This window comes from Pinus tabuliformis, chromosome 9 (genome assembly GCF_031772625.1).
Source record: "Pinus tabuliformis cultivar Carrire ecotype Pingquan chromosome 9, CPIR1, whole genome shotgun sequence".
Classification (NCBI taxonomy): domain Eukaryota; kingdom Viridiplantae; phylum Streptophyta; class Pinopsida; order Pinales; family Pinaceae; genus Pinus; species Pinus tabuliformis.
In genome coordinates this window covers 1573723693-1573867871 of record NC_142307.1, presented here as the reverse complement: position 1 = coordinate 1573867871, position 144179 = coordinate 1573723693, and the positions used below count along the sequence as shown (strand labels likewise).

General features: G+C 38.3%; 1 protein-coding gene across 1 annotated transcript in view; it reads left to right on the top strand.

The window, feature by feature from the left end:
• The first annotated feature begins 136911 nt into the window (after positions 1 to 136911).
• Positions 136912 to 144179, top strand: part of LOC149154681 (alpha carbonic anhydrase 7-like) — a 19087-nt gene continuing 11819 nt past the window's right edge. The window contains exons 1-2 of the mRNA XM_089444200.1: positions 136912 to 137068; positions 137452 to 137578. Of these exons, the coding sequence (XP_089300326.1) occupies positions 136912 to 137068; positions 137452 to 137578 (284 nt within the window). The remainder of the gene's footprint in view (positions 137069 to 137451; positions 137579 to 144179) is intronic.

Here is a 144179-nt window from a genome sequence, read left to right as displayed (position 1 = left end):
CTGCTATGCTTCTGCACTATGATTTGTTATCAGTGTGATTTGCCATCAAGGACAATACTTGTCTCATAATGCCAACAATCTCCCCCTTTGGACTTGATGGCAACAATCCCAAATCAAATCACTCTCCCCCTTTGTCATCAAGGGCAAAGGGCTGTGCTCCCCCTGTGTACATGCTGATATCTTTGCTTGGCTATGCTGAAACATGCTCCCCCTGACTGTAGGCAAGATCTGCAAAAGATGTTCTTCAAAAGAACCAAGACTTATACACCATAAGGAACCTCCCTATCACCAAAAGACTCAATCCATATTCCCAACCAAGAGGGGATACATCAGAAACAACCAATTATATTACATCATTCATCCCAGGCATAGTGGGGAAACCAACATAGGCCGTTACATGACCTTGACACCATAAAAGAGATATTACAAAAAAATACATGACATAGAGACAACAGATCTAGACCAAGACTTATGAAGATCACAAGCAGCATCTGATAAAAATCTTTTTAGATCAGCAACCAAGATTTCCTTCTGAGCTCCTTCTCCTGAAACCAACAACAGTTGTGTACTAGAACCAAAAGCATCTAAATGCCAACAATGCTTTATGAGACTTTAAGCTGCTCCTCCTGAACCTGTGCCTGCTACATTCTGGCATACCCATCTCAGACCTTCTCCAACCAGAGTCTGCCCTTGCTGTTCAAAAACTCCATATACGCGACTTCTCCTGCATAAAACAGCGTATGCACGCGGATATGCTTTCTGCAACACGCGTACACCATACACGCTACTTTCCCTTACGTAACTTGCGTATACCAACTTTTCTGTAGAACAGACAAGCTTCAACAGCAGGATGAAGCATCAACTACTCCCAGCTTTTGTCTGAGATATTCAAAAGTTTCCCTGGGCAGTGGTTTTGTTAGAATTTCAGCAACTTGTTCCTTAGAAGGAACATACTCCAACTTGACCTTCTGCTCAAGCACTTGTTCCCGAAGAAAATGGTACTTGATTGGTATGTGCTTGGTCTTTGAGTGCATGACTGGATTCTTTGAAATGCTGATTGCACTTGTATTACCACATAAGATAGAGACTGGTGAAGTGCAGGTGATTTGAAAATCCTGCAAGGTCTGCATCATCCAAAGAAGTTGTGTGCAACAAGATGCCGCAGCCACATATTCTGCTTCAGCTGTAGATAAGGCAATCGAGCTCTGTTTCTTGCTGAACCAAGATACTAATCTGGAGCCCATAAAGAATGCACCACCACTTGTGCTCTTCCTGTCATCCACGCTTCCAGCCCAATCTGCATCTGTATAAGCATGAAGTGTGAGATCTGTATCTCTAGGATACCATAAGCCATAATTTTGTGTCCCTTGAAGATACTTGAAAATTCTCTTCACTGCCTGAAGATGAGTCTCCTTCTGATTTGCTTGAAATCTTCCAACTATTCCGACTGCATGCATGATGTCTGGTCGGGTACCTGTCAAATAAAGCAAACTCCCAATCATGGATCTATAAGTTGGTTGATGAACTACTGCTGATTCATCATTTGCACTGAGGCTGCATCCTGTAACCATGGGTGTACATACTGGCTTTGACTCTTCCATGCCATACTTCTTCAAGATCTCCTTGAGGTACTTGGTTTGAGACAAGAAGATGCCTCCTTCATTTTGTTGGATTTGCAATCCAAGGAAGTATGTCAATTCTCCAAGTAGTGACATTTCAAATTCTTTCTGCATAACCAAGGCAAAGTTTTGACTCATAGTCTCTTCATTGCTGCCAAAGATAATATCATCTACATAAACAACAAGTATTAGCAATTTGTTATTTTCAACTTTTATATAGAGATTGCTATCTGCTGATCCTTTTGAAAAACCTTGTTGGTGAAGGTATTTGTCCAACCGATAGTACCAAGCCCTTGGAGCTTGTTTGAGACCATAGAGAGCCTTTTTCAATCTGCATACAAGGTTTGGATCATTCCCAAGAATGAAACCATCTGGCTGTTCAATATATACTTCTTCTTCTAAGTCTCCATTCAGAAAGGCTGATTTCACGTCCATTTGAAATACCTTGAAGTTTTGAAAGCTTGAGAGAGCAAGGAACATTCGGATGGCCTCAAGTCTTGCTACAGGAGCAAAGGTCTCTTCAAAATTCTATCCCTTCTTGCTGCGCATACCCTTTACAAACAAGTCTGGCCTTGTTTCTAATTACTTCTCCATTTTCATTCAATTTATTCTTGAAGACCCATTTTGTCCCTATGACATTCTTATCTTTTGGTCGAGGAACCAGTTCCCAAGTGTTGTTCTTTTCGATCTGCTCAAGTTCTTCATTCATTGCTTTGACCCAACATTCATCTTTGCATGCCTCTTTCACATTTTGTGGTTCAGTGGAAGAGAGTAATGCCAAATAGCTTGAAGCTTCTGCAATTCTTCTTCTTGTTTGTATTCCTGCTTCTTTCTGCCCCACAATCTGAGATTCTGGATGATTCTTTTGAACATATCTGGATGGAGTCTTCTCTTCTATTCTTGTCTGCTCCTCTGGTTCTTCTTGAGGTTCTTCTTCTTCTTGAGGTTCTTCTTCTTCATCATTCTGCCTTTGAGGGTAGCCTTCATCTTCTTCAATGTCTTCATGATGAACTTGCCTAGGAATATATCCCTTCTCATCAACCACTACATCAATGATGTCAACAATTCTGCCAAGTCTTTTGTTGTAGCACTTGTATGCTTTGCTATGTGGAGAATAACCAAGAAGAATGCCTTCATCTGCTCTTGGTTCAAGTTTTCCAAGTTGCTCATCAGTATTCTTAATATAACATTTGCTCCCAAAGATTTTGAAATGCTTCACCGAAGGAGTCTCACCACTCCAGAGCTCATGAGGTGTTTGAGTGTTGTTTACTCGGACATTTGTTTTGTTAAGAATAATAACCGCAGCATGTGCAGCCTCACCCCAGAAAGTTGCGGGAGTACCTGATTCATCAAGCATAGCACGAGCCATTTGTTGGATTGTTCTGTTCATTCTTTCCACAACCCCATTTTGCTGAGGAGTTCTAGCTGTAGAGAATTCTCTTCTTATCCCATGTTCTTCACAGAAATCGAAAAAATCGTTTGAGGTAAACTCCCCACCTCTGTCAGATCTGAGGCACTTAATTTTGTGTCCTGATTCATTTTCAACCAAGGCTTTGAAGGATTTGAATTTTTTGAATGCTTCATCCTTGTGCTTCATAAGCCCTAACCAGACAAACCTGGAGAAATCGTCAATGAATAATATCAAATATTCTTCTCCTCGAGGTGTCCTTTTCCTAAATGGACTACATACATCTGTATGGACTAGCTCAAGAGGTATGCTGGCTGATCCTTCCTTCTCTGGAAAGTTAGTTCTGGTTTGCTTTCCAAACTGACAAGATTTGCATATAGTGTTGTCTGGAATTTTGATATCTGGAAGACCATGAACTGCCTGATATTTGCATGCTTTCCTTATTTGTGAAAAGCTTAGATGCCCCAACCTTCGATGCCATAGCCAGTGTTCATCATCCTTGCTCAAATAGCATTGTTGTGGTCCTTCTTCAAATATGTATAGATTATTTGGAGTCCTTCTTCCTTTGATCACTGTTTTACCTGTATCAAGGTCACGCACACAACATCCATTTGATCTAAATATTACTTCTGTTCCTTGATCGCACATCTGACTGACACTCAGAAGATTATGCTTCAATCCATCAACATACAAAACATTTCCAGCTTTGACCTTCTCTTTCAATGGAGCAACACCTTTTCCTTTTATGGCTGCAGAGATATCATTTCCAAAAGAAACTTTCTTCCCCTTTTCTAATGCGGTATATGACTCAAGCTTTTCTTTGTCCCCTGTCATATGCTTCGAACATCTGCTGTCAATGTACCATAGATTTTCTTGACCTTCTGCATAAAAGGCTATCCCACATCTTTCTGGTTGTGGTTCCTTTATTCTCCATGTTCTGACATTTGAGGTTTGTTCCTTCCGAGTTGTCTTCCGGAACCTGCTCCTGCATTCAGAGTCTTCATGACCAAAGTTATTACAAATAGAGCATTCAACTTCATTTTCAAGAACCGAAAAGTTGTTATAAGTCCTTTTCATGGTTCCAATCATTCTCCCTTGCTTTTGAGCTTCTCTAGTCATGATTGTCTTGTAGGCAACACATTGAGCTGCTTTGTGACCGAAGTTATGGCAAGAAAAGCATTGGCCATTAAAGAAACTTCTGCAATAATCAGATCTATCATCCAACCGATTGTAGCTTCTATTCTCATTCATTCTTGGAGCAAATTGGGAAGATTTTACCTGTGGCTGATTGTAGCTTTTGTTTGTCCTTAAGGCAGTTTGTCCCCGAATTTCTTGATGGTCTTTATTTGTTCTTGAGGTAAACTGTCCCTGATTCACCTGATGACTTTTATTTGGCCTTTGCTCTCTTCTCCTTGCTGCATCAAGATAGCTTTTAGAGGTAGAGGCTTGAGATGTTTCTCCATTATATCCAAGACCTGTCTTGATCAGAGGAGATCGCTGCACATTGATAATCTCATCCAAGGTTTCAGATCCTTTAACAAATTTAAGATTAATCACTTTTGTTTTCTCAATCTCCTTTCTAAGACAAACAATCTCACATTCCAATTTTTCAAGATGTTTTTCCTTTTCAGCTAGTTGACATTGTAGAGAATCAATAATATCACTCTTCTCTTCTAAGCAAACTTTGAGATCTTTCATTTCTTCACAAAAGCCTTCTACATCTATAGCATCCATATAGTCATCATCTTCAAAAGCCATTAACAATTTATATTTATTACCTTGTTCATCTTCATCACTATTTGAAAGACCATCACTATCTTCATGAGTGTAATAGCTTTTCTTCCTTTCATTTTGTTTCTTGTTCCATTTAACAGGTTCCTTTCCCTTGTCATTCTTATTTTTGTGGGGACATCTGGCAGCATAATGACTTACTCTTCCACAAGTAAAGCATTTAAAAGGTAACTTACCTCTGAACCTTCCAGAACCCCTTTGAAGATTTCTGACAAAGTTTGATTCCTCTTCTTCATCTTCTGGCACGTGACTTGCTTCATAATACTCTTCTTTGCCTGAAGCCTTGAAGGCAGCTTCTCTTCTGTCTGATGGACCTCCCTTTGTCATTTCATAAGCGGTTAGAATCCCGTGAAGCTGAGACATAGTAAGAATTTGCAGATTTTCCTTTTCTTCTATGGCAGACACTTTAGATTCAAACTTGGGGGACAAAGATCTTAGAACCTTTTCAACCACAATAGCCTCTTTTATTTCTTCACCCAAGTTTTTCATGCAATTAACAATCTCATCTACCCTAAGGAAATAGTTAGCCACACTTTCATCATTATACATTCTGAGAGTCTCATACTTAATCCTGAGAGTTTGAAGTTTAGCACGCTTTACCTGTTCGTCTCCTTCATAGCTCGTGACTATTTTGTCCCATATTTCTTTTGTAGATTTATAGTGCATTACCTTCATGAATTCTGATTGAGATATACATCCCAATAGAGTATTGACTGCTTTCGCATTTGTTTCATATTTCTTTTTCTCGGCTGCATCTGTAGGAGTAGCTGAAGGAAAAGTGTAGCCTGTCTCTACGATGTCCCAAACTTCTGTACCAAGAGATTGAAGATAGGCAGTAACTCTTACCTTCCAATAATTGAAGTTTGTCCCATCAAAAACCGACAGCCTGATTGATGCTTCTCTCTCGTAGTTGCTCATGATGAACGATCTACCTTCAAGCGATCAAGCTTCTCTGAAGGACCTGCTCTGATACCAATTGTTGGAAATAATACTGAGAGGGGGGGTGAATCAGTATTATCAGATCAATAAAACTTTTTCAATGTTGAGAAACATATACGCTACGTCAGTTAAGTGAACTAGCGTGTACACGCTACTGTGTCTAAAGAAACCAGCGTATAACCATAAATCTTATAATTCAGTTAGCTTATCTTCAGTTAAATGCATCAGGACATTATTCATCATATTAAGTGTAAACAGATGCAGTATAGCAGAACAGATCATCACACAAAAGCCACACACATGAACACCATGATATAAGGTGGAAACCCAATGTGGGTGAAAACCACCTGCTGCAAGTCGTCTCTATCTTTCTTTAATAAGAACTTCAGTTTACAATCTTTAGTACTGGTGCAGCCTTATACCAGTACGCAGGCTATAACCTGCAGAAGGCTTCAACCTTCTCTCGATCTCCAAACTTCCTTGGAAGGGAGCTCCAACCCCCTTTGCTCTTGTACTAGCTAAGATACTAGTACGTAGGTGCTGGCCTACAATCTTCTTTCCTTCAGGTACCACTTTTCATCAATTTTCAGACTGGATACTCCTGAAGCACAACATTATAATCTGAAGACCATGATTCATTCACAAATCATTGAAGCATAAAACAACCAATACTAGCATCATCAATCTTTGAATCACTGAACCACTGAAACCCTATCAAACCCAGTCCCCAGAACACAGAGCAGAATACAGAACTCTGCAATAACAGTCAGATCCAGCTGCAACCCAAAAATCAAGCTCCAAAAGATATACGCTACTACAATGAAGGCAACCCGCGTATACACGCGGTTTTACCGAAGACAACCTGCGTACAGATCTAAAAATAATTTTTCATAACTTGCAGCTGTACCAGATTTCAGTTATACCCAGAACATAACATTGCATCAGTCTGCAGATCTAGAAATATGCATAATCAACCATATAAAGATAGTTCATTTCAAACCATTTGATCCCGATCTCTCCTTAGATCTTGTTCTCCATCAACCGATGAGATCTCTCCTTAGCCCAGATCAAGCAATATATCATTAACCAATAACCTGCATACTGGATCTAATACTTCATCAGATATTCAAGACCTTTTCAGTTACACTTGCCTAATGATTTCCTTCTCCTTATATAGCCTTAGGCCTTGTTCAATACCAAGAGCCAAAACCATAGAAATCCAATACCATCAGCTTCAAAACTAGGGATCAACACGTCCGTCGAGACACCAAGGTCCAAAACCATAGGCACAACTTCCAAGAAATAACCGTCGTAGACCAAAGATAAGTTTTCCACATACACGCACTTTTACTGAAGCCAACCAGCGTGTACACGCGACTTGGTATATAGTGAACCTACGTATATGCGACTTGGTATATAGTGAACCTGCTTGTATACGCGACTTGGTATATAGTGAACCAGCGTGTATATATTTTTCTTCATACTTGTAGACTGATCATCAATTCCTTGCTGCTATCCTTCTGAACTATGATTTGTTATCAGTGTGATTTTCCATCAAGGACAATACTTGTCTCATAATGCCAACAATATATAGGTGGTTTGCACAGCTACCTTAAACATACTATCCTTATGTTCAATCCTACTAGTCTAGACGAAGTTTGTGTACAAGCTATGCATTTATAGACTAGAGGGAAAAACACTTTTGATGGAAATGAGGATAGTGATTCTAAAGTCGAAGGAATAAAAAGGATTGCAAACTCTAGAAAGGAAAAAGGTAAATTCTTTTGCAAGAGCTATTCAAAAACAAGCCATGATGAAGACCATTGTTGGAAGCTTCATCGGAGCTGAAACTAGAGAAATATAAAACCAAAGAAAAAACAAAATAAAAGGGAAAAATTGTAGCAACTGTTGAACATGAATTAGGGTCTAAATCAGGTGATGAGAAAAAAAGTATCGCCGTGGTATTAAAGAACATAAATGGGAAAGAGGTTGTACAAGAAACAAATCCCAGTTCTAGCACATTAAACTGTCGCAGAAAAACTCAAAATGAAAAGAGGAGGATAGAGCTATTTCATGTGAGGATAATCTCAAACGACACAAAGATAGACACAATTTTTGATAGTGGGTCTCAAGCTAATCTCATCTCAGAAGACTTGGTCAAACAACTGAAACTTGAGACAATTCCACATCCAAAGCCTTATCCACTTGGGAGGATATGCAAGGATGCAAACTTGCAAGTCTCAAAGAAGTGCATCTTGCACTTTTCCCTAATAGCTCATTATGTTGATTGGGTTGAACTGGATGTAGTACCGCTTGACATTACAGGTGTTGTGTTGGGTAGTCCATATTTATTTGATAGAAATTCAATCTTCCATTGCCATGAGAATAAGTATCACTTGTTCAAGGATGGAAAAGAGTACATTGTGAGAGCACATAAGAAGAAGCTAGAATCTTCTTTAGTCCATGTAGGGCAAGTGAAAAGGCTAGTTAATGCAAGTCAAAATCTGACTTTGTTGATGGTTAAACAACAAGATTTTGTACAATTTCGTTTTCATATTATTGCTGATATAAATGATGATATGTTTCAGTCTGATCACAGTTCTTCTTTGAAAAAAGATGACAAAAGGTTGAACAAGATACCTTTGGTGTCGATCGGTGCAGAGAACGAAGTGTTGGTGCAAAGCGGTGAAAGATTCCATGAGAAGGAAAGGCATGCAAGTAAAGAGGGCACACAGTTTAGCGTGGGTCAATGTTGGTTTCAGAATGGGAGATTGGTATGGGAAGAAAACTTGGTCGAGATTCAGCACATGTATAGGGCTCATTGAGCAAGAATTCGCCATATGAACAGTTGGCAAGGTGAACTTTTTTTTAAGTCTTCTTTGAAGTTTGACCATTGTAGAAACAATATGTTTTTTGCAAAGTATAGTTGTTGTTCTGCATATTTCAAGAATTTGGATCATGACTCAGTCAATTTTAGCAATAGTCAGTCAGTGAATTCAAGGGAAAATTTATCTTTTTATGAGAAGCTCAATTTGATGTAGTCAGGAAGATTTCCGTTTTTCAAGGTTGGAAGAGTGGAGAATCAGTCCCCTCATCTTCATTTTCGGTAATCAGAGAGCTTTTGGGGTCCAAAAGCTTCCCATTTTGGAGGTGTGATCAGGTGATCATCTCCTAAGTGGAAAAAATGCTCAAATTTTGAATTGGTCAGAATTAGTTGAAACTAGAATGACCAGATAGATCTCGTCTTCCTAATTCTGGTGCCACAAACAGTTCGAAAAAATGACATTGTATGGAGGATTTATCGAATTTTTAAAATGCCCAGTAAACTTCAATTTTTGAATTTTGGAAAAATTAAAAAAAGAATATTCTGAGGAATATTACTTGGAATATTCCCTAGAATATTCTCTAGAATATTCCTTGGAATATTCTCCAAAATATTCTAGAGAATATTCTCTAGAATATTCCCTAGATTATTATCCAAAATATTCCCTAGAATATTCTTTAGAATATTCCCTAGAATATGTTGTTTGGTTGACTAATCTGGAGTTGACACGTGACCTGCCTGAAGGCCGCCAGATTGCCCCAGGACTATAGTTTATTATGGTAAAATTTTAGGCACTTCGCAAGAATCGATCGCGGGTCTCCACGCTGCCAGCTCACAGGCCTGATCGGCCTGCCTACACGATGGTTCTTAACATTCAGTGGACTTACATCATATTCAAAGTTTGATGAAGTAAGGTTTGGGGTAGAAAGGGGCCAGTCCCTAAGGGCCAACCCGCTATCCATAAAACCAAGGGCTCGGAACCACAGGTCTCTACTCCGGCGGTCATGGTTAGTTAACTCGCCAACTGAAACTTCCGCCAGAATCCCAGTCGCGTGTGCAGGGTTTAGGCTGATGGTTATGTTGAGCTTGGTGGAGTCTGCAATTTTAGGCGCTCATGCCAAAGTTATCGGGCCTAACTCCAGTGAAGCCAAACTTAGTGGAGTTTTTTAGGTGAAACTGGAGAAAACTTTTGTAGGTCATAACTTTCACTAGGGAGATCCTTTGGAGCGATTTTTTTTATTTATTTTGGGTATTCTGAGCATTCCAAAGCCAATGGTATAGGTTTCAGAGCCAACAAAGCTCATCTTCAGGTGTCTTTTCGGCAAAGAAGCTTGGAGAGCCATAAGGGCCTAGGGAGTGTTGAAGCTGTATTGGGCTATGCTTAACCATTGGAGGTGAAACAAAAGTCAATCTTAACTATTTTCTGTGTTCTGAACTCATTTTCACAGCTTATTTGTCTTGTTTAGGCTTTCTTATGATTGTATAACCAATTTGGGCATCTAATAAGAGAAAGGACATGCCCATTTGCGGGTCTTGGACACGGCAGATGTAGCCCATGAGGGGTGAACTGCCTTATCAGCTATTGTGTTGTATTATTTGATTTTATCTTGCTGTGTTTTTCAAATTTGATATGCTAAACAATAAAATGAAATAACACTCCTTCACACGTAAGACTCAGAAATTTACCAAAAACACTTTGTTTCAATTGCAAGACATCAGTAATAGTTTGCACATATAATTTAATGGAAATGAATACCTCGAACAACAAAAACAAGTAGTTTCATTTTCAGATCAGTTGGTATCAGAGCTCAAGTTTGAGTATTAGTTTTGTGCAGAGATATTTTTGACTGTTTTGCAAGTTTTAATGCTTACCAAGCTTAAACTTCAAAGAGGGAAAGGACAATTGGTTAGAGCACAAGATAATCCTCAACCAAGGAGGGCGAGGGTGCCATTATCTCCACCTTCTAATTCACCCTCAATAGCCTCAGAAGAAGCTTCAAGTATGTCTGAAAGGGAAGGAGAAGTTCCTGAAGACATGGATCCAAGAGAAGAAGAATGGATATTCAGAAAAACTTTTTTGGACATGATTGAGATGGTAAGAATATTATACCAGGAAAGGAATGATAGGTTGGTTGGAGAAGGGTTTAAGCATCAGAAAGAAGGAGAGGGCTCTTCAGGGGGAAAGAAAGGTGAAGATAATTCAAAGAAAGGACATGGAGGAAATGGTGATCTACCATCCCCATCGTCATCCTCTTCCTCTACATCGTCATCCTCTACCTCGGTAAATCAACCTCATAAGCCTAAATCTTCTAGAAAAAGTCCATTTTTAAAGCTAGATGTTAAATTTGAATTACCCATGTTTAACGGTGAAGTCAATGCAGAGAAACTTGACAATTGGATAAGACAGTTGGAAGTTTATTTAAGGATACAGAACTTACATGCTAACGACACCAAGATTCAATTAGCCTCATTAAGGATGGAAGGAGCAGCATTTGTATGGTGGGAAGCCAAGACCAAGGATGAAATTCGAAAACATGGTAAGATTACTTTATCATGGGCTGAATTTATTTTGACAATTAAGAAGCAATTTTATCCTCTTGCTCATTTACAAAAGGCTATAATGAATTGGCAAAGTTTTAGACAACTTAAAGGACAAAGTGTTCAAGAATACACTCAAGAGTTTAGGAGAAGAGTGCTCTTATTAGGGGTAGACTTACAAAGTCAAGACACTTTGCTGAAATATATAGGTGGTTTGCACAACTACCTTAAACATACTATCCTTATGTCCAATCCTACTAGTCTAGATGAATTTTGTGTACAAGCTACGCATTTAGAGACTAGAGGGAAAAACACTTTTGATGGAAATGAGGATAGTGATTCTAAAGTCAAAGGAAGAAAAAGGATTGCAAACTCTAGAAAGGAAAAAGGGAAATTCTTTTGCAAGGACTATTCAAAAACAAGGCATGATGAAGACCACTGTTGGAAGCTTCATCCGAAGCTGAAACCAAAGAAATATAAAACCAAAGAAAAGGGAAAAACTGTAGCAATTGTTGAACATGACTTAGGGTCTGAATAAGGTGATGAGACAAAAAGTATTGCCATGGTATTAAAGAACATAAAGGGGAAAGGGGTTGTGCAAGAATCAAATCCCAGTTCTAGCACATTAAACTGTCACAAGGAAACTCAAAATGAAAAGAGGAGAATAGAGCTATTTCATGTGAGGATAATCTCAAACCACACAAATGTAGACACACTTTTTGATAGTGGGTCTCAATCCAATCTCATCTCAGAAGACTTGGTCAAACAGCTGAAACTTGAGACAATTCCACATCCAAAGCCTTATCCACTTGGGTGGATATGTAAGGATGCAAACTTGCAAGTCTCAAAGAAGTGCATCTTGCGCTTCGCCATAACAACTCATTATGTTGATTGGGTTGAACTAGATGTAGTACCGCTTGACATTACAGGTGTTGTGTTGGGTAGTCCATATTTCTTTGACAAAAAGGCAATCTTCTATCACCATGAGAATAAGTATCACTTGTTCAAGCATGGAAAAGAGCACATTGTGAGAGCACATAAATCTAACTTTGTTGATGGTTAAACAACAAGATTTTGTACAATTTCCTTTTCATATTATTGTTGATATAAATGATGATATTTTTTAGTCTGATAACAGTTCGTATTTGAAAGAAGATGACAAAAGGTTGCACAAGATACCTTTAGTGTCGATTGGTGCAGAGAAAGAAGTGTCGATGCAAAGCGATGCAAGATTACATGAGAAGGAAAGGCATGTGAGAAAACAGGGCACATAGTTCAACATGGGTCATTGTTGGTTTCAGAATGGCAGATTGGTATGGCGAGAAAACTTGGTCAGGATTTGGCACAATTATAGGGCTCATTAAGCAAAAATTCGCCATGTGAACAGTTGGCAAGCTGTACTTTATTCTAAGTCTTCTTTGAAGTTTGAACATTGTAGAAACAGTATGTTTTCTCCAAAATTTAGTTGTTGTTCTGCAAATTTTAAGAATTTGCATCATGACTCAGTCAATTTTAGCAATGGTCGGTCAGTGAATTCGAGGGAAAATTTATCTTTTTATGAGAAGCTCAATTTGATGAAGTCAGGAAAATTTCAGTTATTCAAGGTTGGAAGAGTGGAGAATCAGTCTCCTTGTCTTCATTTTCAGTAATCAGAGAGCTTTTGGGGTCCAAAAGTTTCCCATTTGGGAGGTGTGATCACGTGATCATGTCCTAAGTGGAAAAAATGCTCAAATTTTGAATTGCTCATAATTGGTTGAAACCAGGGCGACCAAATAGATCTCGTCTTCCTAATTCTGGTGTTGTGACCAGTTCGAAAAATTGACTTTGTATGGAGTTATCGCATTTTAAAATGCCAGTAAACTACAATTTTTGAATTTTGGAAAAATTAAAAAAAGAATATTTTGAGGAATGTTCCTTGGAATATTCCATAGAATATTCTCCAAAATATTCCCTAGAATATTCTTTCGAATATTCCCTGGAATATGTTATTTGGTTGACTAATGTGGAGCTAGCACGTGGCCTGCCCGGAGGTGACCACATGACCCCGGACTACAGTTTATTACGGTAAAATTTTTGGCACTTCGCAGGAATCGATCGCGGGTCTCCACACTGCCAGCCCACAGGCCCAACCGGCCCACCTACACGATGGTTCTTAACATTCAGTGGAATTATATCATATTTAAAGTTTGATTAAGTGAAGTTTGGGGTGGAAAGGGGCCAACATCTAAGGGCAAGCCCCCTATCCATAAAACCAAGGGCTCGAAATGACAGATCTCTACTCTGATGGTCCCGGTTAGTTAACCCACCAACCGAAACTACCGCCAGAATCCTGGTCACATGCACATGGTTTAGGCTGACATTTATGGTCAGCTTGGTGGAGTTCGCCATTTTAGGCACTCTTGATAAAGTTAGCAGGCCTAACTCCAGTTAAGCCAAACTTAGTGGAGTTTTTTTAGGTGAAACTGGAGAAAACTTCTGGAGGTCATAACTTTCACTAGGGAGATCCTTTTGGAGCGATTTCTTTTTTGATTTTGGGTACTATGAGCATTCCAAAGCCAATGGTATAGGTTTCAGAGCCAATAGCACTCATCTTTAGGTGTTTTTTCAGCAAAGAAGCTTGGAGAGCCATTAGGGCCTAAGGAGTGTTGGAGCTGTATTGGGCTATGGTTAACCATTGGAGGTGAAACAAAAGTAAATCTTGACTGTTTTTTGTGTTCTGAACTCATTTTCACAACTTATTTTTCCTATTTAGGCTTTCTTATCAATGTATAACCAATTTGAGCATCTAATAAGAGCAAGGACATGCCCATTTGGGGGCCTTGGACCCGACAGATGTAGCCCAGGAGGGGTGAACTACCTTATCAGCTGTTGTGTTATATTATGTCATTTTATCTTGCTATGTTTTTCAGATTTGATATGATAAACAGTAAAATGAAATAACACTCCTTCACACATAAGACTCAGAAATTTACCAACAACACTTTGTTTCAATTGCAAGACATCAGTAATAGTTTGCACATATAATTTAATGGAAATGAATACCTTGAAAAACAAAAACAAGTAGTTTCATTTTCAAATCAAATAGAGAGATTATGCTTCAGACCTTGAGTAGAGCCTAGATGCTCCAGTCTATGAGTGTTATTGACTGAATAATGAGAAGTTCTGAAGCATGCTGCAGAATGGATCATAATTGAAGCTGTTGGAGTAGAAATCGTTTGGAGAAGTTTAGTATGTTGTTGGGTAGTCTATATGTTGATTATCACATTTCGTTTATGCAGGAGTTGCTGATGCATTTGGCACATAACCATAGTGTCCCTTGTTGTTGATTGTATTATACAACATTATTTTGTTGTGAGGGTATGATTGTATTCAGATTTTATGTGGTCACAATTTTACCTATTTTTCTTTTATTTGATGATGATAGTTTGTTGTTGAGAGCATGTGTGCAAAGCTGATTTCTTGTTGAGCATAGTGTCTTGGGATCTAGTTTGAAAATAGATGACAGGAGGTCTGCATAATGGTGAGGAGCAGTGACTTCATGGAGTTGGAGTAGTGATTTGAAGCTTCAACAAAAGGAACAAGTTCCTCATTCAATGGTATCTGGATGGTACAATCAAAGTTGAGTGAGGATCATTGGTTGTGGTAGATCCATAGAGAACAAAATCTTCCAAGCTGATTAGTAGTATCAAGTCTCCTATTCGATGGGTGTTGTAATTTTGTATATGAGCTCGAGTCTCCATGTTGATGGGAATCAACTAGCTATGAAAACACCAATTGCTTGACTAATAGAAATTTAGATCAGAGCAGTAGCAACAAGGGTGTTTTTTCTCCAGGAAGGGTTTCCACCAGAAATATTATGTCTCATGTGTGATTGATATGTTGTGCATGTTTATTGTTTTGTAGTTGCTTATGGTTTTTAGTTATGTTTATGTGATGTATAAGCTATGATGCTTGTTAGCTGTTGGTTAAAATATGTGTGATTCAGTAATTGAATTTTAAATTGGTAAAAATCATATATAAATCACATTATTGATTTAGTGCCCCTCTCAGTAGATCTCAAACATTTCCAACAATTGGTATCAGGGCGGGGATATTAGTTGCAGCTTGATCGCTAGAGAGTAGATCATGGGTTTGTTGGAGAAAAAATTAATTTTTTTTTTAAATGACTTCTCAACGAATGATTGTCCTTACTGCTACAAATTTCAAGGTATGGAGAAAAAATGTTAAATCTCAATTTTTGTCTTCTGGATCTAACATTTGGAGATTAGTATGTGAAGTTTGTGGTAAATATCCAATTGCAAATGAATTTTTGCAGTAAGATTCACAAGCAAGATGCATAATCTACAAGAATTATCATGATGATGATATGAAGAGACTAGTAGGTTTGAAACATGCCAAAGATATGTGGGACAAGATAGAATCCATTTTTGGAGATGAAACGTGTTAGGACTCCAAATTGACCACTTTTAACCTTGCATTTTTGCTATAATATTACCCTTTTCAGTCCATAAGTTGAAAGCTTTGATTATATAATGACCTAATCATTCCAAGGTATGAAGTAACTCTCCGCATTACTATATGTTTAATTATTCATTACATATTCATGTTATCTTTATAATTATCTTTGGAGAAGTTAACCAAGTTGCTAAGTAACCGTTGAACTGTCTAAGGTCTGCAGAAGTTATAATTCGTAGTTGCTGCAACACCAGAAATAGCAACTACGCAGTTGCTGCAACACCAGCAACATCAACTATCTAAAGCAGGAAAAACGTTATTTTGCAACAACTGGAATACCGGAAATGACAAACAACAACTATCAGAAGATTGGCAGAGTTCCATGCTGACACAGCACGATCAGCAACTGTCCAGAAAGGGTAAAACATGGTTATAGTTGCTAAAACACTAGGAACACCATGAGTTTACTAAATCAGCAACAACGGGGAAGCGGCAAAGGATAGTACGAGGATTCCAAGAAGACAGTTGAAGTTTGTTTACCAGCTGTGTAACAGTAAGAGACCCAAGAAAGAATACACCGTCACACTGTTGTAATGGCATCTTGTAACAAGGATGGATTTCTTATTTTTGACAAAAAAAAGTTTAACTGAATGAACTATGACGGTCTATTGTAATAGTTGTCTCCTCTATAAAGAGGAGACATCTACATTAGAAAAGGGGGGGGGGGGGGGGGAAGGAAACAAGTTGGAAGGGAAATTTTGAAAAACAAAAGCAAGTCTGAATCTTTATTGTAACTGGACATTTTGGCAGATGAATAAAAAGTTGTTCTGAGCATCTAATCCAGCATTTGTGTTCTGGGGAATCTTGTGAGAGGGACAGGGCCCACCTTCTTCACAAGATTCACCCATTTATTTCCTGTTAGTGTGTGAGTGTGTTTGGTAATTTCCTTTTTGCTAGTACTCTGTTTGGATTCTGTAGCATTACCTCTGATAATTTCCTTTTGCTGATACTTTGTTTTGTTAATTGCTTGATATTGTAAGAGAATACTTCACCGGTGATTTGGAATTGTAGTGTGTATTAGCAACCTGGTTACAGGGGCAGGTGCTGAACATCCTTACCTTGAGGATAGGGTCCTGATCTTCTGCTAACAGAGCAGCCATTACTTCTCTTTGCAGATTTGTATTCTTAGTTAACTGCTTTCATTTTATCTTTGCAATATACTTTAACTGTTATAACATAGAGTAAGGATTTTGACAGAAAACAGAATCGTGTATACTACAGCTTTTAATGCTTTTAGAATTAGGTACATACAGTACGAGGTCACCTTTGAAATAAAAGGACTTTCCCAGGTTGACAAATTAATGTGGTACTTGACTGTTTAATCAATAAACAATTCAAGTAGCCAACAAAACGAACAACAAAATTGAAAATGAGAAGAAGAGCAACATGAATAAGAATAAGAAGAAGAACAATAAGAAGTGACTTGAAGATCAAGAATCTCAGCCACAAGTGTGTCAATATTATAGTGCACATGATTTAGTGGATGATGAGAAGAAACCAAAAAATCATGAACCCAAAGGTATAAACATTGATGATTTTCTTTTGAGCTATAACTTTGATTCAGATTCAGATCATGCTGAAGCACATAATGAAGATGAGAATGTTATCTTAGAGATAATATTTCTAAACTAACAACTTCATACAAGGATCAAGAAAAATTCTTGCAAATCTGTGATGATAAGGAGGACAAGCTCAAGGAAGAGATTGTGAGCTTAAAGATTAAATTGAAAGAATCATAAAAATTTGAGGAAGGTATGAGGAAACAATACAAAGTGAAGGTAGAAGAGGTTGAGAAATTAGAAGGTGAAGTGGTTTCCTTGAGAAAGAAACAAATGATAGAGAAGATCATGGTAGCCTTGGAAAATTTACTTGAGATCCAAAGATTACCATTGGATAAATCTGGTCTTGGATTTCAAAAGGGTGAGTCTAGTTTGCATGAAGGTAAAAATACCAAAGAAGAAACCAAGAAAACTATAGCAAACAATGGCAATAACAAAGTGAGATCCAAGGAATTAAAAAACAAATGCAGCAGCCAAATAGAAAACAAAAGAATCAACAACAAAAGAGCAAGCAGAACCAGCAACTAATCAAGTTGAAAAACTAGTAGTAGAGAAGAAAATCTCAAGAAGCATGTACATTCAGAAGACATTTTTCTCCTAGAGATGATCGTCACATATTTGTAAAGTTTCAAAGGAATCAAATTCCTTTTGTTCCTTTTTTCCATAATGTGGAGTGTTACACCTGTCACAAGTTAGGGCATATTGTAGCTAACTATTGGAGCAGAGCATATAAATCCAATCAACAGTATCGGCAACCAAGGAGATTGGCATTTAAGTATAATCATGGTTTTTATGGCTATTGCTATGCAGGTCACTTGTTTGTCTATAAGGAAATAAATTGTAGGTATAACCATTGGAGGAGAGACACATTTCATGCAAGGTTTAGATCTAGCATGAGAAGAAGAAGAGTTGATCCTCTTGGCTATGTGGAGTGCTATATTTTCCACATGGCAAGAGATTGTTTGATGCCCCATTACTCAAGGCAAAACTATCAAAAGAAGCAAAAACCAAGAGGATATAGTACAAAGAAAGTGAAGAGAAGAGAAGAAGTAGTTGATCAAAGAGGAGAAGAAGCATCCTGAGATCGTGCGGAGGAGGAAGGAGCTTCAACTATTCCACTAGTGGAGAGCATTCTTTCCTGTAGTCCTTAATTATTCATGCATAATTATAGAGAACTACAAAATTCATAAGAGGTGCATAACCTCAGGGGAGAATATGATATAGTTTTCAACAGTATGTTATGAGTTCTTTTCATCCTCATTCACATTCAGGTCCACATGATCATCTTGCCTCTTGGAGGTATATTGAGCTCATTGGATCTACCTATGGTATTGAGATTTATGATTTATTTCATTTATCTTTCACTCCTTTTGGCTCATGTGATAATAATAGCCTTATATGTATTTCATGAGTAGAAAAGGAGTAAATTTTTGGCCATATATATGTTTTCGGTTTCCACTAACAACTGGTTGAAAAGATTTGCAACCATGCATAGATTGTGATCATGACTCCAGGATGTATTGAGAAGACTTGTGACATGGACCAACCATGTGTGAGTTGTTAATGATGATTACTACAACCATGCATTTATCATTGTTTCATCATTTCACGTTGATAGTGTGTCCAATCATTAGTATGTTGAGTCATCATGGTGTTAGGATTGTTTTGAAGGAGTCTTATGGAGTATATTTTTCAGCCAAATATATGAGATAATGATTATGTAATAGTCATTATGTATTATGTATTTGAGTAATTGGTCCATAGGAGGTGATCATGGAAGCTGTGTATTTCATTGAAAATCTTTGTATAATGCTCATGGAGCCATGTACTTGTATTGTACTATCTTTTGGTCATATAGCCATGATTCATAAGAGGGTCATGTATGAGGCCTTGTATTGCTGCTACAACCAGGTATTTTGTAGGAATTTACAAGGTAAGTTCTTCAGATAGAACACTATAGGACATCGCTCACAAACAGATCACAGATAAATACATTATTATTCTTGACATGGTTAAAACCCTCAAAGAGAGAAATAGTCCACGGCCTAATCCAACGTATCCACTTCAAGCAATTTATTAATAAAAGAAAGAAAATTTACATAAGCTTCTCTCATGAACGGTCACCTTACAAATGACCCTCCATGCTCTTTAAATAGAGATCATGGACCAATCAGGTGTTAAGCCACGGATCAAGTTTCAGCAATGTCAAGGAGAGAATGAACTGTCAGATCACTACATATCATGACTATCGGATTGTAAGTTACAAAAGTACATAGTAAAGAAACACACTTTACCTAACTCTACACTAGACAAAGTTATACTTAACTATTTCCTATGTGTCAGAATATCATAACATCCCCCCTTAAGAACAACTTGGGATAGGATTGAATGATGTACAAATATGACACAATAGGAGAAGGAAGGAGGCATTAGAGCCTATCCCCCCTAGTGAAAACTTCCTAAACTCTAACCATAAATCGAAGTTTAGTAAGCTTCGCCTCTGTGAGAGCCTTTGTAAAGATGTTTGCAACTTGATCATCTGCTGAACAATATTGCACTTCAAGAACATGGTCATGAATGAGCTTTCTGATGAAGTGCATGTGTAGTTCAATGTGTTTGTTGCACTAATGTTGGACTAGATATTTGCATAGTTGAATGGCACTTTGATTATCACATCAAAGTGTAGTTGGATGATGTTGCTGAAAGCGAAACTCTGACAAGATCCGACGAAGCTACAAGGCTTCCTTACTAGCTTCTACGGTGCCATGATACTCTGCTTCTATTGAAGAAAGAGAAATGGCACTTTGTTTCTTGCAAGCCCATGTGATAGTTCCAGAACCAAGAGTGAAGACATAACCGATAGTAGACTTCTGATCATCGGGATCACTAGCCCAATCAAAATCACTGAAACCAACCAATAGAGGAGAGGCTTCTACACTATAATGAATCTCAAACTGTACTTTACCTTGAACATAATGAAGTATTCTTTTAGATTCTTTCCAATGACTTTCATGTGGGTTTTGCATAAACCGAGCAATAAGGCCAACAACAAAGGAAAGGAGGACAAGTATGGGTCAAATACAAAAGTTTTACTACAAGCTGACGGTATAAGGTAGCATCAACTTTAGGGGAAGTACAAGTGACTGAAAGTTTAGCTCCATACCGAAAGGGAGAAGGGGCTAGCTTATAGTCTTCCATGTGAAAGTGGCGTAGGAGATCACAGGCGTACTTGGACTAGGAAAGGGAAATACCTTCCTTGGATAGCAAGACTTGAAGACCAAGAAAGTAATGAAAGTGTCCTAAGTCTATCATTTCAAACTTCTTTTTAAGGTTGGACATCACATGGTGTATAAGGTTAGGATCACTACCAGTAAGGATAAGATCATCAACATAAAGAAAAATAATGATAAGAGACTTACCCACTTTCTTGGTGTAGGCAGTATTGTCAGAATGACGCCAAGGAAATCCAGTATCTAAAAGAAAGCTATCCATTTTGGCATACCAAGCTCAAGGGGCTTTCTTGAGACCATAAAGGGATTTCTTAAGCCGACATACAAGGTTGGAGTCTGTTTGTATAAATCCAGGAGGTTGTTCCATATAGATTTCTTCATGCAAGTCCCCATGCAAGAAGGCAAATTTAACATCCATCTGATGGACTTCCCATTTGAAAGAGGTAGTAAGGGAAAGAACAAGGTGGATAGAGTTCATTTTGGCAATATGGGAGAAGGTTTTAGTATATTCAATGCCTTCAACTTGTGAAAAACCCTTAGCAACAAGAAGAGCTTTATGTTTATCAACTTTTCCATCTAGTCCATACTTGGTTCTGTAAACCCATTTGCATCTAATAAGTTTTCGTCCCTTTGGAAGAGGAACAAGATCCCATGTATCATTTGCCAATAATGAACGATATTCTTCATTCATAGCTACATCCCAATCTGGATGGCCTGAAGCTTCTACAAAGGTGTCAGGATCATAATTTGCTAGAGCTTGAGCCAATAAAGAAGAGGCTCTATCAAACTGAGAATGTGTACATTGCTGATTTGTAGGATCTCCTACGAGAGCAATTGTTGCATCCCGAGTAGCATAAACCCACTTTGGAAGCTGAGGAACTGAAGGAGGATCCTAAGAATGTGGGGGAGGATTTTCATCCTCACTATCATCATCTGAAGAAGAAATATTTTCAGAAGTAGAAGGGATGGAGAGAGGTGTCACATCCGTCGAACTAGGCTCATAGGATGCTATATTTTCAACAAAATTTACATCTCTTCTAATGATAATATTTTTGGAATTAAGTGGAATAAGTCTATATCCTTTAACATCTTGAGAATATCCAACAAAAATACATTTTTCACTCTTAGGTTCTAAAGCTTTATGTTTCTCATCTGGAATATGGGCCCATGCTTCACTTCCAAAAACACGAAAGTGACTTACATCTGTTTTAATCGAGCTCCATGCTTCTTCTAGAGTGATATTCTTTAAAACCTTAGTAGGAGTGTGATTTACTATGTAATTTGCATAGCTAGTTACTTATGCCCAAAAATTAAGACTAAGTCCTTTAGATTGAAGCATACAATTAGCCATTTCCTTTAAGGTGTGATTCTTCCTTTCAGCTACACTATTTTATTGTGGAGTATATGGAACAGTATGTTGCATTTGAATTCCATGCTCAGTGGAAAAGTTGATGAATTTGTTGTTAACATATTTTCCACCATTATCAGATCTTAGCTTAAGAATTTGATGTCCAGATTGTTTCTCAACAAAGGCCTTAAAGGCCAAGAACATGTTAAATACTTCAGTCTTTAGTTTTAAGAAGTATACCCAAGTGCGCTTGGAGAAATCATCAATGAAAGTTAAGAAATACTTGTAGCCAGAGAAAGAAACAACTGGAAGTGGACCACATAAATCACAATGCACAAGCTGTAAAGGAGATGAGGCGTGCCAAGAGGCACGCTTTTCAAAACTATCTCGATGATGTTTTCCAAGTACACATCCAGAACAAACACCATCTCTACAAGATACCATAGGAAGTCATGTCACCATATTTTCTCTTCATAGATTTTGAAGGGAGCAATAGTTTAAGTGACCAAATTGCTCATGCCAAATTTTTCTCACTTCATCATTATGAGAAACAAATACCGAGGGAAGAGTTGATGGCCCAAATTTGTTAAACTTATATAACCTTGTAGAATCATCAGCAATGCCAGTAGCTAAAATCTGTCTAGGATCTCGTAGGTCCTTAATTACAACATCATGAGGTGAGAATTCAACAGTTTTACCTTCACCTAAATGAGTTATTTGATATATAGATAGAAGTTTGCAAGATAAGTTTGGAACACATAATACATCATTAAATTGACCATTGTCTAGATGAATAGTTCCAATCCCTACAACACTAAGAGATCTATCATCACCAACATATATATTTTTGGTGTTACAATCATTTAAAGAAGAAAACGTGGCTTTGTCTTTGGCCATGTGATAAGAAGCTCTAGAATCAATGAGTCACTCATGAGAATGTGAAGAAGAAGATACATTTAGTGCATAACCAGACAAAGATGCTTGACAACCACATGCAGAAAGTGCTATTCCTGAAGATGAAGTTGAAGTTGAAGAATGCTCCAAATGGATGTTATGCTTCTTCATTGTTGCTTCCAAGGCTTCCATCTTCTTAAAGCATTTGGATTCTAAGTGACCATCTCGATTACAAAAGTTGCAACGTCTATTAGTCTTCTTCACTTTGTTTTTATTTGCCTTATCATTTTGTTGAATTGATTTTTCATTTTGGGACTGAAATTGCTTAGGACCCTTGTTTGGTTTAGGACCATTCTTTATAGGATATTGCTTCTTAGGATTCTTCAAATTTGGTTGTTTCTGGGCTGCTAAGGCTTTCTTAGAAGAGTTTCCAAGATTAAGAAGACCAAGATGTAAGAGTTTTTCTTGTTCTCTTATTAAAGGCCTCAAAAGAGGGGGACTCATAGTCTTGTCCTTGAGAAATAAAGGCTTCTCTAGTAGAATGGAAGGTAGAAACAAACACAGAGTAGGCTGGTCCCAACTTAGTAAGAATGAAATAGATAAGGCTACCATCTTCTTTCTTAACCTTAGCACCTTCCAATAGAAGTTTAAGGTCTTGAACTTGGACAAAAAGTATTCAATGGAAGAAAAAATATTGGGGTCCAACATAAGTAACTCATTTTTGAGTTGATGGGTTCTAATTTCATTTTTAATTCCAAAAACTTCAGTGAGTTGTTTCATTTCTTCATTAGGGGTATCAAGTTCTGCGATATGGAATCTAAGGTCTGGATAAATAGACATCCCTATTAACCCACGTGTTTGATCTTTCCTATCAAGTTTTGTGATATGGAATCTAAGGTCTGGATAAATAGACATCCCTATTAACCCAAGTGTTTGATCTTGCCTATTTTTCCATTTGGTTGCCTTATCTTCATCTTTAGGTTTAGTTTCTTGGCCTGAGGTTATTCTGTAAAGACCTTTACTTCTAAGTAAGTCCACAAAGTAGGACCACCATTGGAAGTAGTTGGTGATGTCAAGAATAACTTGGCATGGACTTTCCATTTTAACAGAAAATGAAGCAGTAGATGCTAAAACTAAGTGTTCCAATGGAAAGATCTTTAAAAAATAGGTTGATTAAAAAAAATGGCTCTGAAAACGGCTTCCGGATGAAGAAGTTATGGCTTTTTGAAGAAAATTTGTTGAAGATGCCGACGAAGTGCATGAATGTGTGGAAGTGAATGACAATGTTAGATTTAAACCCCCCCCCCTGCCCTTTCCAAACTTAATTTAATTAGCTCACTTTAAAAAATATTTTATTTGACTCACTTTTATAAATAAGTGAAAGTCACTTTTACATTGGTACTTTATGAGCTACTCACTAAATTTTAACTTAAATAAAAGATAAAGAGACTATAGGATTATAAGTGACTCACTGTTTATAATGGGTAAGAACGCTTTTACATAAAGTAACTTTAAAACATATGTTACATGTACTTTTTGAGAAAGTAACTCAACAAAAAGGAAGACTTGAACCCAAGATCTCTATTCTTATAAAGTAACTTTGGACCAAGTGAGCTACTTTAAAAAATTAGTAATTTTTGGAAAAGAGGAAGTTTTTTTTTAGTTACTGAAGCTTTGGGTTGCATGATAATTTGAAAAAACTAATTTTTCCTACAAAACAAAAAAACACACAACCCAACACAGACATACAAAAAAAACCAAATATTATGGCTTGAAGTTAGCTTTCACCGGAAGCTAAATATTTTCCTCAATGTTTTTGATTTTTCGAGATCACACTAAGGAGCAGCGGAAAAGAGCATATGCATGAGAAAAATCCTTCCTTTCTATTTCTGATTTGCCTAGATCACACAGAGTCACGGAGCAAAGAGCATACACATAAATGAAAGGTATAGATCTGGTAAAAAAAACAAAGAGATAAGTAAACCGAAATAAATAGAGAGATAAATAACTAAAACTGCAAATAAAGACTGTATACCTCCAGATCTTAAAAATGATGTAGCTAGGGCTAACAAAAACCTTTTCGCGTGAAATGAAAAGGGTTCCTCATTAGAACAAATGCTCCTAACATAATAAAGCAGTCGTCTCGGCTCAAAAATGGTCAGAAAAAAGTAGATCTAGGAAATGACAGTCGGATGCAGTTGTACTGACTTCCGATTTGGATCACCAACAGATGCAACCCTCAAATAGCTCTGATACCATGTGGGAATTTACAAGTTAAGTTCCTTAGATAGAAAACCAAAGGAAACCACTCACAAACAAATCACAGATCAATACACTAATATTATTGATGTGGTTAACATGCTCAAAGAGGGAAACAGTCCATGGCTTGAGCCAACGCGGCCACTTCAAGCAATTTATTAATAAAAGAAAAAAAATTTACATAAGCTTCTCTCATGAATGGTCACCTTACAAATGACCCTCCATGCTATTTAAATAGAGATCATGGACCAATCAGGTATTAAGCCATGGATCAAGTGTTGGTAATACCAAGGAGAGAATGAACTGTTGGATCACTACATATCATGACCATCAAATTGTAAGTTACAAAAGTACATAGTAAAGAAGCACACTTTACCTAACTCTACACTAGACTAAGTTATACTTAACTATTTCCTATGTGTTGGAATATCCTAAAATATTTATCATGTATATGTCATTTGATTCATGGTCATGTGGAGTCTCAACCCATATGGTGCTTCTATCTGTCAAAGGAAGCATTTTTTTGTAGTGGAAGTGGTCATTTCAGCCCAACAATTGGTATCTCTATAGCTTGGAGATGTCATGTGTTCAGGGGGAGAATTATTTGTTCCTATTTACTTCAGCCATACATTGTTGGAATTATGATCCGCTTGGAGATGTTCATGATATGCCTCATACTATGCTATGACAGTGGGGTTCTTGGCCTCATGTGATGAGATATTTGGTGGTTGCATCCATGTAGTTATGGGGAAGATTGTGTGTGGTTGCCTCATGTGGAGATTGTTGCATATTATATGATGTTGCATATTTTGATGATCATTTCTGTTGGAAATAATACTGAGAGGGGGGGGTGAATCAGTATTATCAGATCAATCAAACTTTTTCAATGCTCAGAAACATATACGCTACTTCAGTTAAGTGAACCAGCGTGTACACGCTACTGTGACTAAGTAAAACAACGTATAAGAAGAAAACTCACAATTTTGTTAGCTTATTCTTCAGTTAAGTGCATCAGGACATTATTCACCACATTAACAGTAAACATGTGCAGTATAACAGAACAGATCAAAAGCCACACACATGAACACCAAGATATAAGGTGGAAACCCAATGTGGGTGAAAACCACCTGCTGCAAGTTGTCTCTATCTTTCTTTAATATGAAACTTCAGTTTACAATCTTTTGTACTGGTGCAGCCTTATACCAGTACGCAGGCTACAACCTGCAGAAGGCTACAACCTTCTCTCGTTCTCCAAACTTCCTTGGAAGGGAGCTCCAACCCCCTTTGCTCTTGTACTAGCCAAGATACTAGTACGTAGGTGCTGACCTACAATCTTCTTTCTTTCAGGTATCACTTTTCATACATTTTCAGACTTGGATATTCCTGAAGCACAACATTACAATCTGAAGACCACAATTCATTCAATTTCCACAATAGATCATTGAAGCATAAAACAACCAAACTTTGAATCACTGAACCACTGAACCCTGTCAATCACCAGTTACCAGAACACAGAGCAGACTACAGAACTCTGCAGTAACAGTCAGACCCCACTGTAAACCCAAAATCAAGCTTCAAAAGATATACGCTACTTCAATGAGCAAAACCCGCGTATACACGCGCTTTTACCGAAGCCAACCTGCGTACAGATCTAAAAAATAAACCTTCTCAATTTGCAGCTGTACCAGACATTAGTTAGACCCAGAACATAACATTGCGACAATATGCAGATCTAGAAATACGCATAATCAACCATATCATGATAGTGCATTTCAAATCATTAGATCCCGATCTATCCTTAGATCTAGTCTTCCATCAACCGATGTGATCTCACCTTGGCTTAGATCAAGCAACCCAGAACCTGCATATCAGATCTCTTTCTCTCTTAGATATTCAAGCCTTGTCCAAAGATAGATTTGCCTAATGATCTTCTTCTTCTTATATAGTCTTAGGCCTAGCTCAATACCAAGAGCCAAAACCATAGTAACACAATACCATCAACTTCAAAACTAGGGATCGACACGCCCGTCGAGACACAATGGTCCGAAATCATAGGCACAACTTCCAAGGACTAACCACCATGGACCAAAGATACTTTTCCACATACACGCGCTTTTTCTGAATCCAACTAGCGTGTACACGCGACTTGGGCTTAACGAACATGCGTATATGAACTTTCTTGGTATGCTGTACTAAGATCTGTCTTCTGATTAAGTTGCCATCACCTGTACCAACCTCTGAGCACCTGTACCAACCTCTGAGTGAGTTGCCATCAAGGACAACACTTGAATCATAATGTCAACAATCTCCCCCTTTGGACTTGATGGCAACCACCACACCAAGTCACTCTCCCCCTTTGACATCAAGGGCAAAGGGCTGTGCTCCCCCTGAGGACATGCTGATACCTCTGCTTGGCTGTGCTGATACCTCTGCTTGACAGTAGGCCAGATCTGGAAAAGATGTTCTTCAACAAGAACCAAGACTTATACACCATAAGGGACCATCCTATCACCAAAAGACTCAATACATACATCCATACTCCCTACCAAGAGGGGACATATCAGAAACAACCAATTATATTACAGCATTCATCCCAGGCATAGTGGGGAAACCAACATAGGCCGTTACATGACCTATGACAAGAGAGATACATGACATAGAGACAACAGATCTAGACCAAGACTTAGGAAAGGCACCAGCAGCATCTGATAAACATCTTGTTAGATCAGCAACCAGGATTTCTTTCTGAGCTCCTTCTCCTGAAACCAACAACCAAAACATCTGAATGCCAACAATGCTTTATGAGACTTTTAAGCTGCTCCCCCTGAACCTGTGCCTGTTGCACTCCCTGAAACTGTGCCTGAAGAATTCTGACATTCCCATTGCTGTTCAGAACTCCAGAGTTTTCCCTTGCTGTTCAGAACTTCATATACGCGATTTCTCCTGTATAAAACAGCGTATGTACGCGGATATACTTTCTGCAACAAGCGTCCAACATACACGCGACTTACCCATCATGAATCCGCGTATATACGCGCATATCCCTTCCGTAACCTGCGTATACCAACTTTTCTGTAGAACAAACAAACTTCAACAACAGGATGAAGCATCAACTACTCCCAGCTTTTGTCTGAGATATTCAAAAGTTTCCCTGGGCAGTGGTTTTGTGAGAATATCAGCAACTTGCTCCTTAGAAGGAACATACTCCAACTTGACCTTCTGCTCAAGCACTTGTTCCCGAAGAAAATGGTACTTGATTGGTATGTGCTTGGTCTTTGAGTGCATGACTGGATTCTTTGAAATGCTGATTGCACTTGTATTATCACATAAGATAGAGACAGGTGGAGTGCAAGTGATTTGAAAGTCCTGCAAGGTCTGCATCATCCAAAGAAGTTGTGTGCAACAAGATGCTGCAGCCACATATTCTGCTTCAGCTGTAGATAAGGCAATCGAACTTTGTTTCTTGCTGAACCAAGATACTAATCTGGAACCCATGAAGAAAGCACCTCCACTTGTGCTTTTCCTATCATCCACACTTCCAGCCCAATCTGCATCTGTGTAAGCATGAAGAGTGAGATCTGTATTTCTAGGATACCATAAGCCATAGTTTTGGGTCCCTTGAAGATATTTGAAGATTCTTTTGACTGCCTGAAGATGAGTTTCCTTTGGGTTGGCTTGAAATCTTCCAACCATTCCTACTGCATGTGTAATATCTGGTCGAGTACCTGTCAAATAAAGCAAACTCCCAATCATGGATCTATAAGTGGGTTGGTGAACTGCTGCTGATTCATCATTTGCACTGAGGCTGCATCCTGTAACCATGGGTGTACATACTGGCTTTGACTCTTCCATGCCATACTTCTTCAAGATCTGCTTGAGGTATTTGGTTTGAGACAAGAAGATACCTCCTTCATTTTGTTGGATTTGCAATCCAAGAAAATATGTCAATTCTCCAAGAAGTGACATTTCGAATTCTTTCTGCATAACCAAGGCAAAGTTTTGACTCATAGTCTCTTCATTGCTGCCAAAAATAATATCATCTACATAAACAACAAGAATTAGCAATTTGTTATTTTCAACTTTTATATAGAGATTGCTATCTGCTGATCCTTTTGAAAAGCCTTGTTGGTGAAGATATTTGTCCAACCGATAGTACCAAGCCCTTGGAGCTTGTTTGAGTCCATAGAGTGCCTTTTTCAATCTGCATACAAGGTTTGGATCATTCCCAAGAATGAAACCATCTGGCTGCTCAATATATACTTCTTCTTCTAAGTCTCCATTCAGGAAGGCTGATTTCACGTCCATTTGAAATACCTTGAAGTTTTGAAAGCTTGAGAGAGCAAGGAACATTCGGATGGCCTCTAGTCTTGCCACAGGAGCAAAGGTCTCTTCAAAATCTATTCCTTCTTGCTGTGCATACCCTTTACAAACAAGTCTGGCCTTGTTTCTAATTACTTCTCCATTTTCATTTAATTTATTCTTGAAGACCCATTTTGTTCCTATTACATTCTTATCTTTTGGTCTAGGAACTAATTCCCAAGTGTTGTTCTTTTCGATTTGCTCAAGTTCTTCATCCATTGCTTTGACCCAACATTCATCTTTGCATGCCTCTTTCACATTTTGTGGTTCAATGGAGGAGAGTAGAGCCAAGTAGCTTGAAGCTTCTGCAAGTGTCCTTCTTGTTTGTACTCCTGCTTCTTTCTGCCCCACAATCTGAGTTTCTGGATGATTCTTTTGGACATATCTGGATGGAGTCTTCTCTTCTATTCTTGTCTGCTCCTCTGGTTCTTCTTGAGATTCTTCTTCTTCTTGAGGTTCTTCTTCTTCATCATTTCGCCTTTGAGAGTAACCTTCATCTTCTTCAATGTCTTCATGATGAACTTGCCTAGGAATATATCCCTTCTCATCAACCACTATATCAATACTGTCAACAATTCTGCCAAGTCTTTTATTGTAGCACTTGTATGCTTTGCTATGTGGAGAATAACCAAGAAGAATGCCCTCATCTGCTCTAGGTTCAAGTTTGCCAAGTTGCTCATCAGTATTCTTAATATAACATTTGCTCCCAAAGATTTTGAAATGCTTCACGGAAGGAGTTTTACCACTCCAAAGCTCATGAGGTGTTTGAGTGCTGTTTACTCGGACATTTGTTTTGTTAAGAATGATAACAGCAGCATGTGCAGCTTCACCCCAGAAGGTTGCAGGAGTACCTGATTCATCGAGCATAGCACGAGCCATTTGTTGGATAGTTCTGTTCATTCTTTCCACAACCCCATTTTGCTGAGGAGTTCTAGCTGTAGAGAATTCTCTTCTTATCCCATGTTCATCGCAGAAATCGAAAAATTCATTTGATGTGAACTCCCCACCTCTGTCAGATCTGAGGCACTTAATTTTGTGTCCTGATTCATTTTCAGCCAATGCTTTGAAGGATTTGAATTTTTCGAATGCTTCATCTTTGTGCTTCATAAGCCCTAACCAAACAAACCTTGAGAAATCATCAATGAATAATATCAGATATTCTTCTCCTCGAGGTGTCCTTTTCCTAAATGGACCACATACATCTGTATGGACTAGCTCAAGAGGCAAGCTAGCTGATCCTTCCTTCTCTGGAAAGTTAGTTCTGGTTTGCTTTCCAAACTGACAAGATTTGCATATGGTGTTGTCTGGAATTTTGATATCTGGAAGATCGCGAACTGCCTGATATTTGCATGCTTTTCTTATTTGTGAGAAGCTTAGATGTCCCAACCTTCGATGCCATAACCAGTGCTCTTCATCCTTGCTAAGATAGCATTGTTGTTGTCCTTCTTCAAATATGTACAGATTATTTGGAGTTCTTTTGCCTTTGAGAACTGTTTTACCTGTATCAAGATCACGAACAAGACATCCATTCGATCTGAAAATAACCTCGGTTTTTTGATCACACATCTGGCTGACACTTAGTAGATTATGCTTCAATCCATCAACATACAAAACATTTCCAGCCTTGACCTTTTCTTTCAAAGGAGCAATACCTTTTCCTTTTATAGTTGCAGGAGTATCATTTCCAAAAGAAACTTTCTTTCCCTTTTCTAAAGTAGAATAAGATTCAAGTTTTTCTTTATCACCTGTCATATGTTTCGAACATCCACTGTCAATGTACCATAGATTTTCCTGTCCTTCTGCATAAAAAGCTATCCCACATCTTTCTGTCTGAGGTTCCTTTATTCTCCATTTTTTGGTGCTCGTGGCTTGTTCCTTTTTCTCCTGAAACCTGCTCCTGCATTCAGATTCTTTATGACCAAAATTATTGCAAATAGAACATTCAACTTCATTTTCAAGAACCGAAAAGTTGTTATAGGTCCTCTTTGTAATCCCTGTCATACTTCTTTGTTTTTGAGCTTCCCTAGTCATGATTGTTTTATATGCAACACATTGAGCTGCTTTGTGACCAAAGTTATGGCAAGAAAAGCATTGTCCATTGAAGAAGCTTCTGCGGTTATTGAATCTACCAGCCAACTGATTGTAATTTCTATTTTCATCTATTCTTGTGCCAAACTGAGAAGATTTTACCTGTGGTTGGTTGTAGCTTTTGTTCACCCTTAAGAAGGATTGTCCCTGATAGTTTCTGTTTGTAATTCGTCCCTGCTTTACCTGATTATCTTCATTGTTCTTCTGCTCATTTCTTCTTGCTGCATCAAGATAACTTTTTGAGGTGGATGCTTGAGAGGTTTCTCCATTATAGCCCAAACCTGTCTTGTTTAGAGGAGACCGCTGCACATTGATAATCTCATCCAAAGTTTCAGATCCTTTGACAAACTTAAGATTAATAGCTTTTGTTTTCTCAATTTCTTTTCTGAGACCAACAATTTCACCTTCTAGTTTTTCAAGATGTTTTTCCTTTTCATCAATTTGAAATTGCAAAGTATCAATGATCACACTCTTTTCTTCTATGCATCTCTTGAGTCTAGTAATTTCATTATAGAGATTATCCACATCTACAGCATCCTCATAATCATCATCTTCAAATGCCATTAATAGCTTATATTTATTACCTTGTTCATCTTCATCACTGTTTGATAAGCCATCACTATCTTCATGGGTGTAGTAGCTTTTCTTATTTGCACTTTGTTTCTTGTTCCATCTAGCAGGTTCTTTTCCTTTATCCTTATAAGGACATTTTGCAGCATAATGACCTACTCTTCCACAAGCAAAGCATTTGAAAGGTAGCTTACCTCTGAACCTTCCAGCACCCCTTTGAAGATTTCTGACAAAATTTGATTCTTCTTCCTCTTCTTCTGGAACATGGCTTGCTTCATAGTAATCTTCTTTTCCTGATGCCTTAAAAGCAGCTTCCCTTCTGTCTGATGGACCTCCCTTTCTCATTTCATAAGCAGTTAGAATTCCATGTAGCTGAGACATAGTGAGAACTTTGAGATTTTCCTTTTCTTCTATTGCAGATACTTTAGATTCAAACTTGGGGGATAATGATCTTAGAATCTTTTGAACTACTATAGTTTCTTTTATTTCTTCACCCAAATTTTTCATACAATTAACAATCTCATCTACCCGAAGAAAATAATTAGCCACACTTTCATCATTATACATCTTGAGAGTCTCATATTGAATCCTGAGAGTTTGAAGTTTAGCTTGCTTTACCTGTTCATCTCCTTCATAGCTAGTGATCATTTTGTCCCATATCTCTTTTGCTGATTTGAAGTGCATGACCTTCATGAATTCTGTTTGGGATATACTTCCTAATAGAGTACTGACTGCTTTTGCATTTGTTTCATATGCCTTTTTCTCAGCTGGATCTGTAGGAGTAGCTGAAGGAAAAGCATAGCCTGTTTCTACAATGTTCCAAACTTCTGTACCAAGAGATTGAAGATATGCAGTAACTCTTACCTTCCAATAATTGAAATTTGTTCCATCAAAAACCGGTGGCCTGATTGATGCTTCTTTCTCGTAGTTGCTCATGATGAATGATCTACCTTCAAGCGATCAAGCTTCTCTGAAGGACCTGCTCTGATACCAATTGTTGGAAATAATACTGAGAGGGGGGGTGAATCAGTATTATCAGATCAATCAAACTTTTTCAATGCTCAGAAACATATACGCTACTTCAGTTAAGTGAACCAGCGTGTACACGCTACTGTGACTAAGTAAAACAGCGTATAAGAAGAAAACTCACAATTTTGTTAGCTTATTCTTCAGTTAAGTGCATCAGGACATTATTCACCACATTAACAGTAAACATGTGCAGTATAACAGAACAGATCAAAAGCCACACACATGAACACCAAGATATAAGGTGGAAACCCAATGTGGGTGAAAACCACCTGCTGCAAGTTGTCTCTATCTTTCTTTAATATGAAACTTCAGTTTACAATCTTTTGTACTGGTGCAGCCTTATACCAGTACGCAGGCTACAACCTGCAGAAGGCTACAACCTTCTCTCGTTCTCCAAACTTCCTTGGAAGGGAGCTCCAACCCCCTTTGCTCTTGTACTAGCCAAGATACTAGTACGTAGGTGCTGACCTACAATCTTCTTTCTTTCAGGTATCACTTTTCATACATTTTCAGACTTGGATATTCCTGAAGCACAACATTACAATCTGAAGACCACAATTCATTCAATTTCCACAACAGATCATTGAAGCATAAAACAACCAAACTTTGAATCACTGAACCACTGAACCCTGTCAATCACCAGTTACCAGAACACAGAGCAGACTACAGAACTCTGCAGTAACAGTCAGACCCCACTGTAAACCCAAAATCAAGCTTCAAAAGATATACGCTACTTCAATGAGAAAAACCCGCATATACACGCGCTTTTACCGAAGCCAACCTGCGTACAGATCTAAAAAATAAACCTTCTCAATTTGCAGCTGTACCAGACATTAGTTAGACCCAGAACATAACATTGCGACAATATGCAGATCTAGAAATACGCATAATCAACCATATCATGATAGTGCATTTCAAATCATTAGATCCCGATCTATCCTTAGATCTAGTCTTCCATCAACCGATGTGATCTCACCTTGGCTTAGATCAAGCAACCCAGAACCTGCATATCAGATCTCTTTCTCTCTTAGATATTCAAGCCTTGTCCAAAGATAGATTTGCCTAATGATCTTCTTCTTCTTATATAGTCTTAGGCCTAGCTCAATACCAAGAGCCAAAACCATAGTAACACAATACCATCAACTTCAAAACTAGGGATCGACACGCCCGTCGAGACACAATGGTCCGAAATCATAGGCACAACTTCCAAGGACTAACCACCATGGACCAAAGATACTTTTCAACATACACGCGCTTTTTCTGAATCCAACTAGCGTGTACACGCGACTTGGGCTTAACGAACATGCGTATATGAACTTTCTTGGTATGCTGTACTAAGATCTGTCTTCTGATTAAGTTGCCATCACCTGTACCAACCTCTGAGCACCTGTACCAACCTCTGAGTGAGTTGCCATCAAGGACAACACTTGAATCATAATGTCAACAATTTCATTATGTTTGCATGGTGCTACTTGCTGCTAGTAGTTGTTGGTTGGTATTCTGCTCTGGATGTTGATTGGATAGAAATGTTGCTTGTTGCTTATATGGAGGCATGTATGACCTTGATTTGCATTATATTTCAGCCATGTAGAAATGTATTACTCCAGTATGTGCTTCACTTCTTGCTACCTATTTATATGGAATTGACCCTTTGCCATTGATGTCAAAGGGACAGAGAATTTGGTGGATAAAGATCATCTTCAAAGTTGCAGTTTCAGTGGAGATCAACCTCATATGTTGTTGAGGTTGAAATCAATGCCAAAGGCAGAGTTTGCTTCCATTGTAGTGTTGGCATTGATGTCAACATGGTCATGGTTCCAGCGAGCTAGTTAAGTTGACATTGGGATGATTGTGTTGACATTGATGTCAACATATGATGTCACTCATGTTGGTTTGTGTTAGCATGTGTTGGCATTGATGATGATGGCATACTTGATGACTATTTGCAGTGTTGTGGTCTCATTATTATGATGACAATGATGATGCTACGTGTTGATCATACATATCTACATATGATAGAGATGGTTCATGGCACACTACTTGAGTTGTCAATTAGGTATTCAAGTCCATACTCATGAAGATGATTTTTTGGTGTGATATGATGACTTGATGATGGTGCTACAGAGGTGTTGCAAGTATGGTCAGAGGTTTTGTAGCTTGTTCAGATGTTTGGTGGAGAGTGGAGGACTTGTTGGCACTCTTGCCAACCTTGTTGATTGGCCTTCAAGGTCAATTTGGATGTGACACTTGGGATACATGTTTGATCCACTTTTAGATATGTAAGAGTTTGTGTCAGAGGTTTGGAGGCTCGTTGGGCTGGGAAAGATGATCCAATAGGTGGCAGAGGTTCATGGCTGAGAGGTTATGGTTTTCACCTATACTCTTCCCCAATTGCTACCTTACAGGCTCATGAGAGTGATTGAAAAGTCCCAATCAGACTGAGGAAGGGTTATGCGAGAAACTGAAGCTTATTTTTTATTTAAGCCAGTGTCAAGTGTGTGATTGAGGCATGTCATGGGATTTTCTCTGCATTCCTCGTGTTGTTAGGAAGGAAATTAACTTGGAAATTCCTAGAGGCTTATAGAATTATTTGAAAAGGTTATAAATTGTTTGAAAAGGTCCTCTCATGATGTGAATACATTTAGTTCACTAGTAGTGACCTTAGTGGATTGATTTGGTTCAATTTGTGCACCTTTGATCCTAGGCCCCAGCTTAATTTCACCCTACAAGATTTACATTCTTGTCTTGTGAGATTTATGGTTATTGATTGAGTTAGATGTTGAGTGTATATGTGGAGAGAAGGGTAAATATTGAAATTATGCTTCAGACCTTGAGTAGAGCCTAGATGCTTCATTCTATGAGTGTTATTGACTAAATAGTGAGCAAATATGAAACATGCTGCACAATGAATGAGAATTGAAGTTGTTGGAATAGAGACCATTTGGAGAAGTTTTGTATGTTGTTGGGTAGTGTTTATGTCGATGATTCTCACATTTGTTTTATGCAGGAGTTTCTAATGAATTTGGCACATAGCCATAGTGTCTCTTGTTTCTTATTGTATTATGCAACATTATTTTGTTGTGAGGGTCTGATTGTATTCAGATTTTATGTGGCCACAATTTAACTTGCTTATTGTTTATTTGATGATGATATCTTGCTTCTCAGAGCATGTATGAAGATTTTATTTCTTGTTGAGCATATTGTCTTGGGATCCCTTTTGAAAATAGATGAAAGGAGCTCCGCATAGTGGTGAGGAGCAGTGACTTCATGGAGGTGGAGTAGTGATATCGAAGCTTCAATGAAAGGAAAACTTTTCTCATCCAATGGTAGTTAGATAGTCCAATCAGAGTTGGGAAAGGATCATTGATCATGGTGTCATTCAGCGGACGGTAGTTCATAGATCCATAGAGAACATAAAATTCTAAGCTGATCGGTAGTTTTGAGTCTCCTAGCTGATGGGTGTTGCCATTTTGTATATGAGGTCAAGTCTCCATGCTCATGGGAGTCAACTAGATATTTAAATACCAATTGCTTGACTAATATAATTTAGACCAGAGCAGCAACAACAAAGGTGGTTTTTCTCCTGGAAGGGTTTCCACTAGAAATCTTGTGTTTCATGTGTGGTTGATATGATGTGCATGTTTATTGTTTTGTAGCTGCTTATGGTTTTCAATTATGTTTATGTGATGCACATGCTATTATTTTTATTAGCTATTGGTTAACTTATGTGTGATTCAATAATTGAAGTTTAAAGTGGTAAAAATCATATATAGATCACACTATTGATCATGTATAAACTTACCACATCTGGCTAGCTCAAAACTCAACCATCATAAATAAAAAATGTGAGTCACATGCAATCATAATAAACTAGAATCAAAGATGACATGTAACCATTATAAATCAGAGTCATAGATCACATGCATAATTAAAACTGAAATAAAATACTGATACTTATCCTTCAATCAATTCTTGCTTGAACGTTTATTCTTTGTCCTTTCTGTAGACACACCGGATTAGTTACAACACCCAGAAAGCACCTAGTGCCTTCTCCCCTTTTCAATCACATAGACACTAAACATCACAACACATACACTTACACCTGGTGTACAACACAACATAATACATACACTTATACCTGGTGTACAACACAATACATATACTACACAGAGTACAACACAACAAATACACATGTCACGATACATCGACTACATAATCCACGTATTATAATAACACAATACCACACATGCAAAACATAACATGTACGACATGTACACAATACCACATGTACATAGTTCCACTTGCACAATGTGTACACAACACCACATGTACACAACACCACCTACTCACAACACCCTATGTACAACATATACACAACACCACATGCACACAACACCAAATGTTAATATCACCACATATACAACATTCACGCAACACCATATGTACATAACACCACATGTGAAACATTAAAAAAGAACCATATGTACACAATGTCGCATATCCAACATGTTGAGAATTTAATAAGGCAACGTATACATTAATTATCTTAACCTGATAACTATTTTTGTTACCTTTTTACTTATTAGCTTTGATCTTTATTATTCCAATGTGAAATACATCAAACAACTACCAAAACAGTAAGAACAGTGACACAGTATATAGGCTGCAACCCAAGGCCAAAACCCATCCTCTTGAGGGGAAAACCTAAAAATCTCTTCTTATCTTTCAGATATTTTAATTGACGAATACCATGACTTAGACTCAGACAAATACCCTCCAAGATCAAGTCTTCCTCGGCCTCTATCTATAATATATTTGACCTCCCGGTAAATCTGAAATTTTACTATCCAAAAATTGTTGCTTCTTCTCTAGGAGACTTCGATCTCCCTCTAACTACTCTTCCCTTGACTTCGCTTGCCTTTCTTTGAGTCCTAGGGCTAGTAGGAAACCTTAAGAAACCTTCTCTTTCCTTCTTTCTCTTCTTGCTTCCAAAATCGAACCTTAGACTTCCCTAGTGCAGAAACCCTATCTTCGCACTTCTAGAAGAATCTAATGCTCAGAATTCACATTGCCCAAGAAGATTTTGCTGCTCAGATTTCACACTGCCCTAGAAGATTCTGTTGCCTAGAAGAAACTGCTGCCAGATTTCATAGTGCCAAAAGAATGTAGAGAGACCCAAACACTTCGACTTTCCTTATCCTTCTCTTCTTCGTATTTCCCTTTTCAACCTTCTGTTGATTCCTTCTTCGCATGAGAGATGTTTGAATGAATGTTCCAAATGGAGGACAAGTTCTTCTTATATTTAGGCTTCCTTGAAGGGTGGACGTGGTTGTTCATGTAGGCTAACTTGACAGCTCATTAGGCCGACTTGATCTTGGAGGTATTTTTGACATTTTCAAGACAAGATACATTTCTTTTACAGTTTACAATGTGTCCATAGGGTCTTTCATATATGAAAATGACTCCTATACCTAGGACAAACCCTAGATGCACTCAATGGGTGCTTGACCTATAAAAAAATTCCTTGGGCAAGAAACCCAAGCTCAATAATAATAATAATAATTTCCTTTTCATTTTATATATACAAGAGTACATTTCATAATTATGAAGACTGAACCTAGTTATAGATTCTTCAACCCTCCCTCTTAATTAGGGAGGTATTCATAAGAGGTACATGGCTATTCTCAATCTGAAGAGATCTCATAAGAAGAGTCAAATTGGCAACCCATCTGTCTAGCATCATAATAACCAAGATTGTCACATAGCAAGGCCTTGACTAACAACTCTATCTCTCCACAAAATCAGAGCACAAAGCTGGTGAGACCAATGATGTATAGACACCGTCATCATTGTCTCTCCAAGGTACATACTCCACCCATGTGTTCACAAAGTATGCCCTCCCATTGAACTATTCTTATCTTGGGTATCTAATCCTCAAATAATATCAGTCCACAAATACTCTTATCTTGAATGCCCTACCACATTCTCAAAGAGCATCGAATGTCAGATGGTTACCCAATCCTCCATTCTTTCTTCCCAAATGAAGACATGAATGTTGTGTCTATCTCTTCCTCTTAATTAGGGAGGAAAAATCCACCAAACCAAGCTTGTCCCTTAAGTATACGAGCTTTTTGTTTGTAAGTGCTTTTGTCAATATCTCAGCTATCTGCTCATCAGTGGAGATATACCGTAGTTGCACTATTGCGCCACACCATTTTGTACTAGATCTCGTATATAGTGATACTTGTAGTTGATATGATTTTTCTTCCCACGAAACATTGTGTCCTCAGGAAAATGAATAAAATTGGTGTTTTCACAACGTATCATCGTAGGGTTCATTGGTCCTTCAAATAAGGAAGACAAAACTTCCTTAACCAAGCTGCTTCCTGACTAACTTCACATGATGCAACATATTCTCTAGTTTCCTTTACCTATTAATGGCCTTCACTCAGACTTATGGTTGTTAGTCCTGGTCTAGTGCATGATGCATGAAGAAGAGAACCATATATGTTACTCCCTCTCAACCAAGAAGTACCTCTTTATCTGGACTCCATCTTAATCTTAGGGAGATCTATTCTATTCATGTTTCCTTTGGGAGATTATCTTATTCTTTTTGATATTGGAGAATCTCTCATGTCTTCCAACCATTTCATCTGAGTTATCATCATCCCCATCATGATTATCACATCAATGAACATCTTCACCAAGTTAATGATTATGTACCTGCACAACTTTAATAGCAACTACAACCAATTCTATATAAGCATGATGTTAGCCATATCATAATCACAAAATAATTTCAACTTTATACATATCAGATACCTAGCCTTAATTATGAACAAGATACATATACTTGTTAACATATTCGCTAGGGACTTGTCATAACAATATTGCATTCCATCTATGGTTTCAATGTTTCTTCCAAAGGTCTGAAATACCATACTTCAACATTTTTCAAACCCTAGAAACACTTTACACAAATATAGATCTACAAAGCATCTAACAACCTTTGAAAATACATATGTTAGACTTCTCACTAGGGATTCACACAAATCCTATATTTCATACAAAAAGATCATTCAAAGTCAATCATAGCTTAGTCATTATCCTTACTAGCTTCCACTAGGGTTAGTTCCAAACCCATATATTTTTAATCAACCATCAAATAGTCAATAACATGACCAAATACTACCAGGGTTAATTACAAACCCTAGATTTATGAGAAATCATCAATCTCAACCAAAAATTCAAATTTCGACAAATCTCTCACACATCTCAAGTTAATATTCATCAGATATTTCTACTTTAGCTAAGGTTCAACTCCAAAACCCTAGAATTCATAAATTCATCAAACTTTATAGAAATATCAAATGATCATATTCCATGGATTTTTACTTTGACTAAGGTTAATTCCAAAACCTTAGGATTCCATTTTCACAATCTCAACAATCATTACATACATAGATATCAGATTGTTACATTTCACAATAGATAATGTTACTACTAGGATTTAACTACAAAACCCTAGATTTTCATTTCCAACAACCACTTAATATATTTTGGATTGTTATATTACACACACAAGAAAATTTTAACTTTACTAAGGTTTAGCTATAACACCCTAGGTTTTCAAATATCATCATCCTAGAATCTCAAGCAAGGACTTCCATTAAATTCTAAAGCTCATGACCATCAATGACTAGGTCAACACATATCTAGCAATTCATAAACATATATATGGCTTAACAATATTAATACATCTTGCCTAGACTAACCTAGGATTTCAACCAAAAGGACATATCTATTTCATGCAAATACATTTCATATCATGTGTTGGTCAAATCCAACTTCTCAACAATATTGAATAAGAGCTAGACACTCAATCATTTTGATCACACTAGGGTTTGATCAGACAAACACACAAAAACCAAGGAAATCATTTTTAAGACAATATAAGGGTCTTGTTCACACATTCTATGAAACCCTAATGAGCTAGGTTTCCAATGTAGAACACAACAAACCCTACATTACCAAAACTTCAAATATTTAGGACTTGGAATTTCATCATTCATACCTAACAAGTTAGGTTTTCCTGATAATACAAAAATCCTAAACATGACATTATCAATAAAACTTAACTAACATTTCACAATATACCTAAACAACTTAGACTTTCAGACATTCACAATAGCATACCCTTCGATTAGGGTTTTCCAAACCCTGACTAGGGCTCTACAAAAATAAGATAAGAGTGGGGTGGGTAGATTTATCAAGAAATGAATCTTCCAAGCAATAATCACTTAGTAAGATTCAATACATCTTATCCATAACAATGTTAGTAATAGATCATGAAATGGATAATCCTTTCAATTAATGTATTCAAAGCATACCTTTGTTTCTTGACTAACCATGTTTTAAGGGATCCTCCTTCTTGTAGATGTTTTTCAAATTGGAACATACAAAATGTTATTGAGGTGGATGTTGCTTCCATTTTCTAGTTTTATATATGATGATCCAATGCCTTTCACTGGATAGCTCTTGTTGTATAAATTCCTGTAGATTTACAAGCTCATGCAATTTACTAAAGCACATGACAAGAATCTACTTCTACTTTCAACCACTGGAAGACAATAGATCAATGAAAACAATATGAACAAGAAGAAGATAAATCAATGGCACATAACACAAGATGTATATGGGGAAAGCCACTGCTCAAAACCCCACTATCTGTATTGCATATATCAGAAATATGAGTGAAGATACAAAGCTTGTTCTCACTAGAACAATTCCACACAAGTATGTTCAACTCTCTCATCTCACAAGCTATCTCTTGACCAACACTTAGCCAATTATGTAGCTCTCCAAGCCTTTAATCTCTTACGTAATTCCTCGAATGAATAACCTATATTTAAAGGGAATTCATGCTTCCAAAACTGCACAATCCAAGCATAGGATCAATCTTTGATGCATGCATTATGTTTACAGTGTAGTAAATAATACCGCTGATAGTACAGTGTCCCTACACTCTAGTCTCAATTGGGTCTTTCTCTAAACTGACATGCATGAGTTTCTCATGGGAGAATCTTCAGTTAACTGGAGTAGCACTAGTGGATGCATTAGTGCACCAACTAAATGTTAGTCCTTTATTAGTTCCAAAAACAATTTAGAACTAATTTAACTAAACTTAACTTGGTAAACTGAGTGATCTAATTTCCAACTCAATTTAAACTCATACTAGACCCCTAAAACTTAGGGAGAACATATATATATCACTACAGAAAGACTTCCAACTGAAAATTCCTAAGATAATCAAGTTAATTAAACTTAATTAACTATTTACAAGTTACTATAAGAATAGAATTCAATTTTAATTCTTAGTTTAATTCAAGGACAAATTAAACTAGAATTTCTTATTGCCATTTCTCAACAAGAAAGGGATTATCAGCTACCCCGATCTTGTCTTTGTGAAACTCGAATTTACATCTTAACTACGCCTTTTTCAAAATGTCAGCATCTTGCTCCTCTGTGGGAATGTACTCTAACAACATAATCCACCTCAATACATAATATCTGAGATGATGATATCAGATATTGATATGCTTGGACCGATCATGAAAAACTAGATTTTAAAAGACTTTGATACAAATCGAATTATCGTAGTAAATCACAGTTGGATCCATCTGCTGACCAAACAAACCAACCAGGATCTTCCTCATCGATATGGCCTCACATTCTTCCTCACTCGAAGCCATGTACTCTTCCTTTTCCAAACTGAGTGCAACCGATATATGTTTCCTGCTGTACCAAGAGACTGTCGTTGATCGAATATTGAAGATCCCTCCTGATGTTCTCTTCTTGTCGGATGGACTCCCTGCCCAATTTGCATCAATGAAGCGTTGAAGCTTCACTCTCTCTGTCCATCTGTACCATAATCCATAATGATAAGTTCCCCTAAGGTATCTCAACACATGTTTTTTTGCCTTCCAATCTAGCTTCATATGCCTAACCATCGCTTGACTAAGCTAGTTAACTGCAAAGCACATATCCAGTCGTGTGTTCACCAAGTACATGAGTGAACCCACAAGTTTCCTGTAAATAGTAGCTTCCACTACTTCCCCGGAAGTAGCATCCTCCTTCCTCCAGTTACTTGTTAGAGGAGTCTCCATGGGTTTGCTGCTCTCCATGCAGAATCTTCTGATTATCTCATTGGAATACTTGCCCTGAGACACAAAAAAATCCCCATCTCCCTGCGATACCTCCATGCCAAGAAAGTAATACATGGGCCCCATGTCCTTCATCTCAAACTCTCTTGCAAGGTCCTCCTTGCAATACTCGATCAATTGATCATCACCTGTCAGTATGAGATCATGAACATAAAGTACAATGATAAAAAAATTACCTTCCACCACTATCTGGTACAGGTTCACATCCACTTCACTCTTCGTGAAGCCCAAACTAATGAAGTATCTATCTATCCTGGTGTACCAAGAACATGGTGCTTGCTTCAACCCATACAATGCTCTCTTGAGTTGGCACACATGCGAGTCATGGTCAAAGGTTTCAAAACCTTCAGGCTGCTCTATGTACACCTCTTCGTCAATCATGCCATTAAGGAAGGTTGTATTCACATTCATCTGATGTATCTTGCAACCCATCTATGCTGATAGTGCCAATATAGATCTGATTGATGAGTACCTTGCAACAGGAGAAAAGGTCTCATCATAGTCAATCCCCTCTACTTGTGAGAAGCCACGGGCCACAAATCTAGCCTTATGCTTCTCCACACTACCATCTGTAGCTTGATTTACCTTGTAAAGCCAATGGGAGATCACCATTGACTTGTTCTCTAGTCTAGGGACCACATCCCAAACATTGTTACGAACTATGGAGTCATACTCCTCCACCATGGCATCAACCCAAACTGACTATTGCACTGCTTCCTTAAAGGAATATGGCTATGTCATAACATATTCGTCCATAAGAGCCATGTATCCAGTGTACCTCTGAGGTGACCTCCTATGCCTATGTTGAGAAGTGGGTTCTCCCACATTCTCCCGTGCATCATACAACAATCTATCAATCTCTCTGTTGCGCTTTCTTCCCTCTCTAGAAGACTCTTCTTGAGTGAATGTCTCCTCTCCCGAATCCTTTGCACGTGGCTTCTCCACATCAATCTAAGGCTCCTCAACCTTAGGAGCTAAAATCTCATCATCTGCATGTAGCTCAATATCCCTCTCAATGGAGACTCGCATGGCCTTCTCCTCATCGAATCTGACATCCTTGTGAATCACTGTCATCCTGTTGGTCAGTAAGTACACTCGATAGTTGTGAGGTGTATCAGTGTACCCCACAAATATCCCCAACTCTGTTGTAGGCTAAAGCTTCTTCCGTGCATCTTTATTCACATGGAAATATACCAATGATCCAAAAATCTTGAAGTGACCAACATCTGGCCTCTTACCAGAATAAGCCTCCTCTGGTGTCTTCATCTCAAGTATCCAATGTGGGCTACGATTCTAACGATAAATTGTTGTGTTGCATGTCTCAACCGACAAGTGTAGTGGTAGGCCCTGATCATGCAACGTCACGCTTGTTGCCCCTACTATGCTTATGTCCTTCCTCTCAACAACCCCATTTTGCTGAGGTTTATGGGGTGTCGTAAACTCCTGTTTAATCCCTTCCACTGCACATAAGTTCTTAAAATCGTTTAAGACATACTCACCACCGTTATCACTCCATAGAGATTTAACCTTCTATTGATGCCTCGAAAATTGTTGCAACAACAATGGGGATAATCACCTAGTCGGGGACTTGAATACTGTTCCTTTTCCATTTGGAATAGTGGCTCCGACTCGATATAATGGGACAAGTTTCCCAATAAAATGTGATAGAATGGATGTAGAGTTCTTATAACCAAATCTAGGTGATAAATGGAAGTGATTGTAAACTAAAATACATGTATTAATCTATATATTATCCAGGGTTACTTATGTTTATACGATCTAAAATAATTTTCCTTAATGCATGATAATAAAGATTAATCAAACACTTACAGAAATGAAAAGAATTTAAGATCATTATTTTGATTAAATAGTTAATAAAAATAATTGATGAAACTCGTATCACAATAAAATAACTTAACAAATCGCTTATATATGTATTAAAGATGAAAATTCTAGCATGTTCATAAATGAATTAATGCAGAACTGTGTTAGAAAAGATACATATAATAAACAATATAAAGAGGAATGACTATCAATTCATAAAAAAAACAGAAATACAATGATAAAAGTACATGATGTATGTTACTCTACTCATGAAAGAAATAGTTATGGTCTAGTCTTTCTCATTAAGATGGTTTCAAGAATACAAAAGTGCAAGCTCTCAAAGCCTTCTCTACAAATTTCAAGACCCTGATCCGGTCATTATACTAAGATAAGATTGAAAGTGTAGAAGTGCAAGTTTATAAAGCCTTTCATTATAAAATTTGGGGACCCTTTATTTGTATACATGAAAGGGTTTATATAGAAAAAATAAAATATAAAAATAGACAATACATGAAAAGTGTTGAGGAGGTTGAAACAACTCTCCTTAAAATAAGAGACCATAGGAAAAAAATAGAGGTTGTTGGAATGACGAGCTCATGAATGTAAATGTGTATATTCTTCCATTCACTATTTGAGCTCGTAAATATCTAACATTGGCTTAACTTCAGGGGGTTGTCCTGTCCTCATGTGTAGATGACCAATGTACACTACATCTGAAAGTGCATGAAGCATATCAGTGGATAAGTCAGCAAGGCAGCGGAGTATTATCCACTGACTGTGTGGCTTCACAAGATATTTCCAGTACATCTCCTACCATTTCCTTTCCAAAACTTTAATATCAGGAAGATTTCCAAGTGGGAATCATTGAATTGGGTTGGCATTATGTAGGTTATCATTGATAGTTTCAATGATTTTATTGGAAACATCATTTGCCCCGGAGACTACTCTTTCTGCCTATTTCAACTGAACGTCCCAATTAGTAAAGAGGATTTCCTTATGAGACTCCTCTATTTTGGGAAGGTCTGCTACTTTTCCTTCTGGTGTATCTTGCCATGTTATAAATCCTGAGATTTTATCATCAATGTCATTGAAAGTCACCCTCAGATCGAATGATTTATTTTTCAGTGAATCACATTTGAAACATAGTGGATTAATGATTGATAACTTTTGACAAAATATTGCTTGTTGCTGCGATAACATGGTGTTTAGCTCTAATGATTCCTTTATAAAGTCTTCCACTTTTGGATTGTGCTTCAACTGATCAAGTGAAAACTGGAGATGTCGGATTTGAGTATCCTTAGTACTGATCTTTGCTTGATGTTGGAGCTTTAATTGATCAAATCTTTGTTGTAGTGGAGACAACTGTGTCTTCACTTGTTGATCAATACTTTGTTTTTCCTCTACCAAATTTTGTTCCATCTGTTGAATCCTTTCTTCCTTTTCCCTTATTAGTTGTTGAAATTTTGTTGCTCTATCAATCGTGGTAGATGCATAAGCACCTGAAAATTGTGACAACTTTGTTAAATTCTATGAAGGATCAATTTGTGTATCCTTCCACACTATGTCCATTGGTATATCACTAGGAATGATTGCTGAGGATTACTCCATTCTTCTCCTTTTCCTCTATCTTTTGACTACAGCCCGATTTTTGGGACTGTAAAAGACATTGAGAGGAGGGATTTCTTCCACTTTAAGGACAATTTCGAATGAAGGGAATGTCAAGATGATTTCAATTTCATCTGTACTAACGCCTTTATCAAAATCCCTATCAGTAAATGAGCTTTGTCCAATTTTCTTTGGTGTTCTAATTGTTTTCTCCAACTCAGTATTCTCTGCCCCTTGCTCCTTTTAACTATTGATCAAACTGCTTCCAAGCTTCATCCAGTTCATTATTGAAGGGTGTTTTATCAATATGGATTTCCGCTGATTTATCTTCTAGTTCAATATATTCAGAAACCTGCTCTAAGTCTTATTCTAAATTCTATCTTGAATTGTGCTCCAAATGTTGCTCTAAATTCTACTCTTCTTGGGAAATCAGTTGAGAAATCCTCAACAAATCCAAAGGGATGTTCTGCAGTCTTTTTTCCTTGTATTCTTTGAATTGCGCTAGATTTTTTGGATTAAGTTTCAATGTAGCTGGGTGCTTTATTTGTGAAAATATCTCAGTAGACTCAAATAGGGCATCATAGTCATCATCTTCATGACTGAATTTCCTAATTTTTACTTGAGTAGTAACATTATGTGCTGCTTTGTTTGGATCAAATTGTCTGCCAGACATAATAGAAATATTTAAACATTTTATGTTATCAATTTCAAGCAAAGCATGCTTGAACATGTAGAGAATATACACCACATTCAATAGGAAACGAAGGCCATAAATATTTCTTGGCTTCCTTTAGGGTTTTTGTCAATCCATCCCCTACAGTTTAATAGGAAATCTCCCTGACGAGTAGTTTATTAGGGACATATAATGGGAGAACATGAGGAGCTGCCATAATTCCATATACTCTAATATAAGTAAATAGTTCTTTAGCAAACCACTATCCTATAGGTATGAAATCAATTTTTGCCTCTTCACACATTCTTGGGGCTCTTTTATAAAAAACACCTTGGCGTATTGGGAAAATGACTCCTTGGAAAATTTGATAAAAATGGGCATGGAAATTAGACTCCCATGGGATTTTATGATATACATGGATATGATGGGGTCTTTAATGGTCCATTTCCATCCCATGATTGGGAAAGCTGAAGTGAAATAGACTACATCCATGATATATGCGCTCATAAAGAATGGTGGAACTACTCTGGTAGTAACATACTGATTTTGTCTATATTCTCAGATTTGGGAGGAAATATTATTTGAAAGGATAGTGCCCCTATTCATTATATAAGAATTTGATGCTGGCTCAATAAGAGGAACCCATTTGACTAAGAATTTAGTTGTATTAGGGTACCTGAATAGCCTACACATCATAGATGTGACATAAGAATAGGGAGAGGCGAGAGAAGACAAATAGTACATACCCGACTATTCATGTGCATTTATTTGGCTAGGATATCCATTGTCTAAATGGATCTCATTCCACCTCGTTCTTGCTTGCAACTGTTCGAGGAAAGCTTTTCCATATACCTTCTGTGGGTCGGGTATATGGTACATTTTATTCAAATATTGAGTTGTAAAAGACCCAATGACCGTTTTTATTCAAGTCAAGAATGTCCTATCGGCGATATTGATGTTCCCAATTATCCATTTCACCAAATCAGTATAAGGAAGGATCTTGGGTTGAGCAGTGATCCTGTGAAGAAAAGAGCTGATGACTTCATAGTTAGAGGCTTCAGAAGATGAGTAGCATCCGTTGTTACCACTCTCTGAATTACCTTGGGTCCTTCACTTTCAAGCAATTGATACATGTATTCCCATGAGGATGATACACTGTCTATCATGCATATAGTGTCCAAGAAAAGCGGGGGCATTTCTGTTACTTCAGAAAAAAGAGGTGTGGGTTGCAAAGCTGCCATGGTTTTCTTTCCTTCCTTTGATTTGGTCATTCTACTACACTTTTTCTTTTTAAGATTAGCCTGCAATTGGAAATACAGAGGAATAAAGAAAAATATGTTTGAAATGCAGGAGCATTGAACATTTAAGATTTGAAATGACGACGAATATAGTTTAAATGCAAAAAAATATGAAATATCTACATACAGACCATCAAATAACCTTAGGGCATTAAATCATAAATACTGTTACAAGTCCTTAATAACTGAAATCATGACTTCACGTGATAATTTATTATTCAATTAATATATTGTATCACATAAACCTTTCAAACAATAATCATAAACATGTCTCAATTTGTTTTAGCAATATGCGATTCGAATACCATTATATCGACGGTTTGGGTATTGAAAGTCTGTGATGCAATGATCGTAATGTCAAAATTGGGGGTTTAGAGTGGAGGACAATGGGAATGACAAAAATCCTTTGTGATTGCGAAAACTCGAGGAATGATGTGGTGGTGGAGCGGCCCCAACTAATGACTGACTATTATCTTTTAACATGTGTTTCCTTTGTTTTATTCATTCTTGTGATTTTATTAAAGTCGCACTTAAATAAAGAGCTATATCGCAGTCGAGAGATCATAAGTGAATGCAGCGGCCTACCTTTTTCCAATTTCTGATTCATCTAGACATGACATATTTATAGGGATGCGTTAACTATTATATCAGGTTCAACAGGCATATCACATATTGAAATTAGAGTGGTTGTCGGGGACTATACGCATTGGGATATGTGATTGCAATACACTTTATCGCATCACATCATTTCAAAAGGATAAAACATGGAGTTTCTCATTAGGACTTGCTTAGTGCGATAACGTCACAATTTATTTAAGGCCAGCTCATTTGATTTGTTTGGGCCAATGAAATTTGGATTTTTTTTATTCAAATAAACTCAAATTTGTCCTTTTAAAACACTAAAATGTTTTATTTTTCTATGATTTAAAAAATTAAAGGTTCCCCTTTATTTATATAATAATTTCCTAAGAGATTTATATATAAATAAATGGAGGGTTGTTGAATAGCACAACAATTGGCAATTCACTCGAAGAGCTAGTTATCTCTAATTTATAATAATGAAATTTCTAAAACTTTACTAAGTAAAAAAAATCAGGAAAAGAAAAATATTTTCGAAATATTTAGATAAGTAAAATTACTATGAATATAAAAAACTACTTAATCATAATTCCTTTTAAATATTCTTATAGATGAAAATACTTGCTATCTATAGCAGTCCTTAATTGGTTGTAAATATAAAGTAAGGGGCTTCTACTACTTAGCCTTTTAGTATACTTAATTGTCATAGGTAGAGCCACTGCTTCAAGCAAGCGTTCATAGGCTCGACAGGGTTACCTATTAACCATCAATGATTCAAAATCCCTTCCATTTAAGAGTGCAGTCTTTAGAGGTAATTTCAAAATTATATATATATATATATATATATATATATATATTTCATTTTTTATTTGTTTACTTCTCTTTTGACAATTTTTTAGCAATACCTAAAATCCATTGTTCTGGTTTGGTGACCAGAAAGTGACAATGAGATTCACTAGTTGTAATTGAATTGAACAAGCTGGCTCATGATGCGACCACTTATCTTTTAAGTTTAATATATTTTTGAATTACACTCTATAAAAGGTAAAGTTAATGGATGGGGAGAATCATTGGCTCCTTAAGAGTTTTGGATGACAATTTTAGTGTTAGAGATGCTTAGCTGTAAAGAGTCTTTACTTTGTTAAAGATAATCTTTCTTGACTGATAATAGAATAAAAGAATTTTATAAAGTTTGAGGCTTCAAGGAATTTACAACTTCAATGGAAAAAGAAAATTTCTGAGTTTTATGATACATTATCTAATTTTCAATGTTGTGATCACTTCCTTAAGAATTCCCACTTTCAAAGCGAAAGATCATAAAATGTTTTAAGATATTCTAATGTAAAGCCAAAAGTATGCTATTTAACATTATTTTCTAACATAACTAAAAATGTAAATGCGATAATGTTACAGTGGAAGATATTATCTTCTAAGAAAATATGTTTTTCAAAATAAGCCCACTGACAGGAAGAGAATCTCTCTTTCCTAGTAAATCTTGCAATATGAATTTTGTTGGGTCTATTTGTTCAGTGATTTGAAATGGCCAAGCCACATTTTCTAGAATTTAGTATGCTTTCCTTTTTCCTCATGTGCCTTGTCCCATTTAAGGACGAGATCTCCAATTTGAAAATATTTTGGAGTAACAGAACTTCCCTCAAAAGAATATTTGACTATCTATTGATGGTGAACATGTGTAAGCTTGGCCTTTTCTCTTTATTCTAATTTAAGTATTTGAGATAGTCTTAACTGTAAAGAAGAAGAAGGTGTTTCTTCTATAAATTGGACTAATAAGGGTAGGGCTAAGTTTGAAGGAATGATAGCCTCTTTCCCATCTACTAGATTGAAGGGAGAAGTTCCTATTGAGGCCTTCTGTATTATTCGATCTACCCATAGAGAAAATGTCAAAGATTTGTGCCAATTATTTTGGCTTTGATCAACGGTTCTTTTAATAATTCTTATGAGGTTTTTATTGGTTGATTCTGCTAGACCATTTCCTTTGGGATAGTAGTTAGCAGAGTATTTAAGTTTAAAACCCCTCTTAAGAGCAAATTCAGTCATATTATTTCCTGAAAAGTAAGATGCATTGTCAAACATAAATAAAGTTGGTAAGCCAAAGCTAGTAATAATGAATTGATCAATGAATTCAATGATGGCATCGGAATTTGTTATCTTTAGTGGAATTTCTTCCACCCAGTTAGTAAAATAGTATGTAGCTTTAAGGATATACTCATGTTGCTTGGAAGAATGATGAAGAATCTCACCTATGATGTTGAATTCCCATTGTTCAATATTGACCGGTTGTAGAGGTAAGGCTGGTTTTCATTGTCTTCCAGTGGAAGTCTGGCATATTTTTCATTTCCTTACATATTCATGGGTATCCTTGAAATTTTTTTTCCAATAGTATCCAAAATGATGGATTTTCTGTGCAGCAGTATATCCTCCAAAAACTCCACCAACTGGTCTGTCATGGAGTTCCTACAAAACCTTTTGTGATTCAGACTTTTCTAGGCATATTAATAATGCAAAATTGTAATTTCTTCTTAATAACACATGATCAATGATCTCATATTGATTTTCTTTAAATCTTAAATCACTTTTCCTTTTGTGATTGAGTTTGGGGGAGAATATCCATTTTTTAAATAGACAATGAGATCAGCCTATCGGGACTCAAAGTCCTTTAGGCTTACCTTTGATATGTGTACAATATTACTTGAGTCCTCATCTGCTGGTAGATTGGAAGCTTTTGTAAGAAATTTGCAAAAACCTTTCCCTTTAACAATTTTAGCTGGTTTAATGTCAATATCATATTCTTGCAGGGTTGTTTCCCAATTTGCCCTCTTTTCTCCTAATTCCCTTTTCATAAGCAATTGTTTCACTGCTAGGAATGGGACTATTACTTTAGTGTGTGTTTTTAGGAGAAAAGGCATGAATTGCTTTACAGATTTAAAAACAGCGAAATCTTGCTTCTCCACCTCTGAATAATTTAGTTCAACACCTTGAAAATTAGAAATAAAGAAAAATTTGGGTGCTTCAATTTGTTGATCATTAAGTTGTGTTAGAACAACATCATAAGATGTTTGAGAAGCGACAATGTACAAAATGAAATGATTAGAAAAATTTGGAGTAGTTAAAGAGGGAGCATTCATAATCACTTGTTTGATTAAATTAAAAGCTTCCCTTTTGTTATGTCCCCACTTAAATACTGATTTTTTTCTTAATCATGGTTTGTAATTGTAAAATAATTTGGGAAAAGTCAGGGACAAATCTCTTAACAAAATTTATCTTACCTAGAAAGGACTCCATAGATTTTTTATTTTGGGGCAAAGAAATTTCATAAATTTATTTTGTTCTATCAAGATCAATACATATGACTTTTTTGGATATGATAAACCCTAGAAGCTTGCCTTCATTTAGAGCGAAACCAGATTTTTTGGATTTAATGAAATTCCATACTTCTTGCAGTGTTCAAAGATCTGTTTCAAGTCATGCAAGTGGTTGCTTCTCTTCTTGGAGTAAATAGTTCTGCCATCCAAGTAAAAAACAACAATTTTGTTTATCAGACCCTTGAAAGCTATCTCCATGGCTCTTTGGAAGGTTTCCCTTGCATTTATTAAACCAAAAGGCATTTTCTAGTAGGAATATGTTTCCCATTTAGTCCTGAACATAGTCTTAAACCTATCATCTGGGTGGGCTAAGATTTGATTATACCCTAAAAAACCATCAAGGAAAGACATTAGTTTGGAACTAGCCACTGATTGAAGTATTTGTTGCATGGTTAGTAATGGGAAATTGTCCTTCTCACAAGCTTTATTGAGATTCCTAAAATATATGCAAATATGAATATCGACATTTTTCTTCCTGACAGGTACTAAGTTTTAAAACCATTTGGAAGGCAGCTCGAATTTTATAGCCTGGAGGGATAGGATGGAGCATGTGTTAGAGGATAATGGATTGAAGGAATCCATTGATCAAGAACTTCCTAGTACAACAACATCAGATGCACAAAATATGGTCGCATGGAAGAAGTGCGTGGTGAAGGCAAGGCAGATAATCCTTGACGGAGTTTGAGACCACATTGCCTCGAGCCTCCATGGCAAGGAAACTTCGTATGCTATGTGGAAAACATTGACGAGCTTGTATCAAAACAATAGTGACCAAAGCAAATTGGCAATGAATGAAAAACTTTGAAAAATCAAAATGGAGAAAGGTAAGACTATTCCAAAATACTTGACCAAGTTCACTAAATGTCGTGATGAACTTGGAAGTGTTGGAATCACAGTTTTCGAGGATGATATGGTAAGTTTTTCTCTTCTAGGACTCCCAAAGAGTTGGCATAGTTATCAGGACTCTATTAATGGTCGAGAGAAGCTTCTAGATTAGGAACAACTATGGTTGACTTTCATGTAGGAGGAGATTAGGAGGAACACTAGGGATGGCTCTTCATCAAAGGCTGATGATGAAGAGAACTGTGCCTTAGTGATTAAGGTGAAGAAAGGGAAAGGGAAAGCTTCCAATTCCAATTCATATTCTTATCATGGAGGTAAGAAGAAAGACATGAAGAAAGTTAAGTTCTTTCATTGTCATCAGTTGGGTTATTTTGCTACAAATTGTCCACTCAAGAGGTCCAAGAAGAAGTCCTCAGGAGGAGTGGTGGGTGAGGCTTTGGCCTCTCAATTTGAATTGGCCTTTTCCCTCATTTCATGCATGCTGTCATCAATGATGGGAAGTTTATGGTACTTAGACAATGGATCTTCATTCCACATAACTAGTGACAAAGAGTTATTCAGTGACCTGGATTTGAAAGATCTCCACATGCATATCAAGATACGTGACGACGAGAAGTATAGTGTTACTACATTGGGCATGATTACTTTTTAGAGGGAGCATGGGGCTCCAGCCACCTTGAAGAATGTTATGTATGTTCATGGGTTGAAGAAGAACTTGGTATCCATTTCCATGCTTGAGGATAGAGGCTATGACATGATCTTCTCGAAAGGAAAGGTGTTCCTTTGACACATTGCCATGGGTCAAGTAAAGAAGATAGATATTCGGGTGAAGAATCTCTATAAGTCAGAGGTAGAGGAGTGTGTTTCTTTGAGTGCAAAATCAGAAAGGGTGCAAAGACGAGACATCGACGAGTTGTGGCACAGGTGATTGGGCCACTTGCATCATGTAGCTTTGAAGATATTGCTGCAGATCTCTATCGGTCTTCCCAAAGGTATGCTTAAGAAAGTTGATACATGCAATGGGTGTACTTTGGGAAAATAAACAAAGTATTCCTTTCACAACAGAGCTAGTCGAGAAGAGGCTATTCTAGAGAGAGTCCATTCAGATGTGTGTGGACTATTCTTGACAACATCCATGCCCAAACATAGGTATTATGTCATATTTTTTGATGACTATTCTCATAAATGTTGGATATTTTTCATGTAGAGAAAGGATCAAACTTTCACAAAGTTTTGTGAGTTTAAAGCATTGGTGGAGAAAGATTCGGTGTTAAAATTGGAAACTAGGACCAAATTCCATGTGGGTCACCTTATTTATGGTTGTTGATAGTTTTCCTAGATTCCTCTTGTCGAGAGGTGTAGGATTGATCTAAAGATCGTCCAATTCCAACGAGTATTTATGGAGATATGAATTTATTTCTAATTACATGACAAATTGTCAAGGTCAGCCAGCAGCGAAGTGTGTGGCACACATGCCCAACGTTTCATATATATGAAGAGAGGTTTAGTCATTTGCAACTCATATTATCACTCATCTTCTCTCTCTCCTATGCATTAGATGAGCCTTTCTCTCTCACACATGTGGCTAAAGAAGGAAGGCGCAGATTTCTGGTTAGGGTAGCGTTGACCTGGGTTGACCTAGCTATAGTTGGGAAAATTGGATAGCGTTGACCAGCGTGGAGGCATTCTTGACTACGGATTGGGTTGGGCAGCCTCTCCTAGGCTGGCCATAGTTCTGTTCAGCAACTTTGACCAAGTTTGACCACCCCTTTGACCAGTGTTGACTGTCAAGGAGCTGCTACAAGTTTGACTAGACTTTGACCAAGTGTTGACTGTTGTTTGACTAAGATTTGTGGACTGTTTTGGTCTGCTGAAGATAGTTGTTGAAGACCGAGTTCTTCAAGTTGACTAGAAGTAAATCCGGGGCTATTTTGACCAAGTTTGACTATGTTGATTTAGGGCTCTCTGTTGTTGTTATAAAATTACAGAATTCTGCATTGTACTATTTCTCTCTACTGAACTATTGAAGATAAAAGAAGATTTGATCAAAGGGTTTCCCCGCATTGGGGTTTGTCCCTGGCTAGCTGCCACATCTTGTGTCTCTTGTCTTGGCTTGTTTTTTGTCAATCTTTTAATGTTCTATCTACACCTTAATTTATGTTTATGTGATTGCTACTCAGTGGCTAATAAGAAGAAAAGAAGTAAACTGCTCTAAGCAGAGAACATACCATAATTTAACATTCAATCAAGAAGGTTAAAGCTCTATGGAGTGATATCGGTGGTATGTCTCAAACAAGTTTAAGAACGTTTTGTGCAGTGGATGGGATTAAACCAGAGTTGAAGACACCCCATAACCCTTAGCAGAATGGGGTGGCTGAGAGGAAGAACAAAAGCATAGTAGGGGCAGCGATGGCAATGTTGCATGATCAGGGCCTACCACTACACTTGTGGGTTTAGGCATGCAACATAGTAGTTTATGTTCAGAACCGTAGCCCACATCGGATACTTGAGATGAAGGCACTAGAGGAGGCTTAATCCGATAACATGTCAGATGTTTGTCACTTCAAGATTTTTGGGTCATCGGTATACTTCCATGTGACAAAAGATGCACGGAAGAATCTTGATGCCAGCATACTGACATCCCTTCATCAATCCCATGTGGACCTATGAGCTAAGGCCACATTTGCATCAGAAGCACTCATTATTGCTTTATCCTTAATAAACCAGGACACAACACTATAATCGATTTCCCTTTACAATTCTGGACCCATTCACTTTATCAAGAACATAAGAAATACATGAGAAAACCCCGCTCCGATCATGTTAATCAGACTTCAAAATACATAGACCCACATTCATAAATATCATCGGGTCCACTCCTTCATATGCCTTTTCCTTTTAAAAGCCCGGGACATCTATGTTTTCGCGATACACAGAAATACACTGAAACACATGAGAAATCTGACCAGAAGCTTAAGGCTAGATCTTAAATGGAATTACACCTACATCTATAAACTTTCGGGTCCACTGCACTGCTCCTTTACACTCTCGATCTCCGATTTCGCCAACCTCCGATCTATTGCTATCGGCTATCACTTAATCGGCCCATCACAACTTTGCATGTTTGCATTCCATTACCACTGTCACTTAACATACTCGTTATACGATCAGTGATTTGATCTCCGTCGTTGATAAGGTATATGATCCAATGGTTCACGCTTCATCACATTATTGCAATAGGTGTTGGAAAAGAATTAAGCTCGGTCCATCCATATGATACATTGCAATGCGACCGATCAGTGATCGCTCATCGCATATTCTTAAGGCCTAAAGTCCTGTCGCATACAAATGAATTACGCCGATGCAATAAAGTGGCTCTGTTTCCCCAATTTGATCTAGTCCGTTGATCTTAGAGATCTAACAGCCACTGTGCCTTCCCTTTATCCTTTCATCTGGCTCTTTACTTTGGCTTTTTTTCGTTGTTTCTTCAATGGTTCCTCTGTTTACTCTTGGATCTATGACTGGTTGTAAAAGCGGCTCGAACACTATTCTTTACACTAAGGACCCAATTATACTTTGAACACTACGATTTATAACTTCAGGGCCTAAAAACAGAGAAGAATTATTAGATTGTTCTGCAAGGATACCTACAGAGAAAAGCAAAGGATTTCAATACAAATGGCCCATTAACACACACACTAAATCATTTATTCAATATAGTAATATTTACAGAGTCTCACCCTCTGACTTCACTACAGCAATAAAAAGGACCTTGTTCTATCTTGAATCCTTGCTTTCTCTTACTCGACTCTAACTTAGCGAACCTCTCTATCCTCTCTCTCACTAACTCTTGAATTATACAAAGAGAGCACAGTTTATACAAAAGTGGATTCATGAACCAATTCTAGTTTAGATCTAGAAATCTCTCACTCTCTCCTAAAAAATTTCTTCAACTCCACTCTTTAATAAACAAATTCTAAATCAACCTTTCAAATCCCTCATATCCTATTCAAACCAAATAAATCTAACAATTTGGCCTGATCTCCACACAGGGAGGATCAATTAGCCACGTATACCCTTTTCTCATATTTGACAATAAATAAACACTCTCACACATTTAAATAAATAAAATTAACTAATCTCTTATCTTCCAACCCCTTGTTAGTCACAACATGTGATCATGTCATCACATTGCTGACTGGGCCTGAATGCTCCTGCATCAATCTCCCAAAGTTGAATGTTTTCATGACCTCCTGGTCATGTGTTTCTTCTGTTGATCATCCAGTATCCCAAACTCTACTTTGTAACTAGTCATCACTTTCATCATGCCGTTGATTCAATTCTTCTACCACTATCACTTATATTCCTCCAGGATTCCAAATCTTATTTTGTTGCTGTCCTTTTTCCTTACTGATACAAATTTCTTTTGTTTATTTCTCTTTCTTGTTGTCCCTCTTCTTCACTGACTTCATCTTCCACAATTTCTCAATTTCCTCCTTACCATTTGTTCCTAACTAAACTCCTCGGACAACTTTCTACTGTACATTCTCCTTTACCATATAAATTATAAAATTTCTGTCCAATTCTTCTTCACCTATGTCATTTACTAATTGTTGTTTGTACTCTACAGCTTCTGTTCCATTATCATTAAAGATAATCCTTTCCTCTATGTTATCAGGTTCATCTAATAACTTTTCGAACAAAATACAGATTCCTTCATATTCAATAGGCATGTCAATTACATATCACTCCTCATTCCTGTATAAAACAGAATTTCCATCACAATTATCAGATTCAAAATAACTATGCTATTCACTTTCCATAGGTAATTCCGCCATCAAATATTTATACTATCCTTCTGCATAAGTTATGAAATTGTCATCAATTCTCATTCCAATACTTTCTTTTGCATTACACAATGTTCCTCGTTCTAACACAAGACTATCATTCAACAATTCAATAACTAGGATTTCTTGGAGCATATGATTGTGAAGTATCCTTTCATCTTCTATACTTATACCATTGCAACAAAATGATGTCGCTTTATAAATTCTGGTTTTCTAAAGCTTCTTCATGGTTTACAGATTCATAAAAATAATCCACTTTAAAATCACAAAATTCATAAACTTCTGCATCTGTCAACATCACCATATATTCCTTCACAATTTCTATAACACTTTCATTTTGATTTTCTACTAAAGAAATTTCATTTTGGTTATCATCACAAACTTTTATTTTCTTATCTTTAGCTTCTTTAATCATGGCAATTTCCCTGTCAATACCATCATTCTCAAAATTATTAAATACATGCTCAAATATCTTTCTTTTTCATCCATCTCTTCCAGTAATCTCACTTCTTCATCAACATGCATAAGCACATTTTCCAATTGTTGTTCATCACCTGTCAAACCTGAAAACATACACAACATGTCAGTTTCAAAAATATAAGGCTCTTCATTTGAAGCCTCAATGATCAACTCATCATGCTTCTATGAACTATCCTAATAGTTCACTAAGTTATTGTGAAATTCTTCCTCAACATCTCTGACTTCTTCCTCATTAAAGAAAACTTTTGGGACTGCAACTTCTTGACTATGCTTGGCAACTTCATTGTAGGTTTGTAGAATACCTTTCTGTTCTACACAAATTTTCCCAACACTCAATTTATCCAAATAAGACAACAATGCCTCCTCCTCTTCTATGATAAGTCTTTGATCTTTCAAATATTTCCTTGACTTAACTTCTTCAGCTAAGTTCTTTGTGTCATCTTTCCTTCTCTTCACTTCACAAATCTGCAATGCATCTGTTTCCTTTCCTTTTTCCATTTCCCATTGGTCTTCTATCCATGCTAAAATTCCTTCTAACATGATCCAATAAGTTTTCAGTAAGATAAGACACAACCATTCAGCCATACCTCAAAATTTCTTCTACCAATTGAAGTCTTGAAAGTCTTTATGCATCTCCTTTTGTGGTTTTCTTGCCTCTGCCTCTTTCACCTTTTCATACACAAGTTCAGATTCATTAGGCTTCATACCTGCAATTTTACATTCACAGAAATAATTAATCCCAAAAATATGAGATTCTCTTGTCTGTGAAGATGTTACCAACACATTCCTCTCATTCTGATCTGCATAGATCAGTTCTTCATCACTGTCATCACTGTCTCCTTCCCCAAGGAGATATCCTTTCTTTGGTTCAAAGATGTATTCTACTCCTTCATCCTCAACTATTCGAAGTATTAATTTCTTAGCAAACAATTCTCTAACAGGCCATTTAACTCTTTTTCCGACATAAAATACTTGTTTCCATTTTTCTCTAATTCCTTTCAATACCAGGTTCTTCAAACGACTGAGTTCTATCTTCATCTCAACCAACTCTATGTTCCTTTCTTCTTTACTCATTCCTTTGAGTCCAACTGCTTCAACACTCTTTTTCCTTTACTTCTGACTTTCCTATGTACCCCTGTCATGACTATCAATTGTCAAATCCATTTCTTCCTCTGGCGAACTTTCCTTTTTCAATAGTGAGCTAAAACTAGCCTTTTTCATTTCATCCAGGGAAAATTTTAAGAACCCCCCCTAAATTTATAAATATAATAAATGGGCGAATCTCCATGGTATATAGGAAAAATGGAAGGCGATTTTATGAATAATATAATATGTATATATAATTTTTTGGCGAATCTCTCACCAGGCATGGCGAATATTTTACTCAATTACAAAATCTTGTAAGATCTTGGCGAGTCTTTCACTAAATAATAAAACTTTGTAAAGTCCTAGTGAATCTTAGCATAGGCTACATGCTGGTTTAATTCCCCCATTTAAATAGGCTACATTCCAGGTGAATACCATGGGTCAATACTATGTGCCATTTTGGTGAATACCATGGGTCAATACCATGTGCCATTTTTATTTTTATTAATTCTAAATGGTTTTTTGCATGGTATTAATAACCATCTAGTCCATGGTATTTGTCCCATAGTATTTTGGCCATAGGTTTCACCTAAATATAACCCATTTTTTTAGTGTTCGTAAATATAAGGTGACTTATGGAGTAAATATAAAAAAATGTTTTATTTGTTTACCATACCTCTCGTTTATTTATATTTTTATTAATTTACCATACCTCTTTTACAAATATGGTATTTGGCCCATAGGATTCACTTAAATAAAACCTCTTTCTTGAGCCTTCATAAATAGAACCATATAAAAAGAGGTTTTATTTATTTACGATACGTCTAGTTTATTTGTATTTTTATTTATTTACCATACCTTTTGAGTAAGTATAATTTTATTTATTTACCATACCTCCACTTTACTTATATTTTTATTTGTTTACACCCTTACATGTATATAAGGTGACTTATGGAGTAAATATAAAAAATGTTTTATTTATTTACCATACCTCTCATTTATTTATATATTTATTAATTTACCATACCTCTTTTATAAATATGGTATTTGGCCCATAGGATTCACTTAAATAAAACCTATTCTTGAAAATGGGCGAATGCAAGGTTGTAAGTCCTAATTTCAAGGGCTAAATTTACCTTTTTTACCCTCTCCCTTAAAATAAGGTGGGCTATTTGGGGTGATTTGTAAAAATGTACTATGATACAAAATATTCGCCCACTAAAAATTTAAAACCTCTTAATTTCGCCAAAGGGCGAACATTCGCCCCTAAAATTATCCTTGATTTCATCTATAACAAGTCTCCTTCATGACTCACCCAACTTTCCTAAGTTCAGCCTTTTGGCACCTATTGGTTCTTTCCTCGAACCTTTCCCTAACTAATAATTCTACCCAGCGCTCCTCTTGCTGGAATTGTTATCTTCTACCCACAATCACAATTGTGGAGCTGCCTCAACAACTTCTACCCAACCAGAGTTGGAAGTTGTTCTCAGCTTCCCTTGAACACTCCTTGTTCTAGGCTCTGCATCTTCAATTGCTCACTTCTTTCTTTCATTCAGTAATTTCGTTTACTGTTGGGTACTGTCACCTTTACTCATCTAAGAGTTCTTCTTGCTCGATCTTCTTTAAAATAGCTCATATGCTATGATGTTGGTACAACTCATTCTACCTTTCATCAATTTCACTGACTTGCACAATCTTATCTCAAGATACATCAAAGTACCTTTCAAACCTGCAATATTTCTTCAAAGATGTCTTAAAACTAATTCCCATTCCATCAGTTAAATCTTTTCCAAATATTTCATCTGTTCACTATTTCATTTAAAATTTTCATTTAAAAGCCTTCATACAGCCAAGAACTATTTCCCATTTTACTTTTCATAATGGACTCTTCAGCTTTCAAGATCAATTAAGATTAGATCTGAATTTCAATTATTTTTACCAATTCATGGCAGACACTATCAATTCCTTCAGATAACCTATTTATAAGCAAATCCTATTTTGCTTCTACAAATTCCAAAATTCATTCCTTGTAATGACTCTCTTTTCAGATCTATTGAATCCAACCTTCAGTCTAATTGTTCCTTTATCTATCGATATCATTATCTTCAACAATTCTTTAACCAATCCTCAATCATTCTCAGTTTTCATAAAATTCTTCAAATCATTTAAATGACTTCAATGCCATAGCAAACCACTTTTCTATTTAGCTTTAACTTCTAAACCTTTCATTTCAATTTACCTTTTAAATCAAACCAATCGTTCAATCAACTTACATGGAAATTTCATTTTCCTGAAAAGAAAACATCTTCTCCTTTGAAATTTCAATCCCTTGTTGTTCTTTAGACATTCAAAACACATCTCTGCAAAATTATCAAAATAAACATTCTTACCAAACCTTCATCAAAGATTCACTGCTTCCCCCATTCTGATATCGATGTCCTTTGTAGTCTGATCCCCATCTATATCAATCCACTTTTGTGCAAATTATTTATATGCTGAGATTTAAAATTCAATTTCCAAACCAATCCTTACAAAGCATTGAGCTAGCTTTGATACCAAATATAATGCCAGCAGACTGACTTCCCTTCATAAATCCCCTATGGACCTATGAGCTAAGGCCACATTTTCATCGGAAGTGCTCATTATTGCTTTAGCCTTAATAAACTGGGACACAACACTATAATCTATTTCCCTTTACAATCCTAGACCCATTCACTTTATCGGGAACATAGGAAATACATGATGTTGAGGGAAAAAGTCCCCTAGAGTTTTGGGTCAATACCCTAGCAGAGCGGGGGTTATCTATAGCAAAAAAAAAGCATTCCACACAACCATGATATTAAAATAAGCAAACTACACAAAGAGAGGTGCACCTGGGGGTCCTTCGTTCAGGTAGATCCAACCAGGGTCCAAACCCTCTTGGAGTTCCTTTCGATCCTTAAACCTGCAAAACAATCAATTCAAAGAAGCATAGAAGTATATGGACCAACCATCATATAGAAATCAACTTCATAACATATTGAAAGGTAGTTAGTTATACAATTGAAACAACGATTCATATGGAAACCATAACAACAATATCATAAGCATGAAGAAGATTGATTTCGGGAACAAGACAAGTGTTCCTTTATTGCAGATAAATAAAACAAAGTAAGGAATGATATCACCTTAATCTTCCTCTCGTTGTCTCCAAGCGGAACCGTCCGCCGGATCCGTCCAATCCCAAGTCTTCAAAAGGCTCCTTCCATGACTCACGCAAGGATATATCAACTAGTGAAAAGACATCATAACTCAAGGAAACAAGGGTTTCCTGTAATGGGGGAAGTGTTGGAAGCACAAGGATCTTCATACCTGATCAGGGATAATCTTAGCAAAGTGATTTTTCTCTCTATTCTCTCCTCCCTTAGGCCTTCCCATTGAAGCTTTTTTATACTTCTCCCAAAGTAGTTTTTTAGTTGGGAATTTATTGGGAACAGTTGGGCCACGGGCACTAATAGGTAATCAACAGGTAAAACCCCTGATCTCCACCCAAAATTAAGGAGATTTAATTTTTTTAAGTGTTTTAAGACATATACGTGGGTTGGGTATACACAGACCCACGTACACATGTTTATCTTAGGGCAATGTCGTGTATAGGGAGTAAAACATTGTTTTTTAAGTATTTGGACCAGGTCTAGAAGGAGGGGTTGCCTTAGGACATGAGTGTAGCATCACAAACATCAAGAGTGAGATTTGGAGCTATAACATATGCCCCCTAATATATGAGGTATGAAGGGGTACATGATGGCTGAAATGTATTAAGTAAGTACATGGGAAGGAAACATGTCAGAAACTGAGAAGGACTTCACCAGAGTTTAGCCTGCCAAGCCAAGAAAGAAGATCAGAAAGAAACATTGTCTGAGGCGGGCATAGCCATTCTTAGAGAAAGTAAATCATGTCTACATATCAAGTACAAGTGGATCCACTAATTGTATAAGTATAGAAGACTGAAAAATACATAATGGATCATTTGATCACAATCGAACAAGTACATGTCTAAATATCACATAGAAGAATGTCAATGATGTTGAAGGATGAAGTTGATCACTGATACCAAAGACTGATCTGAAAAGTACCAAATGAACATGATGGAATAAGATGGTACTACACTGTAAACTCGGGTGCCAACATATAGAATGTCGCCATGAATGACTACAACATATAAGGTGGAATGGTATCAACTAGCAGCGATAGGAGCAACTATCAAGTGAACTAATGAATGCTGATGCAACTCGAGGTCTTCACCAACCATTGTAGTACATTTCTACACCATGGAAATAAATGATCTAAAGTCAACCACATGAGAAATCATTTGATTACTAGTCATTGATGTATACCATTAACATGTTGGAAATAATACTGAGAGGGGGGGTGAATCAGTATTATCAGATCAATCAAACTCTTCAATGCTCAGAAACATATACGCTACTTAGGTTAAGTAAACCAGCGTGTACACGCTACTGTGACTAAGTAAAACAGCGTATAATAAGGAAACTCACAATTTAGTTAGCTTATTCTTCAGTTAAGTGCATCAGGACATTATTCACCACATTAACAGTAAACATGTGCAGTATAACAGAACATATCAAAAGCCACACACATGAACACCAAGATATAAGGTGGAAACCCAATGTGGGTGAAAACCACCTGCTGCAAGATGTCTCTATCTTTCTTTAATATGAAACTTCAGTTTACAATATTTTGTACTGGTGCAGCCTTATACCAGTACGCAGGCTGCAACCTGCAGAAGGCTACAACCTTCTCTCGTTCTCCAAACTTCCTTGGAAGGGAGCTCCAACCCCCTTTGCTCTTGTACTAGCCAAGATACTAGTACGTAGGTGCTGACCTACAATCTTCTTTCTTCCAGGTATCACTTTTCATACATTTTCAGACTTGGATATTCCTGAAGCACAACATTACAATCTGAAGACCACAATTCATTCAATTTCCCAATAGATCATTGAAGCATAACACAACCAAACTCTGAATCACTGAACCACTGAACCCTGTCAATCACCAGTTACCAGAACACAGAGCAGACTACAGAATTCTGTTATAACTGTCAGACCCCACTGTAAACCCAAATTCAAGCTTCAAAAGATATACGCTACTTCAAGGAGCAAAACCCGCGTATACACGCGTTTTTACCGAAGCCAAACTGCGTACAGATCTAAAAATAAACTTTCTCAATTTGCAGCTGTACCAGACATTAGTTAGACCCAGAACATAGCATTGCGACAATATGCAGATCTAGAAATAAGCATAATCAACCATATCATGATAGTGCATTTCAAACCATTAGATCCCGATCTATCCTTAGATCTAGTCTTCCATCAACCAATGTGATCTCTCCTTGGCTTAGATCAAGCAACCCAGCACCTGCAAATCAGATCTCTTTCACTCTTAGATATTCAAGCCCTTGTCGAAAGATGCTTTTGCCTAATGATCTTCTTCTCCTTATATAGCCTTAGGCCTTGCTCAATACCAAGAGCCAAAACCATAGTAACATAATACCATCAACTCCAAAACTAGGGATCGACACGCCCGTCGAGACACAATGGTCCGAAACCATAGGCACAATTTCCAAGGTCTAACCACCATGGACCAAAGGTGCTTTTCCACAGACACGCGCTTTTTCTGAATCCAACTAGCGTGTACACGCGACTTGGGCTTAACTAACCTGCGTATATGAACTTCCTTGGCATGCTGTACTAAGATCTGTCTTCTGATTAAGGTGCCATCACCTGTACCAGCTTCTGAGCACCTGTACCAACCTCTGAGTGAGTTGCCATCAAGGACAACATTTGAATCATAATGCCAACAATCTCCCCCTTTGGACTTGATGGCAACCACCACACCAAGTCACTCTCCCCCTTTGACATCAAGGGCAAAGGGCTGTGCTCCCCCTGAGGACATGCTGATACCTCTGCTTGGCTGTGCTGACTCGTGCTCCCCCTGAGAGTAGGCCAGATCTGCAAAAGATGTTCTTCAACAAGAACCAAGACTTATACACCATAAGGGACCGTCCTATCACCAAAAGACTCAATACATACATCCATACTCCCTACCAAGAGGGGACATATCAGAAATAACCAATTATATTACAACATTCATCCCAGGCATAGTGGGGAAACCAACATAGGCCGTTACATGACCTAGACACCATAAAAGAGATATGACAAGAGAAATACATGACATAGAGACAACAGATCTAGACCAAGACTTAGGAACGGCACCAACAGCATCTGATAAACATCTTGTTAGATCAGCAACCAGGATTTCTTTCTGAGCTCCTTCTCCTGAAACCAACAACCAAAACATCTGAATGCCAACAATGCTTTATGAGACTTTTAAGCTGCTCCCCCTGAACCTGTGCCTGTTGCACTCCCTGAAACTGTGCCTGAAGAATTCTGACATTCCCATTGCTGTTCAGAACTCCAGAGGTTTCCCTTGCTGTTCAGAACTTCATATACGCGATTTCTCCTGTATAAAACAGCGTCTGTACGCGGATATACTTTCTGCAACAAGCGTCCAACATACACGCGACTTATCCATCATGAATCCGCGTATATACGCGCATATCCCTTCCGTAACCTGCGTATACCAACTTTTCTGTCAAACAAAACTTCAACAACAGGATGAAGCATCAACTACTCCCATCTTTTGTCTGAGATATTCAAAAGTTTCCCTGGGCAGTGGTTTTGTGAGAATATCAGCAACTTGCTCCTTAGAAGGAACATACTCCAACTTGACCTTCTGCTCAAGCACTTGCTCCCGAAGAAAATGGTACTTGATTGGTATGTGCTTGGTCTTTGAGTGCATGACTGGATTCTTTGAAATGCTGATTGCACTTGTATTATCACATAAGATAGAGACAGGTGGAGCGCAAGTGATTTGAAAGTCCTGCAAGGTCTGCATCATCCAAAGAAGTTGTGTGCAACAAGATGCTGCAGCCACATATTCTGCTTCAGCTGTAGATAAGGCAATCGAACTTTGTTTCTTGCTGAACCAAGATACTAATCTGGAACCCATGAAGAAAGCACCACCACTTGTGCTTTTCCTATCATCCACACTTCCAGCCCAATCTGCATCTGTGTAAGCATGAAGAGTGAGATCCGTATTTCTAGGATACCATAAGCCATAGTTTTGGGTCCCTTGAAGATATTTGAAGATTCTTTTGACTGCCTGAAGATGAGTTTCTTTTGGGTTGGCTTGAAATCTTCCAACCATTCCTACTGCATGAGTAATGTCTGGTCGAGTACCTGTCAAATAAAGCAAACTCCCAATCATGGATCTATAAGTGGGTTGGTGAACTGCTGCTGATTCATCATTTGCACTGAGGCTACATCCTGTAACCATGGGTGTACATACTGGCTTTGACTCTTCCATTCCATACTTCTTCAAGATCTGCTTGAGGTATTTGGTTTGAGACAAGAAAATACCTCCTTCATTTTGTTGGATTTGCAATCCAAGAAAATATGTCAATTCTCCAAGAAGTGACATTTCGAATTCTTTCTGCATAACCAAGGCAAAGTTTTGACTCATAGTCTCTTCATTGCTGCCAAAAATAATATCATCAACATAAACAACAAGTATTAGCAATTTGTCATTTTCAACTTTTATATAGAGATTGCTATCTGCTGATCCTTTTGAAAAGCCTTGTTGGTGAAGATATTTGTCCAACCGATAGTACCAAGCCCTTGGAGCTTGTTTGAGTCCATAGAGTGCCTTTTTCAATCTGCATACAAGGTTTGGATCATTCCCAAGAATGAAACCATCTGGTTGCTCAATATATACTTCTTCTTCTAAGTCTCCATTCAGGAAGGCTGATTTCACGTCCATTTGAAATACCTTGAAGTTTTGAAGGCTTGAGAAAGCAAGAAACATTCGGATGGCCTCAAGTCTTGCCACAGGAGCAAAGGTCTCTTCAAAATCTATTCCTTCTTGCTGTGCATATCCTTTACAAACAAGTCTGGCCTTGTTTCTAATTACTTCTCCATTTTCATTTAATTTATTCTTGAAGACCCATTTTGTTCCTATTACATTCTTATCTTTTGGTCTAGGAACTAATTCCCAAGTGTTGTTCTTTTCGATTTGCTCAAGTTCTTCATCCATTGCTTTGACCCAACTTTCATCTTTGCATGCCTCTTTCACATTTTGTGGTTCAATGGAGGAGAGTAATGCCAAGTAGCTTGAAGCTTCTGCAAGAGTCCTTCTTGTTTGTACTCCTGTTTCTTTCTGCCCCACAATCTGAGTTTCTGGATGATTCTTTTGGACATATCTGGATGGAGTCTTCTCTTCTATTCTTGTCTGCTCCTCTGGTTCTTCTTGAAATTCTTCTTCTTCTTGAGGTTCTTCTTCTTCATCATTTCGCCTTTGAGAGTAACCTTCATCTTCTTCAATGTCTTCACGATGAACTTGCCTAGGAATATATCCCTTCTCATCAACCACTATATCAATACTGTCAACAATTCTGCCAAGTCTTTTATTGTAGCACTTGTATGCTTTGCTATGTGGAGAATAGCCAAGAAGAATGCCCTCATCTGCCCTTGGTTCAAGTTTGCCGAGTTGCTCATCAGTATTCTTAATATAACATTTGCTCCCAAAGATCTTGAAGTGCTTCACGGAAGGAGTTTTACCACTCCAAAGCTCATGAGGTGTTTGAGTGCTATTTACTCGGACATTTGTTTTGTTAAGAATAATAACAGCAGCATGAGCAGCTTCACCCCAGAAGGTTGCAGGAGTACCTGATTCATCGAGCATAGCACGAGCCATTTGTTGGATGGTTCTGTTCATTCTTTCCACAACCCCATTTTGCTGAGGAGTTCTAGCTGTAGAGAATTCCCTTCTTATCCCATGTTCATCACAGAAATCGAAAAATTCATTTGATGTGAACTCCCCACCTCTGTCAGATCTGAGGCATTTAATTTTGTGTCCTGATTCATTTTCAGCCAATGCTTTGAATGATTTGAATTTTTCGAATGCTTCATCTTTGTGCTTCATAAGCCCTAACCAAACAAACCTTGAGAAATCATCAATGAATAATATCAGATATTCTTCTCCTCGAGGTGTCCTTTTCCTAAATGGACCACATACATCTGTATGAACTAGCTCAAGAGGCAAGCTAGTTGATCCTTCCTTCTCTGGAAAGTTAGTTCTGGTTTGCTTTCCAAACTGACAAGATTTGCATATGGTGTTGTCTGGAATTTTGATATCTGGAAGATCGCGAACTGCCTGATATTTGCATGCTTTCCTTATTTGTGAGAAGCTTAGATGTCCCAACCTTCGATGCCATAACCAATGCTCTTCATCCTTGCTAAGATAGCATTGTTGTTGTCCTTCTTCAAATATGTACAGATTATTTGGAGTTCTTTTGCCTTTGAGAACTGTTTTACCTGTATCAAGATCACGAACAAGACATCCATTTGATCTGAAAATAACCTCGGTTCTTTGATCACACATCTGACTGACACTTAGAAGATTATGCTTCAATCCATCAACATACAAAACATTTCCAGCCTTGACCTTTTCCTTCAAAGGAGCAATACCTTTTCCTTTTATAGTTGCAGGAGTATCATTTCCAAAAGAGACTTTCTTTCCTTTTTCTAAAGTAGAATAAGATTCAAGCTTTTCTTTATCACCTGTCATATGTTTCGAACATCCACTGTCAATGTACCATAGATTTTCCTGTCCTTCTGCATAAAATGCTATCCCACATCTTTCTGTTTGAGGTTCCTTTATTCTCCATGTTTTGGTGCTTGTGGCTTGTTCCTTTTTCTCCTGAAACCTGCTCCTGCATTCAGAGTCTTTATGACCAAAATTATTGCAAATAGAACATTCAACTTCATTTTCAAGAATCGAAAAGTTGTTATAGGTCCTTTTTGTAATCCCTGTCATACTTCTTTGTTTTTGAGCTTCCCTAGTCATGATTGTTTTATATGCAACACACTGAGCTGCTTTGTGACCAAAGTTATGGCAAGAAAAGCATTGTCCATTGAAGAAGCTTCTGCGGTTATTGAATCTACCAGCCAACTGATTGTAATTTCTATTTTCATCTATTCTTGTGCCAAACTGAGAAGATTTTACCTGTGGTAGGTTGTAGCTTTTGTTCACCCTTAAGAAGGATTGTCCCTGATAGTTTCTGTTTGTAATTCGTCCCTGCTTTACCTGATTATCTTCATTGTTCTTCTGCTCATTTCTTCTTGCTGCATCAAGATAACTTTTTGAGGTGGATGCTTGAGAGGTTTCTCCATTATAGCCCAAACCTGTTTTGTTTAGAGGAGACCGCTGCACATTGATAATCTCATCCAAAGTTTCAGATCCTTTGACAAACTTAAGATTAATAGCTTTTGTTTTCTCAATCTCTTTTCTGAGACCAACAATTTCACCTTCTAGTTTTTCAAGATGTTTTTCCTTTTCATCAATTTGAAATTGCAGAGTATCAATGATCACACTCTTTTCTTCTATGCATCTCTTGAGTCTAGTAATTTCATTATAGAGATTATCCACATCTACAGCATCCTCATAATCATCATCTTCAAATGCCATTAACAGTTTATATTTATTACCTTGTTCATCTTCATCACTGTTTGATAAGCCATCACTATCTTCATGGGTGTAGTAGCTTTTCTTATTTGCACTTTGTTTCTTGCTCCATCTAGCAGGTTCTTTTCCTTTATCCTTATAAGGACATTTTGCAGCATAATGACCTACTCTTCCACAAGCAAAGCATTTGAAAGGTAGCTTACCTCTGAACCTTCCAGCACCCCTTTGAAGATTTCTGACAAAATTTGATTCTTCCTCTTCTTCTGGAACATGGCTTGCTTCATAGTAATCTTCTTTTCCCGATGCCTTAAAAGCAGCTTCCCTTCTGTCTGATGGACCTCCCTTTCTCATTTCATAAGCAGTTAGAATTCCATGTAACTGAGACATAGTGAGAACTTTGAGATTTTCCTTTTCTTCTATTGCAGATACTTTAGATTCAAACTTGGGGGATAATGATCTTAGAATCTTTTGAACTACTATAGTCTCTTTTATTTCTTCACCCAAATTTTTCATACAATTAACAATCTCATCTACCCGAAGAAAATAATTAGCCACACTTTCATCATTATACATCTTGAGAGTCTCATATTGAATCCTGAGAGTTTGAAGTTTAGCTTCCTTTACCTGTTCATCTCCTTCATAGCTAGTGATCATTTTGTCCCATATCTCTTTTGCTGATTTGAAGTGCATGACCTTCATGAATTCTGTTTGGGATATACTTCCTAATAGAGTACTGACTGCTTTTGCATTTGTTTCATATGTCTTTTTCTCAGCTGGATCTGTAGGAGTAGCTGAAGGAAAAGCATAGCCTGTTTCTACAATGTTCCAAACTTCTGTACCAAGAGATTGAAGATATGCAGTAACTCTTACCTTCCAATAATTGAAATTTGTTCCATCAAAAACCGGTGGCCTGATTGATGCTTCTTTCTCGTAGTTGCTCATGATGAATGATCTACCTTCAAGCGATCAAGCTTCTCTGAAGGACCTGCTCCGATACCAATTGTTGGAAATAATACTGAGAGGGGGGGTGAATCAGTATTATCAGATCAATCAAACTTTTCAATGCTCAGAAACATATACGCTACTTAGGTTAAGTAAACCAGCGTGTACACGCTACTGTGACTAAGTAAAACAGCGTATAATAAGGAAACTCACAATTTAGTTAGCTTATTCTTCAGTTAAGTGCATCAGGACATTATTCACCACATTAACAGTAAACATGTGCAGTATAACAGAACATATCAAAAGCCACACACATGAACACCAAGATATAAGGTGGAAACCCAATGTGGGTGAAAACCACCTGCTGCAAGATGTCTCTATCTTTCTTTAATATGAAACTTCAGTTTACAATATTTTGTACTGGTGCAGCCTTATACCAGTATGCAGGCTGCAACCTGCAGAAGGCTACAACCTTCTCTCGTTCTCCAAACTTCCTTGGAAGGGAGCTCCAACCCCCTTTGCTCTTGTACTAGCCAAGATACTAGTACGTAGGTGCTGACCTACAATCTTCTTTCTTCCAGGTATCACTTTTCATACATTTTCAGACTTGGATATTCCTGAAGCACAACATTACAATCTGAAGACCACAATTCATTCAATTTCCCCAATAGATCATTGAAGCATAACACAACCAAACTCTGAATCACTGAACCACTGAACCCTGTCAATCACCAGTTACCAGAACACAGAGCAGACTACAGAATTCTGTTATAACTGTCAGACCCCACTGTAAACCCAAATTCAAGCTTCAAAAGATATACGCTACTTCAAGGAGCAAAACCCGCGTATACACGCGCTTTTACCGAAGCCAAACTGCGTACAGATCTAAAAATAAACTTTCTCAATTTGCAGCTGTACCAGACATTAGTTAGACCCAGAACATAGCATTGCGACAATATGCAGATCTAGAAATAAGCATAATCAACCATATCATGACAGTGCATTTCAAACCATTAGATCCCGATCTATCCTTAGATCTAGTCTTCCATCAACCAATGTGATCTCTCCTTGGCTTAGATCAAGCAACCCAGCACCTGCAAATCAGATCTCTTTCGCTCTTAGATATTCAAGCCCTTGTCGAAAGATGCTTTTGCCTAATGATCTTCTTCTCCTTATATAGCCTTAGGCCTTGCTCAATACCAAGAGCCAAAACCATAGTAACATAATACCATCAACTCCAAAACTAGGGATCGACACGCCCGTCGAGACACAATGGTCCGAAACCATAGGCACAATTTCCAAGGTCTAACCACCATGGACCAAAGGTGCTTTTCCACAGACACGCGCTTTTTCTGAATCCAACTAGCGTGTACACGTGACTTGGGCTTAACTAACCTGCGTATATGAACTTCCTTGGCATGCTGTACTAAGATCTGTCTTCTGATTAAGGTGCCATCACCTGTACCAGCTTCTGAGCACCTGTACCAACCTCTGAGTGAGTTGCCATCAAGGACAACATTTGAATCATAATGCCAACATAACAAACGTGAGACTACTCACCAATAATGATAATGAGCATCAAGGTACCTAGTACAATCTAACAAGTGTGAATAGATGAGCTGGAGTCGAACACCTGTAAGAATCTATCAATCAGGAGACAATGATGGTTTCCCACTATCGATAGTGAGGGATCTGCCACTAATGACTACAAACCCCAAGGTACTGCCAAATGGACTCTAGATCTTTGCCCCAGAGCAATGAGTCGTAGTCGATAGGGAAAGATCCGCTAGAAGGAAGGCATTAAGGCATCCTTCATCAATCTAGCACAAGTGTAACCCATAGGCCAATAATATGGAAGGAATCAGATGAAAAAGATGTAGTAACCTAACCGAAGCACATTTTCAGCGTACACAAGATGTGGCTAGTGCACGACAGAAACCCTCTAAACCAACCAATAATGAAAGTTGACACAGAGGCAAGGTATCCACCAATAGGGTCAAATGGAAACCAAGGTACTGCACGAATCCCACTATGTGATAATGTAAGCTAATGTCGAACACAAGAGAAACCACTCAGTTAAAGACCCATAATACTGATCGATGTTGAGCACAAGGTGACCTATCAATAATGAAAATAGGGACAGGGTGTAGCTCTAGGCCTGTCCTCAAAGCAAGATGTCATTGTCAATAAGGACAAGACCCACTAGCAAGAAGTAAACGGAGACCTTCTCAAACCGGCACGAGTAAAGGACCAATATAACTGATTTGATGATAGACAAGACACTGAAAACCAGGGATGGCCAACTAAAAAATGAGTCAAGAGACACCATAGAGAGGTCGATTCAGGCTAACTTCCCTTGAACAAAAGCATGACTCAATGTGACTATGTAGCAGCATATGATGACTTTGTATAAGTTCATCATGCAGGAGGCACAAACGAACTCTCCATATGATCGGAAGAGATAACCAATCGGGGGAGAATTGACTCAATAACAAGGTTAAGGCATACCTAAGTCAAACTAAATCCCACCCAAATGGAGGAGACTTTGTTTTGAGTGCTTTGTTCAAGGGTGGCACAACTGACTCTAGCTGCCAACAATAAGTGGAAATATTGTCCCGTTCCTGCTCGTTTTTGGAATATATAATTTTTTTGTATTTTTCTTTAAGCTGGAAAAAGAATAAAAGAATGTTATAGTACAGTGGAAGAACGAGTGTCGATGAAACAGATGATCTAGTTCCTGGGATTGGAACAATCCTATGCTCAATGCAAGGGGGCAAAAACTGGTCAAAGACACTCAAAGATATGTTCCTTCCACGGGTCAAGGTGTGTCAAGTTGCAAAAGTCAAGGGGATGCAAGTTTGATTTTGCAGATGTCATGGTCAAAAGTTAGCTTAAACATGAGTCCAAGTGAAGCTGGCTCAAGGCCAAAAGGTGCAAATGGTCAAAATGCAATGCAGTAGTACAACTCGACACGAAGGAGCCTCTAGGGTATAAGGCCAAAACGAAGTGAAGAAGCAAAGAGGAATGAGTCTTCATCGCATAAGTCATGGCAGGACTACAGAGGACTCCCGAGCCTACTCAAATTAAAGCAGCATGGGCAACAAATGTCAATGAGGTGCTAACTACGATGCCCATGAAAAGGATGGCTCTACCATCATGCCATGATTTAAAAATCGGCGAGTGAAGATGGTTTACGAACCATAACATGATGGGATTGACCCTACGACAAGTGTATCAACAAATGGAGGCTAGTATGCATAATGAAACAGAAAAATGGCTTCCCTAACCTGTATGCCAGAAAGAAAATGATACTTGCCATGATGGGTCAACAATCATGGAACCAACTCGAAACTGTCAAAAAAGCATGTCCTGAAAATCAAACCATTCTCAACATTCCAAGCTCCCAAGTTAAAAGTTACATGAGACAAAACAAAATTAAGTTTTGAAAAAATTTGAAATTTTCAAAGATTATAAAATAGTTTTTTTGACTCACCATTATTACCATTTGAGTTGAGAGCACAAGAAGTGGAGAAAAAGAAGCAAGCTTTGCCATTTTCCAAATTCGACCATTCAAATCTTCCCAAAATCACCAAGTAACCCTTAAACCCATGTTGCATTCATTTGTTATTTGTCTTAAAAATTTTAATTCAAGTTTCGTTGTTGAATTTATGTCAAAAAATTTGTCGTGGTGTATATGCAAGTTGGTTATATGCAACCCGCGTATACGCAGGCCCTAGATGCGACTGTGTATGAAACAGACCCGCGTATATGCCGTGAAAGCTTAAAAACAAAAAGCTAATGGTCCAAACTTGTTTTTTTCCTCAAGATGCCAGTCACTTGGAGGCAAAGAGAGCGTGCCACATTGGATGATGAGGTTATGAACGATCCTTAGGCCTTGGATGCCTTAAGAGGATGCGGTTTGCTAAAGTTCTTCAAAATGCCAAACATGAAAGCAAACACTCGCTTGTTCGAAATTCTCATTCACTACTGGAGAATCGAGGATGACTCATTCATGATCGATCAAATTCCATTAAAGATAGAGATTGAGGATATTTATTTCATCACAGGCCTTTCCCAAAGGGGAGAGGTAGTATATTCTACGGGTGGATCATGAGGTAGCCTCTCTATCGAGGACTATGTGCATATATATTGCCCGAGTCATCCAAAAAAGATTGGAAGCCAAATTTCGATCAAGCACATGGAGAGTTTATCATTGAGGATAATCCTAATCACTATAGCTAGAGTGAACGGATCATCTTCCTTACACCAGGCTTTATGGCTTGCCATGAGCTTGGTGGTAGACTATCTCACCACAGTGTTTGATTGGTGTACTCCTCTTCTCACCAACTTGAAGATCCAGTTAACATCTATAAAAAATGGCTAGACCAAAAAATTTGGGTATGGAACAATTTTGTGCTCTTTCTTCTTTGAGAGGGTCCCAGCACTCCATCCTAGAGTATCAGTTTCGATCAACAACCCACAAGATCCACGGATGGCCAGGTGGGCTGACCTGACGAAATGACTAGGAGGTGGGGATTTTCCATGAAATGCTTTCGCCAATGAGTTCTTCTCCTGGTGGGAGTAGCAGATCATTGCAGTGGATGATTACCCCTATGCTGGTTTGGACTTCCAAGGAGATCCTGATCTAGCTTTGCCACTATCCATGGCATGGGGCAATATAGGTAACAAATATTTTTGATTTTACGATTTTATAATTTTTCAAATATTAAAATGAACTTTGAAAAATATTTTTGATAGGATTCAAATGACTAATATGATGATCTTGTTCCAAATATTGGGCCAGTACAACCAGATGGATTCCCATAGCATGGATGTCGCGACCAAGGTGCCGAAGAGGTGGCTGCCGATACAGAGTGACTCCTACACACAGTTTAGCGACACTTGGTGAGATTAACTTGCCGAGTACCGATGGAGGCTGTAGAGGATCTCCCTATAGATATGCAGTGTCACGTGGTTGGCATGCCACGAGACTAGGTTCAGACTCTTAGGCATGTGGCCAAAGCAGTAGTCACATACTTCGTCGCACATCCTGAGCCGAGGCATTCGATGTCCTGGACATGATTATGGGCATTTGAGTCCCAAATTTTGTATATTATTTTGGACACACTTATGTACATTTGAGATGTTTTATGATATATATATATGGTTTTGAATTTTTGATGTTTGATTTTATTGTGATGAATGAATGATGTGCTAGTCTAAAGCTTGGTTAGTGATAGAATCTGCTAACCAATTATGAGATCATGGAATGTGCAAATAATTAATGTAAGTAAATGATCTTTGCAACAACCTCACCCTTAAATATAGGCAATATAAACATGGATCCCTTACGCGATAAATGTTATTCAATTGTGACACTATCAGTTGTAAATCAAGATAGACTACCAACGAATCGATTCCTAAGAAATTCCATCGGATAGTAAATTAATGACGACATTATACTCAGCCATATTATTTGATGCAGGACCAATGGATACTCAGCTTGACACCATCAATTGACTAGTTGGATAGTAGATTACCCAAGCTACAGAAGCGAGGTTCCGAGTGTGCCGACTAGCACCATTGATGAATACAAAATAGACCAAGTCATCCATCAACACCTACCACAGCAGACCAAAAAGTGTTGATATCAAAAAACTCCCAATGAGATATGTACAAAAATACAAAATGTACAAAGAAACCATTGCCTAGCTGCTACTTAAGCAAGGTACTTCTTATGGTAGAGCCCATTAGGGGGTTTCGCCAGCTTACTCCTAGAGATGTTTATAGGTACAGTCATCAAACCAATCAATATATTACCTTCGGCAAAAAATTGTGTTGTAGCCAAAGGAACTGTACAAACATTGCTAGTAAGCAAATTGGAGGACCTAGACTCAACTTCATGCAAAGGAGGATGGAAATATAAACAATGATGTAAATCCTCCAATGATCGATCGATAGCCGTCATTGCTTCAAATATCTCCTCGTCAGATGGAAAAACAATATCCAAGCAATACAAAGCAGAAGTGGAATCAAGGGTCTGACTCTTTTTCCGAAGAAGGAGCGAGATGGTTGTCTGTAGAGTTATTGATAAATTCATATCCAAGATCTGCTACAGACATAGGAGATTCTATTCCACCCACCTTCCCTTCATCTAATGTGGTTGCAGATAAAGGAAAGGTCCCAGGATCTGAAAAATAGTTAGTTCGAACAACCTCTTTCTGCAAAGGCTCCTTGGAGGATGAAATTGTATCTATTCTAGCTATAGGATGGGGAAGATCAAACATACCCATCAATGAAGAGTACATCCCAACTCTTAGAATCTCAGTAGGTAGATGAGGGTTATCCACTAAGGGAACAGTAGAGTCTGAAGTTTCTCGGGGATCGACTGGAGAATAATCCAATTGATCAACCTTAACAATTTTCCCCTCATAAGAAAAGAAAATGACACGAAACGGAGTCGAAACAATGGCATCCATTTTGTATATCCAGTTCCTTCCTAAGAGGAGATTGTAATCTAGGTTAACATCGATGACTTCTACTTCGATATTAACGACCTTGCCTCCAACAAATATAGGAAAGGCCGAGACAATCCCATATGGCCTATGAGAATGGACATCAAACGATGTCAAGAGGGTAGGTGAAGGAACAACTGAAGGCGATCCAATGGCCTTCCAACATGACATAGACATGACACACGTGGAAGCTCCCTCATCTATAACCGTCCGAAAAATATTAGTTTTCTGGTAAGTAGACTTTATTTGGAAAGCCATATGATGAGGAAGTCTCTTTTTGACATTATGCATATCAAAAGTGAGAGCTAAAGAATTATTTGGATCCACTGCCCCCATTGCCGAAAGCAAGGCACTTCTTTGAGAAGGACATGACTGGAGGACCTCTAAAGTAGACATAGCACATGGACTTTGAGCCAGATCCTCAACTATGGAGTAATTCTGGGCTGCCCTAACATTAGGGTTGATAGTAGAGCGTTTAGCGGAATCTTTTGGCATCTGAGGTATAGTCTCAACAGAGGGTCGCTCAATATGAAGTGGGTTGGTAGTTTCAGGAACTGTTTTATCCTTAGATGTTTCACCTTCACCATAATCACGTGATCATGTGGCCACATTAATGTTATAACCCATCATGAAAACATTTGACGATTTATCCCCTTCCTGGTTGCCCCTTGCAGAGGTACCATGATTTGAATTCGTGCCAGCAAGCATCTACTGCCCTTGGGGAAAAGGGTTGGTTAACACAACTTGAGAGCTAGAAGTCCCTTGCTGCCCTAACAAGTACTGAGCATCTTGAATTTTTTAGCAGAGATGAGTTAAATGGTCTCCACTGCATAGCTTGCATGGAAACTTGACTTTCTTTCTAGACTCATTTCCACCCCCACCAGCGTTATTGCTAGGTTTATTTGCGTCAGCCTTCCCATCTTGACTCTTATTCTTACCTCATCCTTTCTTCTTCCCATTGGAATTTTTATTTCCATTGGGGTTAGAATATTGGACGGTGTTAATGGAAGAGGGTTGAGAAGGTGAAGGGTTAGACGATGTGCTCTGATTGGTAGAAGCAGTTTGTAAAGACAACTGCTACAATTGGCTCAACAGGTTCACCACATTGGTGTCTATGAATCCAACGATACCATCTGCATGGGGACCTGGCTCCGACTTGGCTATATCAACCTTAGTCCCAGGTGCATCAGACAAGGTTTTCTGTAGAATCCCAGACTGAGAGTAAATAAATTCTAACTGTTGGGCCCTAAAATAGCTTTCTCTTCAGAATAGACTTTGAAAAGAGAGACATCCTTAGGGATCTGAGGTTGTAAGGATTTCAAAAGCCATTCAAGACAGTATTCAGGAGGAATTTTGGCTTTAATAAGCCTCTTTCTTCTTCTCCATTTCTGAATATGATCAGAAATGTGAGTTGCCATATCCTAATGGAAATTGGCCAGAAGTTCATTTTCGGCATCATAATAGACAGGAAACTGGAAATCATTTAGGAAAATGTTAGCCAAATTGGTAAATAATGTAAAGCTGCCCCCTGGCAACTCTATATACCACTTGGCAACATTTCCAATTAAGGTGCGTTGAAAAAGTCTCAACCTAACCGAGTCATCGATGAGGGAGTTTGATGGGCACGACAAATGGAATGTGGTTACATGGTTGCCCAGGTCTTCACCACCCTTCCCCTCAAACATTGGAATGTCCGAAGGGTGTTTGGTTGGGACCGGAGGCCAGGCCGAATTGTATCTGATTAGATCATTTGTTAATTTCCTGATATCTAGAAAATTCAACGTTGCCAGAAAAGGAAGCCTAGGAGGACCTTGGGGATTCCACCCAGATTGGGCAGAGTTCCCAAAGTTCTTAAAAGATTGGCCTGGATTTTGAAAGGCACCAGGCTACTCAAAGTAACTAGTAGAGCCAGCTGAACCAAAAGGTGAACATTGTGATGCAGCAAAACTCGGAGTTTGACCAACTCTGGCTAAAAAACCTCCATAACCAGCGAAGCTCCCTCCTAAAGGATTATAAGGAGTTGATAACCCCTGATAAGGATTCCAAGTAGAAGCTAAGGGAGGAATACTTCAAAATGAACTAACTGTGGAGTACGGCCTATTCCCTTGTTGGCCGAAAAATGAATTCCCAGTTCCTATGCCACTGACCGCAGGGTTAGTCCAACCTTGAAAGGGATTATTGCCCTGTCCTGTAGAAGAAAAAGACATAGATCCTATCATCGGGTTGGAATGTGGTATATGACCACTTCCAAAAGGAAAAGCCTGAAATGAATTCAACCCACCCATCATGGATGTGGAGGCACTAAATGGAATTAACTGAATACCCTGTGAATGGGTGCCAAACGAGAAACATCCAGAACTAGATGCATTGGCTTGGGAATTTCCACTCACAGAAGGAATGGAGGTAGACCCAACTAAGGATGTGCTAGCAAAAGACCCACATAAAGATGTAGAGGGGATGGAAATAGTTCCTCCCCATTGTACTGATGTTGGAGTCTACATGGTTGTAGCACTTATGGTATAAGCCATGCATCCAGTGGTGGTCATTGAAGGTAAGTGTGTAATATGACCTAGACTTGACAATCTATGCGTCAGAGTCCCAATGTATTTTAATATGTTTGGATGATTAGAAGGTAGAGGAGAATTCAGAGCTGCTAATGACTCTGGGAGTTCTTCTACCTCAATGTTATCTTCCTATTGAAAGAGAACTCGAGAAAGAACTGGGGTGTTCCTCTCTAGTTCTGCGGAAGTACCAGGCATATCCTGAACACTAATGCCCCTGGGGGGAGGATCAATCCCCAATGCATTGACTGCCATGGGATGAAACCCATTGGCAATATTGCCTCTGCGCCTTCTAGGAGAAGGCTCTAAACTTGGTGGTGAAAGACCACGAAGTCTTCGAGCCCTTCTAGGTGATCGGTCAGCCACTTTGAATTTTTTATTAGGATCTAATTAAAGACTCAAGAAAAGTGAAAGTTAGGCAAACTAAGAGCACAAAGCACACACTAAAAATTCTCTAAAGATGTCAACCAGTCAAACAAATTTCAAGTATTTCCACTCCGGGTGATGAGGACTAGACACCAAAATACAGGAAAGTGAAGAAAGGGGCCTTCCGAAGATAGTTTGGGATAATGACGGCCCAGTCCTACCAGCGAAGGTAACAGAGGAAGTTACGCTGATCTCGTAACAAAAGCCTATGCCAGTGCAAGCCCCCAAGCTTCACAAGGGTGCCCTCCAGAAGTACTTCTGCGAGTGATACAACGTTGACCTTAGGTGCCACGGGATTCCCCTCCACAGCCACCTGTGTAGATCCCTAGGAGAAGCAACTAAGGTTACCAACTCGTGTCAGAAGCCAGGCGGAATAGTCTTGAGATAAGATCCAATACGTAGGAGAGGGTGTATCTCTCTTCCTTATCTTAAAAAACCCTCGTGCTTAACTCCCAGATCCGGAGCTTTCCTGGTCTCCCTAACGCTATTAGATTTGCACTCGTTATTTAGACTTCTATGTTTGACAATTTAAAGTGGCCTTGGAGAGTTTTTTCTCCACACACATAATCCAAGTCCCTAAAATATCCTAAAACTTGTTGGTGTGTCTAAATTAACAATATAAAAAGTTCTGGTATATTTTAATTAGCGCTTGTTTTTAAACGGGCTGTTCTTAAGTCAAGGGATAAGCGGAAGTGAAACTTGTGGTGTTTTTCAATGCAAAAGAAATTAATAAAAACCAAACTATATGCAAATGCACTTGTTTCATTCTTCGATGAAAGAAATTTCTACCAATGTTATAGCTCCAAATTTCACTCTTGATGTTTGTGATGTTGCACTCATGGCCTAGGCCAACCCCTCCTTCCATACCTGGTCCAAATACTTAAAAAATAGTGTTTTACTCCCTATATGCGACATTGCCCTAAGCTAAACGTGTGTGTACGTGGGTCTGTGTATACCCAACCCATGTATATGTCTTAAAACACTTAAAAAAAATAAATCTCCTTAATTTCAGGTAGAGATCACGTGTTTTACCTGTTGATTACCTATTAGTGCCCATGGCCCAACTGTTCCCAACTAAAAAACTACTTTGGGAGAAGTATAAAAAGGCTTCAATGGGAAGGTCTAAGGAGGAGAGAATAGAGATAAAAATCACTCTGTTGAGATTATCCTTGATTAGGTTTGAAGATCCTTGTGCTTTCAGCACTTCCCCCCATTATAAGAAACCCTTGTTTCCTTGAAGTTTCATGTTATTTCACTAGTTGAGATACTTTGGTATGAGTCATGGAAGGAGTTTGTTGAAGGCTTGAGGTTAGACGAATCTGGAGGACGGTTTCGCTTGGAGCCTGTGAAAGGAAGAGTCAGGTGAAATCATTCCTTACTGTATTTTGGTTATCTATAATAAAAGAAACACTTGTCTTGTCCCTGATATGAATCTTCTTCATGCTTATGATATTAATTTTATGATTTACATATGAATGGTTGTTTCAATTGTATAACTAACTTTCAATATGCTATGAAGTTGATTTCCTTATAATGCTTGGTCCATATACTATTATGCTTTCTTGAATTGATTGTTTTGCAGGTTGAGGGAATGAAAGGAACTCCAAGAGGGTTTGGACCCTGGCTGGATCTACCCAAATGAAGGACCCCCAAGTGCACCTCTCTTCATGTAGTTTGCTTATATTAGTATCACAGCTGTATGGAATGCTTGTTTTTCAGTGTAGATAACCCCCTCTCTGCTAGGGTATTGACCCAAGACCCTAGGGGACTTTGTCCCTCAAGAGAATTGGCAACTCCACTGGGGACAACAGTATTGTTGTTCCTAGTTTGGCTTAATTTAAGCCAATTAGGGCTCAACCTTTGATTTTGTTGTTGTGACTAAGTTGTCTGTTCCGATAGGAACTCAGAATTTAAGTCTAAACATTTTCTTCAGAGCCCTTTTTGCTTTTTCTTGTGAACTGTTATATACACGGTTTTGCCAATTTACAGACGCATATGTATGCAAGTTTCCTCAAGTGAACCTGCATATACGCAGGTTTCCTTAGACTGAATGGAATATACATGTAGCTATGCATTGACACAGTCACGTATACCTTAATTTTGCAAGAATTTTTCAAATATTTCTTGTTCAATAAATTTGTTTGCTGGTCTGAGTGCTTCTTGAGTGGTCAAGTTTGGTTGTCAGTCTCTGTTTTTACAACAAGTTTCTTGTTTCAAATTCTCTCCGTTTGTGGAAAGTTTTGGTCTTGTTTTGTTTGGTTGCAAGTATCATCATTTGTGTTTGAGCACATGAGATTTCTTTCTGAGAATCTTGGCTATTCTAGTCTTCCATAGAAGAAAGATTGTTTTCAATCTTTGTGGGAAACTTTATCTTTGTGGTCTTCTTTCTTTCTGCCAAAACTGCACTTTTTGACCATTTAATTTTCTTGCTTTTTGAAAGTTGTTGTGTGACGATTTTGAGAGTTTTCTTTCTTGATATTTTGATCATTGTCACCAAGCTCTTTTTTTCTACTTTTTTATGGTTGAGAGCATCTTGAAACACCTATTTTTTTTAGTTTTCGCCCGTTTTGAGTTGATAACTTTCAAAGTGTTTTGGTTGCTTATTTTTCGGTCTCAAAGTTTTCAATAGTATTTGGAGCACTTTTGCAAAGTCGGTTTTTGTTTTTTCTTTTGAAGAAAACTTCTTGAAAACTTGGTTTTTTTCTTTCTTTGGCCTTGTTTTGATTTAGTTTCTTTTTGCGAGTGAAACTGCATTTTTGTTTGTCTTGAAATTTGCTTCTAGTGTTTGGACGAAAATGAGAATTAGCAACTTATATTCTATCTAAACATTTTAAGTGACTAATTAAAATTGATAAACAAGTTACTTTCATTCTTTGATTTAGAGTAGTCTTAAGTTTTGCATCAGCATGTACTCATTGCATTAGGATAAATTTGTGCATCTTTTAGGGCATCCATAGTTTTGTTAATTTTTGTGAGTGCGAAGCTTGAGTAAAAGAAAAGAAAAGAAAATTTATTGCTTTCCTAGAAGTCCCTCAGAACCTAGTAGAAATTTCTTTCATCGAAGAACAAAACGAGTGCATTTGCATATAGTTTGGTTTTTATTAATTTATTTTGCGTCAAAACACCACAAGTTTCATTTTCGCTTATCCCTTGACTTACGAACAACTTATTTAAAAGCAAGTGCTAATTAAAATACACTAGAACTTTTTTATAATTATCAATTTAGACACATAACAAAGTTTTAGGATATTTTAGGGCCTTGGATTAGGCATGTGGAGAGAAAACTCTCCAAGGCCATTTAAACTGTCAAACATAGGAGTCTGAATAGTGAGTGCAAATCCAATAGCATTAGGAAGACCAAGAAAGCTCCAGATCTGGGAGTTAATCACGAGGGTTTTTGAAGATAAGGAAGAGAGATACCCCCTCTCCTACTTGTCAGATCTTACCTCAAGACTGTTCCGCCTGGCTTCTGACACGAGTTGGTAACCTTAGTTGCTTCTCCTAGGGATCTACATAGGTGGCTATGGAGGGGAATCCCATGGCACCTGAGGTCGACGTTGTATCACTCTCAACGGTACTACTGGAGGGCACCCTTACAAAGCTTGGGGGCTTGCACCAGCGCAGGTTGTTGTTAGGAGGTCAGTGTAACTTTCTCTGTAACCTTCACTGGTAGGAATGGACCGTCATTATCCCAGACTATCTTCGGAAGGCCCCTTACTTCACTTTCTTGTATTTTGGTGTCCAGTCCTCATCACCTGGAGCAGAAATACTTGAAAGTTGTTTGACTCGCAGACATCTTTTAGGGACTTTTTAGTTTGTGCTCTATGCTCTTAGTTGGCCTGGCTTTCATTTCTTCTTGAGTCTTTAATTAGATCTTAATTAAAAAATCAAAGTGGCTAACCAATCACCTAGATGGTCTCGAAGACTTCGTGGTCTTTCACCACCAAGTTTAGAGCCTTCTTGTAGAAGGCACATAGGTAACACTACCAGTGGGTTTCATCCCTTGGCAGCGGACGCATCGGGGATTGATCCTCCCCTCGGGGGAATTAGTGTTTAGGATAGGCCTGGTACTTCCGTAGAACTAAAGAGGAACACTCTAGTTCCTTCTCGAGTTCTCTTTCAATTAGAAGATAACATAAAGGTAGAAGAACTCCCATAGTCATTTGCGGCTTTGAATTTTCCTCTACCTTCTAACCATCCAGACGTATTACAATACGTTGGGACTCCGACGCATAGATTGTCAAGTCCAGGTCATATTACGCACTTAGCTTCGATGATCACCACTGGAAGCATGGCTTCTACCACAAGTGCTACAACCATGCAAACTCCAACATCAGTACAAGGGGGAGGAACTATTTCCATCCCCTCTGCATCTTTATTTGGGTATTTTTCTAGCACATCCTTAGTTGGGTCTACCTCCATTTCTTCTACGAGTGGAAATTCCCAAGCCAATGCATCTAGTTCTGGATTCTTCCCATTTGGCACCCATTCACAGTGTATTCTGTCAGTTCCATTTAGTGCCTCCACATCCATGATGGGTGGGTCAGCTTCATTTCAGGGTTTTCCTTCTGGAAGTGGTCATATACCACATTCCAACTCAACAATAGGATCTATGGCCTTTTCCTCTATAGGACAACGCAGCAATCCCTTTCAAGGTTGGACTAACCCTGCGGTTAGTGGCATAGGAACTAGGAATCCATCTTTCGGCCAACAAGGGAATAGGTTGTACTCCACAGTTAGTTCATTATGAAGTATTCCTCCCTTAGCTTCTGCTTGGAATCCTTATCAAAGGTTATCAACTCCTTATAATCCTTTAGGAGAGAGCTTCGCTGGTTATGGAGGTTTTTCGGCCAAAGTTGGTCAAACTCCGAGCTTTGTTGGATCACAAGGTTTGCCTTCTGGTCTAGCTGGTTCTGGTGGTTACTTTGGGTAGCCTAGTGCCTTCCAAAATCCAGGCCAATCTTTCCAGAACTTTGGGAAATCTGCCCAGTCTGGGTGGAATCCCCAAGGTCCTCCTAGGCTTCCTTTTCTGGCAATGTTAAACTTGCTAAATCTCACGAAATTAACAAACGATCCAATCAAACACAATCCAGCCTAGCCTCCGGTCCCAACCAAACTCCCTTCAAACATTCCAAAGTTTGAGGGAAAAGGTAGTGAATACCTGGGCGACCATGTAACCACATTCCATTTGTGGTGCTCATCTAACTCCCTTATCTACGACTTGGTTAGGTTGAGACTTTTTCAACGCACCTTAACTGGTAATGTGGCCAAGTGGTATATAGAGTTGCCAAGGGGTAGCTTTACATCTTTCACCGATTTGGCTAATATTTTCCTAATTCATTTCTAGTTGCCCGTCTGTTATGATGCCGGAATTGAACTTCTGGCCAATTTTCATTAGGATACGGAAACTCACATTTCTGATCATATTCAGGAATGGAGATGGAGAAAGAGGTTGATTAAAGCTGAAATTCCTCCGGAATACCATCTCGAATGGTTTTTTAAATCCTTACAACCTGAAATCTCTAAGGATGTCTCCTGTCCAGAGTCTATTCCGAGGAGCAAGCCATTTTTAGAGCCCAACAGTTAGAGTTGATTTACTCTCAATCTGGGATTCTACAAAAAATATTACTTGATGCTCCTGGGACTAAGGTTGATATAGCCAAGTCGAAGCCAGGTCCCCATGCAGATGGTATCTTTGGATCCGTAGACACAAATACGATGAACCTATTGAGCCAATTGCAGCAGTTGTCTCTACAAACTGCTCCTAACAATCAGGTCACATCATCTAACCCTTCATCTTCTCAACCCTCTTCTGTTAATTCCATCCAATCTTCCAACCCCAAAGGAAATCAAAATTCCAATGGAAAAAACAAAGGACAAGGTAAGAAAAAGAGTCAGGATGAGAAGACTAACGCATAAACCTGGCAATAATGCTGGTGGTGGTGGAAATGAGTCTAGAAAGAAAGTCAAGTTTCCATGCAAGATATGTAGTGGAGAGCATTCAACTCATCTCTACCCAAAGATTAAAGATGCTCAGCTCTTGTTAGGGCAGCAAGGGACTTCTAGCTCTCAAGCTGTGTTAACCAACCCTTTTCCTCAAGAGTAACAAATGCTTGCTGGTGTGAGTTCAAATCCTGGTACCTTTGCGGGGGGCAACCAGGAAGGGGAGAATTCATCAAATGTCTTCATGACGGGTTCTAACGTCCATGTTGCCACATGGTCATGTGATTATGGTGAAGGTGAAACATCCAAGGATAAATCAGTTCCTGAAACTACCAACCCACTTGATATTGAGCGACCCTCTGTCGAGACTATACCTCGGATACCGAAAGGTTCCGCTAAACGCGCAACTATCAACCCTAATGTTAAGGCAGCCCAAAATTACTCCATTGTTGAGGATTTGGCTCAGAGTCCATGTGCTATGTCTACTTTAGAGGTGCTCCAGTCGTGTCCTACTCAAATAAGTGCCTTTCTTTTGGCAATGGGGGCAGTGGATCCAAATAGTTCTTTAGCTCTCACTTTTGATATGCATAATGTCAAAAAGAGACTTCCTCATCATATGGCTTTCCGGATAAATTCTACTTACCAGAAAACTAATATTTTTCAAACGGTTATAGATGAGGGAGCTTCCACGTGTGTGATGTCTATGTCATGTTGGAAGGCCATTAGATCACCTTCGGTTGTTCCTTCACCTACCCTCTTGACAATGTTTGATGGCCATTATCATAGGCCATACGGGATTATCCCAGCCATTCCTATATATGTTGGAGGAAACATCATTAATATCGAAGTATAAGTCATTGATGCTAACCTAGATTACAATCTCCTCTTAGGAAGGAACTGGGTATACGAAATGGATGCCATTGTTTCGACTCTGTTTCGTGTCATTTGCTTTCCTCATGAAGGGAAAATCATCAAGGTTGATCAATTGGATTATTCTCTAGTTGATCCTTGAGCAACTTAGAACTCTACTATTCCTTTAGTGGATAACCCTCATCCGCCTACTGAGAATCTAGGAGTTGGGATGTACTCTTCCTTGATGGGTACTTTTGATCTTCCCCCTCCTATAGCTAGAATAGATACAATTTCATCCTCCAAGGAGCCTTTACAGAAAGAGTTTGTTCAAACTCATTATTTTTTGATCCTAGAGCCTTATCTTCATCTGTGACCACATCGGATGACGACAAGGTGGGTGAAATAGAATCTTCTATGTCTGCAGCAGAGCTTAGATGTGAGTCTACTGATAACTCTGCAGACAACCATTCTACCCCTTTCTCTGGGGAGGAGTTGGATGGTGATGTGGCTTATAATCGTACCCTTGATTCCACTTCTGCATTGGATTGATTGGATATTATTTTTCCATCTGACGAAGTGATATTCGAAGCAATGATGGATGTAGATCGACCTTTGAAAGATTTACATCATTTATATTTCTATCCTCCTTTGCATGAATTCAAGTCTAGGTCCCCCAATTTGTCTACTAGAGATGTTTGTACGGTTCCTTTGGCTCCAACATAGTTTTCTCTCGAAGGTAATATATTGATTGGTTCGATGACTGTACCTATAAACATCTCTAAGAGCAAGCTGGAGGAGCCCCCTGATGGGCTCTACCTCAAGAAGTACTTTGCTTAAGTAGCAGATAGGCAATGAATTCTTTGTGCATTTTGTATTTTTGTACATATCTCATCGGGAGTTTTTGATATCGACACTTTTTGGTCTGTTGTGGCAGGTGTTGATGGATGACTTCGTCTTTTTTGGATTCATTGATGGTGCTAGTCAACACACTCGGAACCTTGCTTCTGTAGCTTGGGTAATCTACTATCCAACTAGTCAATTGATGGTGTCAAGGGGAGTATGCATTGGTCCCGCTTCAAATAATATGGCTGAGTATACTGCCATCATTAATTTACTATCTGAAGCAATTTCTTATGAAATCAATTCGTTGGTATTCTATCTTGATTCACAAATTATAGTATCACAATTGAATAACATTTATCGGGTAAGGGATCCATGTTTATATCACCAGTATTTAAGGGTGAGGTTGTTGCAAAGATAATTTACTTACATTAATTATTTGCACATTCCAAGATCTCATAATTGGTTAGCTGATTCTATCACTAATCAAGCATTAGACTGGCACATCATTCATTCATCACAATAAAATCAAGCATCAAAAAGTCGAAACTGTATATATATATATATATATATATATATATATATATATATATATATATATATATATATATATATATATATATATATATATATATATATATATATATCATAAAATATCTCGAGTGTACATAAGTGTGTCCAAAATAATATACAAAAATTGGGACTCAAATGCCCATAATCATGTCCAGTACATCTAATGCCCCGACTCAGGATGAGCGGCTAAGTATGCGACTACTGCTTTGGCCACATGCCTAAGAGTGCAAACCCAGTCTCGTGGCATGCCAACCACATGACACTGCATATCTATAGGGAGATCATCTACAACCTCCATCGGTACTCGGTGAGTTAATCTCACCAAGTGTTGCTGAACTGTGTGTAGAATTTGCTCTGTGTCTGCAGCCGCCTCTTCGGCACCTCAACCATGATGTCCATGCCATGGGAACCCATCTAGTCGTACTAGCCCAATATCTGGAACACGATCATCATATTAGTCATTTGAATCCTATCAAAAAATATTTTTCAAAATTCATTATTATATTTGAAAAATCATAAAATAAAAAACATTTGTTACCTATATCGCCCCATGTTGCGGTTGGTGGTAAAGCTAGATCAGGATCTCCTTGGAAGTCCAACCTAGCATAGGGGTAGTCATCTACGGCAATGATCTACTGCTCCCACTAGGAGAAGAAGTCATCATTGAAAGAAGTCCGTGGAACGTCCCCACCTCCTAGTCATTTCATCAAGTCAGCCCACTTGCCCATTCGTGGATCTTGTGGGGTGCTAATCGAAACTAATACTCTAGGACAAAGTGCTGGGTCCCTCTCAAAGAAGAAAGAGCACAAAATAGTTCCATACCCAAAGCTTTTGGTCTGCCCCTTCTTGATAGAGGTTAGCTGGCTCTTCAGGTTGGTGAGAAGAGGAGTACACCAATCAAAGGCTGTGGTGAGACAGTCTACCACCATGCTCATGGCTAGCTGTGAAAACTAGTGTAAGGAAGTTGATCCGTTCACTCTGGCTATAGTGAACAGGATGATCCTCAATGATAAACTCTCCACATGCTTGATTGGAATTTGACTTCCAACCTTTTCTGGATGACCCGAGAAATATATATACACATAGTCCTCGATAGAGAGACTGCCTCATGATCTGCTCATGGAATGTACTACCTTTCCCCTCCGGGAAAGGCCTGTGATGAAATAAATATCTTCAACCTCTATCTTGAGTGGCATTTTATCAATCATAAATGAGTCATCCTCGATGCTCCAGTAGTGAATGAACATTTCGAGCAGGCGAGTGTTTGCTTTCATGTTTGGCATTTTAAAGAACTTTAGCAAACCGCATCCTCTTAAGGCATCCAGGTCATTAGGATCATTCATAACCTCATCATCCACTAATCAATGCTCTCTTTCACTCCAAGTGATTGGCATCCTAAATAAAAAACAAATTTGGACCATTAGATTTTTGTTTTGAAGTTTTTTCAGCATATATGCGGGTCTGTTTCATACATAGTCGCATCTAGGGCCTGCGTATACACGGGTTGGACATAGCCAACCCACGTATATGCTGCGACAAATTCTTTGACATTAATTCAACGGTGAAACTTGAATTAAAAATTCTAAAACCAATCACAAATGAGTGCAAGATAAGTTTAAGGGTTACCTGGTGATTTTGGGAAGATTTGAATGGTCGAATTTGGCGAATGGCAATGCTTGCTCCTTTTACTTCACTCCTTTGCTCTCAAATTAAACAATGATAATGGTGAGTCAAAAAACTATTTTATAAGCTTTGAAAATGTCAAATTTTTTTCAAAAATTGATTTTTTTTTGTCTCATGTAACTTTTAACTTGGTAGCTTGGAATGTTGAGAATTGTTTGATTTCTAGGACTTTTTAGACGCTTTTTCGACAATTTCGATACGGTTCCAGGACTACTAATCCGTCATGGCATGTATCGTTTTCTCACTGGCATATAGGTTAGGGAAGCCATTTTTTCCATTGCATTATGCATACTAGCCTCCATTTTTCGATACACTTTCCATAGGCTTGATCCCATCATGTTATGGTTCATAAACCATCTTCACTCGCCGATTTTTAAATCATGACATGATGGTAGAGCCATCCTTTCCATGGGCATCGTAGTTAGAACCTGACTGACATTTTTTGTCCATGTTACTTCGATTTGAGTAGGCTCGGGAGTCCTCTGTAGTCCCGCCATGACTTATGCGATGAAGACTCATTCCTCTTTTCTTCTTCGCTTCATTTCGGCCTTATACCCTAGAGGCTCCTTTGTGTTGAGTTGTACTACTGCATTGCATTTTGACCATTTGCACCTTTCGCCCTTGGGCCGACTTCACTTGGACTTGTGTTTAAGCCAACTTTTGACCATGATGACTACAAAGTCAAACTTGCATTCCCTTAACTTCTGCAACTTGACACACCTTGACCCGTGGAAGGAACACACCCTTGAGTGTCTTTGACCAATTTTCACCTCCCTACATTGAGCATTGGATTGTTCCAATCCCAGGCACTAGATCATATGTTTCACCGACACTAGTTCTTTCCACTGTACTATAGCATTCTTTTATTCTTTTTCCAGCTTAAAGAAAAAGACAAAAAAAATTATATATTCCAAAAAGAGCGGGAACGGGACAATACTTCCATTTATTATTAGCAGCTAAAGTCAGTCGTGTCGCCCTTGAACAAAGCACTCAAAACAAAGTCTCCTCCATTTGGGCGAGATTTAGTTTGACTTAGGTACACCTTAACCTTGTTATTGAGTCAGTTCTCCCCCGATTGGTTATCTCTTCCAATCATATGGAGGGTTCGTTCATACCTCCTGCCTGACAAACTTATACAGAGTCATCATATGCTGCCACATAGTCACGTTGAGTCATGCTTTTGTTCAAGGGAAGTTAGCCTGAGTCGGCCTCTCTGTGGTGTCTCTTGACTCATTTTTCAGTCGACCATCCCTGGTTGTCAGTGTCTTGTCTAATCATCACAACAGTTATATTGGTCCTTTACTCGAACCCGTTTGAGAAGGTCTCTAGTGACTTCTTACCGATGGGTCTTGTCCTTATCGACAATGACATCTTGCTGTAAGGACAGGCCTAGAGCTGTACCCTAACCCTATTTTCATTATTGATAGGTCACCTTGTGCTTAGCATCGATCAGTATCATGGGTCTTTGACTGAGTGGTTTCCCTTGTGTTCGACATCAGCTTACACTATCACACATTGGGATTTGTGTAGTACCTTGGTTTCCATTTGACCCTATTGGTGGATACCTCGCCTCTGTGTCAGCTTTCATTATTGGTTGGTTCAAAGGGTTTCTGTCATGCGCTAACCACATCTTGTGTACGCTGAAAACGTGTTTCGGTCGAGTTACTACATCTTTTTCCGTTTGATTCCTTCCACATTATTGGCCTACGGGTTGCACTTGCGCTAGATTGATGAAGGGTGCCTTAATTCCTTCCTTCTAGCAGATTTTTCCCTATTGACTACGACTCATTGCTATGGGGCAAAGATCTAGAGTCCATTTGGCAGTACCTTGGGGTTTGCAATCATTAGTGGCAGATCCTTCACTATCGACAGTGGGAAACCATCATTGTATCCTAATTGATAGATTCTTATAGGTGTTCGACTCCAACTCATCTATTCACACTTCTTAGATTGTACTAGGTACCTTGACGCTCATTATCATTATCGGTGGGTAGTATCGCATTTGTTAATGGTATACATCAATGACCAGTAATCAAACGATTTCTCACGTGGTCGACTTCAGATCATTTATTCCTTTGATGTAGAAATGTACCACGACGGTCGGTGAAGACCTCAAGTTGCATCAGCATTCATTAGTTCACTTGATAGTTTCTCCTGTTGCTGCTAGTTGGTACCACTCCAACTTATATGTTACAGTCATTCATGGCGACATTCTATATGATAGCACCTGAGTTTGCAGTGTAGTACCATCTTACTCCATCATGTTCATTTGGTACTTTTGGGATCAGTCTTTAATATTAGTGATCAGCTTCATCCTTCAGCATCATTGACATTCTTATATGTGATATTCAGACATGTACTTGTTCGATCATGATCAGTTGATCCATTATGTATTTTCCAGTCTTTTATACTTGTATACTTAGTGGATCCACTTGTACTTGATATTTTGACATGCTTTACTTTCTCTGAGCATGTGTATGCCCACCTCAGACAGTGTTTCCTTCTGATCTCCTTTTGTGGCTTGGTAGGTTGAACTTTGGTGAAGTCCTTCTCAGTTTTTGACAAGTTTCCTTTCTATGCACTTACTTAATACATTTCGGCTATCATGTACCCCTTCTAACCTCATATATTAGGGGGCATCTATTATAGCTCCAAATTTCACTCTTGATGTTTGTGATGCTGCACTCATGGCCTAGGGCAACCCCTCCTTCCAGACCTAGTCCAAATACTTAAAAAACAGTGTTTTACTCCCTATACGCGATATTGCCCTAAGCTAAATGTGTGTGTACACGGGTCTGTGTATACCCAACCCGCGTATATGTCTTAAAACACTTAAAAAAAATTAAATCTCCTTAATTTTGGGAGGATATCATGGGTTTTACCTGTTTATTACCTACTAGTGCCCGTGGCCCAACTGTTCCCAACGAATTCCCAACTAAAAAACTACTTTGGGAGAAGTATAAAAAGGCTTCAATTGGAAGGCCTAAGGAGGAGCGAATAGAGAGAAAAATCACTTTGTTGAGATTATCGCTTATTAGGTCTGAAGATCCTTGTGCTTTTAGCACTTCCCCCCATTATAGGAAACCCTTGTTTCCTTGAGCTTTCATGTTATTTCACTAGTTGAGATACTTTGGTATGAGCCATGGAAGGAGTTTGTTGAAGGCTTGAGGTTGGACGTATCTGGAGGACTGTTCTGCGTGGAGCCTGCAAAAGGAAGACTTAGGTGAAATCATTCCTTACTGTATTTTAGTTATCTATAATAAAAGAAACACTTGTCTTGTTCTTGTCGGATATGAATCTTCTTCATGCTTATGATATTAATGTTATGATTTACATATGAATGGTTGTTTCAATTGTATAACTAACTTTCAATATGCTATGAAGTTGATTTCCTTATGATTCTTGGTCCATATACTGCTATGCTTTCTTGAATTGATTGTTTTGCAGGTTGAAGGATTGAAAGGAACTCCAAGAGGGTTTGGACCCTGACTGGATCTACCCAAACGAAGCACCCCCACATGCACCTCTCTTCATGTTGTTTGCTTATGTTAGTATCATGGTTGTATGGAATGCTTGTTTTCTGGTGTAGATAACCCCTGCTCTACTATGGTATTGACCCAAGACTCTAGGGGACTTTGTCCCTCAACAACCAGGTTCTAAGGACTTCTAAGAAAGCAATAAATTTTTCTTTACTTTTCTTTTAACAAGCTTCACACTCACAAAACTTAACAAAACTATGGATGCCCTAAAAGATGCACAAACTATCCTAATGCAATGAGTATATGTTGATGCAAAAACTTAAGACTACTCTAAAGCAAAGAATGAAAGTAACTTGTTTATCGCCTCTAATTAGCCACTTAAGATGTTTAGATAGAATATAAGTTGCTAATGCTCATTTTCGTCCAAACATTAAAAGCAAATCTCAAGAAAAATAAAAATGCACTTTCACTCGCAAAAGAAACCAAATCAAAACAAGGCCAAAGAAAGCAAAAACCAAGTTTTCAAGAAGTTTTCTTCAAAAGAAAAAACAAAAAATGACTTTTCAAAATTGCTCCAAATACCATTGAAAACTTTGAGACCAAAGAACAGGCAAAAAAAACACTTTGCAAGTTATCAACTCAAAATGGGTGAAAGCCCAACAAAATAGGTGTTTCAAGATGCTCTTAACGACCCAAAAGCAGCCAAAAGAGCTTGGTGACAATGATAAAAAGATCAAGAAAGACAACTCTCAAAATCGTCTCTCAACAACTTTCAAAAAGAAAGAAAAGCAAATAGCCACAAGATGAAGTTTTGACACAAAGCAAGATCACAAAGATAAAGTTTGTCACAAAGATTGAGACCAATCTTTCTACCTTGGAAGACTAGAACAACCAAGATTCTCAAAGAGAAATCTTGTGTTCTCAAACACAAACGATGACACTTGCAACAAAACAAAACAAGACCAAAACTTTCCACAAACGGAGAGAATTCGAAACCAGAAACTCGCTGTAAAAACAGAGACTGACAACCAAACTTGACTACTCAGGAAACACTTAGACCATCCAACATATTTACTAAACAAGAAAGATTTGTAAAAATCTTGGAAAATTAGGGTATATGCGACTGTGTCAATGCACAGATGCGTGTATACGCGGGTTCATACGGGGAAACTTGCGTACATATGCTTTTGTAACCTGGAAAAGCTGCGTATATAATAGTTCACAAGAAAAAGCGAAAAAGGGGTCAGAAGAAACTGTTTAGACTTAAAGTTTGAGTTCCTATAGGAACAAAAAACTTAGTTATAGCAAGAAAATCAAAGGTTGAGACCTGATTGGCTTAAATTAACCCAAACTAGGAACAACAATACTATTGTCCCCAGTGGAGTCGCCAATTCTGTTGAGGGAAAAAGTCCCCTAGGGTTTTCGGTCAATGCCCTAGCAGAGCAGGGGTTTATCTATAGTAAAAAGTAAGCATTCCACACAGCCATGACACTAAAATAAGAAAACTACATGAAGAGAGGTGCACCTGGGGGTCCTTCGTTCAGGTAGATCCAACCAGGGTCCAAACCCTCTTGGAGTTCCTTTCGATCCTTAAACCTGCAAAACAATCAATTCAAAAAAGCATAGCAGTATATGGACCAAGAATCATATATAAATCAACTTCATAACATATTAAAAGTTAGTTAGTTATACAATTGAAACAACGATTCATATGCAAACCATAACAACAACATCATAACCATGAAGAAGATTGATCTCAAGAACAAGACAAGTGTTTCGTTATTGCAGATAACTAAAACAAAGTAATGAACGATATCACCTGAATCTTCATCTCGTTGGCTCCAAGCAGAACCGTCCTTTGGGTTCGTCAAATCCCAAGTCTTCAAAAGGCTCCTTCCATGACTCACACAAGGATATCTCAACTAGTGAAAAAATATCGTAACTCAAGGAAACAAGGGTTTCCTGTAATGGGGGAAGTGCTGGAAGCACAAGGATCTTCAGACCTGATTAGGGGTAATCTCAGCAGAGTGATTTTTCTCTCTATTCTCTCCTCCCTTAGGCCTTCCCATTGAAGCCTTTTTATACTTCTCTCAAAGTAGTTTTTTAGTTGGGAATTGGTTGGGAACAATTGGGCCACGGGCACTAATAGGTAATCAATAGGTAAAACCCATAATCTCCACCTGAAATTAAGGAAATTTAATTTTTTTAAGTGTTTTAAGACATATATGCAGGTTGGGTACACATAGACCCATGTACACACACGTTTATCTCAGGGAAATGTCATGTATGGGGAGTAAAACACTATTTTTTAAGTATTTGGACCAAGTCTGGAAGGAGGGATTGCCCTAGGCCATGAGTGCAGCATCACAAACATCAAGATTGATATTTACAACTATAACACATGGGAAAACCTAGTCCGATCACGTAAATTGGACTTCAAAATACATAGACCCGTATTCATAAATCTCATCAGGTCCGCTCCTTCATATGCCTTTTCCTCTTAAAACCCCGGGACAACTATATTTTTGCAATACACGGAAATACATTGAAACACATGAGAAATCTGACCAGAAGCTTAAGGTTGGATCTCAAATCGAATTACACCCACATCTATAAACTTTTGGGTCGACTGCACTGCTCCTTTACACTCCCGATCTCTGGTTTCCTCGACCTCCGATCTATCACTATCGACTATCGCTTAATCGGCCCATTGCAACTTCGCATGTTAGTATTCCATTACCGCTGTCATTTAATCTACCCGATATGTGATTAATGATTTGATCTCTACCATTGATCAGGTATATGATCCAATGCTCCACGCTTCATCACATTATCACAATCGGCATTGGCAAAGGATTTGGCCCGATCCATCCATATGATACATTGCAATGCGATCGATCGGTGATCACTCATCGCATATTCTTAAGCCTTGAAGTCCTGTCACATACAAATGAATTATGTCGATGCGATAAAGTGGCTATGTTTCCCCGATTTGATCTGGTCTGTTGATCTTAGAGATCCAACGGCCACTGTGCCTTCCCTTTATCCTTTCATCTGCCTCTTTACTTTGGGATTTTTTTGTTGTTTCTTCAATGGTTCCTCTATTTACTCTTGGATCGACAACTAGTTTTAAAAGCGGCTCGAACACTATTCTTTACACTAAGGACCCCAATTATACTTTGAACACTACGATTTATAAGTTCAAGGCATAAAAAAAGAGAAGAATGCTTAGTTTGTTCCGCAAGGATATGTACAGAGAAAAGAAAAGGATTTCAATACAAATGGCCCATTAACACACACACTGAATCATTTATTCAATATAGTAATATTTACAGAGTCTCGGCCTCTGGCTTGACTACAGCAATAAAAAGGACCCTTTCTATCTTGGATCCTTGCTTTCTCTAACTCGACTCTAACTTAGCAAAACTCTCTATACTCTCTCTCTCTCTAACTCCTGAATTATACAAAAATATCACAGTTTATACAAAAGTGGATTCATGAACCAATTCTGGTTTAGATCCAGAAATCTCTCACTCTCTCCTAAAAAATCTCTTCAACTCCACTCTTTTCTAAACAAATTCTAAATCAAGCTTTCAAATCCCTCATATCCTATTCAAACCAAATGAATCTAACTATTTTTCCTGATCTACACATAGGGAGGATCAATCAGCCACATATACCATTTTCTCATATTTGACAATAAATAAACACTCTCACACATTTAAGTAAATAAAATTAAATAATCTCTTATCTTGCAACCCCTTGTTAGTCACAACATATGATCATGCCATCACATTACTGACTAGGCCTGAATGCTCCTACATCAAATCTTGAGCTGAAAACAAAGTTGGGGATACTTGTGGGGTACATTGATACACCTCAAAACTATCAGGTGTACTTGTCGACCAATAGGATGACAATGGTTCACAGGGATGTCAGGTTCGATGAGGAGAAGACCATGTGAGTTTCCCTTGAGAGGGAGCTTGAGCTACATGTGAATCAGGAGCTTTTATCTCCTAAGGTTGAGGAGCCTCAGATTGATGTGGAGAAACCACATGCAAAGGATATGGGTGTGGATAAATCCACTCAAGCAGAGTCTTCCAGAGAGGGAAGAAAGTGCACCAGAGAGGTCGATAGATTGTTGGATGATGCATAGGAGAATGTGGGAGCACCCACTTCTCAAAGTAGGTAGAGGAGGTCACCTGAGAGATTGATACATGACTCTTATGGGCGAATTTGTTGCAACAAAGCCATCTTCCTTTAACGAAGCAATGCAGTAGACGGTTTGGGTTGATAACATGGTGGAGGAGTATGACTCCATAGTTCATAACGGTGTTTGGGATATGGTCTCGAGACCAGAGGACAAGTCAGTGGTGAGCTCTCATTGGCTTTACAAGGTAAAGTATGCTGAAGATGGTAGTGTGGAGAAGCATAAGGCTAGATTTGTGGCTCGTGGCTTTTCACAGGTAGAGGGGATTGACTATGATGAGATTTTTTTCCTGTTGCAAGGTACTCGTCAATTAGATCTATATTGGCACTATCAGCATTGATGGGTTGGAAGATGCACTAGATGGATGTGAATACAACCTTCCTTGATGGCATGATTGAGGAAGAGGTGTACATAGAGTAGCCTGAAGGTTTTGAAACCTTTGACTGTGAGTCACATGTGCGTCGGCTCAAGAGAGCATTGTATGGGCTGAAGCAAGCACCCTATGCTTGGTACACCAAGATAGATAGCTACTTCACCAGGTTGGGCTTCACAAAGAGTGAAGCAAATTAAAACTTGTACCACATAGTGGCGGAAGGTAAGTTGTTGGTTATTGTACTTTATGTTGATGATATCATACTGACAGGTGATGATTAGCTGATCAACTATTGAAAGGATTACCTTGTAAGAGAGTTTGAGATGAAGGAAATGGGGCTCATGCATTAATTTCTTTGCATGGAGGTATGGAAGGGAGATGGGGAGTTTTTTTCCAGTGGAAAAATCTGTAACCTTTTATTTAAAAAATGAAAAGTTACAATTGTAGATGCATGATGCATTCCCATAAGCTGCCCAATGGGCACCAATGCCATGGCACCCTACGCAACGTTACATGACTAACGTGCAAAAAAATGATGAGAAAAGAATAGAGAGAGAGAGAGGGAGAGTAGTGGAAGCAAGAAAAACTGAATTTCATATGTGAGTAAAATTCGCGCTTCAGGTTTTTCTTCATTTTTTCTTTTCGACCTTGCGCCACTCTCCTTGGGTGGGCTCGATCGAGGCTATGACTAACTGTGTTTCAACATTCTGCGAGCCTGCTTCCTTGTCTGAATCTGATGTGTCTGATTGGTGGTGCCACTTTATCCCTCCCATGTTCTTGTCATCATTTATCTTCTCTGCCTGATTTGGGTGGAGCTGTGGAGCCTTTGACGACATGTGAACTTGATTAGGTGCTATGGGAGAGGATACCGCGGCTTCGCCTCCCATTGGGTCATCGTCATGTGCAGGTGGAGGATTGTCTTCCTCCTCGTCTTCTGTTTCTTCTTCTGGATTCACTGTATTTTGCCAGCCTCTTGGTTTTTTTGCTTGTTTCTTGTTCCTTCTGTTTTCCTTTTTGGCTTGAGGACAGTTATTACAGAGATGACCTGTCTGTTGACATCCTCAGCATCTGAAGGCTGTGTTTTCGTAATCTAGTGGTTGTTTCCACTGGGAGTTGTTGTGGATCAAGATGATGCTGTCAGGAAGCCCTTGACTGAGGTTAACTTCGACACAGATTCTTGCAAAAGTGTGAATGCATCTAGCAATTCTTTCGACATCTTGCTTGATGTATTTGCCTATTGCATTCCCCATTGCTTCAAATACTTTGGGAAGCCAAAAGTGAAGCGGGAGATTATGTAACCTTACCCAGAACGACATTTTGGAGACCACCATAGAGGAGGGGTCAAATCCCGGAAACCAGGGGGTCGTAAAGAGCCCTGCGTTGCCCCAGAACCATGGCCCCTCATGGAGGGCATGGTATTTTTCCTCAGCTGTGTCGAATTTTACAATAAAAAAACCCTTTGTGCATAAAAGGATGTCACAATTTGGTGTCCATGTGGAATGGATCCAATGCCGTAAAGCATCTGTTTTTGGCCAAAAGCCATTGAATCTACAAATGACTGCCAAGGAAGAGAGATCATCATGAAATTTGTTTACCTCCGGCAAATCGATTGTCAGAACTGGGTTCTGGTTACTTTGCTCCACTATATAAGGACCAGGTAGATCTTGTGGTGGCGCTGGCTTGTTGGTGGCTTCCCCTTTTCCTTTGACAACATCCTTGAACGAACCTGTGCCCTTTGAGCTAGATCCAAAGCTTCCTCCTCTCAGCCTCATACTTATAAAAATTGTTGAATCTCTCACTATTCCATAATGCTGCACTGAAAATTCTTCCTGTAAAATGTGTCCTGCATAGACCAAGCTCAGCAGACTTGCTGGTATGCCTGATAATTCTTGAATTTCGTCCTTTATGTTTTTTATCAGCATCCATGTTCTTATTTGCATGCAGATTGTATTCCCTGATAGGGTTCTGATGAAAATTTGAATCGCTTCTAGACCGTCTGGCTCTATCCCTCCAAGCGTTGTTCGCCCTTTTGATCGTTTGATGCCGCCCCTCGTTGGATCGGTGGGAGGCAGAGGATCTGTACCCATGCGTTGGCTTTTCTTTTGTTTTTTGGCCAGATCGGTTAGATCCGGGCCAGATCTGTAGTATTTGTGGACAGGGGAGGGCGGATCTGTACCATGCAGCCCCCTTTCTTTCCTTCAACAGCAGATTCTATGGGTATGCCTGCAGATCCAAAACCCGCTGCCGTCCAGTTCATGCATCTGACAGAGTCGGTTTGGCAGGGGTCGATAGGGAAGGTTGAAGCAGCTGGGCCCCTAACAGCCAATCTACCAAACCCCTTTCCATCACGGCTTCCAGATATCAGAGGACAAAAATCATTGTTGGGCTGCTTGATCACAGAGGCAAGGGCCGTAGCTGCATCTCTATTCCTGTAGATTTCGTGGCCTGCAGATCCAATAAGCCGAGATACATCGGCCCTCGCAGTAGGATCACTGGCTACGAGCTTTGCCATGCGATCTGAGATTTGCAAATCATGTTGATAACCAGCCTGTACTACCTTCAGGGTACCCGCATCGTATTGGGCCTTCTTCACCTCGTGAGCTAGCTGACCCGCCTTCGCCATTCTCTGGTTTCCCTCTAGAACCTTCGGATTAATTTGTAGTTACTCAACAAGTCTTTCTCAAGGGAGATGGGGAGTTGTTTGTGTCTTAGGGTAAGTATGCCAACGAGATACTCAGAAGATTTCGCATGGAGAGCAGCAAACCCATGGAGACTCCTCTAGCAGGTAACTGGAGGAAGGAGAATGCTACTTCAAGGGAATAGTGGAAGCTAATGTTTAAAGGTAGCTTGTGGGTTCGCTCATGTACTTGGTCAACACATGACCGGATGTGTCCTATGCAGTTTACCAACTTAGTCAAGCGATGGTTAGACCTACCAAGCTGTATTGGAAGGTAGGAAATCATGTGTTGAGATACCTTAGGGGCACTTCTTAGTATGGAATATGGTACACATAGACAAAAGGAGTAAAGCTTCAAGGCTTCACCAATGCGGATTGGGTAGGGATTCCATCCAACAAGAAGAGCGCATCAGGAGGGATCTTCAGTATTGGGTTAGCAACGGTTTCTTAAAACAACAAGAAACAAAGATAGGTTGCACTCAATTCGACAGAGGTAGAGTACATGGTTGCAAGTTAGGCAACATGTGAGGCCATTTGGATGAGGAAGATCTAGGTTGGATTGTTTGGTCAACAGATGGATCCAACTGTGATTTACTACGATAATCAAATTTGTATCAAACTCTTTGAAAATCCAGTTTTTCATGATCGGTCTAGGAATATTGATATCTGATATCATCATCTCAAAGATTGTGTATTGGGGCATATTATGTTGTTAGACTACATTCCAAAGGAGGAGAAAGATGTTGACATTTTGACAAAGGCATTGTCAAGATGTAAATTCAAGTTTCACAGAGACAGGATCAGGGTAGTTGATAATCCCTTTCTTGTTGAGAGGGAGTGTTGAGAAATGCAACAAGAAATTCCAATTTAATTTGTCCTTGAATTAAACCGAGAATTGAAATCAAATTCTATTCTCATAACAACTTGTAAATAGTTAATTAAGTTAATTAGCTTATGAATTTCAAGTTGGAAGTCTTCAGGAAGTCATGTATATGTTCTCCGTAAGTTTTAGGGGTCCAGGATGAGTTAATTGTGAGTTGTAATTAGATAACTTAGTTTACTGAGTTAAGTTTAGTTACATTAGTTCCAAACTATTTGTGGAACTAACAGAGAGTTAACAGTCAATTGGTGCACTAATTCATTCACTAATGCTACTCCAGTTAATTGAAGATTCCCTCATCAGAAAATGATGCATGTCGATTCTGAGAAAAACCTAGTTGAGACTAGAGTGCAGGGACATTGTACTATCAGTTGTATGATTTGCTGAGTTGTATAGATCATGCATGCAATTAGGAACTGAACCTAGGAGGGATTGTGCAGTTTTGGATGCACCAGGTTCCCATTAATATGGGTTATTCATCCATAATAATTGTGCAAGGAAATAGGGGCTTGGAGAGATGAAAAATTGGCTAAGTGTTGGCCAAGAGCTTGCTTGTGATCTGAGGATTGATTATACTGAGTGTTGGGATTGTTCTTATGAGAACAAGCACTTTACTATCATCTTGGATATCTGATTTAGTGCAATACAGATAGTGGGGGTTTTCAGTTGAGGCTTTCCTTGGATATTTATTGTGTTATGTGTTCTTGATTATCTTCCTCTTGTCCATTATTTTTTTCATTGATCTATTGGCTTCCGTTGGTTGAAAGTAGAAGTATATTGTTATCCCATGCTTTAGTAAATTGCATGAGCTTGTGAATCTACATGATTTTCTACAGAAAAGATTTCATTTTACTCATTTAGTTGCATTATAGGAATTCAGGTGACATCGTTGAGCCATAAAATTGAAACCTAAATCAAGATAAACTTAAAATTTACCTCAGATAACCTAAGGAGAATTTGTAACCTAACGCAAATATTTAGAGGTCTAGCCTAGAGATGTGTTTTGACATCTTTAAACATAGAAATTGTCATTAAGTGCCTACATTGTATCCCAAGGGTGAAATCCTGTTCCAGTACGAAGTATATCGAAGGTTCTCCATTACTTTCGGGTATATAGGAGGCTCTTCAGTATGGAAAGTATATCAGAACGCTCTCACCGAACGATTATGCATTAGACAATGCTAACATGGACTTGTGCTCCCCGTACTATTGAGTATATATTGGGAGACCCCTCTAGGTTGTTATCCTTTAGCCACAGGTAACCGAGTCAGTCGCCTTGTAAATGTGATACACCAAACTCAGCATTTGGGGAGATCGATCGAACCCATGTGGTTGCTTCTTTGCCTCACATTGAGTAATTCCTTGTAAATTTTAATTTTTAAAAGCCATCAACGAAATCATCTCTTCTCTTTCTGCTCTTAAGAGAAAGTCAATGTGGTTGAACCATTGCATTCACCCCACAGTTCCCCTTCATCATCTGATACTGAATGGTAATAACAAGGAGTTCATCCTGAAATTTCACAGTCACTTCAAGCTCAAGGCTTTGAACTTGGAATTGTCCCAAGTATCCAACCCCTTTCTTCTCGTCCTCCACTTCGAGACTCATTATCATCTCAGGATTCTGATCTAGAAACTCCTGAGAGTCCATAGAGGTTTGTTTTATACCCTTTGAATCCATTTTTTGATCCATTTGTGATATCTCCTCAACATCATTATAGTACATACAATCAACTCGGTGTTTCTTTGAAGTTATCTCCGTGACTATCTCAGATTCCTCCTTGCCAGCTATTTCCACCTATGGCTTCAGAAGGTCAGATTCCAACCTCTCCTCAAGGTCCTCCGGAAGTCTTAGCTACTCATTCTCCTAGTGTTGATAATGATTCTGAATACGACTTTCCCTTAGAAGTCTTTCCTTATGTAGGAAGAGTTCCATCTCAACCACCTCATGAAAACAACGGGCCTATGCTTCCACATGGTTATACGACCTTGGCTCAACTAGTTTTAGGAACTCCCAGTGCTTCTTCGTTATACCAAAATCCAATTTGGTCATAAAATGATATTCCTACTTCTGGTCTATTTATTCCTAACGTGACATCTCATATCCCTATGCAAAATGTCGTTACTTCTGTTCTGATTCAACCAACTATTATGTTGCAAACATTAAATTTGTTTCAAAATTCAATTCTGGTGCAACCGAAAATTTCGATTTATATGTCTATAAGTTCCTCAATTCCCCTACCAAGTGGAAAAAATGTCCCACCACCTCATTCACAGCATGGGGGGAAAATCCAAATATCCCTCTTGTTTTAAGTGGAACCCATGTGAGTGGATCACAACCTCACATGGTTGGAGTGAGTCAAATTGTTGATTCCTAATCCTGTTGAATCATCTATTTCAGCTGGAGAAAGTAATGTCCAATATCAACAACCTTATTTGGCTCAAATACCTCTCCAACAGTCTTATGTTCCATATGGTTCAAAAGAACTTCAAAATCCACCTTATATTCCACAAGTAGGTCCTTATGTGCAACTTGGTCAAAATCCCATTCTTGGTGCATATGTTCAAATCCTAATTGGAACTTATCCTCAAGGAACTATTCAACAACAACATTTACAGCAGCAAGGGAAAACTTTGCAACAACAGGGTCAACCTTTGTTGCAGCTTCAACAACCTTAGCAACAACAAACACAGTTTGTCCAACGACTGAATCAACCCTTATATTGATCCAAAAATGGATCCTTGATAAACCTCAAAGTCTAAAAGACTTCATATAAGAGGTAAAAGGTGCCAAATGGCACAAATCCTTTGTAAATCAGAGGAAAATGAAAGTCACTAGCTGCTCTAAAAAATAGTCTCATAGCAGAGATCCCTTCATTCTGAATCCAACACAACTTGAATGGATGAAAACGGACGTCAGATGGGAAAGTTATCATAAAATGAAGTAGCCCCTTTTTCAAAGGAAAAAGAGGAAAAAATCCCTTGATAATGGGTCCTAAAAAAACCCTCTCCATCTTCCAAATCTCCCAAAAAGGAAAAACCATTGCAAAAGGAGAGGTTATGGAAAATTCGGATTACACTATCGAAACCCAAAAACATGAAGAAAACCACGAAATCGAGCCAATTGGAGGCTTAAACAAAATATGCACAGGAGCCGTCAGATCTAGCTGATCAACGGTCCAGATCCAATCGACGATTGCAATCGGTGGTGACAGGCGGAGACAGCTGGAGGCATAACACAATGGAACCAGACCAATGAGATACCGTGATCACCGATATCAGCGGATCGCAATCGGCAAACACAATGGAGCAGGGCCTGTGTATATATGCAGTGTGATATGCCGATCGCCGATGATCAGGTTGGCGAATCGGTATCGGAAATGACCAGACCCAATGGCAATATGAACTTGGTTTGATATATTTTGAAATCCACCGAAGGAATTTTTTTATGTATTTTCATATATTTCGCTATTAACTGAAAACACAAAGGGGAAGTGATATGCGATGATAGAGGTTGATTGGAGTGATCAGAGATTGGTAGATCGAAGTGAAATAATACAAAGGGGAACCTTGGAACAAGGAATCGATGACTTTCAATAGTGATTATGGGCAGACCCAATGGGAGTTTGGGATGCAATTATGAAAATCTTAAGTCTGGTGAACAGTGCTTTATGTGGATTTTCCCGTGTTTTACAGTGTTCTCTGTGTAAACACAGAGCGACTATTTCTGAAGGATTCAAAGCATCGGTGGCTCCTTCTGTTGTGGAATAGGTGGCATTCACCCCGAGGGTGTTTGGACATTATTTCTAATGCTCAAAGAAGGGTTTTAGGTGGACCAAAACAGGGAGACGAAGAGCCCGAGAGGGAAATGAATCAACAACGTTGTTTTGGCTTAAAAGCCATGGATGTCAAAGATAGAGGGGCTGGATGAGTTGTTGATGGTTGCTAAGTGATTGTTGGTTTCTGTTGTTGATTATTGAGGGTTTGCTGCTGAGGAAAAATCCAAAGAGAGAGCAGTAGAAAAAGGCAGTAGCAAAAGAGAGTGTAGATAGAAAAAGCAAAAGCGCATGCAGCCAAGGGAGTCACTTGGAAGCCAAGTGGAAATCCTAGAGAGCTATAAACTAAGAGAGGTAGACAGAAGCCAGAGCTAAAGAGCCAGTGAGCTAGAGCCAGAGTCAAAGCCAAGAGCCAAGAGCCAAGAGCCAGAGCCAAGAGTCAGAGCTTCATGAGCCATGGATTAAATGGTGTCTGAACCCATTGTTTATGTGTAGAACAGCAGGAGTTGAACCAAAGAGCTTGTAAAAAGACTTATACCATAATCCCAGAGAGTGTAGTTGAGTTGACTAGAGCTCACAGAGATGTAGCCCAAGAGTTGTGGGTGAACTCCTAATTAAATTGTCGTTTCTGTGTGATTGTTTATTGCTACTTTATTTTCTGTTACATGTATTCATACGTCAGATTACAGCACAGGCAATAGATTTTAAAGCATATAATCAGTTTAAAACAAATACAAGCATACACCATTATTTTCAAGCATTTCTTAATTCCACATTGGTGAATCAAATAGACTTGGGAATATTTAAAGCTTTGGAAGTGGGAGAGGTTCTTGTAAATTAAACAAGAAGCCTAAGTGCCCCATTTTCAAATCAGGTGGTATCGGAGCCTGAGGTTTAATTAACCCCATATTCAAAGAAGTTTATATCAGAATGCTTGTCTGAAAGGTGTTTGAACAGCAGGAGGCTGATTGTATGCTTGTTTTTCAGACTGACTATTTTCTGAGTTTGTAGAGGAAAAGGGAAAGTTGTTGATAGCTTAGTCCAGGAAGGACAAATAGGAAGAAGGGTTGAAGGCATTCTTCTATCCCAAGTACCTCAAGGCAATCCAAAGCATAAGAGGTTTGTTGCAAGAGGTTGCTTAAATAAGCTCTTTATTTATCTTGTTGAAGTTTTTTTGTTCATTGGCATAATGATAACTTCTATAAGTGGGTCCTCAAATTTTGAGTTCTTCACAAGATTCTTTGATGAAGACATGAAGAAAGAATTGTCCACCATGATGGATATGGTGAGAGAAATGTATGAGGATGTAAGGAAGAGCAACATGCTTAGAGATTTGTTGAATTCCATAAAGGAAGAGAAACAGTTACTTTTTGACAAATTGCAGGAAATGGAGAGGCAACTTCATATTGCAAATATGAACCTGAAAAGGATGCATGAGTTGGAAACATAGCTCTTTGTTGCCCAAGAAGCCTTAGTCAAGTATCAACTTGAAGAAGAGGTAAACCATTCTAGTTTGTCTTCAATTTCTTCTGAGAATGCTTATATTGGTTCTTTTGAAAAACATACTAAAGGCATAGGTTCCAAGCTAATGTCCAAGATGGGCTATGAAGGAAAGGGCTTGGGAAAGCATGCACAAGGTATTGTTGAACCAATAATAGTTGAGGAAAGGCCTAAGTATTTGGGTCTTGGCTATGGTTAGTCTTATGGACAGAGTTCCAAAGCTACCATGAAGGCCATTGAAACATTCCCAAGAAGGAGTTTCATTTCATGTCCTCTACCTCAGAAGTGTGAAGGTTGTATTCAAGAGGAATGCAATGGTTTGAAACATCATTTGCAGAATGCAGGTATTCAAGAGAACACACTTGAACCAGAGATTTGGGAGACTCCAACAACCTTGAAGAAATTGATGGTGTTCCAAAGGGAGCCACTTCTTCATTTGCTTCACTTCCACATGAAGGCAATAAAGGTGAAAGAGAAAGGTATAAATCTAGTTCTAAACATATTCTTTTTGATTTTGCAAAGAATGATGAATTTCCACATATGTATGGGAAAAGAATTACATGTTCCTCTTGTGGTTTGGATAACCATGATTTTTCTAGATGTTGGAAGAGAATGGCCACATACAGGAAGCAAAAGAAGGAAAAGAAGATTGAAGCCAAAGGTCCATTGGATAAGGCAAATCATGCTATCAAGAGGATGCACATGTAGTGCACCTACTGCCATAAGCAAGGACATCTTGCTGCAAAATGTTGGACACTGAATCCAGCAATGCTTCCACCAAAGTTGAAGAAAGTGCAAAGAGGAGATGGCAGAAATGGAAAGGAAGTTTCCATAAGTGATGTGTCTCGAAAAGATTCACATATTGATGCTGATGTGCAGACAAAGGTAGTACCTTTGGAAGGGATTGGTAAGGAATGGTTAGAGTTCTTATCTGATTAAGATAGCATGTCTATTGATGCATCTACATGATATTTCATTTCAGCTTTGAAAGTACAGTGTGCTTAAGAGAATGTTGAAGGATGAAATGCATGCATAAGTTTGATATGCATGAACACAAGGATGTTGATGATTTCCTTGTTTTTGAACATGTATGTGTAATTAACCTGCACGGTTGATTGCTTTGACATGCATGTGATGTTGACTTGGGAGAAGTTAACTTGGTCTCCAATATGGAGATAATGATGAAGTGTTTCATCTTTTGAAAAAGAGTCCTAATGGTCTTTTTCTACATGCTTGACCTGAAGAGTCATTTGTTTCAAAAGGCATGTTTTGTGGGGCTTGTTATCTAGTCCATCATTTGTATGTAGATACAAGACATGGAGGTGTTCACAAGATGTGAAATCTGTTTCTTTTGTTGAAGCAGGAGTTTAAGGCATCCAAGTTGTTGTCTGTATGCATGTTGTTGTTAACAGTTGTTGTTGGGAACTTGTCAAACAAGTCCAAATGAAAGATTGTGGAGCAGATGTACTTCACATTTGTTTGAGCCACCTTGGATCAATGATCAAGGAAAAGAAGTTCAAACTACCTTCTACAACCATTTCAGTAGGAGTTCTATAGGAAGGCAAGGAGGAAGACATTTCTTCCTAAGAAGACCAACCCATCCAAGAAGGGAAGTGGTCAGAAACTTTGGTCCAAAGGCACTCTACAAAGGCAAGTGTAGGGAGGATGAAAGAAGAGGGTGAGTCACTCTCATTTAATGTTCAGATCAGTATATCACTCTTTTGGAGACCAAAAGTTCTCTTAGTGGGAATGCGTGATCCAAAAATGGATCCTACATAAACCTCTAAGCCTAAAAGACTTTATAAAAGAGGTAAAAGGTGCCAAATGGCACAAATGCTTTGTAAATTAGAGGAAATTGAAAGTCATTGGTTGCTCTCAAAAATAGTCTCATAGCAGAGATCCCTTCATTCTGAATCCAACGCAACTTGAATGGGAAAAAACAGACTTCAGATGGGAAAGTTATCATAAAATGAAGCAGCCCCTTTTTCAAAGGAAAAAGAGGCAAAAATCCCTTAATAATGGGTCCTAAAAAAACCTTCTAAGTCTTCCAAATCTCCCAAAAGGGCAAAACCATCGCAAAAGTAGAAGTTATGGAAAATTCAGATTACATTATTGGAACCCAAAAACATGAAGAAAACCATGAAATTGAGAAAATCGGAGGCTTAAACCAAATCTGCACAGGAGCCGTCGGATCTAGCCGATCAATGGTCTAGATCCAATCGGCGATCACAATCGGTGGTGACAGGCGAAGGCAATTGGAGGCATAACGCGATGGAACCAGGTCGATGTGATAACATGATTGCCGAAATCGGCGGATCGCAATCGACGAACACAATGGAGCGGGGCCTATGTATATATGCGGTGCGATATGCCGATTGTCGATGATCGAGTCAGCGAATCAGTATTGGTGATGACCGAACCCAACAGAAATATGGACCGGGTTTGATATATTTTGAAATCCCCTGAAAGGCATTTTTTTATGTATTTTCATATATTTCGCTATTAAACGAAAATACAAAGGGGAAGCGATATGCAATGATAGAGGCCGATCAGAGCGATCGGAGATCGACAGATCATAGTGCAATAATACAAAGTGGAACCTTGGAACAAGGCATCAGCGACTTGCAATAGTGATTATGGGTGGACTTGATGGGAGTTTGGGACGCGATTATGAAAATCTTAAGTCTGGTGAATAGTGCTTTATGCGGATCTTCCCATTTTTTACAACGTTCTCTGTTTAAACATAGAGCGATTGTTTCTAAAGGATTCATAGCGTCGGTGGCTCCTTCCATCTTGGAATAGGTGGCATTCATCCCCGAGGGCATTTGGCAATGATTTCTAACACTCAAAGAAGGGATTCGAGCGAACCAAAACAGGGAGACGAAGAGCCCGAGAGGGAAATGAACCAACAGCGCCGTTTTGGCTTAAAAGCCATGGATGTCAAAGACAGAGGGGCTAGCTGAGTTGTTGATGGATACTGAGTGATTGTTGGTTACTGTTGTTGATTATTGAGGGTTTGTTGCTGAGGCAGAAGCCAAAGAGGGAGCAGTTCAAAAAGGCAGTAGCAGAAAGAGAGCGCACTAAGCAAAAGCGAGAGCGCACTAAGCAAAAGCAAAAGCGCACGCAACCAAGGAAGTCACTTGGAAGCCAAGTGGAAAGCCTAGAGAGTTGTAAACTGATAGAGGGTAGACAAAAGCTAGAGATAAAGAGCCAACGAGCCACAGCTAGAGCCAAAGAGCCAGAGTTAGAGCCAAGAGCCAGAACCAAAAGCCAAGAGCCAGAGCTAAGAGTCAAAGCCTCAAGAGCCAGGGATTAAATGGTGTCTAAACCCACTGTTTATTTGTAGAACAATAGGAGTTGAGCCAAAGAGCTTGTAAAAATACTTATACCATAATCCCAGAGAGCCTAGTTGAGTTGACTAGAGCTCATGGAGATGTAGCCCAAGAGTTGTGGGTGAACTCCTAATTAAATTTTTGTTTCTGTGTGATTGTTTATTGCTACTATATTTTCTGTTACATGTATTCATACGTCAGATTACAACACATGCAATAGATTTTAAAGTATATAATTAGTTTAAAACAAATACAAGCATACACCATTGTTTTCAAGCATTTCTTAATTCCGCATTTGTTAATCAAATAGACTTGGGAATATTTAAAGCTTTGGAAGTGGGAGAGGTTCTTGTAAGTTAGAAAAGAAGCCTAAGTGCCCCATTTTCAGATCGTATATCTGCAAGGTCAACCATTGTAGTAACAAGGTTAGCCCTTGTAGTAGTAAACTCAACCTTTATATAAACATGGTCAAACCTTACAGCCATAAGGCCAACCCCTGTAGTAGCAGGGCCAACAATTATATCACCAAGGTCAGCAATTGCAACAACCTTACAATCCATATGCTATGCATAATGTTTATCCATCTTATGGTTCTTAACGGCCTATGGCAGGTCAATATCAACTCTACCTTAAACAAAACCAACCTTTGTTGGGCCAGAATCCACCTTATGGTCAGGGTATCCCTCAGTGGGGAAAACGTCAAGCCCCTTATGGAAAAAATCCTCCACTTTGGGGACAAAACCCTTACCAACAAGGTTGGAATATGCAAACTAGGCCTTATCAAAGGACTTACATGCCTTTCAACCTGCAATTTCCATTTGTAGCAATGTTGGAACTGCCCGATGTCTCAAGGCTTACTAATGGTCCAATACTTCATTTGCCTTATTGGCCTCCGGTTCCCACTAATATTCTTAGAAATTTCCCAAAAAATCGAAGGAAAAGCTAAAGAAGACCCTCAGGACCATGTGATGACATATCACTTATGGTGTTCTTCCCATTCCTTCGTTGACAATTCTATTCATCTACACCTCTTTCAATGAACCTTGACAGGTGTTGCCGAAAAATGGTACATCAAGTTACCTCAAGGTACCGATGAAGACTTCAATTCTTTGGCCATGGCCTTCCTCACTCACTTCCAGCTACCAGTTCATTATGAAACTAGTACCCACTTGCTCACATCTCTGGAACAAGACACTGCGACCCACATCTCGGATCACATCCCTGAATGGAGACGTCGACATCACCTCATCAAGTTTGAAATCCCTGATGAGTCATTAACCAAATGGTTCACCAAATCATTTGTAAAAAAAATTGTTGATGACATAGCAATGGGAGGTTGTGTTACTGAGGATCAAGCCATTGCTCGTGCCCAGTATTTGGATTTGGTTTATTCCCAATCTAGCACACTATATGAGATCTTGCCTGATGCTCCAAGGCCATCTTCAGATCCAACATTTTCGAAGTCTCTAGATGTACCACTTGTCGATGGTATTATTGGATAAGTATCTCAAACTTCTAATAAAAGCTTCTTCGAAGAAAAAATATGTTTCGAATATTGGTTCCAATCCTCCTTCAAAAACCCCATCGAATCCTAATAAAAACTCTAAGGTTAATGTTGTTTGGTCTACTGTGGTAGACAAAGCCTCAATAGGTAAGAAAAAGGGTAAAGGTAAAGAAAAATCTGATACCCCGAAATAGGATCCTCCTAAGCCATCTACTAATGATGCCTCCAAACATAAGCCTAAGTATCCTTACCTCATTTGCGAGGAAAATCATTACACCAAGGATTTTCCCCATCATGTGGACGTTAGTCAATTATTAAGAGGGACCCTGGCTATACTGAAAGAGCCATTTCCATAAAAAAAAACCAGTTGTTAGACCAAATACAACCTTCCGTCTCTTCAGTTTCTCAGGTATACATGAGTGGTACAATGCCTATTTTTGTTACCACCCGGTTGAAAGATTATCAAACTCCTCAAAAGAAGACGTGGAAAAGGAAGCCATTGATACACCTTCTACCTCCGCTCCACCCAGTTCTAGTCCTCTTCATATCAAGAGACCTAATAATGAATCCATCATCCAACTGCCTCCTAAAGGTGTGTTTCGGAAGTCATCCTGTAATTCAGATGCTAGAGATGCTAAACATTACAGTATTGTCAAAGATCTGGCTCAAGTGCCTTCGACGATATTTGCATTGGAGGTTCTCCAAACTTGTCTAACGCAACGGAAATCATTATTGTTGTTATAGGAGGAAGTGATCCTGCAAATTCAAATTTGATCACTTTCAATCTGGAAAACCACGTTCCTCATCTTCCTCATCAAATTTCATTTTTGATTCAAGTCATTATAAAAGGAAAGACGAGTCATCGGACTATCATTGATGAGGGTACTTCAACCTACATCATGTCTATTTCATGGTGGAAATCCATCGACTCTCCACCTCTCAAGTAGTCCCCAAACACTTTAGAAGTCTTTGATGGAAGAGGCTCCCATCCTTATGGTATTCTCACAAGTTTTCCCATCACCTTGGAAGGGAAAACTGTCGAATTAGAACTAGAAGTTGTAGATGCAATTCTAAATTACAACCTTCTACTTGGATGAAGTTGGACTCATGCCATGTTTTGTGTGGTCTCCTCTTTGTTCTGTGTACTCCATTTTCCTCGTGAAGGGAAAATCATCACCATCGATCAATTATCCTTTTTCTCTTCCGGTTCTTCAAATGGTAACGTCCCATATGTGGGAAATACCACTATTCCATATGAGAGCTTAGGGGTAGGGATTTTCAAAGATTCTTCTTTAATGGGAACTTTTTCTCTCCCACCTCTACATGTCACCTCGATCAACATTATCTCAAACTCAAATGATCTGTGGATCATCCCTACTCTAGATAAGGTTGATTCTATCAGTGATGCCATGCCACTAATTCCTTTAGAACAAGCTTATCAAGAAGTTGTCTTGGCTTCAATGACCGCCTCTGAAAGTCATACTATTCTTAGTGTGCGCCTGGACACGTATTCACAATCTCCTTGGCTTGGTTCCTGGGATTCTCTGGATCCTTTGAATGAGATATTCCCCACCGATGAGAGTATTCTTAAGGTTATGTCTCTTGATGAAACTCCTTGGAATGATGCTCATCATCGTTCCTTGTTTCTTCCAAGTCTTAGTGAGATTCCTTCGTGTCTTGAGACTTTTATTTCTCATAACCCAATGCATCCACTTCAAACACTTTTTTTGGCGCACGAAGTTCTATCCGAGGGTAATATGGGAAATATTACTGTAAGTATGCCAATCGACATTTCCATTAAACTTGGAATTATCAAGAACATTCACATCGGGTTTCATGTTCTCTCGAAGAGATCAGGGTTTACACTAACCTTTTTAAATAATTTCATGATGTCTTCGCTTGGTCGTATGAGGAAATGTATGGTATTGATCTAGCTATAGTGGTGCATGAAATACTCATGTATCCTAATGTGAATCACATTCATCAACGACTCTATCCAGTGCATCCCAGAAAGGCCGCTGCTATTAAGGGAGAAGTTGAAAAACTTCTAAAGGATGGTTTTATTTACCCTATCCCATTGACAGACTGGATTTCTAATATTGTACATGTTACTAAAAAGAAGGGAACAATATGAGTTTGTATTGATTAGTGCGATATCGATCGTGCATGCCCTAAAGACAATTATCCCACTCCCTTTATTAATTAGATCATTGATGAGTGCGCTGGGAGTGATATTTTTTTTTTTATGGATGGTTTTTCTAGCTATAACCAGATTAATATTTTACCCACTGATCAACAAAAGACTGCTTTCATCTATACATGGGGGAGTTTTTCTTATAAAAATCTCCCTTTTGGTCTCAAAAACATTGGTGCTACCTTCCAGAGAGAGATGTCATATGACTTTCATTATATTAAAACACATCGTTCAACCTTATTTAGATGACTTACCAGCTCATTTTTCTAAGCGTCTTGACCATCCAAACCACCTTCGAGAAATCTTTCTACATTGTCGACATTATAATATTCATCTCAGTCCGCATAAATGTGTATTTTGCGACAAATCTGGTTGGCTCTTGGGTTTTGTTGTGTCAAAAGAAGGCGTCCGTATAGATCCTTTGAAAGTAGAGGCTATTGTAAATATACCCCCTCCTTCATCACTGCACCAATTGCATACAAGGGAAGGCAATTTTTCTTCGTTTCTTTGTCCCTAATTACACTGAGCTTTCCAAGGGATTTACTCACTTACTAAAGAAGGGGATCCCATTCATTTGGGATGAAATTTCTCAACAATATTATGATTTTCTAAAGCAAACACTCATTAGTGCTTGTTTATTGCATCCCCATGACTACCACCACGATTATTTCATGTACTTGGCCACGGCTAACAGTACCATTGCTATGGTGCTAGTCCAGGAAGATGATGATGGAAGTGAACACGTGCTTTATTATTTGAGTCAAAATATTATTGATACCAAAACTTGATATGCTCATGCCCAAAAGATTTCCTTGGCAGCAGTCCATGTTGTTCAATGATTTCACCATTATATTCTTCTACGAAATACCATAGTGATTTCTGACTGTAACCCCAAGAATTATATTCTGAATCGTCAGTTTCTTGGGTAAAAAGACTCTGAATGGATCATTATCTTGCATGAGTTTTATTTTCATTTCACTACTTCCAAATCAAATAAGTCACTAGTTTTTTCCGAATTAATATGCACCCTTCCTTCTGTAAACACCTCCAATGATTTTACTGAGAAGATTCCTGATCAAACCTTGTTTCTCATCAACACTCTTGAACCATGGTACGAGATATTATTGTTTATCTTCCAACACATACTTTCTGATCTGAGTTGTTTTAATCTAACTGACACTGCATCCAGCATTAGTATCAATCTTATCATATTATTGGTGATACATTGTATCGAGTCGACGTTTATTCTGTTCTTTGCAGATGTCTAACACTTGAAGAGGCTGAATGAGTCCTAAATGAATACCACTCTAGGGCATGTGGTGGTCACATGTCAAGCTATGACACTGCTGAGAGGATCCTTCACGTCAGTTATTTCTGGCCTTCTATCTTCAAAGGTTGCATTTTGGCAGTTCAAAAGTGACATGAACGTTAGATTTATAATTATAAAGAATGCACCTCGCCAACACCCTTGCACCCAGTTGTTACCATTGGCCCATTTGCTAAATGGGGAATCAATTTCATGACCTATAACAGTCGCTCAGTTAGGGGGCACGACTATATCATCATCGTCATCAACTATTTTACTAATGGGCTGATGCCATGCCCACATATAATGCTAACATCACAACTATTTCTCAGTTCCTCTTTAACCATGTCATAGCCCAATTTGGAATCCCTCAAGCCATTGTCACTGATCATAGATCACATTTTCATCAATACATGATGGCAGAGCTTACTGCTTAGTTGGGTCTTCACCATGATAGATCAACTTGTTACTACCCACAAGGCAGTGGTCAAGTTGAAGCGATTAATAACGTCTAAATTACAATGCTTCAATGTACCATTGGGAAGCATAAAAAGGATTGACATCTCATGTTGTTCTTGTCTCTTTGGGCTTACTGAACCTCGGCTAAGACAACCATTGGTGTAACTCTATTCAAGTTGGTATATGTTTTAGAGGCAACACTCCTTATCGAATGTGAGATTCCTTCGTTAAAACTAGATATGGATCTACTCCCCAATACCTCACCTGAAGAGGAGCGGTTACTTTACCTTGAGAGGCTTGATGAAACCTGTCGTATTGCTACGATGGTTATTGAAGCACAGAAAAAATGAATTAAAGCTCATTATGATCAAACTATTTCTCCTTGAGTTTTTGCTAAAGGTGACTTGGTCTTGTTGTATGACCAAGCCAATGATAATTTGGGAGCTGGGAAGTTCGAACCTATGTGGCATGGGCCATACATCATTAAACGTGTCTTGCAAAAAGGCACATATGAGTTAGTTGACTAAGAAGGTAATGTGTCAGCACAACCCCGCAACAGGCTTTATCTGAAAAAGTATTATGCATGAGTTTTGTGTAATTACTTTTGTACATTAGTGTGTGAATTTGTTAGTGTGCATTTTGATCTTTTGGTGTGATTGTTTTCATTGTAGACACATTTCCTCTGCTTACCTTGTGTTCCACTCGATTCGCAAATGCCATCGAACCATTATGGTGGTTTTGTTGATGGTGCTTGTCGAAGCACACATAACCTATCTTCCGCAGGTTGTGCATTGTTTTCCCATGATGGTGAGTTTATCAATTTACAAGGTATTTTCTGGGATGAACAACTAATAATATTTCCGAGTACAGTGCAGTTATTGAACTGTTATCAGAAGCAGTTTCTCTCGGAATTAGAAATTTGGTTGTTAAGTTAGATTCACAACTCATTGTGCTACAATTAAATGGTCATTATTCAGTAAGAAATCCACAAATTTTGCACATGTATCTACGTGTTCGATTACTGGAAAGAAACTTTGATTACATTACATATCAACACATTCCATGAAATTTGAATACATTAATAGATGCATTAGAAAATTATGTTTTAGATAGACATTTGCGTCACTTATAAAAAAATGAACACATCATCATGATATATAAACACATAAGTATACAATAGAAACATGCATGCATGTGTGTGTGTGTATATATATTTCGAGTCTGTCAAAGTTTGTTATATCAAAATCTCAAAAAATAGTGTTATGAGACACATGGATTTCAAAGCCTACAATAGTGCAGATAACACGACTAGGAAAAGGCTATTCGCCCACATAATGCTCATGATAGCATGAGACTGCTCTAATCGCTCGCCTAACAACTGACACAGTCTTGCAAACACTCCTACTATATGCCTTTGGTACTGCAGCGGTACATCATCTATAGTCACATACTCTGGAATCCCTCAAGTAACCACCTCCAGGTTTCGCTCCATTTTTACTATAGGATCCACTCCTTCCTCATGTGGAGCATCTTCCTCTATCTAGCGTGCTACTCACTGTGCTATTGGGCACATTTCGGGAGCTCTTTCTAGTCCCACGTATGAAAAATTGTCATAAGTCAAATCTCAAATGCACTTCAAAAAAAAAAATCATAAAACTTGAAAAATTCCAAAAACATGTTTTTACCTGCATTACTCCACTGTGCAACCAGTGGTAGAGGAAGATCTAGATCTCCTCTTAAATTTATGCCAGCATAAGCATAGTCATCCATGATGATCAGTTGTTGGCATAGCCAACCAAAGAACGACAGATATAAATGCATCCGTTGACCTCCTCCCCCTTGAGGCATGATCTCAATCCATCTGATCAACCTCGGATCTCATGGAGCTGGATCTTCCACCTCTACCCACTAGTATCAAAATAGGGGCACACGCTCCAAAAAAAATATACCCAAAATCGATTGAAACCCGAACTTCTTCAAGCATCTTAATTTACCCTTGGTCAGTTGTCTTTTCATGTTGACTAGCAGTCCTTCGCACCAGTTAAATATTATTGGAGCAAGGAAATCCACTGCGTATTGGAATTGTGATTTTGTTGCCTCATGCAATTCCTGTGCCCCAGAAATATGGGCCATGGTGTGTAGAATCATCCTCAAGGGAAGGTTGTCTATGGTTTCTATCTTCACCTTCCCACTAACAGTTGTCTCTGCACCCAATCAATGCCTTCTGATCAAGCTATTGGTGCTTTCTCCTCCAGTACAAGCTCCAAAGAGTTAGACCCTCTCCCCTCTTCTGGAAAATCTAGCGATGATGCATATGTTAGCTACTTCTAGTTCTAATTCTTGATCTCTAGTGATGAAGATCTCACGATCAAAATCCCATATTCCAATGAGATATTCTAACAGCTCATTCTAAGCGCTGAGTCTCGAGGTTCAGAAGAACTTCAGTAATCTGCAGTCCCTCAAATAATTGACACATTCATCACTTTGGGATGCTTGGTGATATTCTACCTCATAGCCTCTTTCTTTCCATTCGATGGCCACAACTGTCGAAATCTCCTACAAATAAACCATAAGCCATCTTTAGAGGCCTTTCCAGAGATCAAAATTTTGAGAAAAACCAATTGAGAAAGAAGATTTTTCATTTTATTTTTTTTCTTTGCGCTCAGCATCACTGTTAGAATTATTTTTGCATTGGTAGTGCGAGGGCCTTTTCGGATAAGGGGGTGATCAGCGTGGATATGATGATCAGACTCACGCTAATCTCCCTTGATTATAAAAATGAAAATACTCCACTTCAGCAGCTAAAAATCCTATGAAATGGCTTGGAAATAATATGAAAAGCAAGAGAAAAGGAAGAGCTCTTACCTGTAGCTGACAGTTCATGAAATGGTGCCTTGGATCTCCCACACCGCTTTCCTGAAGAATCAAGGAAAATAGGGTAAAATGCACTCTCCAAATTACTCACACTGAAATGGTAAAATGTTTTTTAATTTTTGCTTATTTATAAGTTTTTAAACACATTTTTACCAGATTTTTGTTTTTTTTTCAATATCGGTGATGTGTGGTTGTCTTTGTGCAGTTACAAGATCTTTTGGTGGTAACAGTGATCCTTTTTTACTGATTCAACGAGTTTTTGTTTTATCTCTTTTTCAGACTCTTTAAAAATAAACGGAAAAGGAACCCCCATGGAATCATCTTTAAGCTCTTTTCTAACTCTCGAAATATGAAAAGATCACCGAGTACTTGTCTTTTTGAACTCATTAAATTAAATTAATTTACATTGTCTAAGTATACGTTTACCCCATTTTCACGCTTGGATTGACTATTTAAGAAAAAGGAACACTTTGGTTGACATGGTCAAGAGCTTCTCTCAAATATTGTTTTCTGCCTTTTCAGATTCGATAAACAAATTACGAAAAAGGAGTTGATGGAGTTTTATTTTTCGTCTCTTTTTCAAACTCTCTAAATATGAAAAAGACACTGAGTTACTCTTGTGTTGGACTCGTAAGAAGTTAAATGACAAAATACTTATCACCATGATGAGATTGAGTTTCTCCTTCCCAGGGCTCATAGAACTTACTAGGATGGATTCATTTGAAGAATGAACTTATACGAAAAGCATATTCTATCCCCTTCAAACTTGTGATTAAAAATAGATGGGGTACTCGTTAGAAATAGTGGGGAAAGTGAAAGTGAAACATCTCTTGTATAGGCAACATATCGCTATTGAACATGACACTCATCTGTTTCTCCTGTCAAGTTTGTGATATCCTCACTCATTGACTTGCCCTTCCAGATTTGGGTGATCCATTTTGCCTCTCATCTAATTATTCCACTTCATCATCATGACCCTCAGTCCTATGTTGAGTCAAATGCTACCACTCTAGAGTTGTGTCACCGATATGTTCAAGAGAAGCCCTATCTGCAATTTACTACATATACATTGTCTGAAATTTTTGCACAGTCCTGGATCATACTCATTTATTTTACTTTATTCCTTGTTTCGTGTCGATGATGAGGGAATCATTATGGCCCTCCTTCAACGGGTCACATCCTGTCAACTTTAGCTCATTATCCAGGAAGATGACTTAGAGACTCCCTTTCAATACCTTACAACTTGCATGCCTTAATGGTAAGTTCTTCGCATCCGACGTCAGGTTTTCATCCTTAACCTTCAATCGCATGATTCCATGGATGTTTGACTTTAGCTTCACTTTCACAATCACGGATTGTACTATCATACCTTAAGAGCCATTGTGATTATTGGTGGTTTCTCTCATGCCTGTTAACGGTCCACATCATTGGCCAGTAATTAGGTTGTTTTCTAGCATGTTCGACTTCAACACATTCATTCACATGTTAGAATTCATACTTTGACCCGGTTGGGATGGAGCGCAAGACCCAAAGTTTTGTCTGATATAAGTCAGGTTGCATGGAGTTAGGTATTATTCATGACTGTATACATGTTTCCTCTATGTGAATGGCTGCAACCATACCGTGGGACCTTATATCTATGATGATGATGATCCTTATATATCAGGTGGATGCATCCATACCTTGGATCTTATATTTCCAAACGATCCTTTTAATTCGGATGGTTGCACCCATACCGTGGATATTTCACATGGTCCTTTCTATCTAGATGGTTGCATCCATACCTTGGATTAATGTTTTGATATATATGACAAAGATATCAGATATGTATATGTATATGCATCCTTGATTTGCAGGTCTCATGATGGTGTTTGTTCTTGTCCTTGCAAAATCTCGTAAAGAATCTCAACCATCACTTGATATTCTACCTTCATGCTTTAGGGGGAATCTGTTACACAATATTTTAACACACCTCCTTCACTTCCCTGTGTCATACCTCGGAGTTCCCAAAACTTGACAACTGTGCAGTGTACCCATCCTCATATGCAACCCAGATTATACCCATGCTGATGGCTGGTTGCACCATACTAGCCTCGCGCTACCAGCACGATTTTTACCTAGATACTCATGTTGATCCCTAAAAGGCAAGTTTTCCCAAAGAGGACAAGAAGCTTCGTGATCTAGAGGCTTCCAGAACAATGAGATGAAGGTTGTTCATTGTGGATGTGGTCGAATTCTCCCAATATTTCCCTTTGATCTTATCCCTATGAGCTTCCTCCTTGAGATGAGGACCTTCCCCTATCTTTGGTGAGATCCTAACTCCCTCTCCCTGCCTATATATTCATCCTCTTCCATTCCCAAATGGTTGGTCTCTAATTATTTTCACCCTTATGCTGAGATAGTGCCTACATGCTATTCACTTTGGCTTGGAGAAGGAGTGTTTGGAGAGCTTGAGCTTGGACTTGGAAATTCACTCAAGGAGGGCTTACTGACATCAAGGCTTAGGTTGTATGCTTCCTCGTTTATTCATTAATATATACAATTATTGGTTCACTTTCTATAAATTCTTGTGTCAATGCTTCATTTATCTTAATGCTCCTTGATTTGTTAAGTCAATTACATTCAATTATGCTTGTTGCACTTGTATGCTTTGTTGTGTCTTTGGCCTCCTTTTCTAGTATTCAAATGCTGTGAGCAGTAAGGAATGAGCTTGGGAAGAAAGCAATCAAAATTTTCAACAAAGGAGTACATCATAGCATCATAACAAGGTAGGTCTCCTTCCTCTTCTCTCATTTCGATTGTAATTTAGGAAAGTGTCTTGCAGATTGTCTCATTTGTTGCTAGTCCCACTCATTGGGATAGAGGGATTGTCTCTATCCGCAAAGAGGATTTACCTAGAAAATAGGGGGATTTATTCTTTGATTCATCCTTAAATGTATCCTTTTTCATCTTTCTTTCTTCCTGGGAAGTCTTCCTTTCTAATGCATTTATTCTCTTTTCTACAGAGGGATTCATTCATGTTTTCTACTAAAGTAGCCTTAAGGGCTCTATCCACAAAAATCGCTATATTGGAAGGAAGAGAGGAAATGTACCATTTGATCTATACATCAACACCAGGCCTTGATGTAACTGGGATTTTGTTTGGCAATTTATTAAATCAAGAATTAAAATCTTTGATCTTTTCCCCTGATTTTTCTTTTAAATTAGAAAGATCATTAATAAGGGATGCAGTTGTGCAATCATCACCAAATTTAGCAAAAAATGTTCTTCAAACATGTCCCAATTAGTAATAGACCTTGGTGGTAATGAAAAATAACATGAACTTGCCAATCCTTGAAGAGTGTAGGGAAACAATCCTACTACACAGTCTTCTTCAACTACTCCATTAAGATTAATGGCTAACATATAATTGTAAAGATGCTCTTCAACAGGTAATCCATCATCAAGATTAAATTTTGGTAGCCATATTTCATGATGTTTAGGTAGATCATGGAGAGGTGCTATCATTTTCATAGCTCCAAGATTGACCCATGATCTAACTAGTGGTGGGGATGGATTTTGTTGTGTTCCTGCCATTATTGGAGTTTGGGAAGAGGTGGATGTTGAGGGTGATTATGTGAAAGAAGAGGCAGGTTGTGTATTAGTGCTAGATGAACTGGCACCAGTACTTTGAGAAGAAGGGGTATTAACAGGATTGATTAGAGGGAATGAAGGAGTTTGTGGAGGTGAATTTGAAAAAATCTCACTAGTGTATGTTTGTGACTCAGATTTCTTAGTCTTTTTCCATAAAAAAAGGAAGAGGAAATTCAAATCGAGGAACCCCAAGCTTCTCGCTTTGAGAATGAGTTAAAATCCAAGTGGATTGTAAATTAGAGGTTACATTTCCTTTAGAAGCTTTAGATGGCATAGCCTTTTCTGCCGAAAGAAAATTTTCTCCCAATTTCTTTATTAAAGTGTTCACTTCAGGTGATACTAGATTATAATATAAAGAGGGTACTTTCGGAAATGTGCTAGGAGATTTAGGAGGAGATTGCTTAACTTCTGATCTAGAAATAGGAGTTTTGGATGAAGATCTAGAAGTTGAGGGTGATCTTGAGGTGGAGTGACTCTTAGAATGGATTTTTAATTCAAATTGAGTTCTTTTTGCCATTCATAGTTGGAGGCCCTCCTTCTAGTGCCAAAAATGTTGATTCCTCGAAAATCATTGCAACAACATTGGGGATAACCACCTGGTCAGGGACTTGAATACCGTCCCTTTTCCATTTGGAACAATGGCTCTGACTAGATATAATGGGACTAGTTTCCCAATACAATGTGATAGAATGGATGTAGAGTGCTTATAACTGAATCTAGTTGATAAATAGAAGTGATTATAAACTAAAATACATGTATTAATCTATCTATCACCTAGGGTTACTTATGTTTATGTGATCTAAAGTAATTTTCCTTAGTGCTTGATAATAAAGATTAATCAAACACTTGCAAATATGAAAATAATTTAAGATAATTATTTTGATTAAATAGTTAATCAAAATAATTGATGAAACTTGTATCACAATCAAATAACTTAGCAAATCTCTTAGATGTGTATTAAGGATGACAATTATACAATGTTCGGAAATGAATTAATGCAGAACTGCGTTAGAAAAGATACATATAATAAAAAATATAAAGAGGAATGACTATCAATTCATAAACAAAACATAAATAAAATGATAAAAGTACTCGATTTATGTTACTCTACTCATGAAAGAATTAGTTATGCTCTAGTCCTTCTCATTAAGATGGTTTCAAAAATACAAAAGTGCAAGCTCTCAAAGCCTTCTGTACAAAACTTCAAGACCCTGATCCGGTCATTCTACTAACATAATCTTGAAAGTACAGAAGTGAAAGCTTCCAAAGCCTTTCCTTATAAAATTTGGGGACCCTTTCTTTGTAGACATGAAAGGGTTTATATGGCAAAAGTAAAATATAAAAATAGACAATACATGAAAAATGCTGAGGAGGTTGAAACAACTCCCCCTAAAATAAGTGACGATAGGACAAAAATAGAGGTTGTTGGAATGACGAGCTCATGAATGTAAATGTGTCTATTCTTCCATTCGCTGTTTTATCTCATAAATATCTAACATTGGCTTAACTTCAGGGGGTTGACCTGTCCTCATGTGTATATGTCCAATGTACACTACATCTAAAAGTGCAAGAAGCATATGAGTGGATGAGTCAGTAAGGAAACAGAGCATCAACCACTCACTATGTGGCTTCACAAGATATTTCCAGTACATATCCCAGTCACGTTTTGTCAACCTTTTAATTGCTTCTTCCTTTACCTTTGAAATTTCCTGCCATTGCCTTTGCAAAAATTTAATATCAGTAAGATGGGTAGGTGAGCATTCTTGAATCATGTTGGAATTATGAAGATTATCATTGATAGTTTCAATGATGTTATTGGCAACATTGTTTTCTCTGGAGACTACTCTTTCTGACTGTTTCAACTAAATGTCCCAATAAGTAAAGAGGATTTCCTTGTGATACTCCTCTACTCTGGGAAGGTCTGCTGCTTTTCCTTCTGGTGTATCCTGCCATGTTATAAATCCTGATAATTTATCATCAATGTCATTGAAAGTTACCCTCAAATTGGATGATTTATTCATGAGTAAATCACTTTTGAAACATAGTGGATTGATGGTTGATAACTTCTGACAAAATATTGCTTCTTGCTGCGATAACAGGTTGTATAGCTCTAATGCTTCCTTTATAAAGTCTTCCACTTTAGGATTGTCCTTCAACTGATCAAGTGAAAACTGGAGCTATCGAATTTGAGTATCCTTAGTACTGATCTTTGCCTGATATTAGATCTTTAATTGATCAAATCTTTGCTGGAGTTGACACATCTATGTCTTCACTTGTTGATCAATACTTTGTTTTTCTTATACCAACTATTGAATCCTTTCTTCCTTTTCCCTGATTAGCTGTCGAACTTGTGCTGCTTTATCAATCATGGTAGATGCATAAGCACCAGCAAACTGTGCCAAATTTGTTAAATTCTCTTAACGATCAGTTTGTGTATCCTTCCACACTATGTCCATTGGTATATCACCGGGAATGATTGTTGATTACTGTTCCATAATTCTCCTTTTCCTCTATCTTTTGACTATAACCCGATGTTTGGGACTGTAAAAGACGTTAGGAGGAGGGATTTATTCCACTTAAGAGACAATTTCAGATGAAGGGAATTTCACGATAATTTGAATTTCATTTGTACTAACAAATTTATCATAATCCTTATCAGTAAATGAGCTCTGTCCAGTGTTCTAGGGTGTGATGACTGTTTTCTCCAGTGCAGTATTCTCTTCGCCTTGCTCTCCTTTTAACTATTGATCAAATTGTTTCCAGGCTTCATCCAGTTCATTCTTGAAGGGTGTTTTATCAGTATGGATTTATGTTGATTTATCTTCCACTTGAATATCTTTAGAAACCTGCTCTAAGTTCTGTTTTGAATTTTGTCCTGAATTTTTATCTTCTTGGGAAATCAGTTGAGAAATCCTTAACAGATCCAAAGTGATGTTCTACAATCTTTTTTCCATGTATTATTTGAATTGCGCTAACTTTTTTGGATTAAGTTTCAATGTAGCTAGGTGCTTTATTTGTGAAAATATCTCGATAGACTCAAATAGGGCATCACAGTCATCATCTTCATGACTGAATTTCCTGATTTTTACTTGAGTAGTAACATTATGTGCTACTTTGTTTGGATCAAATTGTATGCCAGACACAATAGAAATATTTAAACATTTTATGTTATCAATTTCGAGCAAAGCATGCTTGAAATCATGTAGAGAATATACACCACATTCGATAGGAAATGAAGGCCATAAATATTTCTTGGCTTCCTTTAGGGTTTTTTTCAATCCATCCCCTACAGTTCGATAGGGAATTTCCCTGGCCAGTAGTTTATCAGGCACATATAATGGGAGAACATGAGGAGTTTCTAGACTTCCATAGACTCTAAAATAGGTAAATAGTTCTTCACAAAACCACTATCCTATAGGTATGAAATCAATTTTGGCCTCTTTGAACAGTCTTGGGGCTCTTTATCGAAAACAACTTGGTGTATTGGTAGAATGACTCCTTGGAAAATTTGATAAAAATGGGCGTGGAAATTAGACTCCCACAGGATTTTATGATATACATGGACAGAAGTGGCGTATTGAATGGTCCATTTCCATCCCATGATTGGGAAATCTGAAGTGAAACAGACTGCATCCATGATATATGCACTCATAAAGAATGGCAGAACTACTCTAGTAGTAACATACTAATTTTGTCTATATTCTTGGATTTGGGAGGCAATATTATTTGATAGGATAGTGCCCCAATCCATTCTATAAGAATATGATGCTACTTCGATAACAGGAACCCGTTTGAATAAGAATTTAGCTATATTAGGGTACCCGAATAGGCTACACATCATAGCTGTGACATAAGAATAGGGAGAGGTGAGAGAAGATAAAGAGTACATACTTGAATTTTCATGTTTTTGTTTGTTTGGGTAGGATCTCCATCATCTAATTGGATCTCACGACACCTCATTCTCTCTTGCAAATTTTTCAAGGAAAGCTTTGCCATATACCTTATGTGGGTCTGGTATATGGTACATTTTATTCAAATCTTGAGCTGTAAAAGACCTGATGACTATTTTTCTTGAAGTCAAGAATGTCCTATTGACGATATTGATATTCTCAATTATCCATTTCACCATATCGATATAAGGAAGGATCCTGGGTCAAGCAATGATCCTGTGAAGAAAAGAGCTAGCAACTTCACAGTTGGAGGCTTTAGAGGATGAAGCAGCATCCGTTGTTACCACTCTCTGAATTACCTTGGTTACTTCACTTTCAAGTGATTGATACATGGATCCCCATGAGGATGTTCAACTTTCTATCGTGCACGTAGTGTCCGCAAAAAGCGAGGGAATTTTTGTTACTATGGAAACAAGAGGTCTGGGTTGTGAAGATGCCATGGTTTTATTTCCTTTCTTTGCTTTGGTCATTCTACTACACTACTGTTTTTTAGGATTAGCCTGCAATTGGAAACACAGAGGAATGAAGAACAACAGGTTTGAAATGCGGGAGCGTTGAACATACAAGGTTTGAAATGACGATGAATATAGTTTAAATGTGAAAACATATGAAATATCTAAATAAAGGCCATCAAATCACATTGGGGCTTTAAATCATAAATACCGTTACAAGTCCTTAATAACTGAAATCATGGCTTCACGTGATAATTTATTATTCAATTAATAGGTTGTATCACAAAAACCTTTCAAACAATAATTGTAAACATGTATCAATGTGGTTTCCTAATATGCGATTGCGATACAATTATATCGGTGGTTTGGGTATTGAAATTCTATGATGCGGTGATTGTAATATCGCAATCGGGGGTTTAGAGTGGAGGACAATGGGAGCAATCCTGACCGCTAACTTACTATTATCTTTTAACATGCTTTTACTTTGTTTTATTCATTCTTATGATTTTATTAAAGTAGTGCTTTAATAAAGAGCTTTATCGGAGTCGAGAGATTGGAAGTGAATGGAGCGGCATGCCTTTTGCCATTTTTCAATTCATCCAGCCACGACATATTTATAGGGTTGCAACTTGCGTTAACTGTTATATCGGGTCCGGAAGGTTTATTGTATATCAAAATCAAAGTGGTCCTCTGGGATTTTTAAATTGCACTCATTATAAAGTTTGTGATGTGGGTAAGCTCTGATATAGAGAAGATATTTAACAATACTTTAGGCTTTTAAATCTTAAGTATGTTTTTGTCTTAAGTATGTTTTTGTTCTCGGGGACTATACGCATTGGGCTATGTGATTGCAATATACTTTATCACATCACATCATTTCAAAAGGATAAAATAGGGAGTTGCTCATTAAGACTTACGAAGTTCGATAACTTCAGGATTTCTTTAAGGCAAACTCATTTGAGTTGTTTGGGCCAATGAAATTTGGATTTTTTTATTCAAGTAAACTCAATTTTTTCCTTTTAAAACACTAAAATGTTTTATTTTTCTATGATTTAAAAAATTAAAGGGTCCCCTTTATTTATATAATAATTTCCTAAGAGATTTATATATAAATAAATGAGGGGTTGTTAAATAACACAACACCTTCTTTCCCAACTCTTTCTCCACCAATGCTTTAAACTCATAAAACTTTGTGAAAGTTTGATCCTTTCTCTACATGAAAAATATCCAACATTTACGAGAATAGTCATCAACAAATATAACATAATACACGTGTTTTTATGTGGATGCTATCGAGAATGGTCCACACACATCTGAATGGAATCGCTCTAGAATAGCCTCTGCTCGACTGTCTCTATCGTGAAAGGAAGCCTTTGTGTATTTTCCCAAATTACACCCCTTGCATGTATCAACTTGCTCAAGCGTACCTTTGGGAAGACTCGTAGAGATCTGTTGCAACATATTCAAAGCCTCATGATGCAAGTGGCCCAATTTCCTGTGCCACAACTCGCCAACATCTTGGCTCTGCACCCTTTCTTCTTTTGTGCTCAAAGCAGCACACTTCTCTACCTCTAGCTTATAGAGATTCTTCACCTGAATCCTTATCTTCTTTACTTGACCTGTGGCTATGTGTGTCAAAGGAACGCCTTTCCAATCAAGAATATCACATCATAGCCTCTATCCTCAAGCATGGAAATAGATACCAAGTTCTTCTTCAGCCTGGGCACATACATAACATTCGTCAAGGTGAGTGGATCCCCATGCTCCCTCTAAAATTTAATCATGCCCAATCGAGTAACATTATACTTCCCTTCATCATCCATATCGATAAGCATACGGAGATATTTCTCCTCCAGGTCACTGAATAATGCTTTTTCGTCAATCAAGTGGAATGAAGCTCCACTGTTTAAGTACCATACACTTCCCATCATTGATGACAGCAAGCATGCAATGAGGGAAAATTCCAATTCGAATTGAGAGGCCAAAGCCTCACCCGCCACTCCTCTTGAGGACTTCTTCTTCAACTTATTGAGTGGAAAATTTGTAGCAAAATGGCCCAGTTCATGACAATGAAAGCACTTAAATTTCATCATGTCTTTCTTCTTACCTCAATGATAAGAATCTCATTTGGAATGGGAATCTTTCCCTTTCCCCTTATTTTCCTTAATCTCTAAGGCACAATTCTCTTCATCATCAATCTTTGATGAAGAGCCATCCCTGGTGTTCATCCTGATCTCCTCCTACATCAAATCTGACCACAGCCATTCTAATTTGAAAGCTTCTCCCAACCATTTACAGAGTCCTGATAACTATTCCAACTCTTTGGGATTCCTAGAAGAGAAAGAATCACCCTTGATTAATTATTTTGGAATCGTCTCACCTTTCTCCATTTTGATTTTTCGAAGTTTGTCTTTTAGTGCCAATTTCCTTTGGTAATTTTTGTTCTGATACAAGTCCGTCAATGCTTTCCACATATCATACAAAGTTTCCTTCCCATGGAGACTCGAGACAATGTGGTCTCAAACTCCCTCAATGATTATCTGACTCACCTTCACCACACACTTCCTCCATTCGGCCAAATTTTGTACATCTGATGCTGCTAGCTTATGAATTTCTTGATCAATGAAATACTTCAAGCCATTATTCTCTAGCACAACCTCCATTCTGTCCCTCAAGGCTATAAAATTCGAGCTTCCTTCCAAGCATACTCGAGCCACAAACCGTAGAACGCCATCTGTCGATCCTGAAGTATGTATTGCAAATTCAAATTTCACGTATAATCCAAAACTCAAAACTTTGAAATCTCCTCTGCTATACTGTTCTTAGCTCCGATACCATGTAGAAAATCATGTAGATTCACAAGCTCATGCAATTTACAAAAGCACAGGATAAGAATCTACTTCTACTTTCAACCAACAAAATCCAATAGATTGATGAAAACAATATGAACAAGAAGAAGATAAATCAGTGGCACATAACAAAATACGTATCTGCGGAAGCCACTACTCAAGACCCTACCATCTGTATTGCATATATCAGAAATATGAGTGAAGGTAGAAATCTTGTTCTCACCAGAACAATTTCGCACAAGTATGCTCAACTCTCTCAGCTCACAAGCTAGCTCTTGGCCAATACTTAACTAATTCTGTAGCTCTCCAAGCCCCTAATCTCTTACGTAATTCCTAGGATGAATAGTCCGTATATATATAAGGAATTCATGCTTCCAAAATTGTGCAATCCAAACATAGGATCAATCTCTGATGCATGCATGATATTTACACTCTAGTAAATAATACCATTGGTAGTACACTATCCCTGCACTCTAGTCTCAACTGGGTCTTTCTCTAACAAACATGCATGAGTTTCTCACGAGGGAATATTTAGTTAACTGGAGTAGCACTAGTGGATGAATTAGTGCACCAACTGAGTGTTAGTCCTCTATTAGTTCCAAAAACAATTTAGAACTAATTTAACTGAACTTAACTCAATAAGCTGAGGGATCTAATTTCCAACTCAATTTAAACTCATAATGGACCCCTAAAACTTAGGGAGAACATATACATGACTATAGAAAGACTTCCAACTCAAAATTCCTAAGATAATTAAGTTAATTAAACTAAATTAATTATTTACAATTTTCTATGAGAATAGAATTTGATTTTAATTCTCAGTTTAATTCAAGGACAAATTAAACTGGAATTTCTTATTGTCATTTATCAACACTTGTTGTCTCCAAGTTCCACATAATATGTGAATTTTCGTTTTGATAAGGTCTTTGATTGGTGGGAATGACCAATCATGTGCCTTGATGAACCACTATCAATCACCTATATGTCTACATCTTGAAATGTGCCAGAGAGAGACGAGAAAAGTCCTTCATCCCTTTCCTTGAGTGATACCTTCTTTGAAGAGAATATGAAATTCCATACTTCTTTGATACATTTGATATGGCTTGCAATGTTCGTGATAACCTTCTTCATTGTAGAGGAAATATTCATGATGCCCTTAGAGAACCAAAGCTCTAATACCATGTTGAGAATTGAATAGGGAAATGTATATGCTAATTCTCTTAACTTGATAACTATGTGTGTTACCCTTTTACTTATTAGCTTTGATCTTTATTATTACCATGTGCAATACATCAAACATCTACCAAAACAGTAAGAAATGTGACACAGTATATAGGTTGTAAGCCAGGGTTAAAACCCCTCCTCTTGAGGGGAAAACCCAAAAAAAAATTCTTATCTTTTAGATCTTTTAATTGACAAATACCATGACTTAGACTCAGACAAATACCCTCTAAAATCAAGTCTTACTCGATCTCTAGCTGTAATATCTTCGACCTCCCAGTAAATCTGAAATTTTGTTGCCCAACAACTGTTTCTTCTTCTCTAGGAGACTTCAATCTCCCTCTAATTTCTCTTCTCTTGACTTTGCTTACCTTTCTTTTATTCCTAGGGCTAGTAGGAAACCCTTAGAGACCTTCGCTTTCCTTCTTTCTCTTCTTGCTTCCAAAATCAAACCGTAGAATTCCCAAGTGCAGAAACCCTAACTTCGCACTTCCAGAAGAATCTGTTGCTCAGACTTCATACTACCGCAGAAGATTATGTTGCCCCAAAAGATTCTGCTTCCCAGAAGAAAGTACTGCCCACATTTCACACTGTCAGAAGAATGTAGAGAGACCCAAACACTTTGAACTTCCTTGTCCTTCTCTTCTTCGTATTTCCGTTTTCGACCTTCTGTTGCTTCCTTCTTCCCATGAGATATGAGTGAATTAATGATCCAAATGGAGGATGAGTTCTTCTTATATATAGGCTTCCTTCAAGGGTGGACGTCGCTCTTCATATAGGCCGACTTGACAACTCATTAGGCCAACTTGATCTTGGAGGTATTTTTGACATTTCAAGACAAAGTAAATTTTCTTTTACAATTTAAAATGTGCCCATAGGGTCCTTCATATATGACAATGACTCCTATACCTAGGACAAAGCGTAGAAGCACTCAATGGGTGCTTGACCTATAAAAGAAATTCCTTAGGAAAGAAGCCCAAGCTCAACAACAATAATAATAATAATTCCTTTTTCATTTTATATATACAAGATTACATTTCATAATTATGAATACTGAACCTAGTTACACATTCTTCAACACAACATGTGCACAACACCATCTGTACACAACACCACATATCCAACATGCGCACAACACCATATATACATAACACCACATGTATAGAACATCATGGGTACAAAATGTACCCTATGTACAACATATACACATTAGTAGTATTGAACATCCAAATACTACAATGTCTTTACCAGGAAACCTTGCTTCTAGTGTCTTTCCACCATCCATGCTTGCCCCAGCATGCTGTAGATCACACTTCTTTCATTCTGTTGATGTACCCCTCAACATTACCTAATATAACATAGACATAGTATAATCACATAATATCAATTCATATCCACATGATACTGAGCTCATAGATTTGTCAGGGCTACTCTTCCCACTAGATTCCTCATAAGACCAAGAATATCTTAATTCCATTCACTTGCATACGCAATCATTCCTCCACAAACATGATCCCTAATGACCTTGTTAGACAATCACATATGTACATACATATAAACATTAGCATAAAACAATCATGATCCCTGACGATCTTGTTAGACAACAACATACATACATACATGTATACATATAGAGACATCAGCATAATCATGATCACAACATAATTACTAGATATCATAAGGTCAAGGTTAAGAGAACCCCATTTATCCATGCAAAACATGCATAACATTGAGAACGATAGTTCCCAAATTAGTGAAGGAATTTGATGCCTCAAATCCATTTACTTTAACTTTCCTAATTACCTTTCTCATCACTATCCTACCACTATCCATTTACCTCAATAGACCCAAGAAATCCAACTAGATGTTATACTATTGCATTTAGCTTCCCCTATACATGCACCGAGCTTCATTCAAGTCTTACATTACTTGTTGAGTTGCATTCAACTCTCTCAAGCTCCATTAACATTCCCCTTTGCCCAACCAATTCCTAGGACCCTTAAGAATACAAGGAAAGAATAAGAAACAAACAAGAAGAAAACCATGAAATAGCGATTACAATATGACACCACAATAAATTAGGATGGCCATGCACTAGACATAAAAAAATACAATTCAAGCGCAAACAAATCACAAAAGACTAAAAGCACAAAACTGGCAACAAACACCATGAATCAATCCCCATGGGTTCCCAATGCTTTGAAGGTAAGCTCATGATGCAGGAGCATCTGACCCTTTTCTTAATTAAAGAAGAATCCAAGTGGAGCGATGAAGACGTGGACAGTCAAGCTGGAAAACGGGAGGAAAATCTGCTCAAAAATAGATTTAATGAGGATTTGATGGATATATTATCTACGTGCATGCATTATGGAGCTTTCGTTGGAGAAAAATATGGATCGGATCTTTCCGATCTAACATTTCTTGTGTATATATATATATATGTAACCGAGATAGAAAGGCGATACATAGAAATATAGAGAGTGATATATAGACATTTTGAGAGTGAGGAAAATGTAGTCGATTATGAGCTTGGTTTTAAGGCTGAAATGCCTTAGCCTGGAATGTAATTTGTTCTGTATATATATGAAACATGTTCTAGTATTGTATACGCTTGTGTGTGTTTATAATTGAGCAAATCCTAGGTTGTAAGCTTGATCGACCATCGATCACTTACAAGATCGATGCCGATCTAAAAATGTTGTTTAATTGTTATATATGGCGATCAATTATAGTTGCGTGTGTATAATGCGGTTTAGGGTAATGTTGAATCGCTACAGCCGAAGGTTCTTGAACAGAGATACGCCGGATTGAACCGAGAGGTGTTCACCTTGCAATAGATCTCGGGCATGAATGTTATAAGTGCTTGTTCGAAGTTAAATCGAACCCGAGAAATATCATAACACTGCAAACGCGATCACCGATTGGTATTATATCGGTGGATGCAAATTTTAAATAAAGTTTGATTAATGTGGAATCGGGATTAGAGAGTTCGGAGATAATCAATCGCATTGAAATGTCCGACTGCCGATTATTGTGAATGCCGATTTCCGATTCCGATTGAATCGGATCGGGAGGTAGGAGATTTGGATTGGAGCGGATTTTACATGGTTTCCACATAATTGCGTTATGTGTAGCGTGGGGTCTTAAGACTTCACACATATATTGTTTTTATATTGTTTATATCCTATGTATGGATGTTCGATTTAAATGAAGATCCACGGTTGTAATTTAAAAAGTTATATTAGAATGCTTTCAAAGAGACTTGTGGGCCATAACCCACAGGTCCAGGATCGAAATTTTTACAAGAAAGGGGATTTTGGCCAATACCCAAGATCTCTTTTCATCAGCTCAACTCGAGTCTTCTTCAAGATTTCATGGCAGTCTCTTTTTCCATGCAATCCCCTGCATCATATTTCCATAAACACATAACTGTCAGTGCATAAATAAACATAACAATGTACTAGTTACCTTACCTTGATGTTCTAAATACGTTGCCTTGTAACTGAACGTGTATATATATGATCTCTTAAGGGATTCCAATTCCTTGACAAATCCAACCAAAATTGAAAACCAATTTTTATACATGTCATATACATGTTCATGGACATAGCACATATCCACATAATGTTAAATGAAATGAAGGTGAAGGAGACTTCCTGTATTCATGTAAAACACTCAATCGTTTGGAACTGCAGTTTCCAAACATAGTCAAAGGAATTCTCACCCAATTCCTTTCTTTTACCATTTACCTTACTGCAACTGAGTCTTATTATCTATTATCACATCACCCAATTGTTAGTTATATAAACAAATCAACTATTACCTTGTCATGCTAATACCAAGCATGTTTCCCTACAACTGTTCACACATATAAGTCACACGTTCCAAAGATAAAGACATTATGTCTATTAATTTGAAATCAACCTTTACCAAGACTAACATCCATGTCATACTCAACTAACAGTCATAAGACATAATGCTACAACTATCACCTACTTACACTCAAGTTCATATCAACTATCTCCACATTTTATGTTAGCACGATCATCTTAAAACAATATCATTTCTTCATGCAATCTTATAGACACATACTCATATCATGTAATTAATGAAACATTCAAACAACCTATAAACATACCATGTTAGATAAACTAAGTATATAATATAATAAAAATCATACCTCAATGTATCTCACGGGAGGCTATCACATATGCACAAGTCAGTTTAGATTAGTATGACACAATATCACAAGTATATCGACTCATAACTGAATACCATAACCTTAACCATTTGTATAGGACAATCGAGATTAGCATGGTACATATAACATCAAGATCTTAGTTGCAATGACTGTAATCATCATGTATATAACCATAATGCACATAACAACAAGTTATTATTATTCTTGACTATCTGATGCATGTGCACATGACCACACTGATCAACTAGCATCTATCATGCATGTAACCACAACAACAATAGAATGATAAGAATGCATATGACCATAATTATTATAACAACCATTAACCATGATACCTACATGCCCCACATAAAAACCAATATGATGATCTGCTCTTACCCTGAGGTCTAGTGCTGCAACCTCACTCTAGTAATCTACTTCTCCTGCTCTATCTCATCCAATACATTAGCATCATGATGACAAAAACTACATAATGACCACCACGATGCATGCCTAACCTACCATGCACGCTTAAACATAACCATGACAATGCATGCATAACAACATATATACACTTACATGTATAAAAACTGTTGGACACCTAATCCTAAAGGGTTAGTGTGGAATTCGAATGGACAAAAGCAATCCAAGAGACCTTGGGATCTGAAACCCAAGAGTCACCTATTGTACTATAAATGTGTATCTTATGTTAATAAAAAAATAAATTCACTGATTTATCTTTCATATTGTCTTGCTATCCATGTGTGTTTAACATGGTATCAGAGCCATGATGAGTGGCCTGTTTTCCCTGAGCAACTGGTCTGAGTTGCCTTGAATAGTGCTGACTAGAGCTGGCCTAGTCTTCTGTAACGCTCCATTAATTCTGCCATCCCTGCGCTGTACCTGCGCCCTGCTCTTCTGAAGCTGCATACCAAATGATGTCAGAGCTGAAACGGTAACGCTGCCTGAAACACTACTGAGTGAAATTCACGCTGCCTAAAGACTCTTTTTCTGACACACCTCTGCTCCCTGGCGCACCAGCGCTGCATACGCTCTCTGCTCTGGTATCTGTCCATATGCCAACGCATTTTCCATTATTATAATGAAGACTGCGTTTTTTATTTCTGCCAAATTCCTGTCATCCTCAGTCCTCGAGTGGTTCTCGCTCCCTGGCACGTATGAATGTCCGTTCTGCGTTCTTTTGTTTTGGCGTGTTTGAAAACCGGTGTGGAGACTAGGTCTAGGCGTTACAAACTATTGCGGCCCACGACCTGGAATGCTGTGATCTGAGAATGCACAACTGTTCGTATGTTGTGATGCATCGTTGTTTTACATATGAGAGTTAAAAACACCGTGAATGCTGTTGACAAGTTTTTGAAGGCCGTATATGCTGTGAATACTGTGTCTTTACTTTCGAACAAGTTGACTATGCCCTTGAAATCTTATGAGTCATATGTTACAATTACAATTTGTATCTATGGGGAACTGAAATGTAAAATCTTAATTGCGGTTACCCTCTTCCTTCTTAAGAGTCTGCATCATTTCAGTGTTCTGTCCAAAGAAAATTTCTGTGCCCAATTCATCTTTACGTTACATATCTGACAAGATTAAATTTGCTATAGAAAAAAAAAAATCAGCATTCTGCTCTGAGCTATAATGCTATTTGTATCTCTGTGCTGTGGAGAAGGCATATATTTGTATCGCTGCGTTTTTTGTAAAGACTGTGGTGTGAAAACGCTGCGTTTTTTGAACTGTGGTTACGCTTCGTTTTCATCCACCTACTGCGCGTGCTTGTTGTGGCATGGGTCGTGAAGGCTCTTTAAGAATCATTTGAAATGGCACCGGTTTGTATTTGAGTTAATGCGTGTATAGCAGTGGATATACTGGGTCAGTCCCCTCATTGGAGCTGCGGCCGCTGTTGCATACCACCAGTACGTTCTAAGGGCAGGCGCCTTCAAGGCGTTGGGTCATCCCGGAGCCTGTCCATCACTGCTACTTCACGGTAGAATGAAAGCACCAAGATTCTTATCATTCATTTCTTGTAATTTCCTTTGTTGAGGAGACCCGTGTTCTGTCGGTGGGTTTGAGCTTTGTTGATATAACAGATGAAGTTGGTTTTGATCCGAATGCTTCCACATTGGCACGCCCGGTGGGACACGAACCCACAATCACCAAAAATAATTTAAAGATTTATATGAGTTTGTCTTACAGAGATTTGCTATGATGTATGAATTACGTCTTCCTGTCTCTGCTGCTGGTTAGAGGTGATTGCATGATAATCATTGGGCGCCTCTTTGGATTGAAATGGGTTTAAGAATTTTCTTTAAAGTGTTTTGACAAAGACGCGCTTGGAGCCTGCTTGCACCTGCATTGCAAATAGTGTACTTATTTTGACTTTGGTGCCAGATCGGAAGGGTTTCGTTTTCCTTTAAAATATCTTGGAAGCTACACATGGTCTTGTCCCCTTGAAACTCGTGATATGCAGTGGGACATACCACAGTAAGAATAGAAACCCCTGGACGGCTTAACAGTCTGTTGACCCACCAATAAGCCAACACTCCATTGGCTTTAATTGGATTTTTGATCTGGTGTTCATTGGACCAACTGGTTGGAACAGTTGGAGGGATGACCAGCGTCCGGAGGTCCCGTGGAAGCATTATCATTGTCATTTCTCTGGATTTGAGTTTTTTGGATGAAATTCTATCGCAGAATTCAATTTGGCTATCTACATGCATGTCTGTTTAATTTGATACTATGCACAAGCTTTCGCTTATAGACAAATGGATGTGCCTCGTTGCAGTTGTATTGTTGAATGGTGAATGCAGTATAACTAGAGTTAACGCTGATAGATGATTTGTAAGTCAAATTTTTTATGACTTGGCACATGCTGAAGCAGATTTTAAGAGCAGTATTGAAGCCACCTCGAAGCAGATTTGGTGTTGTCCATGGAACAATTTGAAACAACCTCTGAGTGAAGTGATTCGTGAAGAAGTGATCAGCATTGTGAAGTGAATTTGAAGCATTTTTGAAGACATTTTTGGAAGTCATTTTTTTGCAGTTTCTTGTAGAGATTTTGGAGCAGTTTCTTGTAGAGATTTTGCATGATTTCCATAGCAGCTAGATGCTCTGAAGTTTGAAGTTGAGGATAGCGCTCATCTTCACATTTATATATTTTTTGCATTGGTGATGTTATGCTCCAGTTCATTCTTGAAACGAACTGTGGACTGTTGATTTACCATGTGCCCAATTGTACCAATGTTTATTGTAGCTTGACGAGAAATGTTTATTGTAGTTTAACTTGGTAACATCCAGCTTACTCAGGTCCTGCTCCATCAACCATTTTCGCGACATTGTTGCCACTTGATAAGCCCTTACAATATCTTGTAGTAAGAGTACAATATTATTTTTCTGTTGCTGTTGCCTCAGTTGTGTTTTTTTAAGTGACATTGAAGAAAAATGGCCAGACTTGAAGATGCATTAAAGTTATTGAATATCCTAATTCATTCCACTGTTGATGAGATGGTCAAAGTTAACAAAGAAACTCTCTTTGACATCCAAACCTCTCTGCAAACTGCACATGAGAATATTGAGTTTTTGCAGCTTGAAACAAAGCTACAGCAGGAAGAATTACACCAGTGGAGTCATCATTCTGAACCTGTTTCTGTTCAGAACAATGAAGCAGACTCCAACAGCAAGTCAATAATGTTATAGTTCGTTCAGATAAAGCAGCAAAGTTACATGCAGATGCAGAGGTTCAGTCTGCACTTCCCAAGCCCATCATCAGAGCTTGGGAACAGCTTGTCCACAACAAGCACAGAACTGGTCTTGGATATGACAAGGAATTGTCCTTTCATATTCCAGACTATGCCAAGCCCATTCAGTTTCAGAGTGCTGGTTTCATTAATGACAGTTCACCTGCTCCTTATGACAGTTCAGCTTCAACTGTTCCAGATTCTACCCCTCTTCCACAGCAACAACAAAAACAACAGATCGTGAAATGCCAACATTGTGATAGAGTTGGCCATCTGAAAGATCACTGTTTTGATCTTCATCCATGTGAGCACTGTCATAAAACCAACCATTCTTCACACAGATGCTTCAGAAACAAACGTCCTGCAAGAACAAAGATTCATCTTGGATGGATCGCTTCTTGGCAATGGGCATCAACAGCCAAGAAGATATTCCAAACACATGTCAGAACTTGTTCCAGAGTATTAAACAGTCTTGCAGTTGAGTTTTCTCCATCTTCTCACCTTGTATCTGACAGGGGGGGAAATGATGGTCATCTACAAGCTTCAAAGTCACATCAAGCGAGCCTGAGCTACAACCTGCCACACCAGTTTCAGAGTTGCAGCCAGAGACAAAGATGCCCGTGAACACAGATTGAGAACACTTCCTCTAGCAGAAGACTCCAGCTTCTTGCCAGTTTTGGAAGAGTTCCAGAGTTGTTGGTCATCCTTAAACCATCACAGATTGAGAACACTTCCTCTAGCAGAAGACACCAGCTTCTTGCCAGTTTTGGAAGAGTTCCAGGAATTGCATTAAGCATTCCAGAGTTGTTGGTTATCCTTAAACCATCACAGGTTGAGACTTCCCTTTTCAGGTTGAAGTTTTACCTTTTATGCGGGGTGAGACCTCCCTTTCATGGTTGAAGGTTTCCCTCTTTAAAGCAATAGGATCACTTCCTCTAGCAGAAAACTTCAGTTTCTTGCCAGTTTTGGAAGAGTTCCGAGAACTGCACTAAGCGTTCCAGTGTTGGTGTTCATCCTTAAACCACCGCCCTTTTTTACCAACATTTCATAGAGCACATTCAGCCTAGTGCTGCCATGCATTTTTTGCACATGTTGTATTACAGCTCTCTTCTTGGACTCATACATAACCCTTTGGATTAAGGGGGGGAATGTTGGACACCTAATCCTAAAGGGTTAGCGTGGAATTCGAATGGACAAAAGCAGTCCAAGAGACCTTGGGATCTGAAACCCAAGAGTCACCTATTGTACTATAAATGTGTATCTTATGTTAATAAAAAAATAAATTCACTGATTTATCTTTCATATTGTCTTGCTATCCATGTGTGTTTAACAAAAACATATAGACACTGACATGCATAACAAATGCATATGCAACCAACATGCATTCATGACAAACAAATTCCAACAACAAAATCATCAACTTCTATATGAAAACACAATTGTAACATTGACCACCACTATGCATACATAACAAGCACATATAGAACCTACATGTGTGCATGACAACCACATTCCGTGCATCTAGTCAAAGAGTTGAACCATGCTTTGATACCACTATGTAACCACCTTCCTTACACATTTACCTAAACTAACCAATCCATAGGGGTAAACATGTGATGAATGGTTATTGTGATATGACTCTACTCCCCATGTACAGTTAATTAAGTGGAATCGACACATCGAAAACCAAATTTATCTTTCTCAGGAGCTACATGACCCCTAGTGACTAACCAACCGCTCCAGGTGCCCAACCCCTAAGTTAGCTTTCTTTTTGCTGAGATAGACCCCTAATAGGAGGAAACGAGCTCTTATTAACATATGCAAAATGCATCCATGTTAGGGACTTCCATGTACCACCTGACCATAGATTGGGCTGAATCAAATATTTCTTTCAGCTAATCACCCCCGTGCCATATTCCAAGTATGAATGTGGGACTCACAACAAAACCAATCAAGACTTCCTCAAGCTTTACCATGTATCCTGCCAAGAGATTCCTAAGCACAAAAAATAAACATATTGTTGGGTGTGGAGCCTGATTATCTTTTGTATTCAAAGGTTTCAACCGGATGTATACCCCAGGAAGACTGTACACCCCTCCACGTGGGGGGGGGGCGGTGCGGGGGGGACTTGTCCCCCCCGTGGGGGTTCGGGGGGGTAAATCCCTCTTGGCTAGGGGGTCCGGGGGCCAACGGTCCCCTGGAGCAAAAAATAGGTGTAAAATTGCCTTGTAAAAGTCTAGTAATTTCTAGTCAATCTGGGCCGTTTATTAGGCGGATGATCTGACGGTAGAAGTTATGTTTAATTGAGGGTTTTTTTTCCCTAGAAGGGAACCCCTCACTATATATGAGGGAATTGTATTGCGCCTGTGTAGATCTATATTCTGAGTGAGAAAGAGAGAGGAGATTGAGAGCGAAGAGGGTGTTATAGCGTATCTGTTGTAGGTTGTATCTCTTCAGATTGTTGGATAATATAAAAGGAAGGACTGGTTTTTTCTCCGTGGACGTAGCCCAAACTAGGTGAGCCACATATATCTGTGTCTCTCTTGTTTTATGCGTTTTCTATGTTTATATTTCTGCAATATTTTATGTGTTCCATTGCTCCGTGTATATATTTTCTAACAACTGGTATCAGAGCCGAAGGTCTATTTGGCTAATAAACTCGCAAGAGATAAGGGTTCCTGGTTCGAGTGGGAGCAATGGCAGAAGATGGTAGGTTTAGGGTCGAGAAATTCAATGGCCAAAACTACAGGCTATGGAAGATGCAGATAGAAGTTTATATGTATAAGAGAGATCTGTACCTACCTTTGAGCGGAAAGAAAAAGAAGCTGACGAGTATGACAAACACAAATTGGGATATTCTCGACAGAATGGCACTTGGAACAATACAGCTGTGCCTAGTGGCATCGGTAGCGTTTAATATTTCAAAGGAAACGACAACACAGGGTTTAATGTCAGCATTGGCCAAACTATATGAAAAAACCTCTGTCTCAAATAAGGTATTTCTTATGAAGCATTTATTTAATATGAAGATGTCAGAAGGTGGATCTGTTGCAGATCATTTAAATGATTTTAATACAGTTACAAGTCAGTTAAGTTCTGTAGGGGTAAATTTTGATGATGAAGTTAGGGCTCTGTTATTTCTGTGCTCATTGCCAGAAAGTTGGAATGGTTTAGTTATGGCCATTAGTAACTCTGTCTCTGGATCTAGTACTTTAAGGTTTGATGATGTTGTCGGTGCAATCCTTAGCAAGGAAATGCGATGGAAAAGCTCCAATGAGACATTAGGAAATGCTTTGAGTGCAGAGTCTAGGGGAGGAAAAATGGAAAGAGAAAAGAGCATAGGATATCATAGTAAATCAAGGAAAGGCAGATCCAAGTCTAGATCGGGGATAGTGTGCTAGAAATGTGGGAAGATAGGACACCTGAAGAAAGATTGCAAGTCTCGGAAGGGAAAAGAAGGAGACGCGTAGTAAGAAACTAATCATGAAGCGAATGTAACAAGTGATGTGTTGCAAGATGATTTGATTCTTTCACTAGAAAATATTATTGATGCCTGGGTGGTAGATTTCAGGGGCCTCATTCCATGCCACACCTGATAAGAAACATTTTCATGAGTATGTTCAAGGAGGTTTTGGACAGGTTCGATTGGGTGATGATAAACCCTATAAAATCGTTGGAATGGGTACAATTTTCATAAAACAGCAGAATGGAAATCAATGGCTATTGAAGGAGGTAAGGCATGTTCCAGATCTGAAGAAAAATCTAATTTCAACAGGGCAGTTGGGAGGTGAAGGTTGCGTAAGTACTTTCACAGATAAAACTTGGAAGGTCACTAAAGGATCCCTGGTAATAGCGAAAGGAGAAAAGGTTGGTACATTGTATTTATGCAATGGTATTTCTAATTCTGTTATTGCTTTAACCTCTATAGGAGAAGAGACGGCATTGTGTCATCATAGGCTCGGGCACATGAGTGAGAAGGGGATGCAGATTCCTCACTCAAGAAATTTGTTGCCAGGTTTGAAGCATGTTGAATTAAAATTCTGTGAGAATTGTGTTTATGGAAAACAAAAGAGAGTCACATTCCTTAGATTTGGGAAAGAAAAGAAGAGCGAAAAATTAGAGTTTGTGTATACAGATGTATGGGGACCTGCTCAGGTATCATCTTTTGGTGGCTCTCATTATTATGTTACTTTTATTGATGACACAACCAGAAAAACCTGGATATATTGTATTCAAAATAAATCTGATGTATTTGAAACTTTCAAGAAATGGAAAGCTTTGGTTGAAAATGAGATAGGGAAAAGGTTGAAGTGTCTCAAATCAGATAATGGAGGTGAATATTGCAGCCAAGAGTTTGATAGGTACTATTCAGAGAATGGAATTCGTAGAGAGAAGATAGTTCCAGGAACACCACAAGAAAATGGTGTGTCAGAAAGGATGAATAGGACAATCATGGAGCGTGCAAGGCGCATGAGATTGCATGCAAGATTGCCTTTACAATTTTGGGCAGATACTGTAGATACTACTATTTATCTAATAAACAGAGGGCCTTCAAGATCCTTGGATGGTGGTATTCCAGAGGAGTCATGGATAGGTAAAAAGGTAAACTACTCATTTTTAAATACTTTTGGTTGTGAAGCCTTTATCCACATTAACAAAGAAAATAGAACAAAGCTTGAGGCAAAATCAAAGAAATGTACCTTTATTGGATATGGTGTTAATGATTTTGGTTATCGCCTATATGATTATGAAAATCACAAAATCATTAGGAGCAGAGATGTAATATTCAATGAAAAGGTCTTGTATAAGAATCAGTTGCAGGAAAAGAAACAGGAAAAAGAAAACAGAGAA